General features: G+C 36.6%; 3 protein-coding genes across 10 annotated transcripts; 1 reads left to right on the top strand and 2 right to left on the bottom strand.

The window, feature by feature from the left end:
• Positions 1-468: 468 nt before the first annotated feature.
• LOC127965290 (striated muscle preferentially expressed protein kinase-like) lies at positions 469-74,225 on the bottom strand. 6 transcript variants are annotated; one of them, XM_052566045.1, is made up of 43 exons: positions 74,123-74,225; positions 42,222-42,289; positions 39,968-39,997; positions 39,616-39,702; positions 35,491-35,611; positions 30,150-31,711; positions 29,859-30,002; positions 29,349-29,531; positions 26,417-26,592; positions 25,449-25,537; positions 25,150-25,325; positions 23,569-23,829; positions 22,771-22,929; positions 22,508-22,697; positions 21,473-21,702; positions 21,212-21,331; positions 20,538-20,642; positions 18,782-18,988; positions 18,564-18,687; positions 17,659-17,831; positions 17,459-17,571; positions 16,652-16,820; positions 15,847-15,946; positions 13,712-13,912; positions 12,881-12,938; positions 12,595-12,672; positions 12,324-12,496; positions 12,180-12,206; positions 11,877-12,029; positions 11,703-11,745; positions 11,458-11,526; positions 8,671-11,365; positions 8,439-8,588; positions 8,119-8,235; positions 7,444-7,611; positions 5,980-6,102; positions 5,545-5,709; positions 4,007-4,787; positions 2,920-3,159; positions 2,545-2,768; positions 2,270-2,345; positions 1,855-2,004; positions 469-1,198 (listed from the first exon to the last, which is right to left on the bottom strand). In XM_052566045.1, exons 5-43 carry the CDS (start codon positions 35,601-35,603, stop codon positions 970-972), a joined length of 10,314 nt encoding a protein of 3,437 aa, XP_052422005.1. In that variant the 5' UTR covers positions 35,604-35,611; positions 39,616-39,702; positions 39,968-39,997; positions 42,222-42,289; positions 74,123-74,225; the 3' UTR covers positions 469-969. The 6 variants fall into 6 exon arrangements, with proteins under 6 accessions (XP_052422005.1, XP_052422002.1, XP_052422004.1 ...); XM_052566042.1 differs by lacking the exon at positions 74,123-74,225 and adding an exon at positions 48,872-49,677 and having other exon boundaries at positions 42,247-42,289; XM_052566044.1 differs by lacking the exon at positions 74,123-74,225 and adding an exon at positions 48,872-49,676.
• A 1,846-nt stretch (positions 74,226-76,071) lies between these two features.
• LOC127965053 (major facilitator superfamily domain-containing protein 6-B) lies at positions 76,072-90,237 on the top strand. Of its 3 annotated transcripts, none has more exons than XM_052565595.1 (7): positions 76,072-76,378; positions 77,670-79,224; positions 82,992-83,089; positions 86,594-86,755; positions 87,741-87,839; positions 87,935-88,212; positions 89,366-90,237. In XM_052565595.1, the coding sequence occupies exons 2-7, from the start codon at positions 77,672-77,674 to the stop codon at positions 89,612-89,614; spliced, it is 2,439 nt and encodes an 812-aa protein (XP_052421555.1). In that variant the 5' UTR covers positions 76,072-76,378; positions 77,670-77,671; the 3' UTR covers positions 89,615-90,237. The 3 variants fall into 3 exon arrangements, 2 of the variants coding, with proteins under 2 accessions (XP_052421555.1, XP_052421556.1); XR_008155243.1 differs by having other exon boundaries at positions 76,122-76,378; positions 87,935-88,458; positions 89,366-89,503; XM_052565596.1 differs by having other exon boundaries at positions 76,122-76,378; positions 88,452-89,509.
• LOC127965054 (nuclear envelope integral membrane protein 2) lies at positions 90,231-98,968 on the bottom strand. Its single transcript, XM_052565597.1, has 9 exons — positions 98,747-98,968; positions 97,100-97,209; positions 96,732-96,963; positions 96,581-96,653; positions 95,003-95,096; positions 94,582-94,696; positions 93,058-93,283; positions 92,157-92,348; positions 90,231-92,057 (listed from the first exon to the last, which is right to left on the bottom strand). Exons 1-9 carry the CDS (start codon positions 98,835-98,837, stop codon positions 91,751-91,753), a joined length of 1,440 nt encoding a protein of 479 aa, XP_052421557.1. The 5' UTR covers positions 98,838-98,968; the 3' UTR covers positions 90,231-91,750.
• Positions 98,969-110,352: the final 11,384 nt, after the last annotated feature.

Genomic DNA, 110,352 nt, shown 5'->3' with positions numbered 1-110,352 from the left:
TTCTACGGTATGCACTGAAATCTGCAATATACAATACATTCCTGGTGTTAAAAAACACAAAGACCGCGACATATCAAAAGTTGAATTTGTGAGGTGTCAGGGAAAGCCAAACCGCATGTGCTTCAATGCAATGGGAATTCTTGCAAAAATGCACTCACTCCCTAAAGCTGTGAGGCCTTTCGATATTAAAATAAAATCAATCTACTTAAGATCAAAACACTTCAGTAAAAGACAAAAAGCCTCTTTGTCTGATGATTTTAACATGATTTCAGTCAATAGTTTTCATAAATATTGATAATCACTACAGTATAACAACTAGCAGTAATAAAAGTATTACCTATGCCATAAAAACTATAGTTCAAAAAAAGATATACACCATTTTCCACAAATCTCAAGGCCTTTGTTCACAATTGGAAGACGCCACAAAAAAATACACATTGACATGACATTTTTTGCGCCAAGTGATGGACTAGATCGCTGTCTTCTTGATGTTTGTATATGAAATACAGTCACTCTTCTCAACCACGACGGGTCCAAAGTTGACCGTTCGCTAGAGATCCAATGCTAAAATAGGTTTGTCAAAAAGTCATAAGAAAAAAAAAAAGGAAAAAGAGTTGGACGGGAGAGATTAAAGTAAGGACATCTTCCTGGACAAAAACACAACTGCACTGTGCATGCTGGCTAATGGTAAATGCACTCAAATCCAAGATGCTTTTGAACAATGGGTTGTGTGTGTGTGTGTGTGTGTGTGTGTTTCTCGTCTCAGATCCGACCCAAGGTGTCAAGGCCAAAACATCCGGTGCTTGATCTGCTAACACACACACCACACATTAACTGGCCCCTCAAGGGCCCACCGAGGGCAGCCTAGAGGGGCTTGGATGTCCTGAGGCTGTGTCTCTCTCTGTCCTTATCCTGGAGAACCCCAGAGCCGTCTCTCATCTCTCTCTGGAGGACGTCCTGTGCTGGAGCTCACTGAGAGATGGGTGCTGCAGGGGTGCCGGGTGTTGAGGGGGTGCTCTGGTAGGAACGTAGAAGGACTTTGTGCTTTGTTGCCACCTCAGCCCTGACCTGCTGCTGCTGCTCCAGGAACTCCTTGAGGCGTGTGGTGGTAAACGTGAGAGTCTGTCTGCGCAGTCTCATTAGATAAGCGTCCTGCAGCCAGGAGTTGTTAAAGCAGTCCTTAATTGTAGGACGGGCCCTGAAACACACAGTGCAGAAATACAAGAGTCTGGCCCACACTGAATGCTAGATTCAGTGCCACCAACATCACACCAAGCAGAATAAATGAAATGAACAAATAATACATTTTAAAACCTAAAAAGTGTCATTTAGAAATTACCGTAATTATCAATGGCGATGGTGATTCTAATTAGATCCTTATTACATTTCTCATTTTATTCAAAATTTATCTGAAAATCAGTTTATTTTAAAAAAAGTACAATCAAGACTACTATGATGTACAAATACTTCAAAATGCAAATAATATGAATACATAGACGACATTTCTTTCCGTCAAGTGATGGACTAGAGCGCTGTCTTCTTGATCTTTGTTCAAATGAGTATGAAATAATACAGCACTACTATCATGCATGGATATCTATATAGATTACATATTTATAATATTAAAGTAATTTGAATGTCCATGATTTTCAAAGACGCATAAATATTAGAAGATTTAAATAACACATATTTTTGTGTATTACTATAATGTAATTTGTGTATTACTCTACTCTACAGATAGATATAGATAGATAGATAGATAGATAGATAGATAGATAGATAGATAGATAGATAGATAGATAGATAGATAGATAGATAGATAGATAGATAGATAGATAGCAGTGTTTTACTCACCAAGGGTAGCTGCACAGGATCTTCTTGAGGAACAGAGAGGCACTTTGGGACACATTTTGGTAGAGCTTACTGAGGTCAAACTTGGCTGCCTGAATTCTGGCCTCTGTCTCGGCAGGGTCATTCTCTGTAAACGGCAGTCTCCCGCTGAGCCTGAATGGTGTACGGCATGACAAAAGCTTCATGTTACACACTAGAATAGTGTTCATGTCAAACACAATCACAGCCACGGACAGCTCACAAGCTCCAGAGAGCTTCTGGAATGCGAAGACAAAACGCAAGGGACAAAACACAAACTGTAACATTAATAAATACTCCCACTGATAAAAGATAGAAAACTGGACATTTAAAAGTCAACATGGAATTAAAACAGACCCCATTTCCTTCCAAAGACAGAGCTGCAATGGACAACACTCACATGATATAAGTCAATACGCCAATGCTCCAGATATCAGCCGGTGGACCCACCACATCTCCTTTCAACATCTCAGGAGCTTTCAGTAATCAGCAGAGATATAAACACATTAGTGAGTGAGAAGAAATGTGCAATTGCTTATAATATATATATAACTAAAATATTAAATAAGAGGGAATGGTATACGATAGGATTATCTCACAAGGAAATAAATACAATGTTTTACCTAAAATCCTCTGGGGTTTATATGAAACCATATATTTAAAAAACTGTCTTACACATATAATCCAGTGTTCCAATGGGTGGAGAGAACTGCTTCAGGAACAGTGGATTGAAGGTCTGTGCACTACCAAAATCAATAATCTTAACAACATTCATGTAAGTGACGATGATATTGTCTGCTTTGATATCCAGATGCAGGATTCTCCGGCTGTGCAGGTAGTCCAGACCCTGAAGTATCTGTACGATGTACGCCACCACGTCATCCTCTGAATATCGGAACCTAGAAAGGGAGATAAATGATAAGGTGTATTTCATAATCTTCATGCTGGCAGGGAAACTTCAAATAATATTTACCAAACAAGATTGCTTAATGAACGTTTTGTATTTCTAAAGGGATAGTTCACCCAAAAATAAAGAACTCGGTATCTGACCTGTCAATCAGACTATGGAGCAGCTCTTTCCCTGAGCAGCACTCAGAGATGAGCACTAGGTAGCGTGGGGTGACGTAGGCCTCATGCAGAGCCATGACCTTCTCGTGGTGGAGTGACTTCAGTATGTCATACTCCTGTAGCACGGCCTGCTTGCTCTCAGGCTCATACGGCACAATCTTGGCCATGTACAGGTTACCGGTGGCATTTTCCCGACACTCTCTGATCACACCAAAACGACCTCTGTGGTGAAGAAAATACAAAGGGATCAATGGCTGTCAAGTTCCAATATTATAGATTTGCCTTAGAGTAATACAGAAACAATTTTTTTTTTTTGCTTGAAAAGAGTTGATACTTCCTTAAATAAATAAATAAATAAACCACTTGAAATTCTGTAATAATGTCCAAAAACATTAATACATTTTTAGTGGCTTACGTGTCCAAAATAAGTGTATTTTTATGGCAAAAAGCCACCGTATAAAAGAAGCAGTTAACTACTGAGTGTTTTCCACCCTAAGGGTTGTCTTATTTTGGTTAGCTTCCCCAGCAAAGCCACTGGTAAAAAAATAAAATAAAAAATAAAATAAAACAACAAATAAAATAAATCAAAGAAGAAGAAAAAAAAGTGAATAAAGAAATAAGCAATCAAATAAATATACACAAATAAGTTTAAATAAATACAACAAAAAATATATAAATAAATAAAAATACCAAAACAATAAATATACAAAATAAACAGCTATAAAAATACAATTTAAAAACAATAAAATATAATATGCATGACTACAACTAAAAAAAAAATAACAAAATAAACAAATAAATAAACAGGCATCAAAAAACAATTTAACAAAATATGACACTATCAACAACTTGGAACAGTAATTACATTAAGAGCTAATTCAGCTTATGACATTATTGTTCTAGTAAAGTGTTTATCATGTTATGATATCATATGGATTACTTACAGCTTCTTTTGTATGTGGTGTAATTAGATTTTATTATTTGATGTTGATTTGATAAACAGCCATAAATATGTTCTATGTGACACTGGTATAAGGTACTATAAAAAAGATCAGTCACTGCACTTTACCTTGCTTTCTCATCCATGAATGTGTATGGTTTCTGTGGGACTCCCTGCCTTAGGGTCGACTCTCCAGGTTTTCCTATAGGGGTTCTGCGCCCTGTAGGAGTGATGGCTCTTCCACTTGGAGTCATACGATTGGGTGTGCCAGTACCCTCCCCTACGGGACTCAGACTTGTAACTAACACAACCGGTGGTGACAGGGCAGGAGAAGGCGTGTTTGGGGTGACTGGGGTCACATGTGCTGTAGTGGTGGTCGGGACGTACATGGGCACTGAAGAGATAGGCTTGCCCATAGCAGGTGGAGGGGAGACCAAAGGGGGCGGGGACACCGGAGGAGTGTGAGATGGAGGGGAGACCACATTCACAGGGGTCTGAGGTTTGGGCAGGACGACGGGTGGCGAGGGTTTAGCAGGAGGAGGCTGAGCTGCAGGGGATGCTGGGGAGGGTTTGGCCATAGTGATGTTGAGAGTAGTCTTAGCTTTAGCTGGGGTAGGAGCACTAGGGGATGGAGTTCGGATATCAGGCACAGTACGATGACTCGGGGCAAGAGCGGCAGGGGAAGGTGTCGTAGCTGATGCAGGTGCAGCAGGGGGAGATGCAGGCTTTACCGGCTGGACTATGGAGGGCGCTGAAGTCACCGGTGGAGCTGCAGCCTGTTTAACGGCAGCAGGCTTCATCGCAGGTAGAGTCATTGTGGATGTTACCACTGAAGGTGCAGGAGCCGGAGCTGATGGGAGCGTTTTGACAACGACTGTTCCACTGGACTTTTGGGGTGCTGTTAAAAAGACTTTGAATTTGAAAAACAAAGATGCACAGATGCATAATTTCCATTCCAAATTATATTACACTATTGTTAAAAAGTTTAATATATAGTAAAAACAGTAATATTATGAAACATTATCATTTAAGGCAGTGTCCTCAAACTCAATTCCTGGAGGGCCACAGCTCTCCGGACTTTAGCTCCAGCCAGCTTCAAATCACACCTGCTTGGAAGTTTCTATAATCCTGAAGATCCTGATTAGCTGGATCAGATGTGTTTGATTAGGGTTGGAGCTGTGCTCCCCCAGGAATTAAGTTTGAGATCAATGATTTAAGGTAACCATTTTTTTGGTTACGCTTTATTTTAAGGCATTACTCCAGTCTTCAGTGTCAAATGAACTTTCAGAAATCATTCGAATATGCTGTAGTTGCTGTCACTTTTGATCAATTTAATGTTCCCCTGCTGAATAAAAGTATTAATAATAAAAAAAATTAAAATTAAAATTAACTGACCCCAAATGTTTTGACCAGTACTATATTGTATTATATTATAAATATATTCATCTAATATTATACAGTATTTTGAGTCAAATTCACTGTCATTTGGTAGTTTTGTGACATTCCATTTGTCTTCAAAGAACATAAAAAAGGTAAGAGACACTAAAATGCATTTAATATCGGTACACCTGCAGCAAAAATTTACATGGCTTTATTTAGTAAATTATTGGCTGCCAACAGTGTAAAATTGTTGAGAACCACTTATGTAGGTAAGAACATTTGTGCACCTGTTGAGTCCAGGATGATTTTTTGAGACAGATTGCTGTAAGGTCCCTGACCAGCCTTGTTCACACAGGCCACTCTGAACCTGTATGCTGCACCGGTTGGAAGGTCCGTGACATTGTAGTAACAGTCAGCCACACCTGTGGCTACTATCAGCCAGTTAGTCTCACCTAGGAAAATAAATATTACATTGGAACATGACAAGAATAAGAATTGGGTGCAACATCCTTCCTTTCCAAAAGAGGGCAGTAGAGCTGAAAAAATTATAACTTTTTCCTCTACACTTTTTTTTTTTTTTTTACATTTTACAGGAAAATTAAGATATTACATTATTGTTATCATAAAACATAACATTTTTGCTTGATTATCTCAGTATTAAATCTCACTTTAAATTGTCAGTCAAAGTCCAGTAGGATAAATAATGAGTGCTGTCCACTAACCCTCTGTCTTCCTCTCCAGAGAGTAGGTGCATGGTGCCGTGGTGTCTGAGGGTCTCCAGACCACCAGAGCGGTGTTTTTATACTTCTGAGGCACCTCAGGAGTCCCAGGACTATTAGGCAGACCTACAAAATAATATTTGGTGTTACCTACTAGAAATTTTCTTGGTTCTTATGTCTTTCGAAAAAACCTTCAATTGATTGGGGTAAATATTTATTAAACTTATCAAAAGAGAGTAAAGAAATTTAGAAAGTAAAAAAAAAAAAAAAACTATTTTAAATACATGTATGATAAAAGATATATTATAGTGTTTATTAAATGACAAATCAGCATATTAGAATTGATTTCTGAAGGATCTGAAGGATTAATGGCAGACGAAAATTCCGTTTTGCCACTCACACAATCGCAAGAATAAAGCACACATCAAAAACAATGAAAAATCTTACCATCCCCAAAACTTTTGAAAGGTAAGTGTATCTTACTGACTTTAGTGCAAATTGTATAGAAACTGCACTGATTAAATATTATAGAGCTGAACATAAACAGAAAACTTTATGTTTGCTATAGAAAGTCACATGCTTTTCCAGCTTTTTGCAATATACAAATTGTCCTTGACCATGGAAACTTTCAGACATTAATGTAAGAAAGAAAGAAAGGAGAAAGAAAAAGAAAGAATAAATAAAACAAAACTGTCTCAGTTAGAGTATCTACATAATATTCACACCTCTGCTAGCAAGTCACCTTTCCATATTAATCAGCTTTGTGAACCACAAAAAGGAGTGAATAATTTATGGCCTGCTGTTCTAGGAGAAAGTAGCTTTGCACAATGATAAGCAATGCATTAGCCTGCTCACGATGTTAAAAAGCCAATGGCATTTCTGTTGTCAAGACTAAAAGAGATCCTTCCTGAGTCTTGCTGTGATGAGTTATGCACTAACTCTTAAAAAAATAAATGTGTTCTTTATTTCTGTTCTTTCACTGTCCCACTTTCATCTTTGTTCCAGCCTTTACTTTTCTGAGAAATTCTGGATCACTGCAATATAGCACTTCTCATCTTATTTTCTCCTTAAGGGGTTTTAACACTGACAGCGCTTCTCTACAACAAAATGATGAGATTGCATTCATTTTCATTGAGATTTCATTTATTTTCTGTGACACATCAAGTTTGAGAGAAGTGATGCATAAAATCAGATGCACAACCATGTCAAAAATTGTCAGCATTTTTTACTAGTGTATTGATGATCATTCTAGTTTATGAAATGATCCATTATGCATTGCTGCAATTTATAGATAAACACTTTCCCCAGCAGAATATTTAATTGCTGTGGATAACATCTGATTTCTTTTTCTTTGTTGTTTTGTTTTCTCAGTCTTTTTCTCATTTACCCATCTATTCTCCTTTCTAATCAGCCAGACTTTTACTACCTCATTAGCTTTCTTTCTGATCATTCTTGTCTTAAACTTACGAGCAAGGGACACAATGCATGAGCTGGTGACAGAGGCCAGTGTGTTCGAAGCCACACATTCATAAAGCCCTGCATCCTTCTTGGTGGTCTTCATAATCATCAGGAGCTGTCTCCCATCAGGGCAGGATATCATGTTCATCCTCGGGTCTATCTCAAGTGGCTTCTTATCTAAGAATACACAAAGTTGAAAAGCAAAACTGTTAGTTGGGAACTTGAAGTTTTTCCAAAATCATAATTTCAAATCCACAACCTGGTATGCTCTAATGTTAATGTTGACATTTTAGACTTTGAATTTGGTGTTGTTAATTTAGGGTGACGTTTACTTTGAGGTGAAGAGAGATTTCTAAAATATATAGGTTTGCTTGTGTTGTATCTAAAATGTATGGTTTAGTGCAGCACAGATATTTTTAAAGAACAAAATACCAATAAATATATGCTTTAATATCTTATTTTTAACTCTCAAAGTACTCCATATTGGCTGAGACACTATAATGCGGAAGAATTTCTAATTTTTACAGATACAACATGAAGCCAATATAGGGAGATAATACACTTACAATTACTGCAAAGTTATTTTATATTCAGTATATTCAGTTAAGTTTTTTTGCACTCCATTTAGGTCAGATTCTATTATCTGTAGTCCCACAGAAGCTTTTATTACAGTTTGAATCAGACCTTTCATCCATGAGATGCGTGGGTGAGGACTGCCAGCAGGGAGGCAGCTGAGAGTTACAGGATCTCCCTCCAAGAGAACGTGGTCCCTTAGTTTGATATGGAACACAGGAGGGAAGTCTAGTTGTTGAGAGAATCAGTGAAAAGACTAGTGAGACAGGCACTATAATTTATCTCCCACAGCTGTGCCAAAGCAAGTCCATATGCATAATTGATTCATTGATGATACATGTAAATCTTTAAACAACATTGGATGTAATCAAATAGGTGTCTTCTTTTGTGCAAAAGTTACTGTGAAATTCGTAAAATGAAATGTGCAATACCAGATGTTAGACGTGTGTACTGGCGAGAGCGGAGAGAGCCATTCTCCCTGGCAATGGAAGCTGGGATGTCTGGTTGGGAAACCGTCTTGTCTCTTTTTCCCCTTGTCAACCCCCAGCGGTCCCATCGTGATCTGCGTTCAATTTCTGTACCTGGAAAAAAATTAAGGCCTTTTAACAGAAAGACCAAATTAAGAGCATTAACCCCCCCACCAAAAAAAAAATATTTGTGTACTTTTAGCAGTTGATTCTGATTGGATGCTTGACATGGAATCGAGTGATTCTGATGAGGTCCCTTTCCCTGATTGGGCAGCAATTTGGTTCTGTGGGACACCCATCCTCTTCAGACTGCCACCTTCTGAGGTGGAACGACGTAGTTTTGTGAATATAGGTGTCCTTTTCTCCATCTTGCTTTCATTATCATCTTTCCTGTCCTCAGAGTGGCTCCTAATCCTTGTGGATAGGCTTGCCATGGTACTGCCAATCTTCTTGCGCATGGCAAGGATCGGTGACTCTGAGGGTGCTTTGGACTCAGGCTCTGGGGGAGGCTCAGGACCTCCATCCAACCTCACCATCTCAATCTCTTTCTTTTCTTGGGATCCCCTCCGTCCCAGTGCCCAGGACAGACGACGCCTGGGTGCTGAAGCTTCCTCTTCTTTGAGCTTCTCTTCCTGCCTCTCTACTGATGGGGTTCTTTTCAAGCGCATTGAGAGTCTCCTCATGAACCCAGGGTCCTTCTCCGCCTCACGAAGATCCTGAACTGACTTGGACTTCTCCTCCATCCGCCTTGGAACAAATTCTAATGGTGCACCAATTGGCCTTGGGCGATACATTTCTTCTGCGGTTTCTGGAGCAACGGTGGAAGGCTTTTCTTCAGTTTTCTGGAATGAGAAGCGTTTAAGACTACGAGTTAGAGTGGACTCACGCTTCTTGAAACGAGCTTCAAAGACCTCCTCAGATGCAAGGTCCTGAATGTTGCTTCCAGGAGACGGCTCTCGCTCAGAGGAGGCACGAGTGGGAGTTTTAGGAGGACTTGGCTCTTTAGGAGAATGTTCTGTTGAGGCAACCCGAGAAAACACTGCAGGATGTTCAGTGCTTTGGGGAAGGTCTGGTTTGGATGAAGAATTTAGCAAAAGGCTTGGTTCAGAGATGTGTTTGGAAATGGGTGCATAGACTGGAACTGAAGCTGGGCTGGTTGTTGGGGTGGTTGATGCAGGTGTAGGCACAGGAACAGGACCAGGTTGGCTAGATGCCTGGACTGATGGTACCATGATGGTCTGCATGATACTAGCATATGCAGACACTCTACCATCTGGGAGCACTGTACGTGCTGGGAGTGATGGAGTCACATAAGTTGAGACGACACTCTGGGGGCTGGGAGCTGGGGCAGCTGTTGGGGTCACCATTATTGAGCTGGTGGTAATGGTAACCTCTGGAGACTTTGGTGATGCCTTTACATTATCCTCAACTTCTTTAACCTCATCCTCAACTTCTTTTACCTCATCCTCAATTTCTTTTATCTCATCCTCAACTTCTTTAACCTCAATCTCTGGAGCAGGAGGCTCCACTTCTTCCTCTTGTTCTTTATCCTCTCTTTCTTCCTCTTCCTCAATTGTTTCCTCTACTATGGGGGTCTTCAGCTTAATTTCATCCACTTTTTGAGACTTTTCACTGGGCACCTCTAACTTGCTCTGGACCTTCTCCTGTGCATCAGTCTCCCAAGATTTCTGATCAACACTACTAGATTGATCTGCATTAGTTTTTGGCAAAACAATGACTTCTTCTGGTCTGTTGTCCTTGTAGACAGCTGATTCTTTTTCCTCAATTTTCTCTCTCTCACATACTTCTGGTTCTGGTGTATGGATTTTTGGGGTGATGGGGCGAGAATCCTTAACTGGCTCTGTGAGAGCAGACATAGATACAGCTTCCTGCAGTCGTCTCTCTTCTATTTGTGCCAGTGGGATCTCTAGAGGTGCTCCCATCCGTCGGTGCAAGGGCATGGGCTCTGAATCACCCTGGCTGAAAGAAGCACTCTTTCGGAGTATCTTTGTCTTTGGGATATCATCTCTAGGAGACTCGCTGGATGCCGCTCTAACAAGTGGAGGGTTTCCAAGGCGAGACCCCCGCACATAGCGCTTCTCATCCCCCATGCCTAATGTCTCCAGCAGTGGGCCTCGTAATCCGCTCATCTTGTTATCTACAGAGCCACCCCTGAGAAGTCTCTGCCTCATAAGTTCCAATTTCAGGGCATAGTCTTCCTGGCTCAGCTTTGCAGCTCCTGGACTTGGGCTTCTCCTTGGAAGCTCCATCGATACTGACTTTTGCAGAATTCTACTTCCATCGGTAGAGCTTTCTTCTGTGCCCTCCTCTGGTTTGATGTGGAGCTGTAGGGCACTGTCAGCTGAGCTCCCTCTGCGCAACTCTCCTCTGCGACGAGCTCCCTCTGGCTCATCTGACTCCATGCTTGAACCTCTCCTCATAGGTCTCTTTGCGTGCTCTGCTCTTTTGGCCAGTTCTGCTGGTTCTACATCAGATGAGCCTTTTTCATCATCTTGTGTTGACCTCTTCCTGGCTTTACCCCTAGCAGCTGCACCTCCACCCTCTTTCTCTGACATCTCCACTTCCATGGGCTCTGACTTCTGATGGCTTGAAGCAGGCCTCTCAGCATTTCCATTCGGTCTACCTGTCATTTCATCATCCCCAACAATTTCAGTCAGTGACATTCTAGAACCTGAGAATTCCATGTTTATGGGCATTGGGATAAAAGGCAGCTCATCAATGTCTTCATCCGAATCTGAAGATGATGATGGTGGTGGTGAGCCTTGTTTCAGGTGTCGTGGAACAGCAATGGAAATGTGGCTAGAGGAGTCATCCAGTAACTCGGCTATAGACCTCATCACCATCTTAGATTTATAGCTGATAAGAGATCGCTAAAAGAGATATGTGAGCATTGTTACAATGACATACTAAAAGAATCTATAATATTTTAGGCACTGAACAAAATTCATTAAAATGATCTTACCTGCCATTTTCTTCTGGACATAAACTTTTTCAGGGACTCTGTGCTGATGCTTTTACCCTTATTCAAGGTCTAAAATAATGAAATATGTATTTTAACAATCACTGTAAATAACTTTTTCCATTAAATACTTTTATCTAAATAGTTTTAAAGCTTAAATTAACTTGATGTTGAATTAATTCATATAACATATTTGGATAGCCACACGTCTAAAGGAGCATTTCTTTACTCTTCTACTCTTTCGTTACCTTGAACCAGGGATGCCGAAGACATTCGTTAGCATGGGGTCTCCTGCAGATAAAACAACATTAAACAAATTGCCACTTAACAAAAAACGTTCTTAGCAGTAGAAATAATTTTCTCAACAATATATTATCAACAGGAGTATTGTGCTGCAGATAAGCACCGTAGATTCCACTTACAATCTATCAGCCACCAGCAGTTTAATGACGAATCCCTTAGCTTCATGACAGAGGTCGGTAAACATGCTTTCTTCAAAAGCTACATTATAGTTCCTGATGTTGAGAACCGAACTGCGGTCGTTTTCTCCAGCAAAAGGAGAAACTCCAGTGAGACTGCAAAATAGAGTTGTTTGTTGAAGTCTTAACTGAAGATACTGGTATTAGTGATGAACACTAAACTCTTGCTTAACATAAATTAACATAATATGATGTAAAATTATATCATTATTTTTATTCTAATAGACAGATTTGAAATAATCCTACCATAAGTATGTTAGAACTCCAACAGGCCTGTGAGAAGAAAAAAAAAAGTTGAATTGTGAGGCACTAATGTATTCATGATACTTTAGAGGCTGCATACAGATTTGTTCAAGAGCTGTTTTGTGATGGAGGCACCAGGTGCGTTACCAGATGTCCGTTGCCTTGGAGACGGGTGTCTGGTTAACAATCTCTGGGGCGACAAATTCTGGAGTGCCATATTTGCAGTACTGTGCCTCATCAGGCGTGAACTTTACAGCATTTCCAAAATCACATATGCGGATCTGATCACTAGTAGGGTCTGCCATGAGGATATTATCAGGCTGAGTAGAAAAAAAGAAGAGTCTAGTCAACACATCGTTTCTTCGTGATCATTCTTATGGAAGAAAATGGTAAAGACAGCAAATTACATAACATTTACCTTTAAGTCTAGATAGAGTATGTCATGATGATGAAGATAACTAATACCCTCCAACAGTTGCCTCACGCTGGATCGGATCTGCAGTAAACAATTCAGACAGTTTAGGGACACGCGTCACTTTTACTAGTCCTGTCCCTACCGAAATTCTTAAAAGAACACATTATTTACTCTCTCAATAACTAGAACATGCAAAGAGAAATGGCCCATGACAAACCAAATGTGACAAGTCTACTCAAACATTTGGAACTTTTTTGGTCACTTTGAAAGGTCAAACTGGTTCACTCACCTCTGACTCCATTACTGTTGATTTCTTTGTAAGCCTTTCGAGAAGCTCCTCATGGCATCTTTACACATTGTCAAAGACAATCACAGTGACGGGGCAAAGCTTGTGATCAACTCATCATCACTACAACGTGTGAGCGGAAGTGTGATTGTGCCAGATTGTGTGGATGTGAGATAATTATACAGTGGGGACCAAAAATCTGAGTTCACAAGTGAAAATGCATCTCTTTTACACACCATTTCATGCTGTTCAAATAAATAAATCACAAATTATAGTCATAACAGTTAAAGTTCAGTGTTCAACTAAAACAATTTACATGTCCTAGTATTTGGTTTGTTTTTCTTTCGCAGTCTAGAAATAGTGCAGATCCTCGATATTTCATATTAATTTTACACACTTTTCTATTCAAAAGCTTAAAACTTTTTCAGACATCCAGACTTTTAGACTCCACTGTGTGATTATATCAATGTAAGTGCATGTTTTATGTAGGATGTCCTTTCTTTGTGTGTCTTCCCCAAGAGGCTTTGCCCTGAAGGAGACATAAGCCAACTATTTGTGACAGTCAAAGCACAGATGGACTGAAGCTATACACACCGGAGCGATTCTAAGGCAGGTGTGAATACATAGGGTAAAGATTACACAAGCATCTGTAGCAACTCTCAGCGCAGAAGGGCACTTTTAATCTGTACATCTGACTCGCAATGAACTAAGAGATGATAGTTCATCATGACAAACTTTGAATGTCACAGAGTTCAAAATAAACTTCACTTCATTTAATTAAACTTGCTTTTATGGCCGGCGATCCTTAAAGCTCTCAGAGATGTTAAAGGATACAGCTCTGTGATGATGATAACAGCATTCTTCTTTTCAAAGGCGTCGTGAAAGTAGAGGATCCTCTCATGGTCTAGATGAGACAGGATGTTCAGCTCTCTCAGAGCGGAGACCTTCCGTTTAGCCCGAGCGGAAATGAACTTGGCTGCATATTCGTTCTTTCCCGCTTTCTGTATTACTCGTTTCACATATGAGAACGCCCCTCTAAGGAAAGAACATTTCTCATTATATCATAGAAAACAGAACATTTCTTTGGGGATAAAAGGTGAATGGTGTTTTAACAGGTGTCAACAGCAAACTAAATGATAATCAGTGTAGCAACCGCATAATTCAGCCAAGGAAAAGATGGTGTCAACGAATATATGAATAATCAATGCTTATTTAATTGACTATTTAAATGTCACTATTTCTTTGCATGCCACTAGTAGCACAAAAATTACACTCTTCACTTTTAAAAAATTACCAATGCAATTGACTATAGATTTATTGCGATTTACAGGAACATGACTATGTAATACCTGTTTATTGCATTACTGCAACTGGGTGTTTTATTGCAATTTTTCCTGTTTTGTTGGAGTTTCTTGCACAATACCAGTCCATGAATTAACTCTGCTCTTACCCCCATCCTGTAGTGTAAATGTGAACTTTATCACTTTTCTCACTGTAGGCAATACTGTGTGTTTAATAATAGCTCTGTTATAAGTTATAAGGTCAGTATTTATTTTATTATTTATTGTAAGTCGCTTTGGATAAAAGCTTCTGCAAAATGTCTAAATGAAAATGTATGTTATTCATGTATTTATTGACAGAGAGAGAGAGAGAGAGATTCAGCATGGACAAACTGATCAACAGTGACAGAACTGTATTACGGTTTACATAAAAAAATTACCAGTAAGTAGACACAACTATTTTTCATCACTGATACACTGATAAAAATGAAAAATAAAAACCTTCTTGAGCACCAAATTAGTATAATAGAAAGATTTCTGAATAGTCATGTGACACTGAAGATTGGAGCAATGGCTGCTGAAAATATATATATAATATATATTAAAATTGAAAAGAGAAGTGTAAACTGTAATAGTATATCACAGTATTAGTGATTTCCTTGTATTTTGATCAAATAATTGGTAAGCATTGGAGACTTTTTTAAAATATAAAAAAATCTTATATTTAAAACGGTAGTGTACATACAGACAAATATTGTTTAAAATACTCATTTTTGAACAATTACATCAATATGTTTTAGTAATGAATGAAATGCATATTTATAATCAGCTTTTTTGTTCACCGTCTGTGGTCAAAATGTTGCCAAAAGGTATCAAAGCATGCACCTATGATGCTTTAACATCCTCTTAGAGCAGACAGCTCTCTAGGTTTTGGAAAAGAGCTATTATGTGTGTAGAGCTGTAGCATGTGTCTCTTAGCAGCAGGTTCAGGTCTTAATAGAACGGTGGCAGTCGGCCATAAAGATTATAATTAAAGCACAGAGAGAACGACAGCATGCAGAGCAGAGATACAGCGCCACAATGGCTGCACTCCTCTCTGCCCAGTCGAGCGCTCACTGTACCATTGTGTTAAACAAATAACCCTCTTTCAAATGTGGCTTTGACTGTCTTTATATATTAAACCGTTTCAAAGTCGTATTGATGCAAATCTGACCAGGTTCAAAACTGATATGGTTCGAGGAGTATGATAAGCATATTGACTGGAGGTGTTGATTACTGAACATACTGCTTTAAACAGACAGCCCTAATATTTATATTAAGGGCTTCTGGGTAGTTACTCAGTACAGAAGCTGTTCAAACCTTGTTTGTACGAGGCACAGAGATCACATTTTTTACAACCTGAGAAATGTCAAGGGTTTTGTAGCCTCTTCTGAAGTGGCTGAATCATTCTTTGATTGTGGAGCTTGAAATTGCATCCTTCCCTACCAAAAGCGTATTTTTAATAATCTGCCAACACTTTCCTCAGCTGACGCTTTATTAAACCTTAGACGTGTGTGATGAGTCAGAAGACCTGAGATCTGTCATCAACAAATGCTGATGGAGTCTGCTTTTTAAGTTTCTAGGCAGACAGAGGAAATCATTAGAGATAAATGGTGCATGTCCAAGTGAGGCTCCGGGCGGATGACTCACCTCCCAATTTCCTTGTGCACGTCATAGTAATCAGTGAGCCTACGCATTTTTCTTAAGATGGACGCCTCGTCCTCCATGGGGTCGTCTTTGTACTCTTTAGCTAGACACAGAAATTACAAAGTTAATTTCTAAAAGCTAGTCAAATGAATTGGCAAGTTTTTTTATGATCAGGCTACACATGCACTGTGTGTTAAATAAACTCAGTTTCACATTTTTCTGAAACATTTAAACACTTTCATTACCATTTTAATATACACAAAAAAATATATTTGAATAAATAAAATAAATGTGCATTGTTTATTTTATCCACACATGTATTTCTTTTTTTTTCTTTCAAGTGTGCATAGAGTACGTAGATAAATTGTTTGAAAACTTTATTGTATGATTGTTTTGTTGTGTTTTGCTAACATTATTTTCTATAAAGTTGCTTTAGAACAAAACGTTTTGTAAAAAAAATACTTAAAAAAAATAATTTATATGTTATGCATGTTAAATACATTTTTACACTTAATATTTCTCATTAAGTATATCTGATACAATTTTCAGAGTTTTTGATATTTGACTGATATTTTACGAAATTCATAATCATAATCTTAAGGAAATCAATAGTATAATTCAGAAACTCATTGGAACTGGAGATGCACAAGGGAATCACCCGTACAAAATGTTATCTTTGGCCCCTTGACAGTGCTGGATGTATCCCTTTATTCCATCTCACCTGGTTAGGACATGAGGTTGCAGTAAGGTGGTGGTGAGTCAACATGCTCAGAAACACAACCTCCTTCATTAAAGTGAAAGTGCTTACCGATGTGGACAGTCAGCTCAGCCTTGCAGGACACAGAACCAGCCAGATTCTTAGCAGTACAGGTGTAAACTCCTGAGTCATCTGCTTGAGTGTTCAGTACCACTAGAGAACATTCATTGTCATCGTACACAAATGTGAAATGGCTGCTTTCGGACAGCAGGGTGTCTCCCTGAAAGTCAGAGGAAAACAACTGAGTGGCCATCCAACTGCTGTGATTTGAATTTAAAATTATTTTGTGTGGGTTTGAGGTGAACAGGGTAGTGACGAATTAAATAGAAGGCAAAGCCTTGAGGCAGGAGATGAAATATCCAACGGTACCATTCAAAGCATAAATTAGCATGATTTACAGGATGTGATAATGCTCTCAGGGACATGGCTCAAGGAAATATCAGGCAAGCAGTGTTAGTGAGAGACCTGCGTGTGGAAAAGGGGCTGACGTGGTTTGACCTCAAGATCTGAATAAAAGTCAGATCTACCTTTAAAGTAAGTTTTTCCAGGTGTACATGGGAGATAAAAAAGAGATGATCCCTCAGCTAAACTCTCAAGTGACTAGAACTGATATGAAAACAACATACATCTGCCTCAGCATGAGTGTCAGGAATGGCTTATGGTGAAACAGAAAGAATTTTTGGCTTCTAATTAAATGGGCACATTTTTTTTTACTACTATTTATATTCCATGTTCGCAAACTACGAGTTTGTTAAGTATTATAGGTTTTCACTGTCACAAATGTAGATTCATCAAAAGAGAACCATATTTAATAGAACATAAATCCTCAAAAGCTATTTTCTACAACAAAACACACACCTTATACCAGAGGATGTCTGGGACGGGCTTTCCTTCAACCACCACCGCAAAACGAGGAGTCTCGCCTACATTCACGTCCAGGTCTTCCATGATGGTCTCAAAAGTCGGCGCCACTAGAGACAGAGAAATCAATGAGACTCAGATTATGTGCAATAATAACAGAAACACATCCAGTTTGTAATCAGTCCACAGCAACATACCTGCCATTTCCAGGGTTAGGGTGCAGGTGTCACTGCCATACTTGTTGCTGGCGATGCACGTGAGCTGACCGACATCACTGCTCTTTACCTTGCACAGCATCAGTGTATGCTGGTCATCATCAGGCATGCTCAACTCATACAGACCCGGTCTGTTAGACAATGTCACTGCCCCTCTGTAAATATGAAGGCAGAATAACTAATAGCTTTCTTTTTGGTCAACTACATTCATGTCCTTGCAAAAGCAAAAGGATTGTGTTGATATTTGTGACCCTTGACCACAAAACCAGTCTTAAATCGCTGGGGTATATTTTTAGCAATAGCCAAAAAATATTGTATTGGTACAAAAAAAATCATTAGGATATTATGTTAAGATCATGTTCCATGTACATTTCCTACTGTAAATATATCAAAACTTAATTTTTGATTAGTAATATGCATTGCTAAGAATTCATTTGGACAAATTTAAAGGCGATTTTCTCAATATTTAGATTTTTTTGCACCCTCAGATTCCAGATTTTCAAATAGTTGTATCTCGGCCAAATATTGTCTGATCCTGATAAACCATACATCAATGGAAAACTTATGTTTTCAGCTTTTAGGTGATGCATAAATCTCAATTTGGAAAAAAATTTACACTTAAGACTGGTATTGTGGACCAGGGTCACATTTCAGGTTATATGACTATGCAAATTAATAGATACAAGAAACAAATAACCGAATGGATGCAACAACAAACAAAATAGTATTCAAACAGGTATAACACAGAGAAAACTGTTTAGGCATTCTGAACAAACCCTAACAAAAATATTTGAGGGAATACTAATACAGTGTAATACAATAATTATAAAGTATAGCAAATACGTAACCATTCCAAAATGATTCAATGCAATCAAAATGCTAAATACCTCTTCCATGTGACTGATGCATTGACGTGGTTGAGAGTGACTGTGATGCTTAAGGGCTGCTTCTCCACCATATACACAATGTCCGGCTTGTCAATGATTATAGGAGCCTCCTGTAGGTACGGACCTGCAGACGGAGAAATAAAAGCCAGTCTCTAGCAGTAACTCATACATCTCATTGACCTGTCTGAATGTGTCTGTCCTTGTCTGCTGAGGCATACCTCTATCTAGCAGCTGCACTGGCTCGGTGGCAGGCGATGGCTTGCTAAAGGCCTTGCTGGTGATTGATAGCACCCTGAAGGCGTAGCGGACACCTTTAGATAGATTGGTAATGGTATAGATGGTCTGTTTCAGGCAAGAGGCGATGATGGTCCACTGGATCGACCCTAGAGCTTGCTGCTGCACAGCATACATCAGGGAGCTAGGATCTGGAAATCAAATCGAAATATTTTTTTGTTAAGTTTGAAAGCCAAAACTAAAAAAGGAAATCTGATTACTTCCGATACATGTTTCAAATACACTACAAAGAGAGGAAACAGCGCTTAGACAATATGGAACAAGGACACTCAAATTTTATGGCTCAGGCAGTCATTCAGCAGTAAATCTATGATTGTTTCCAACAACATCATCACCAAGACATAGAATATCTGTTGGAGAGCAATAAATAAAATGTTACGGTACCACAGTGCTAGTATTCTATATTTAGCTGGTGGCCATACTTGGAAATGTGTTAAGGAAATAAGAGGAGGTCAGATTAATCATCTGTGATGTTATCCAACTAGCGTCACCACACTGTTGCTCTATCAATATTTACTGTATGCTGAGAGAGTACATTTAGTGTAAGAGAGGATGCCAATAGAGTGACTTTTGGAAATAAAGATCACAAATGTGACCCTGGAGTACAAAACTAGTCATAAGTAGCATGGGTATATTTGTAGCAATAACCAACAATACATTGTAAGGGTCAAAGATATAGTTTTTTTTCCTTTTTCCAAATATCATAAGGATATTAAATAAAGATCTTGTTCCATGAAGATATTTTGTAAATTTCCTAGCGTAAATATATCAAAACTTAATTTTTTATTAGTAATATGTATTGTAAAGAACTACATTTGGACAACTTTAAAAGTGATTATCTCAATATTTAGAAATATTTTGCACCCTCGGATTTCAGATTTTCAAATAGTTGTATCTCAGCCAAATATTGTCAAATCCTAATAAACCATACATCAACTGAAGGCTTATTTATTCTGCTTACATCCCTATTTAACATTTTTTTTTTTCCGGTCCAGGTTCACAAACGAGAAAAAAAAAATCACCCAAAAATGACAATTGTGTAATTTATCATCACATTTCTAAAAAATCTATAATTTTTGTTACAAAAAGCTGTAATATGGGCTTAGAAGACTTAAAATACAGTGCAAAAGTTCCATATTTATTATGCTTCTGCAGTGCATTTGAATCATTTTTGAAGCTTGAAAGCATGGGTTTCTATTCATTGAAATGACATGAAAGACAACAGCATTTTCCTTTATTGTCAAACTAATCGTTTAATATCTCTATTTCTCCAAGAATAAGATTACGAAGAGAGCCACTGGTCACAAACAGAAAGACCTTTCCCAAACTCACATTATTGGTTGAACCTAATCAGTTCTGGTGCAATTAGCAGTGCAAAAATGACACACTTCAATTTTAAGAGCCTTGCTTCACCTAATAATTTCAAATTTGCCTTTAGAGATTGAGATATGTCAACATTTGTGTCTATTTTAAGTATTTTAGAGAAGCATCTGAAAAACAATGGATATTTACATGAAACATAACTGGGAACTCTATAATCCTACAGCTACGAAAAGAGCAACCACTGACCAATTAAAATGTTCCTTTGGGGAAATTCAAACCTTTAAATGAGAATGTTACAGTACAAGAAGACTTTTTAAATTAAATAAATATATGCATAAATAACATGCATAATTATACCAATGGACGGATCCAGTCTTCTGGGTTTCTTCCAGCTTAGCGTGATAGTCTTGCCAGTGATGGACTCAATGACTGGGCCCCCATCTGGCGGGTCAGGAAGGATGTCTAAAACGGCAGGAGTGTCAGTCAGAATATTTATTTGTTGCCAGAGGAGTCTATTGCTATTTTTCACACATGCACACATATGCTTCAGCCTTAAAATAAATTAAAGTATTCCTTTGAACAGTCTGGCATGTGAAAAAACTAAAACAAAAATAAGCTGTGGTTATATGACGCTGACCAGGCAGCTAACTTAGGAGCATTTAACTGCAAATTCAAAGAAAAATATTTTTTAAAACATCATTTGACCAGTTAATTTTGAATAATTACCAGAAAAGGATTTTAAAAATAATTTTAAATAAATATAAGAATTTATATAAAATGTATTTATTATTTTATATCAATTAATCTATTTTTAGTTTTTTTCTCAGGGAACTTGTGTGATATGCATGTTCATCGTTCATCTTTGAAATCATGTTCATATTGTGGCCAAAATATTATTATAATAAATAATAATATAATATACATAAAAAAAAGAATTTTTAAGCTTTTTAAGTTCTTTTTAAGATGCACTTTTTTCTAATATATTCAAGTTGTCAAACATAGCTAGCAGAAGGAATTGATATTAAACTCACCTGTCACATAAAGATGGGCATAGCAGGTGGCCTTGCCCACCTTATTGGATATGACACACTTGTAAACTCCTCCGTGGGCATGACAAACAGAGCGGATCACCAGGCTGTGAACATCTCTGACTACAGAAGAGACAACAGAGAGAATAAACACTTCATGTTCCTGCTATTCCCACCGCTCACACTATCATTTCCACAGGGTGTGCTTTCCGGAAAAGCTTAGCAGACTGTATGAGAATTGAATTATATTATCAACTAACTTACACTGTGTCATTTTTCTGTCCTCTGTGCTGTCAATCCTCTTGCCATTGTGAAACCAGATTATGGCTGGATACGGCAGGCCAGCAACTTTGCACCGGAGCACAGCCTCTCTGCCCTCAACTACATCCAGATCATAGAGCGGCTTGACAAAGTCAGGCATGGTGAATCGTTCCACCTCATTCTCAGGCACCTCAGGTTCCTCGGGAATGGAGGGCATTTTTTCCAGCTTTGCTCTATTAAAGATAAACCATCAAGAAGTTATGTTTTGTGCAAAAATGTTTCCATTAGAGAACAGTTTTGGGATTTTAGTCCTTTGATGCTTCCCCAGAAAATGAAAACTGTCATCTTAAAATGCTGTTTTTGTACATGCACAAAGCTATCGTATCCATTCAAAAGATTTGGAATATGGTGCACGTCATATGGATAACATTGTGGTGTTTTTGGAACTAAAAAGCCACACTGATCTATCCTTATATGGAAACAAAATATGTAATGATTCTTCAAAATTTTTCATTTTGTGTTCCATGGACAAAATAGCACCATACGTATGGAAGCTTATTGTGGTAATTTGGTTTTTTTAATCCTCACAATTCAGTTTTTTTTCTGAATTGTTAGATATAAATTTGCAATTGTGAGAAAAGTCAAAATTGTGAGATTAAAATTAACAATTACCTTTTTATTTTTTATTCCTTATTCCTTCATGCGACTTGACGTTTTTCTTGCAATTGCAAGTTTATATCTCAAAATTCGATGTCTCACAAGTCGAGTCGATGTCTCACAATTCTGACTATTTTCTTAGAATTGTAAGAAAAAGACACAATAATCTTTTTATTTTTGTATTTCTTATTACTTATGGTGACTTGTCAAAATGTTTTCTTTTTCCTGGAAATTGCTAGTTTAAATCTCATAACTCTTTTTCTCTCAGAACTGCACAGTTCTAAGTTTATATCTTGCAAAAGAAGAAGAACTTAATGTTTTTGGGTGAACTAAACAACTTTTAAACAAGTTCTGAGTGAATCATTAGTCAAAAGCTCATACATTTGAGAGGAAATTGCTGGTCTGGGCTCCTGCACATACAGCTCCGCTGCGCACTCGGCCTCCCCGTGTGAGTTCCGTGCTACTACTGTGTAGAGACCCTCATCTTCATTACTAACATGAGAGATGATTAACGAGTGCCGTCCTCCTTCTTTCAAGATCCGAATGTCTTCGCTATCCTCCAGCGGATGATCTGTTGAAGACATGACACACATGACTAAACCAGGACTGACACTAGGAGGCACTCGAGGGAATCAGAGTCATACCAAAGTGGCTCCAGATGACCCGTGGAGGTGGCGTCCCGCTGACCTTGCAGTCAAATCGAGCATTACGACCCTCGATAACTTCTAGTACATCCAGCTTACGGGTGAAGAGGGGCTCTATGGATGCTACGACCTTTAGCTTGGCACTAGAGGTCAGCTCCTCTATAAATCACATGACATGTTAAGTGAAATAGACAGTTTAATAAGTGGCTTGCAATATGCACTGATCACATCATGAAACATTTGTAAAAAAGGGTCATACTTATAACCTTAGGAACATGTTTATTTATTGGCATAAAGTGGGCTGTTTCTTTTGTTGCTACTGCATGTTTAAAGGGGCAGTTCACTCAAAAATTAGATCACGCCTTAATGTAGTTCCAAACCTGTATGACTTAAAAGATATTTAGAAAAATGTGTTTATTTTGTCCATGCATTCTTGTTTTGGACAGCCTTATCAATTTGGGGGTTTGACAGTTGAAACATCATCTAACAGTGATACTGTTTTTAAATAACATGAGTGTGAGGGTGAACTATCCCTTTAAGATTTCTGAGCACAACAATCCACTTAATAATACAATGAAATGAAATAATCATGATGATTGTTAAAAAATAAATTCAGTTGCTTATTTCCAATGTTCAAAAAAATCGAAAATAATATGCAGAGTAGCAGGTGCTACACCAAGCCAAGAAAATGTAATTCCTCATAACACAGTATGACTGGTTTAATGTAATGAGACTTGTAGAAGAATGATATATTAGTGTATAAAACAAACCAAGTGGACCAATTCCAAAGCTGCTCACCTTTAGCTGTGCTCAGTTTGCAGGTGTACGTTCCACTGTCATCTTCATGTACAGAGTTAAGCAGCAGCCTGCACCTTTTCCCATCAAAGTGCATCTTACAGTCCAACAGAGCTGGTTGGATGAGTTTCCCATCTGACAGCCAATCAACATCTGTGTCCTGCGGGCCGATCACATGACACTCGAACAAGGCAGTCTCCCCTGCCTTCACCATCACGTCCCTCACTGGCCGAATGATGGCCAGGCCTGGCTCTATTGGACGAGCTGGAAGAAAAATGATAAGGATCTACCAAAGAGTGGTGAAGAAAAACACCCCATATAAGGAAATCCAGAGCTTAAGTTAAAAGCACACAAGAGTCTTTGCATGTGTTTAATCTGCTGCAGATATAGAAGACATAGTCTGCTAATAGCTTGTGTTGTACAGCAGAGCAGATATATTAGAAGAATATGCTAATACGTTGTCTGTCAGCATAATCCTCTCATGGCTCAGTACGGATCAGCTCAAAATTATACGCAGAATTCCAAATTGCCTGGTCTGAGACTCTGTTTTTTGGTGCTCTTGAAATGTATATTATGCCAAGGCTAAATTTATGCACATTATACCAAGGGTGCATTTATTTGATTGAAAAGTAAAAAAAAAAAAAAAGTAAAAAAAAAAAAAAAAAAAAAAAAAAAAAATATATATATATATATATATATATATATATATATATATATATATATATATATATATATATATATATATATATATATATTAATATAGATTAATAATATTAATATCTATATTATATTTTAAAAATATATAGATTTTTAATAACTCTATTTTTATACATTTTAAAATATATTTTCTTCCTGTGATGGAAAAGCTGACTTTTTAGCAGAAAATCTGAAATGCAGAAATCATTCTAACATTGATTTGGTGCTAATGAAAGTATTAATTTCTTTCCTTTAAAAAAATAAAATAAAATCTTACTGGCCCCAAAACTTTTGAATAGTATAGTATATATTAAATATAATTTAATATTATATAAATTATATTTTAACAAAACACTGATACTGACTTACTAAATTAACTGCAAAACCTGTTAATCATTCAGCACGCCTGAAGTATGTTTTAAAATGCAAGACTTCATTAAAATTCTGTATTTAATACATAGAATTGATTGAGAGAAAATTGTACAACTGCTGGAAAAAAAGAAATCACATTATTTTAAACCATGACACAATTTTTTTCTGTCTTCATATAAAAACTACTAACATAATGCATTCGAACACATTCACTGACTTACATTGAAAAACTGAAATCAGCTGCTGAAATCGATTTATTAAATATTCAAAAGTTGATAAGCAGTGTTGAGGAAGCTACAAACGGCTCATAAGGTAAAGTACTTCAACGACAGTGATAATTCAACGGTAATGAACTTAGGAATGGCTTAGTTGCCTCTGCATATTAAGCTGAGCAAGAAGAAAGTATATTAGCAATGAAAAATCACATAATCTTTAGGAAAGTATTAGCTACATGATTTATCATGCTTGTGATTCCTTAATGCATACAGACCACGCAACACTAGCTGAAGCCCCTACCTTTCACCTCCAGTTTGCCCTCACACTGTTTAGTTCCATACTCATTGATGATCTTGCAGGTGTAAACACCAGAGTCTGACTTCTGTGCCGATTTAATTATCATCTCGAAGTTGCCCTCCTCTGTCTCATGGACGATATGCCGTGCACCTGTTTTAATGGTCACTCTGTCTCTCAGCCTGATACAAAGGAAAATAAAAGTGTAGTTATGACAATGCTTCAAAATGAGCAAACAGTCCATACTGTTTAAACTATATCATGAATTATCTACAGGCAGATAGATATTTTAGATTTGAACATACCAATAAAGCATGGGTTTAGGCTGTCCACTCACTCGAACAGACATGGTCACCTCTTGACCCTCTATAACTGTTTGGTCTCCAATAACAACCTGTTATGTTGGTAAATGTAGAGGCTCATTATTATTTGATTAAAAAAAAAAATCCAATGCTTTTGCATTTTATTACACAACTTTTTTGCAATATATGCAACTTTTCTGTTCCCCTGAAAAATTTTGCTTAATAGACATTTGTCATCAAAATAAAATGAAGTTCAGTGATGAGTGCGAACACAACATTTCTTTTTTTGCAAGAGAACCCAAGACCATTTTTTCTCCCATCTTATGTTTTTTTCAAGAACATTTTAACGTACAAAAATATTCCAAAATTTAATCAGGATCTTAATGTTTCCAAAAAAATAAAAAATAAATAAATAGGAATGGTCACATTTAAATTGATTTTGATTATGAGGATTACATGTTCACAATGGCCTGTAGCCAGCTATGAGGCTTGTACTTCAGTAAAATGTTCATGCTCAAAAATAAAATGTTTTCCTTTGCTGTTAAACTCCTCATATGAATGTATAATTCAGTTTAGACAGTTTGCAAGAATGTTTAGCATACTTGGCATCAAAATGATGACTGCGAAGCATTTACGACTCCAAATTTACCTCCTCTCGTTGAAATCGCTACCTGATTGCCTAATCCTAACCCCTCCCCACACCTAAACCTAAACCTACCATTAGCCTGCTAGGCGGGTAATAATCTGGCGGGGGTCAGAATTCAGAGGGCGCAGGCGCAGCCAGATCCATCTATTACAAGCATTTTTGGACTTGTCTATTCCACTTAATTTAACACTGTAGAAAGTTAATAAACTTGGAAGTAGCAGTTTAGAGTCAGCAATATCTTACTTGCACAAGATTGGAAATCATTTTTTTGTTTGTTTTAGTAGCAATATCTGGCAACACTGAATATTTTGGTATTCTCTGATACCTGAAAGGATGGAGGCTCCTTGAATCGAGTATCCACAATCTTCCTCGGCTCAGGTCCCCTGTATGAGGAGAAATCCATCCCCTCCTCAAGAGGACTGAGGTACTCCTCATCAGATGTGATGGGACTGCTGACATCCATGGGTACACCAAGGTTCCCACGCTGGTCCTGACTGGGCTCTGTGAGAAATACCAATGGGATTGGAGTGGATTTACAAGCAATACTAATAGATTTGCATGTTTACATCTCTTCATTTGGGCAACCTTTAACAAGTATAGTCAACATTCATCTCAATAAAAACATTTGCAGAACAATATGATTTTTTATTTGATAACAAAATCACGGATAGCTTAACTGGTTTAAATATTGACAACTTACCTTGGTCATCAACTTATATTAAGTATATTAAGTAGCATTTAGGTTCATGGCTGTGATGTAAACTAAAAGCTATTGGCTATTTGACCCAGTAACACTTCTGTAGATCTACTTCAACTTCCTGTTTCAACAAACAGAAAGAAAACCGTGCTGGTCCAGCCATTTCATATCTATTCAATGTAAAGCTAAACTGCTGATGTTAATTTAAAAATGGACATACAGAAATAAGCTACAGAACTGAGTCTCATTCCTTAAGTGAGGTACATGTGTAAACATATGAAACCCTTTGCCATGAGAGGCCTGAAGCCACGGCATTCGGTGAGACTCAGCGATGCATGTACCAGAAGAAAAAAATAGACACGGTGTCTCTTCTTACAAGAAGCTTAGAGCATATATATTACCATGAACCCGGGTATGATTCTAATTTCAAAGCAGTACAATTTTTAAGAACACCAAACGGCTCAAAGGCAGTGGTTACTTTCACTTTTTGCTAAAGAAAAAAAAAAGAATTAAACTTTTAAGACAAACAAAGCATCCAAAAGTACCTTAACAAAAAATAGCAAAATAAAAGCTTGGTCAAGTTCTGTAATACTGAACCATTTTTTGGAAACCCACCATGCAAATTCTTGAACACAAACCTACCTGGCCCTGCTCCTTCAGCCAGACCTTAGCCATGTACTAAGCCAACACCGAAGGCATCAGCGCATGTTCAGTCCCGACAGTGTTTTGTTAATATATGTCAGCACCTTAGTGAATGCCCCCAGATTTCAACTGGTGCAGACACTATGTCTTCCGTACGCTCTCTTGCTCTTTCCCTCTGGCTCTCTCACTTTCAATAAGACACTACCTCTCACATTTACATCAGCACAAACAGATGTAGATGTCCTCCCTTTTTTCCATTCAAGTCAAAGGAACTGCCATAAAATACTTCTCATAGCAACCATCCTATTTATATGCCTCTTACAAACTCTGCCGCTTCTTCTGTAGCCCAGCAAACCTACTATAGTATCATGAACTGTAAAGAAAATTACTTTCATGCAAGTCTTTCATCTGTCTGGTTCTTGAAATTTCTCAAGAGCAACTATTTAGCTGTTGTGTGTCACTGAGGAAAATAAAGACCTAGTTGGCAACAACATTTAATGGCAGGTTTTAACAACATGCTGTCAAATAAGTAACACAAGGATGCACTATATATGAGATTATTAGGAGATCGTTTCATGGAAGAAGGAGAGCTAAAAATACCCCCGGTATTCACCGCCCTAATAAGGCAAAGCTTCTCTTTCTAACCATTACCACAAACGAAGAAGAAGGAGAATATTAAAATATAGTATACTTATACTATAAGTCTTATTTAGCATTTTCTGCAATGATTCATCGTAAAACATGTTAAACAAAACCCAATGAAAAAAGTAACAAGAAAATAAATAAATAAATAAAACCTTTATTGTCCACAAAGTAAACATTTGTCTTCAGCTTCACCATATTTAAACAGCACAATTAATGCAAATCTTAAAAACAGCAAGTAAATATTACATGTACTGAATATTTCACTGTATTCCCATATGCACATATAAAAATAATAAACTAAACTACAACAGAAATAATACTAACTATTAAAACTAGTAAATGAAAGCAACTTCATTCCTTTTTTTGTTTGATTAAAAAGTGTATTGCTAAAATGTCCAATTTGTCAACATACATTTAAAATTTTTGAAATTTATTATGAGCCAAAATGCAGTTAAACCATTCATATGTTTAATTTAACCTTTGGGTTGCTATGGTAACCATCCAGACGGAACCATGTATGGAGAACTAGGGAGATTTTATAGAGAGCGGAGAAATCAAAGCAGCACAAAGAAAATGTTTGAATAGGCACTGGAAAACCAAACAGTGAGCTCATGTGAGAGCTGGTAGCAAGGAAAAAAGTGTTATGGTTAATTTAATGACTATGTTGCTTTAAGGGTGATTTTAAACACCAACACATTGATGCTAACCCCCACCCTGCAGGGCTGCATGTTGACAGTGTGACTCACTGCCTTTGATCCTACTTAGATATCTGAAGGTATTGAAATTCACTCCTCTAAAATCCCATACGTTACCCTTCAAACTCCCACATCCTCAACTCAGGCTGCGAACACAATATGCACATCCTTGCTGCTCAAAAATATTTACCCAAACATTTACTTGGAGGCATTTTCTGCATTGTTCAAAACCAAATATCCAGATAAAAGCAAGTAATATGTTTAAAATTAGGAAAATTAGGAAACCTAATTCTAACTCTTCTTAAAAAGATTAAGGATGTTAACACGCACACAGTATGGAAAAATGTAAATGTATTCATTTTCATTGAGAATTGGAGATTTGCCACATCATGAGTGACAGCTATCACTGGTGATTGCCACAGTCTTGAGCAGAGCTCAGCTTTATGCAAATAAAAAGTGTTGCAGTGAGACAACTAACAATGGGAGCCTAGACAGTGATCCATCAACTGCGACTGAGTAGGGATGTCAACCAACAGCAGAACAAATTGCTGTCAGTGAGAATGCCCTAAAACACTCACCTGATTTGATGAAAAGAGTAGCGCTGCTGGACATCTCGCCAACCTCGTTGGTAGCAGTAACTGTGTATGTTCCTGCATCACTTGGCTTCGTCCATTTGATGAGCAATGTGTGCCTTTCCCCCTCTACCTTCACAACATGAGTTGGACTGTTCTTGATCTCAGTGTTGTCTCTCTTCCATGTAACTGTATAAAAAAAAATCCCTCCAGTAGCAAAATTTTTGAAGCTTGAAAGTGCAGTCTTATTTCTGAGATGCTCTGGAATTACCTTTATATGTGGACTCAAAATAACTTTCTACAAGGATTGCTGTCTGAAGGCATAATACTGAATAGTTGACAACTTGTAAGTTAAAGTCTTTACAGAATGCATTTTTGAGTAAATGATTCAGAGTCAACAGGGACTACACCAAGACTGTATCAGTGTGATGCTCGAGTGTATTACAGTTTCAAGTCAAATAGGCAAGATGATAAAGGAGCTGTTTGAAGTTATTACAGCATAAATAAAGGACTTACCTTCTGGGAAAGGGGTGCCACTGACGATGCATTTTAAAAGAACCTCTGTTCCAGTAGAGGCCACAGTGTCCTGAAGCGGAAACTCAAACACAGGAGCCTCTAGAGGATCCTCTCCTGCAGACACGTACGAGTCGTCTGAAGATTCTGTAACAGCATAAGATATTTGTCAGATCCAATAGATTTGATATTCCTCAACTTGAATTGGAGGTGCATTGCAAATCAGGTTTCGTCTCACTATTTGTCAAGTCCAAGGTCAAAGAATTGCATGCCTCTGGAAATGCCTAAACTTACCTAATTCAGGGGACATTGGTCTTTGTCTGCGTCCCCTTCCTCTGCTTCTTTGGGGTTTTTCTTCTTTAGCAGTGCCACTTTTTACAGCCTTATCAGTCTTCTCTGCAGGTGTGTCTGTCTCCATTGGCTCCTCTTCGACAATAATTTTTGGTATAGTGAGCTTTAGAGCTGGTGGTAGAGGAGTCACATCCAGTTCCATCTTTTCCTCAGATGAAGAAGATGAAGAAACTCTTGGAGGTTTGGTGGGAGCTTGGACAGGACATTCTTGAATAGCTACAGTTTCTCCTTGCACCAAAGGACTTTCAGGCCTTCTTTCCAGTTTTCTCAGCGAGATCTCTATTGGCGTCTTCTTATGCATGGACTCATCATTTGCTTGTGGAACTTCCTGAACACGAACAACCCTCTTTACTAGTGGACTTGCAGGTCTTGGTTCCACTTTGCGTAATGTCATCTCTAAGACATTTCGGGATGGAGATTCAGCTCTGCCTCGAGAGCGCTCTTCAGCCATGGATGTGATCTCTACAGTTGGAGACCTTCGGGTACTATCTCTGCTTGGGCTTGGGCCCCGAAGTCTTGGAGACCTTTGGCCAGGTAAATCAGAGAGTGACATGGCCTCTGGAGGTGATGGTTCTTGTCCAAATGTGCTTACCACCTTGGTGGTTGGGACAGACCGATCGCTTTCAACTTTTTGTGCCAGCTGGTCTTTTCGTCTGCGTGAGGGTGATTTTGGAGGTGATCGTTCCTTGGCTTGCTCTCTCTCTCTCATCTCTTGCTCTCGCTGAGCACGCTCTCGTTCCTGCAGCTTTTGAAGAACCTGAGGTGGGATGGGCTCTACCTTCCTTATAGGCTGCCTGCTCCTGTGAGAAGTAGAGAGCTGCTCTGTTGAGAAAGATTTCTTCATGTGTGGTTTACCGACAAGCTTTTTGATGCGCTGGAGCTCCTCTGTGAACTTGTTCTCAATGTCCTGCACCTTTTGGGAGTAATGGGGTCTGTCCTCCAGGGAAGAAGCCCGTTGTTTGAACATGGTCCTTCTATGGGCTGCGTCTGCCTTCAGAGCCTCACGAAGGTCTTCTTTGGAGCTCTCCCTCGAGATCCCCAACCGGCTCCCTCCTTCATCAGAGTCAATAGATGATGCTCTGTTAAATCCAGCCCAAGAACGTCCCGAAATAGATCCCTCTGGGTTATCGATACTTTTTCTGCGCTCTTCAAAGACACGCACTTTCTCGAAGATCTTGGAGCTAGCTCTTGTCAGTTTTGGTGAAGGTCGAGGTGTAAGTTCCTTACGGGAATATTCGCTGACAGGTGTTTGGGGTCGAGAGTCTTGAGCACTACTCTGAGACATGCCTGAGGATTTGGGTTGCTTTATCTTCTCCTCAAACTCTCCTGGTACTGTGTCTTGATATTCAGTCGGCACGACAACTTTCTTGCGTGGGGCTAGGGGTGTGGCAGGGGATGAACCAGAACGGCTGAGCAAAGGAGAGGCAGTAGAGCGGCCAATTTTGGGGGAAGGGGGTGGTAGGACTTGAGGGGGAGATTCCCTCAAAACTTCTTCAGATGGGCTCCTAAAAGAAGGTGTTTGAGGGAAATGTTCTGTTAGAGTATGGGGTTATGCAAGGGGAGGAGCCCAACTGTTTGGATGACGACTTTGGAAGAGGGGCCAGAGAGGCTAATTTCTCTGATATGGGACCTTAAATGGGACCGTCTACATGTGTTTGTGTGAAAGTTACTTCAAATCTACTTCTGTTAATGTCTTAATTTGAGCTAAATAATTAGATTTATATATATATATATATATATATATATATATATATATATATATATATACTTGAGGAAAGAGTGATGTGAACCTTCCCAACTTTGAAATTTCAGGAGAGGTAAATAAAGAAAATAAAAAATGATAATGAGCTTCTGTTAACTGTATTTTCTAATTAGTTATGGTTGACAAATTTGAATATAAAAATAATGCGAGGGGATGTTCAGAGCATGAATAATACGTATTCCATTAATCTTGGAGTGACAGTCAAGAGCACAAATGTCTATAATGCTAAGAATTCTGAATTCTGTCTTAAAACAAATTGTGATTTATTTGTCATATAGTTTGCAACACAACTGAATGCTCAAAATTAATGTAATAATAGCACATGTCAGATTAAATTGTGCCTACTAGCCTATACCTTCCAAAATCACTGGGCTAGACCACCACACATCACTGGATATTTACAGGAATAAGTCAAGTGTCATTTGCCAATGTCAGGAAGGAAAAAGTGAAACAAGGATTAGTGCAGGCACATAACTATTAAATGTTGAGTCATCAAGAACACTGCTAAAAGGGGTCTTATTCAAAATGGCTGTGCACTAGAAAATGTCTGGAGAGCAGTAAAATTGAAACATCTTTCTTGTTTACACAGCACAGACCAAACTGCACTAACCTTGAATAGCTGATAGAGCTAAAAGTACTGTAAATCCAACCAGTGTAGCTTCCTTCCCAACTGGCTTTGACAAACGTATTCTTGTATTCAACATCCAGTGCACTATAATAAGTGAACATCTCCCATGCAGCATCAAAATCATGCAAAAACAAAGCACAAATCTGGTTAAAACAGAGGGATGTTCCTTAGCAATGTGTGATGTTAGTAAAGTATGACAATAACCAACTGGCAATAGCGGACAGTTTGCTACTTATTCAAGATAAATAAATTAAAAATAAATTTACAGTGTTGTACTTTTTGGTTTTACTTGAGGGAATAATACTCAACACATTTAAGTGTTTTAGATTGCACTTTATTTGAGATCATTACCATTGAAACACTGATACTGAACTTTGGGAAAATGTAAAAGACATAACATTTTATTAATTTTTTGTACAGAGCTTTAATCTGTGTGGATAACACACATCTTCAAGATTGCTTACAAGATCTATGCCCTCCTACCCTTGCGAGTCAAGGCATCATGTGCATGCATGCAAGGTTTCATGCTGTGCAGTTCACCAAAATCAGCATGCACAAAAAACCAGGGGGAAACCGAAGGGGTCGATGATACCTAACACAAAAATGTGATGCAAGCATGTTTTTAATGCAAACTTTTGATCAGCCTAAATTTTGCATCAACTGCTGTGCGGGTAGAAAACTAAAAGAATTTGCATATGGACAATGGGGGTCAAAGGAAAGTATGAACTAAATAAAAATAAATCTCGATGAGAAATGAAAAGGCAATAACGGTGCGTGAGGGAGGTGCTGTATTATTCTAAACTAAATTCAGACTATAGTTGTTTCAGTAACCTCTCAATCTTGTTCTATAGTTTTTTATATGTATATGCATATGTGACACTTTAATGTACTATTACTTTTATTATGATGCATGGTAAAATGGTAATGTTTTAGTGACAAACAGAATGAGCATACAGCCAACAGAAGATGCATCACCTTCAGCTTACTCAGCAAAAACTATTTTGGAGTTTAAATGCTTTGTCTTCAGATACAACAGTTTGGCCTACAGCAGCACTTCCAGAGAGGATCTATTCTTAGATTCCTTCAGCAGCTCCCGAAAAATGTTGACCTGCACAAAAGGTCATTGTGCTCTCAGCATCTCAGTTTGTACATGATGTGACACAGATCTGACAGATTATAAGTTGGCTGCTTTAAAGGCCAGGTCATTACCTGACAGTGCCCTGCACCTGCCCTCTCTTAGACAGAACCATGACTTTCTTTAAGGTTATATCTTAGTGGTAGGCACAAACAGGAACAGCCTGTCATTACCAATAGATCTTGGTTCAACACATTCATGATACAAATGAGAAGCAAATCAATAGCAGAACCAAACAAAGGGGATGGAAAACAAAAACTAATGGATAACAGCAGGCTTGAAAGTATCCAATGCCTGGGACTGTTCAATGCTAAAAAGAGTGGGATGGAATTTGAAAATCTGGGTTATGATATATGTTTAAAAAACTATAATTTGAGGGAGAGTTTGAGGGATATTTGGTTCCAAGAGTGAGACAGTCGACCCTGGCTCAAACATGGATGAAGAAGAGTGCTACAGAGGAATGAATGACAGAAGATACAATCAATCGCCCACTATTCTTTTCTAAAAATATCTATCCAGCTTTCATCCAACCATTAACAACACAACATACAGTTTTAGTCAAATTGTAAGAATGATGTTTTAAGAGACACATGTGATTCAAATCCAAGACAGACAACTAACTACATAAGAAAACTTGTCACGAGTAACACATCTTCTTTTAACAAACAACTTTCAATATATCTAGAATGACTTATAATGGTTTTTTATTTTATTTTATTTTTTTTATCCAAAACGTGAAACATTTCTTGCATTAAGCCACCGAAATTAAAATACGAGAATAGTCTCGATGTTTTTGTGACGCACATCAAGCACTGAGACCCATCTGAAATAACAAATTATGTGTTTTTTATCACTAAAAAGCAAAGAAAAAGTTAAATAGTTTTATAATAAAAATAACGCAAAATATACTTTTTCATCAATAAATCTAGAATATTTTAAGGAATATTTATGGTGAATTTTAGACTCTCACCACATTATCACCACAGCAAAAAAGTTCACTTGAGCATGAAATCAAATCACTTGGATTGACATAATGTAAAAGTTCTATCTATGACAATGTGAAATTAATATGAGCATCAACTAATGTTCTTCAGTGTCACTTCAATACAGCTCTCCAAAAATGAAATAATACATGTATATTACAAAAAAAGACAACTTTTGCTGCGCTGCCACTTGCAAATGAGTCACGTATAACTGTAAGGCTTTTGGCAGCTCACACAGATCTACACTCTGTGGGCTGAGCTGAACCTCATCCAAACGCAGAGAGCCCACTCACTGTATCTTCTGTCATTCCTGTGGTGATGTAAGCTGCCTCGTGGGGCCACCACAACACACGTCTCAGATACAGAGAGAGACAGAGCAGGAATTACAGCCTGGCTCTTGTTCTCAGCCTCCTCCCGTCCTTAGCACTTACAGGGGACACCATGTTAGAGCAAGGGTCTCTTGTGACTCTGACGGGGGCTGTGGTTGTTTATCTTTTAATGAAGGATCTTTTAATATATCTGTGTTTTGGTTTGCTTATGGTGGGCTGTGGCTGATTGCGGTTTATTTTAGTTTGGGAAGGTTTACTTACAGGGGTACAGAAAAAGTCCTTCCTCTATAAAGACTGAATGTACTACCATAGTAATCGCTAGCTAAAGACACACTTTCCTCGGACCCCCAAACCGGTCGGGATAGATTGGCGCGTGATGCTCGAATCAGAGGCTCGACCCCTAGGTGCCTGATCTGGGTGCCCGTCGGCTCCCGGCTGTTGGCTTGCCTGGCTGACTGCGGCCCCGGAGCTCTTGATCCCAGGGCTAGAGCTTCTTTCTCCAACACTGTGGTCTCTCCGGCGGCCCAGCGATCGCTCGCATCTGGGGCAACATCCATCATTCTCTCACCTGCAGCAGAGCGAAACGGGAACAAATAGAGCGATTGAAATTTCAGGCAGGATGCTCGACGTGACGACGTCCTAGCGTTCACAAGTTATGACTCATCCACGTTATCAAAAAAAAAAAAAGAAGCTAATAACAGAAATGACTTAACTACTATTTCTCTTTTTCAACATAAAAACCACCTATTAAGATCTTAAAATATTAATTAAATGGGTCATATAATGAGAAATAAAATGCTACTTAATCTTTAGAAATAATAGCATTCATTATACAAAAAAAACTTTAGGAACTAAAAACTTACTTCTAGGGCTGTCAAAAAATAAAAGCATACATATTATGTGTGTGTATTTTGTATATATAATACATTATTTGCGTGTATTTAATATGTATATATAATTACATTTAAACATGCATGTATGTGTATTTACATATACAAAATAAATATACACAGTTACACACACTTATATTATGTAAGCACAAGCTTTCACTTTGGATGTCATTAATAATGACAGCCCTACTTGCTTCATAAAAAAAGACCAAGATTTTTGGAAAAATGTCTAATTTTAAAGTTCTGATGTCAAAATAAATAAATAAATAAATAAATAAAATCACTTAATGGAATATTTTAAATCTATATTAAACTTGAGACACAGCAAACCGCTCTTATTTCACATGCAAAGAAGAGGGCATTTACATAAATGTCTTAAAGGTACAGTAGCAATAAACTGTCTGTTTAACTATAACAAAAAAAAAGGTTAATTATAACCATTTTGGTTAACAACACTTTATTTGCACCTTAGATAAACAAAGAAAAAAAGATTAAGCAAAACAAAACTGACACATAAGCCCTTGAAATTCTTATAAGAATGAAATACTGTGTGTTATGCCTAGTACTAGTGGATAATGTAAGTGGATTACAGGAGCATGCATTCAGAGGTGTGAAGAATAAAGCCCACGTGATGCCATTCAGCTGCAAACTGTGTTGAAGCAAAGTCCCAGCTGATGCCTTGAATGGATTATACTGCAGTCAGGAAGCATCCATCAAAATCAATGACAATGTGCCTCCGCCCACCCCCTACGCCCACCATAACAGATCAAATCAATCACTTATGTCACTACAGAAATCAAATGCTCCACCAAATCCTGACACGTTTATTTCTCCAGTATCTCTTTGTTGGTGAAATTGTTGACTTTCATTTTGTCTAAAGGCTTTGGATTGTACAACTGTACGCTATGTGCTGTGAAGACATCATTCATAACAGCGCTAATGACAAACAAGCAATTTAGAGTGCAATTCAAGCTATATTGCTTGTGGAGCACTTTTCTAAAATCTATCTCTGTCGAAGGCTGCATTGTTCACAAGATAAATGAATTTCAATGTTAGATGCTGAGATCAAAATGGATATTTATATACAGGCCATGCTGTTCTCACACTTCTCATTCCTAAGCTGAAATCAGGCATCAAATAAATATCACTCTATTCCTCGCTTCTATTTTTTTATTCCTCTCTCGTGATGATGAAAGAAATGGAAATATTGTTCACCCAATCTGTAAGTGTCTCAAACACACTAGCAACCACGTTCCCCACGGGGATAATGGGAAGACTTTTGTCATGATACATACTGACAAATGGGAGTTCAATTGCCTAGATTTCACAGAGGGACTAAATAGAATCAAGAGAATAGTCTTTGTAAACACATCCATGCTTTTCTTCTTCTTAATGATAATCTATATTCATGAATATAATCAAGAATTTTTTTTTTAAGACACAAACATTTTAAAAACACACATGCTCACATCCAGGCTCCAACCAAGAACTGCTGTGTGGAAGACCTTAAATCACATAAAATGCATGCAACGTGATACATGATGCAACGTATTATTCATAGATTTTCATTCTTAAAGCATGGTTCAAGCACATTTTCATGCATTTGGAAAGACAATAAAATGCACAAAAATGCACTATACATAACCTGTGTATTTGAACAAGATGATTTAAGTATTATTTAATTTATATGAATAAACATGCAAATACATTTTATAATGCCTGCCTGTTTAATTCTAATGGTCAAAGGTGTATTTTGAGAGTTTCTGTTTGTTGTTACCTCTTTATTTATACTCCTCTGAGCACCTGTCTTATCAGATCTGTGATAAGACATGCTTAGAGATTTTGCATAATGTGTGATTTATCTGAGGGAACCGTTGTGTGAACGCTTCCAAAATAAACAGAATGTGTGATTTAAGTCACTTTAATGTCAACGAACGTGGGTTTTTCAGTAATATTAATTGATTGATTTCATCAATACATTTTTTTTATTAACATGAAACATTAAGATTGTCATTATTTATTCCCAATGTCTTTCCAAACCCCTATACTGTATGCAATTCCTTAAAATGACAGCTAATTGTGACCAACCATGTTAAACTCTAAAATAAACAAAATAAACAAAAACCACAAAGGAACTATAAAAATAGTCCATTTGACTCATGCATTAGATAACAAGTCTTTGTAAGCAATGCGATAGCTTTGTGTGAGGATCAGACTGAAATGTAGCTCATTATTCACTGAAAAGGTCATGTTCACAGATGAGAAACAATGTTCTGTTTGGTCAGTGTGCCATTTTTAAATCTGAATGCAAATGCAAATGAGATTTCAGAGCTTCAGTGGAGGGCAAGATAATCATGAAGGCTGAACAAATCAGAAAACACCATAACGCTACTGCAAACTCACAATATAGCAAATAAGTTGTAAGAGATATTTACTTTTTTTTCTAATGCTGTTTTTGAAGAAGTAATAAACAGAGAAAAATATCGGCCGATATATTGGCCTTGGCGATATATCGGTTGACCACTAATGTCCGCACCCAGCCCTCCTTTCAGAACCTATACACCTCCAGAGAGAGGAAAAGGGCAAGAAAACGAAACAATAAAACCCACACACCCAGGACATGATGCTTTTGTACTTCAGTACAGACCACTGGGCACCAGAACATTCAGGAATAAGAGGTTCCTATATCCAGCTATAACTGTTAACAACCACAACTGTATGGGCCATTACTTTTACTAATATATTACATTGGGCATTATGCATAAAAAAGGCATTACATTATATATATTTACACAGTTGAAACACACTGCGCAGTGCACACACCTGTTAATGTTTCTGTTTACTCAGTCAAGATGTTTATTCTTGCAATGTATCTTGTATTTAATATACTTAAGTGCTCAGTGTTCCTGTAAACCAGAAAAAACCTTGTGTGTGTGAGCACACTTGGCCAGTAAGGTTTTTCTGATTCTGTTTGACAGCATTTTCATTCTATTGGGGGAAACTATTCCTGTAATGGCTGATGGGTTTATAAATAAACTACCATTCATATCATACCATATCTACCATATCCATTTAGGGTTTGTAATTTATAATCTTTTTGAAAGAAGATGCTCACCAAGGTTGCATTTATTTGTAAAAACATTAATAAAGTTAAATAAATAAATAAATAAATAAATAAATAAATAAATATATATATATATATATATATATATATATATATATATATATATATATATATATATATATATATATATATATATATATAAAATGTAAAACAATTTATTTTAGTTTATTTTTCATTCTATTATGCTAATATGTTGCATAAGAAACATTTCTTCTTATTATCAATGTTAGAAACAGTCGTCCTTAATACTGTGTAGTGGTAAGCGTTGTGTTTTTTTTTCAGGATTCTTTGATGAATAGAAAGTTCAAACATACTGTATGTACAGTATATATATATATATATATATATATATATATATATATATATATATATATATATATATATATATATATAATTTTTAAATAGAAGTATTAATTACTATATAAAAGAAAAAAATCACATTGACTCCAAACTTTTTAAATGGTTATGTCTCTGTTATAATGTTAATATTAACAAGCTCTACTATAAAAAACATTTTAAGACATAGGACCGTTCATTTTCATTTTAAGTGTCATTTACCTGCCTCATCCTGAAAACCTCTGGCTCCTTCTTTAGCTTCCAGGGGTATTTGTGGCTCAGCGGCTTCGTCTTCTGTAGTCTCAGAGTCTAACACAAAGAAATAAGACATTAAGTACAAAAAAACAACAACTGTGATGATAGCAGATATCAAACTAAGAAAATAAAACCATACTATGACTTTGAGTAAACAGTTTTTACTTTCTTGAGGAAAAGTGTATCACAAAGCAGGATTTGGGTTGCCACATAGTGAGAGGTAAAATGAATAAATAGAAATGGTGTTTGAAATGGGAGCTTGATGGGGAAAGAGAGGATGAACCACTACAGTGAGCCCATAGATGAAAACAAACATTACCATAACTTTGCTTCCGACAGGAGCGGAAAACTTCGCTTCCATAGTGGCAGAGGAGAGAAGCAGACAAGACATCACCGTTACTATAGAGACGAATCCCATCCCAGAAAATAGATAACACTGCAACAAACTGCTGAATGGACACATTTTCACAGTTTACTGGTCTTGGTTGACTAGTCCTTGGTACACAACATCACTGCCATCTGCTTTTGCTTTGTTTAGATTAATATTTCTTGGGCAATAATTCAATCATTCATGTATAATATATTGCTAAATTTGAAAGAAATTATCATCCTTTTTAAATGAGATCGAAGCTAATTTAGTTACCCAGATGGTACTGCCATAAATAATCTACTGTGTATTTCTAACTATTAATGATTATCAGAAACAACATTTTAATCCATGAGGTTCGTATATAATAAAAAGGAACTAATATGAATTCCTGTGAATGAAAATCTTCAATGGAGTATTTAATAAAAAGAGTAATCCACATTAATTCTGCCTGTCTAATTAATTATTTAAGGCATAGTTTCAATTTAAAGAGCTTTTATAGGGATCCACATCTAAAATCTCATCACATCAGTGCAAAAGTGTCAGCAGTTCGTATAAATTGCTTCAGTGCTAAGCACTGCTAAGCTTTTTGCATTATTGATGCTGAGATTATTGTGCCTTTGTACATAAAGTGAACTGATTCATTGTTTGGCTCCTCTTTATCGGATCGAGCAGACAGACAATTCCAGAAAATCTGTCTAGCATGACTTCTCAAACCCAAGCACACAGACACAACACTGACTGACATCTTCAAGAATAGAGGAAATAATAATCAAAAGCACAATGGTTTATTACAAATTACAATACAATAGCAACACAATTCAACAACACTAACAATTCATAAGAAAGATGCACAGTCAGCACTTAAAACTGAGGATGCATTGCATAGATTCTGCATTAAGGAGATGTATTTCAGAGTATGCAGATTGATATAACAGGCTAAATTATTTTATAATTATCAGACATGAATATGAATGATATCCCCATTAGCAGTCATTTATAATAAACGCTTCTCAGAGGTAATGGGAGCAGTGCAGCAGCGGAGGTACTTTATACACAATTTAGGGCATACAATTTAGATCATATTTGTCTGAACTGAACACTTCATCTGATGTAGGCCCTCTAGGTGTCTCTGATGAGGTTATGGAGGGCCTTGATTTAGAGATTGATAACAATAACATACTCAGAGGGATATTAGATGACATTTTGGGCTTCCCTCGGAATAATATCAAATGATGGAAATCCTAAATCTTAATGATTTATCATCAATCTCCAGATGCTACAGAGGCTTAGACCTTGTTTTGACACATTTGTGTGATACTTCAAAGTTCGAAACACATTTTGGAAGTTGGCAAGTTGCGTATGGCACAGCTGAATATAATTATAGACGAGCAGAGTTTTCTGTCTTGTGTTGGCTGTTTACATATTTCATTCTGAAACAAGAAGTCTGGACGAGATATCAAGGAGCCAACTAAAAACAGAAAACCAAACGTAAACAACATAAAATTAGCAAAAGTGATTTTGAATTGAGGTAAAAAACATGATGAAAAAATGCAATTCATATTTTAAGTTTCCAAAGTCGTGTTCAGTTCACTTTATGTTACTGGGGGAGGAAAGATTAAAAAAAATATCTCCATAAAAAAATATATATATTTAATAAATGAACATAATGCATCCCAGAATGCATTACCTATGTTGAAATCGGTGTTATTATTCCTAATTAAAACTCAAATTGAAAAAATGACAAAAAAGTACTACAAACAACTAAAATTAAATATATAAGTAAAGCTAAATAGAAATTTAACTAATAAAGCACATAAATACTACAACTGAATTCACTTGAAAAATGAAGATATAAAAATAAAAGCTGATTTAAAATATTAATAAATATTCTGAAATGATATAAATACAACTAAACACTGGTTGAAATTCTTTAAATTCAGTAAATTCCTCTTTGTGTCATTACAATTCAATTTCCAGTTTAACTTCCTGTAATCGCCAGTTCGATTCAAACTCACTCTCCAGACTTCAGTTCTGCAATTTGCCATTTTCCCCATGACTGCTAGCAGACGGATATTGAAAGATTAGCATCAATCGCTTTCAAATTGCAAAGGAAAAAATCAAAGCATCCTCGATTTTAAACAAAGACTAGACATTCGATGACTGACAGACTGAAGAGTTATCGTAAAATCTCTCTTGTAATAACCTGTTATCTATAAAGCCAAACACACCATGAGTGAACCGCCCAAAAGTTCGGTTAGAATGTCCGGTTTTCTGGAAAGAGAAAGAGAGAAGAGGTATGTTATTAGTTGCAGAGAATGCTACAAAATGTATGATTATGACTTCAAATGAGCAAGACAAACAAGCATTACAAACAGTAGATCAGCAGATCTCCCCAAAGCAGATTAACAAGAGCACTTTGAAATGAGAAGAGAGATGAAGCGATGGCTACCGCTTGTGCCACTTGTCGGTCTTCAAAACTAAAAAAAAAAAAAAACATGTCCGTCTCTGCTCTGCTAACCTAGATTTTAAATCTTATGTAGGGCATTTGTTGACTGAGAGGCTAAAAAAATTGAGCTAGCTTCTTTTGCCAATCCCTGCGTTGGTGTACCCGCATGTCACCTTAGATTAAATGCATCTGCTAAATGACAAGTATGAAAGCTTCCAGTACAGCTTAAATGGACTACAGAATGGTTGATCTTATTCTGTTACAAGATGTTATTCCCGGTTCTCAAGCAACATACTGTAAGGCATGTAATTCCTTTGTCCATTTCTAAACAAATTCATCTTGTTCAGTGGGAAATGCGATTCTCAGCTTCCCAGTATAGCTTCCTTTCCACCTGTGTGCAATTTTCACAATGGATGAATGTAAACCGAAGCAACAGCGAGGATGCATATAGCAGCGGCTGTCAGTCACTCCCAATCCATTAGTTACAGCGAGAAATGAAACCCTAATGGCTGAGGCACCAGTAATTTCAAACCCTTCTTCTGTGAATCTGCTCCCTAACTGCATTAGCTAAGGACGGCGGCCATCCGTTTCAGAGACTTGTGCCTGGAGGTTTGCAGGGCTGGTGAAGGGGAAAGGCAAATAAAAGTGGATGAACTTTTAGAGGAATTACAAGTCAGCCATTTAAATTAATTTGCTTAAGCATGGCTCTTTCTGCTTGCTGTATAGAAAACATTAAAACATCTGAATAATTCATAGGCGAAGGAGGATTCATGTGCATGTGATGCTGGTAAATTTGTCATTAGCCTCCATGTTTGGCATCTTAATGGACAAAAAGACTAGTTCCACTTCACCACACAAGTGCAATGCATTATGCAAAAGATATGATTTCTTCTATTGCCTTATTTAGTCAAAACCAACAACACAGCCACCACAAATGCATAATATGATCAGTCAACACATAAAGAAACTGAAACTGTGTTAAATAAAATGTACATTTCCCACTTTATGTAACATTAGTATATGCCTTACACAAGTAATAATTATTTGAACAAAAACTAAATTGAAAAAAAAAAAAATTCCCTCCCACTTAATTTCCACTAGACAAATATTGTGTGTCCAATCACTTTGAAAACTAAAAATTCACCATAAAACCATTTATGCTAAACTGTTATCCCTATATGATCAATAATAATAGGGATGCTTGCTTTTGCAAACACCATTAATCACAACAAAATCAATGAATCCAAATAACAATCGATTCCCCAATCTTTAAATGGTAAATTAACCAAGAGCAGACTTGGGAGGTTGATATTATTTTTGAGCTTTGGTTCCTCGTCCCATGATAAATCTGAAAGCTGCTAGTAACAGAGGGCCCTTCAAGCTTCAATTACATTTTCCAAACTGACACTTATCCAAAATGACCTGCCAAATGCACACTCGCTCCTTTGATTGAGTGCAGGCCACCGAGGGAGGATCTTCAGCCAACCATCTGTGCTGTGAAGAGCTGAGCGACGCTCTTCTTACTGGGTCAATCAGAAGTAAACAAGGACACAAGCTCTCGTCGTTTGACATTCAATGTCTACGTTGTATGACAACATCAAGAACGGCTACAAAAAACAAAACAAAAAGACAGCTAATTATTTTGTATGATAGTCTAATCTGAGTCCTTTGTCCATAGTTATATGGTTGCAAAGATAAAATGAAACTGAATATCCATATCTCTAACATGTTTAGAATATACATAGTTGGTAAACAAAATATTGCTAATTAGCATGATTATATTTTTAGTGCTAAATTTGTACATTTTCTAAAGAAATTGTGATTGTACATGTAATGTAGTGTTCTTCCCCCAGTGCATGTGATTAGTAAGATCTGAAATATTTTAGTGATTTAAGTGGTTGCTGGGGTCTTCTGGATGGTTGTTAGGGTGTTCTAGATATCCCATAATGATCCTGGTTTCTAAGATAAAAAAATTTGGCCAAAATTGCATGCATACTTTATTATGAAGGGAATTACAATGCCTTAACAATTCAAATGCATTACAAGATCAATTAAAACAATAAATAACATTAACATTTAATTCAGAACAGAACAATTTTGACCACAACAGTTAAATCTATCACAAAATGCATTAAAATAAGCTCAATTTAATAATAAAAAATATTGATGAAAAATTTTTATTGTTAAAATTTTTATTCAATAGTGAATAATATTCATACTAAAATACTTAAATCCATTAAAACTTAATATTTACCTAGTATTTGTGTGTATCATTAGCTTAGCAATATGCTAATGACAAACTCTTTTTAAAGTAGAAATGATCTCAATTGTTTCAGAAAAGGGCTATAAAATGTTTTAAAAATATGATGCAGTCATTAGTTGGCACAAAAACAACATCACCCGAATGAAACAAAGCTGCTTTTGTTGTCTTTTTCTAGCCACTCTAAATCTTCAGACAAAAACTTCTGAGCCGCGTTGGTCAGCACCTTGGAGAGCTCCAATTATTTTTCTTGCCAGCCCACACCACAGGCGTTCATACTGGATGAATCAAGCAACTCAAGGCAACAGCTCTGGACGTTCAGATGCATCATTTTTACCTTCTTGGTCACCAGGTAATTTATATGTTGACAGGTTAGGCTCAGATTGAAGTCTGATGAATGCTGCCAGGCACTATTTAATCTGGGTTATGGTATCTGCCTTCTGCTCTAACTCCACTCTTTCAGCCCTGAGAGAGTGGGCTATTTCAATCTCACCCGGTCTAACTTTTCATTACTCCTGCCAATGCAGCATGTGAATCACTTCACACCTTAAGGAACACATCTCTCTCAGCTACCCATTGCATTCCCTAATGCTTGTGAGTCAGCAGGGCAGGTTTAGAGAAAACAGTGGGAGCTCACGTAATTCACGGGCCCCTCTACACTGTTATATGGCCACTATAATGATATTACTCAAACATCATGCTGGCTAAAGGTTCGTTCTAAACGTTTAATGTTAATCTGATTAACATTGATGGTAAACTGGTTGCAGTTCACAAGGTCAGAAAAACGGTACCTTTATTTCTCACTGGAGCAGCACCATCAATGGGACACATTTGTACCTTAATTTAAGTTTTAAGGTAGTATTTAATATTGAAGTATAGCACACTTTTTCTTCCACTGTATGTTTTATATTGTGCAGTGCATTTCAAGAGAGCTCTTTAAGAAATTTGAGATTAACTGTGCCTTGCTGTTCAGACTTTTCACTTTCAAATATAATTTAAGACTTGATTTTCAAGATTAAAGAGTGTTCAGGAAAATAACTCTGCAATTGGTCTTATTTCTCACATGTGTATACTAAATTATGATTAATCTTGTCTTTCTTGCATATATTTAATAATTTATAGACACTGCACAAAGATGATGGCTGCATTTGAAACCAAATCCACATGCCTTGCTCTCTCTCCAGTCAATCAGTTAATTTACAGACAGCATTTTTGTATGAAGGCACCTTTTAAGGAAACTGATTTCAGACAGGCTTTCAAACCATAATGTCATGTTTAATGGGCTAGAACAAATTAAAAATGGGCTTTAGAGAAATCCAAGCCAATACTGAAGTGCCTAAAGTGTTTATTTCCCAGTAGAACTTGAATCATATGTTGATAAATTAGCATTCTTTACACCATCAGACACCATTTTTTATTCTTTCCACCAAGCAAACATACATAGGATTGTGAGATCCCAGGTGGTAAAGGAGCCATCTATGATTCTATGAAATAAACTCTTGGTAAACAAGATTATGCAAAGACTGTTTTGAGACACCTCTTCATACTGCAGAATACTGGCTGCAAAACAAGACTTTTCAGGTTTTGGACACAGCTAACAGCAAACAAGATGTGTGCTGAGGGTGATAACAACAGCACTGATGTGGTCTCATTTACAAAAACCAAAATCTACTATCTTCTTTTGCTGCCTTGCAAGCGCTGGTATATCAGTAAGTATATGTGAATCTAGTTATCTTTAGTAGCAGCAAAGCGATCCCTCCTTAAAGCACATCAAATATAGGGATGAAATAATTACATATTATTCACATGACAGCATAGAAAATAAAACTACCATTTAACCTACATCTGAAACTATGACTCAGCCACCTGTTCGGTATCCGTCTGGTCTCTAAACTAAACCTCTGCCCCATCCACCCACCTGTCTCCGTCTGCCGACTAAGATCCAATTATCTTTTTCTTTCACCCATCCCCCTCTCCTCTCCTTCACACCCACTTTTCCTTTCATCTTCACAAGGATTCAACCTGAGAGGAAGAGGGGTACTGTAAGAGTTTGTCCTGCTCTCACCTGTAAAATGTCACAATGACATATTGTCAAAAGATGGACACTTTCAAGCATTTAAAACCAATGGCAAAGCATCAGGGAGGGGGTGGTTTGCATTTTGACCCCACCATCATTAGTGTCATTAGTGGGGTTTGCCAAGCCATAATAATACAATTTGCCATTTAAAGGGACAATTTGACCAAAGATTTTATCATCTACACACCCTAATGTTGTTCTAAATCAGTATGCATTTCTTTTTCTACAGAATACAAAAATAAAAGAACATTTGCCCCCTTTGACTTTTACTGTATGCATAAAGCATAAAATATCTTCTTTTTAGCAAGTGGTAATGTGTCAAATTTTTACAGCTTATTGGTAGAAAAGGTGGACAATAACACTCACAAAATAAAACATGATTGGGAAGAGGAAACGGGTTTTAATATTCAAAAAAACGTGGGATGAGTGCTTGAGAAATGTACATATGTACACATGTTCTGTAAATGCTAGACATGATTTGAATTAGTTCAAGGTCATTCATAGGCTTCATTATCCTGCATTAAAACATCTTAAATTTTATCCCACGATTTCTCCACTCTGTAAGTGTAAAACAGGCAACCTGTTTAATTCTTTATGGTCATGTAATAAAATTCAGCCATTTTGGAAATGAATATTTACATTTCTTTCTGTATTGTACTTTTAGGGGCAGAAAATCCCTTTTGTAGTAAACATCAAACAAGTCATTTCACGCTGCATGTTACTTGCAAAAAAACTGATCTTACAGATGTGGAAAGCAGATTATGTCCCTGCTTTTGAGATGTGGGCAAGGGAACTGGGAAATATGTTACATTTGGAAGATATTAACAGATAAATTATGAATTTTCATCAATATCTAGAAACCAATAAGATTTTGGACTACATGTCTTTTAATCAAACTGCCTGAATGTACACTATTTGAATATCCATTGTTGACGTCCATCAGGATAAAAGATTGTATATTAACACTATGTTTCTTATACAACATTCCTGACTTTTTTTTTTTTTTTTTTTTGGAGGGGGGGAGGGGGGTTCTGATATAAAGCTTTAATGTTCTTGGCTCCAAAATTATGTACAGATAAGGGTGCTTGATGTCATATTTTTCCTGTATAGTGGCTATGTTTGTGACATTGTGTGTGTTGTTTCAAGAAAATTAAAATAAAGAGACTATATAATAATAAATGTATGTGTCAGATTTTGGAACAATGTGAGTTTGAACCAAATTATCTAGCAACTTTTTTGTCTTGAACCAGTAAATATCCACCTAGCAACCCACTGAAAACACCTTAGCAACCACACAGCAATGTCTTGGCAGTGGAGTTTCAACAGATATCTTGTTTTGGAGTGCAATAACAGCCTGCTGATGTGAAGCTGTTTGGTTGCAGTATGTATTAAATGTAGTGAAAAAAAGACTACAAATATAATCATTTTAGCTGATGGTCATGGTGTAAAAAATCTTCCTCTTAATGCACTAAAGCGTGAGGTCGTCAAGTTTATGATCCTAGAGATCCCTAGAAATATGCATCAGGGAAAAATAGGTTGCTGCTACAAGCATTTCTGTTTTATTGCACTTGGACAAGAAAACAACCTACATGCTGACTTGCCATATGTCTTCTGTATAGTGGTGCAAAATCTAACAATACGAGTCCCATATCCAATACAGGATTTCAAAATGAAACTTTGCTGTGATAAACAATGTTGGATTTCATATTCCTCGAGAAGGACCACTTAAGAGGTGACAGCAAAGCACTCAAGGGGCTGCCACCTTTGTCTCTGTTGAATCCCAGAATGCATCAGAATAAGATGGGGTTTAATGAGCCATGGACATTCACCTATTCATCTGTAATCATCCTCATGCAATTAGCCAGATGGGTGCCGTTTGTTTACAAGAAAAGGGTGGGGCGCTGGAGTGGGAATGAGTGCTAACAGCCCTAAAGGAGGGAACTGGGTCAAGCCTCCCTCAGACAGAACTCACTGAATGACAAAAACCCACACATATGGGTCAAACTCAAACTCCCAGTCAGTTATGAGTCAGCATGCAAAGTAAGAATAATAAGGCATGCAAGGACTCACCTGAAAGCGTTTCTTGGACCAGATTTTCTTCATGGCTTGGAGTAATCCTGGTTTTTTGTTGCGTTTAACCGAGGTGGGAGTGACGTTTTCTGGGAGCTGGGGATTCACGGTCAGACCCGGTTGTGACCTGATCGTATCGGTAGCATGATCTGAATCCAGCTTGGACTGCTGAAAAAGCCACTTGAGAGAGGAAACGTACCCGGCAGATTGGCAATTCACCTGCTGTAATTTCTCTGAGAGCAAAACTTCTCTCTCAACAACTTGATTTTTCTGAGCATACTCCCTAAAAACTCAGTCCTGTATTACAAAGTTGTTCTGCTGCAGATGATGTTCTTTTAATTTAGGCAGCTGCTCAAACTAACACCAGAACAAAAACCGTTTGAGAAAAAAGATCCTAGCAGACGGCACCTCCTCAGTGCTTGAAGATTCCCAGAGGCAAAAAAAATCAGAGCTGGCTCTAAACCCTCGATCGAGAGTTGACCAATAAGAGCGCAGAATAATAAACTCAACCAGCAGCAGCAAGCGAAGGACTGTGTGTGTGGAGAGGTAAGCAGAGAGAGAGCGAGCAAGAGCGAGAAAGGGAGAGAAACCACTACCCTGCACCGTTTCGGGGGAAGGGAGGGGAGAAAGACAAAAAGAGAGAGGAAAGGAAATATGGACAGATTGAGTGAGAGAGATAGAATGATTCAGTCCTATAGAGCCTTGCACTCAGGGATGCCAGTTGGCAAATCCGTTATCATGTCCCGTTTTGCTTTTTTCCCCTTTTCTCCACCACACTTTCTCGTTGTGTTGTGCACCGAGGCTGAACGTGTCTCTCCTGCCCAGCAGCAGCTCCAGTCAGGAGTCTCCTCACCCACTGCCTTCGTTTTATATTCAGGATCAATGCATGTGACGTCAGAGCAGCTTCCAGTCTATGGTGCCTTTTTGCAACCCACCAGCGGCACATTCTTTAAATAATTTTTGTCTCTTCTTAAACCCCAAGGTACAGGTGGGTGGTATGAACAAAATCGTAAAAAAAATATATAGGCTTTATTTATTTGTTCATTTTTAAATAAAATGACCTGGTATGTAAATACAAATTTGTGATTATATCAAAAAAAGTCAATTGAATTGTTGCTTAGAAGCAGTTACCGATGTAAACTCGGTATCTTCTCCAGGCTAAAGGAGTGGTCATGCTCTGCAAATTTTCGCAGACAAAATCCAGTAATTTCAAAACAAATCGACATGATTGAGAATTTTGTCATGACGGTGAAAGACTTCAGATTTTACCAACAGAACGTCACCACCGTGAGAGCTGTGCTTAATACATTGCTATGGTGTTGTTGAGAAAAAACAGATTGCCCTTGAAATTTCAGTAACTTGACCACACTTTAAGCAATTTCAGTCTTGTTGATAACTTACCCTCTCATAAACAATATGGTTCACCAATTGAATCCTTCCCACCTGGAACCCCAAAGCATTTCTTTTTCTTGTTAGTCTCTTCCACTTATCTATTTAAATCAATTAATAAAGAACTAGAAACTTAAAGCACCTTACACAGCAATTCAATCCTTATCTCGACTTGTTTGGGGAACGTCATGCTTGACATTACTCCATATTTCCACATGGCTATGACCTGTAAACATTGTAAAGCAGTCCTTCCCATCTGACAGCTTCAGGAAAATATCGACCAAGGTATAAATGATACATGAGCACACGTTTATACTGGTGCATAGTACACTCTAAAAAATAAAGGTGCTAGACTATGCCATAGAACCACATTTTTGTCTAAATGGTCCCATAAAGAGCCTTTTACATCTGAAGAACCATCTTTGTGATGAAATAAGGTTCTTCAGATTATAAAAAGGTAAGAAAGAGAACCAAAAATGGTTCTTCTATGGCACTGCTGTGAAGAACCTTTTAAGCACCTTTATTTTTAAGAGTGTATATCATCATGCAGCAGAGCCCTAACCCATCTACTCATTCCTCTCATTTCCTTCTCCAATAGTTTAAACTAATTAATGCATTTAGGTTTATTAAAAGGTTTATTAGAATTTAGATCCCTTGGACAGATATCAAATATCTTTAATGAGAAGACTGAGGCAATCATGTGCAGCTTTGCATAATGAACTCATGAATTATACAATCACACACCTGCTATGTTAGCAAGGGGGTCTGAGAGAGACACATTGATTTCAAGCTCTTTTATTTGACGAGAGCACATGATCTGTACCGTTACAGCAGCAAATGGATGTCATACAACAAAATCACACTTGAAAAAAACATTGGGAAACAGACTGTGGTCTACGTGACTTGGCCACTGAAATGGATTGCCATTTTTCATAGCCGAACTGCTCTCATTATAGAGGCTGACGCCTGCTGAGACAGAGCATCAAGGGTGTTTTGAGAGAGCCAGACACCTGACACATTCCCTTATTCATTCTCATTAGCTGTCTCTGCTCATGTTCATAATAACCCAGGTGGACGGTTGTTTTCCTTCATTCCTGTAGTGTTGTCCACACCTGCGTCCTTTTGCTCTAATGTATTGCATGTTAAGCCAGCATGCATAATATTACACTGAAAAGGGTATCTGGTGCACAAAAGCACATCATCTAGATATACAGTATATTTATAATGCACATATAACAGCTTAATTGGTTTACAACCAATGTTTAATGTTAGTTTAGTCGGTCGGTCACTAAAAAATATTATTCTTCCATTTAATCACAGATCATTTGAAGCCAAAATCTTATTTATATTCTCAAGGCACATTCCTTATCAGGATTGCTGCACATAATTCCACATATTTGTCTTGTAATCTCTACCCAAACATGCCTTGCCTCAAACAACACTCATTTTCATCTGATATCACAAATCCTTCTCATTTTGATTCCCGTTTCTAACACCCTCTTTTTATGATAAAATCAATTCCTGATGTATAAAAGTCCAGTCGTACATGTTTTCCTCATTAAATATCCAATTTCACTCAGGAATACATCAGATAACAAAAGTAAATGGGTCAGAATATGTGATGCTCAATATGAGATTTCATTTATCTGTATCTGTCTATGTCTTGTATATTAAATTATGCATGTTAATTTCTCCTTATTTTAACATTGAGATTTTATGATTGGTAGTGTATACTAATAAATTGGATGCATTTCAGGTTAAATGATCATTTATGCTATTATAAATGGACATTGAATTACAATGAACAATAGTATATTTATAAACCAACATAAACCTAGATTAATATATGCTGTAAAATAATGTTGCTCATAGTTAGTTAATATCTTATGGATTAACTAATACATGAAACTCAATGCAATAACTAACATTAACAAAATGAATCTTAAAATCAAAGTAATGATCAGATCATCAGTATAGAATTTGTAAAATTGGTGCACTGCATCCCTAGTTAGAAGTCCATTTCATGTTGAGTCTGTGATTCAATCTGTTTTTCTCAGATTTGAGGTGTTTGTTCAATGATGTGAACAGCAGCGTTACAAACTAGACTGCCAATTGACCTAGTCTCATTCTAAACACATTTTGTGTGTGTCTTTCTTCTATCTCTCCCTTCAGCCCACTCTCATTCTCTCTGACAGACAGTGGTCAATATCTGAGGGAGCAGTACAGCTCTCTCTTTTCCCTGTTTCATGGATCCCATCGATCGGTCTTAAGAACAATTATAAGGATCAACTCTATTCCACCAGGTGTCACACGCATCAGTGTTGTTTTCACCTGTAAAACTGCCACATACCTTACTAATACTAGCGGAGACATTGAATCATAATGCTGAATACCAATGTTTCAGATTTAGTTACTAGAAGAGGGCTCAGACACAGCTCTAGGAGGAGTTGGATTAAATTGCTTGCACACATTTCCAAGACTAAAAACAATAAACATGGTTGATTTAGTTTTCTTTTCTTTTTTTAATATAAATGCAATAGAAAGTTACACTAAGCGCTGAGCTGTTCGTGAATAGGTAAGATCCCTAAAGTTGCAAAGTCTTAAACCCAAAGAGATATTATATTTAAAAGTGAAGTCTTGTCCACTCCTTCCTAAAACGCCTCATTTAAACACTCCCCCACATGTCTACGTCACTGTGTGGGAAGATTTGCATAACTAACACCGCCCAAATGTTCATGCAAAGAACGAAGGTGTAACTTTGATTATCTGTGTAGTATTGTTTCCGCTATCGCCATGTTGTTGAGATGCTGTGTTTGTTGTGAAACATTGGTGACATTGCATTACACCAAATACACAAAATAATGTTCTTTTTAGCAACGTCATATGACCCTTTCAAGAAATACTGGTCACACTTTATTTTAAGGTCCAATTTCCACTATTAACTATTGGTTCTGCCTCAAAAAACTCCTTTAATTACTGCTTATGAATAGTTAGTGAGGTAGTTGTTATGTTTAGGTATTGGGTAGGATGAGGGATGTTGAATATGGTCATGTAAAATATCTGCCTTATAAGTATTAAGACACAGCCACTATTCTTGTAATATGCATGATAATAAGCAACAAGTTAATAGTGAGAATTGGTCCATGAATTAAAGTTTTACCCAAATACTTTTATTCAGCAAAGATGCATTAAACTAAAAGTCAAAGTAAGTACTACGTTACAAAAAAATTATATTTCAAATGAATATTCTTTTCAACTTTCTATTTAATGTTTCCAACATGGAATAATAAATAAATAAATAAATAAATAATCTAATTGTGACTTTTCTTGCAATTCTGAATCTTTCACAATTTGGACTTTTTCTTGAAATTCTGAGAAAAAAATTCAGAATTGCACGTCATTAACTCACAATTGCGAGACAAAATGTTGCCATAAACAATAAAAAAAAAGAGAATTAAAATCTGAATTCTGCATTTACATCTCGCAATGTACAACTTTTTTTTCCTCAGAATGGCAAGTTTATGTCCCAAATTGCAAGGAAGTCGTCAGAATTAAGAATTTATCAGAATGAGATTAAAATTGATTCCAATTTTTTTAAATATTTTATTCTGTGATGAAAATGGGCTTCCATACTATCCATCAAGAATTTATTTTTTTAAATGACAGCTTTCATAAAATAGATTTCATAACAAAAAAAGGGTTTCCTGAGCACCAAATCAACATATGTGAAACTGAAAGATGTGTGTAATGGCTGCTGAAAATTCAGCTTTGCCATCACATGAATTACATTTTAAAATACATTTTAAAAAGAAAAGTTATTTTTGACATTTTATAACAATATTACTTTTTAACTGCATTTTTGATCAAACCTTGTACCTCACAGTAAAAGTCAGAAGACAAAGCCTCAAATAATTAACTTGAAATCAATGCTTTGTTACATCTCATTGCAATTTGTTTTCCATGATGACTCATTTTAGCCACTCTGAGTAACAGACATGCAAACTCTTCACTCATAGCTGCAAATGCCCATCGGGCAGTGAAATAATGGCTTCCTATCTTAATGTGAAAGGCACACTATACAGAGTCAATGTGAGAGTTATGTGAAAGTGATTAAAGCAAGCATTGAGTCGTCCTCCAGGAGTCAGTCCCTCCAGTAAAGGCCCAAGTTCCCACTGCACATCCACTGCAAACTCTCCATGCTTAGATCAGCAGGGCCTCCTATTCCCCTCTCCCTGGGGAACCATCTAATGAAATGTGCAGCAATTCCAGAAGCCCTACAAGCACTGTGTAATAACCAAAACGACTCCATTTAACAAGAACAAGTCACATAAATCACAGGGCATGGGCACTTCTGCAGCACATTTATGTATATGCTTGTAATGGGTCTTATGCAAAGGAAGTTCAGGCTGAATGTAAAATAAAAAAAGTCATTATTTCCTCATCTTTGTTCTATAAAACAAAATTAATTGTTAAGAAGCACCTGTGTTCGTTCAGTTTGAATTAGTATGAATGGATAAAACAGAGGGTCTGACATTCTTCCTAACGTCTTCTTTTGGGTTTTAGAGAAGAATGAAAATAATAGCAGATTTGGAATGACTTGAGGGTGAGTAAATGAAGACAAACTTGCTCTTTTAGCCTAGTCCTCACCCCGGCTTGTCCAATGCAAGATGTGGCCAGACACCATCAGTGTCTTCAATGGTGCTTCAGACAGGCGACAGCAGTAGTTTATTCATTCCATACACACACGATCTGCAGATAAACCGCCTTCTGTCTCTTTGAACACATTCATTTGCAACATGCCAGGCAGCAGGAAGAGTCCAAATGTTACTGGGCTGGGAGAACATTAAAAAAGGCTTTAGAGGAAACCAGTCAAGAGACAAGTCAAGAACTGGTTTGTTTCTTACAACATTAAAGAAAGGAAAAATTCTGTGCTTTGATGCCTCACAAAGAAAGCATGTGGCAATACTTAGGTATTAGATGTATATTGTCCTCCGAAGTCTTTTATGACAAGACTACATTTAAACAAAAAAGACAGTAAACCACTAATGTAAAATAGTATTATGATTTGAAATGACTTGTCTATTTAATTATATTTTAAAATGAAATTTACTCCTGAGAAAAAAAAGATGCTCCTTCAGAAATCTCTTGCTAAAATGTAGCATGATTATCATTGTTGAAAAAGTTGTGCTACTTACAATATTTCTGTGGAAACTGAGATACATTTTTATCAGGATTGTTTGATGAATTGAAATTCCGAAGGGACAGCAATTACTAAAATAGCAATAATAACCTCTACTTATTTATTTATAAAAATTGTCACTTTTGGTCAAATTAAAACATCTTACTGAATAAAAGTTTTAATCTGTTTAAAAAGATATCTTCCTGATCCCAAGTAAGTAGATAGTATTTTAAGCAGTGCATACAATAGCATTTAACGAGGTTATGCAAAATTCTGAATTCTGAATATCAATTCAGTTTTTAAATAAATAAATAACACTGAAATTTAAAAGGCATTCTCAAATGTTTTAAATCAATCATGCACAACCTTGGTTTTTAGATGGTACTTTAATATGCTTCAAGCTTTACCGTAATACTATGCCTAAGTTGGCCTTATTAAGGTCAAACTAAAATAAAATATTTAAAAGTCCTGTAAGCAGTTTCATCTGTTTTGCTAACTCAAAAAGAAAAACAACAAAGTGATTTCTAAGGCGACAACCTAGGGGTGTCACGATTCTCCAAATCCTTGATTCGATTGCATTTTCGATTCTAAGGTCACGGTTCGATTCGATTCTCGATTTTTACATTGAGACAGTCATGAAGCTCTGTGTTGCTCTGGATGTACAGCAATCTGTAGTCAAAGCAACTAAATGTGCGCAGCTCAGACCTTCAATTACTTTATCTCTTACATTATTGTACATGGAGGGAATCACCGTAGCTGTGAGATGCGTTCTACTTGGGATTTCGTAGCGTGGCTCTAGCACGCTAATTAAATGCCTAAAACCGGAGTTTTCCACCACCGAATAAGGTTGCATGTCCGCGGCTATGAATACTCCTACCGCACGCGTAATTGCATTTGCACGAGTTGAGTTGCTTGGAAGTTTAATTCCAAATGAAGACGGAAGAGTAGTTTGTGTAGTTGTTGGTTTAACAGATAAATCTATGTTTTTGTGGTGCCTGCGGAGATGCCCTGCCATGTTAGTCGTGCTGCCAGTGAGAGAATATGGTACACGCACATAGCACAGCTTGCAAACTGTTGTTTTTTTGTCGACAACGCGAACGTTGTCAACATAACTCACTGGAAATCCAAAATACTTCCACACCAGCGACTTCAGTGAAAGAGGAGGGGATTCGAGTTCTGTCGATGGGTCTCCTGCATCTGCAGTTGCCATGCTATCTTTTGAGTGGCTGTTAGAGGAGGTTGACTCGCAGCACTTCAACACATGTGTTTTTTTCAGCTTGGCAAGTAACCAGACACAACATGGGGGCGTGGCAGCATCGACGATTCCATTTTTTTATTCGAAGTTTGAGACTGTGACTTAATTTCGATTGATTTCGATTTAAAATCGAAATCGTGACACCCCTACGACAACCTCAAATAATTTCCGTTACTGACATCCCAGATTCCACTCACATTTCAAAGTCTGAACTGCATGTTATCAATGTGATAATGCAGTTCTACCATTTTGTAAATAATGTGAGATTTGGGAAGAAAGGAAATCACATGATGGCATCGATGCTTACACTGTCAAATAAAAAAAATTAAAAACAGACAACGTAATAAAGCACTATGAAGACAAAAATCCTGTTCTCCACTGCAGAATGGCAGCAAACCAGAGCAGATGGTTCACCCTCAGCCTGCTGGTCCCTCGCAGACACTGCAAAAAATATGATCGAAGCAAATCTGGCTTAATCATCCCTTACAGTAACTGAAGCTGGGAGGTTAATGGGCTGAGTGCAGAGGAAATGGTGGGATGATTGTGGATGGTATTCCTTCACAACAAGCACCCCGAGTCCATAGTCATCTTTGATGATGCTTGGGCAGTTGCTTTAAAGTAGTCTCAACCAGCACAGCAGAAAATGAACTATTTGACACAGCTGCCAATGGTGGTTAACTGAAAAAATACTGGCCATGAAACTAATCTTCACACTTTTTATAAACAAATAATACATGTTAATATGCCAACAGACTGTAGCTGTTTTCTTCTGCACCTGCTCCAACAGACCATGATTTTGTTCCTCCTATTTCGATTTTGGTGATTTAGTGCAAGTAATATTCTTGTGTCACCACATGGGGTTCAGGAGGAAAGAAAAATAACCTGCATCCAGATAATTACATTTCCACTGAGGCGAAGTTATTAGAAGACCCAACCGTTGCGCCAGATGTTTTCATCAGCACATGATTTTATTATGTCACTTATATCAGCTAGGGACAGATGTTCTCACAATTTAAGAACATCTTAAACCATCAAATGCTGCAATTTTTAATAAAGTTACCCAGCCAACCGGCAAATACCTCTGATCTATTTACTGTCCATATCTAATTTTTACTCACATTTGGTGCTCAGAGTGGGTTAATTTTGGACCCTGGACACAAGTACAGACTGATATGTGATATTCCTATGTACTTGAGCCATAGAAGAACACAGCACGGGCATCCAAGAGGTCAAAAAGAAATCAACAGCATGTAAACAACTAGTGCAACTAGAAAAAATTCTCAATATATTTTGTTGACTTTAAAAGCCTTGTGTCGGAACACTCTGGTATTTTAGTGCATTGTTCATTGTCCACAAAGTAACATGCTTTGTGCTGGTCATCATGTTTAAGACAGACAATTATAGAATGCCATTATTACAGTGATCACAATTACTGATTTATTAATATACATTTATGTACATTTGTACAACAAACTATCATCAGTGTTTTCCAGCTTGATTTTGATCTTCAATATTCACTGTAAAAGCACTTGTGAAGCAGCCATGATGTGAGACTGACACCTCCAGCTGACGCCCTCGAAAACACTTAGCCTCCATTTTCTGCCTTCCTCTCCTCTCTCTCCTGTCTGACTCAAAGCCCACTTCACTCGCTCCTCGGCTGCTCATATGTCTCTTCTTCCTCATCTTTTCCGTTTTTCTTACCCCCACAAATTCAAGCTCTCTTTCTCTGCAGTTGGAGTTATACCTGTGCAAATCATATTTTTCTCTCCAGCACCTCTAGGATATTAATCATGCTGTTCTTCTAGCATTCAGCTTTATCATCACTGGAGTAAACTATATTTTTAAAATGCATTAAGAAGGAAAATGGTTATTTTAAATTGCAGAAATATTTCACTTGTTTATACTGTATTCCTTGATCAAATAAGGGTATAGAAAAACTGCAGGATATTCATCACCTAGTTCCTGCACATAAACAATGCACACGCATGACACTGAAGTCATGTTTTACATGACATTTTATCACACTAGACATGTATACTTCAGAAATTTTGATGTCTACTGCCTAGTATCTCTGTAATTTCACTGTAAATGTCTTACTGCAAACTAAATTTAGGCTTTTTTCTTTTTCTTTTTTAGGCTGGGGGAATTATTTTTCTGTGGTTATTGAACCTGGAATATTCGTTTAAAACTCCTTTGCACTAGCAGATCCATCCTGGCCATCGATCATCCAATAAGAGCAGTCCTGTCTCTGACGTAGAGTCACATACTGGAAAAGGGCTAATAAAATTACACAGGCACATTTTAGACCGCGTTTCATCTCTGTCTGCCCGAGCACACAGACATTACTCTCTTTCTGTCCATTAAAGGAGACATTTGTTTTAGCTCAAGACACATTAGCTCTAACCAGAGATGGTCCAATGTACCTGACCTTTCTGCCACTTATTGATAGGATACAGTATAAATGATGGCAAAATCAGTGCTAACAATTTGAATTTTAACACTGCTAATATTGTTCTATTTTTTTCTCATTTGAAAGTTGCTTTGGACAAAGGTGGCTTCTAAATGTAAATGTAAATGGAGATATCAGTTCTTAAAGACTGTGGAATATAACAGTGTTGGTTAATTACCTAAAATATCAAACTAGCTGACTGACCAGCTGGCGAATACTTCTATATAACACCTGGGAACTGACTAGCACATTCTGAAGGGTTTAGATTTTCTCCACAAAAACAATAAGATTATATTTGTCCTGTTATTAACCGCAAGTAGGTCAGTATGAGATTGGAGAAAGGTAGGAGTATTTAAGAGAAATCAGTTTTGTGTGTCTATGTGATTGTGTTAATATAGGCCCTATCGTCTTGAGATCCAATCAGCATTAAGAAGGTTAGGTTAAAAAAGCCTACAAACTAAATCATCTTTCTAACATTTGTGCCAAAACTAGCAACTGTTTTTTTACCTGCCATTCAATTTACCTGGAATGATTGGATTTTGTTGAACTACAAGCAAAAAAAAAAAAAAAAAGCATGAAGCGCCAGTTGTCACAGAAGTTTTGTAACCTTTTCTAATCAGAGTAAAGCTATAAAATGCTAGCCGATTTGGAATGAGGTAAATACAAAACACCCTGCAGAGTATGACGCACTAAGCCAGCAACAAAAAGCCATTGAACAACAATGCAGTCACACTGCAGATGCACTCAACACGCCGAGTCAGGCTCTTAAGAGCATTATGGGAATTGTCTGTGGCTGCTGATAATAGCTTTTTGCTCCTTTAGGAGTCCTGTTAGCTTTACAGAGTGCTTTAACAAATAGAGAAGTACAACAGAAATTCTCAACGGTGTTTATCTGGTGGCAAATGCTACACAATCACAACAGAAACAAAAAGATCACTGGTCAGATGCCAGCAAACAGCCAACGGGACATTGTAGGTTCATAACGATGTCGAAAGTGATGTGAAAATACTTCAGTGAATTTGCTTCCGCCAAGCTAAGGAGGTGAAATAGTGTAGTTGGGTATTCACATCACCAATAATATTGTGATGTTTGGATCACGTGTCACACTTAAGGTGTGGTGATGAGTACATCACATAAGAAAGATTGGTGGGATCTCTAACTTGTAGAACCTCTTTCTATATCATCAACACAAGGAAGACACAAGTGTCATAAAATAGACTTTATTGACAAAAGATAAACAAGAGTAATCAACAACTGCTAAATGAATACCATAAATGGAAAAAGGAATATAGTGCATAAGAAGCATAAAATTATGATTATGTTGGGTGTTGCTAAATCAGAGCTACATTATCTGGAATGTTGCTACTCTGAAACAAATAAGGTCAATAACCTTGTTTTATATATATAACATCTAATGTAAATTAGAAAAAAATCATATACTGAAAATAGAAAACAATGCAAAGGTCTCTGGAAGAGGTTTGGACAAGTGATAATTATGTTCTCTGCGGTTGAGTGAGCGGTCTGGTGGCAGTGACTTCTTCCACTGGCTGTGCTGGTAACAGTTCAGTGGGGAAAGGAGCAGGAATATGTTTAAACAGCCCTAAACATGAAGCATTGTAGGATGCTGATCTCCTGGAGCACCAAAGGGTCATAAAACCCTAAAACACGCAGATGTTGCCCTGCAGTGGGTGCAGAAGGTTCTTGCCTGGAACACGCAAAGCAAGTTGCTCTCCGGAGCTTAACCTTGTTGCAGATGTCTGTGTCTTCAGCCTTTCTGGCTAGAGACTCAGAATCCGCTTTGTCTCGCTAGGATGGAGACTCGGACATGCTGCATCTGTTTCTATCTCTTACCACGCAGGCCGGAAACTCAGAACAAGGAGTGTCTTTTGGGAAGGTACCTTTATATCTTTCCAATGAGGAGAAGAATGCAAGCCAGAGCGACGAGACAAAATCAATACAACCCATTACAAACGAGGCATCTGTGGCATCCAGTGAGGGCATAATTACTGATTCTAATGACTTATACTGTCTTTTTGCGTAAACATAAAATCATGTTTAAATTTACATTCAGAGAAATGACAAACAACAATAGTTACTCTACACAGCTCAAAACTCACGTTTGTATCGTCAGTGGCAAATCCTTTACATATGAAAACGTACTTACGTACAGTCTGTGAGTCAGAAGCACCAGACTGTCCTTGCAAACTTTGGAACTGCCTCACTTTATAGAAACAGACACCGGCATTGTAGGCTACTCCCCCAGGAAACAGCCCTCGTCCACCGTAAAATTTGCTGCACACATCTGAATATTTGGGTTGAAATGTTCCGGGACATGATTTCTAGTTGTGTCCTCTTTTGGAAGGCCAACCAAAGCAGCTTCCCTCTTAGAACAAAACACAGCATTTCCACAACATGGTGGCGGCGGCAACAGCGAGAATAAAAGTCATGCCTTCTTTCTTTGCATACTACACAGTGACGTAGAGATGTGGGGGTGGGTTAAAGTGAGACATTTTAGGCGGAATTGGTTGACTCTTAACTTTTATAAAGAATATCTCTTTGGATTTGAGACTTTGGTTTTTGCAACTTTACAGATCTTCTTTATGTACCAAAAGCTTGTAACACTCCAAAGAGAAAGGAAAAAATTTAATCGCATCACATGACCCCTCTAAGGCCAAACATAATGGAAAAAGATTTAACTGTCATGTATGCATTAATTAGTCCATTAACAACTTGTTTGTGTTACATGTTGCACTACACATCGCTGACACTGAGAAAACTTATTTCTCTGAATAAGTATGAGAGGTCCATCGAGGTCCTAAGGAATTTTTATGGCGATCACAGGCCAAAATATGAAGAATCTGTCAGTTGGTGGGTGAAGGGCAGAAACTGCATTATACCAAAGGTCTTTTTCTTGCCCTCTAAGAGGTGTCTGGCTGTTGTCATGGCATCTTTATCTGATGGCATTGGACAGTTTGCTTATGTTAATCCACCAAGATCCAATTAAAATTCAGCAAACATTTGTCCACTATTGTGGTCAGAGAGGGGCCCCACCATAAACTGGGCCCTGGAACGTGCTTTCCACTACAATATCATATAAAAAGACTGGGACAATTGTAATGTGCAAATTTCTTCAATCACAACTCCAACTTCAATCACAACAAAATCGCTAGCCCAGGGCTATTGTGTCTTCAAGTCAGGCTAGTATTCAAGCTCAAGAGGAGAAAAATAACAAATTGGTACCCATACATACAGCATGCAATCACATAATTGATTCCTCTTTTGCATCTCCTTGCACTTGAATGGACACATGCATACAAAATTATCTCAAAATACCTGTCTCAGTAAGTAATGTAAACAGTGGCCCAAGAAATCATATGTGTATTGTTATATTGGATCCATGCAATCAGTCTTAAAGGGACAGCAGCCTATAAAAACCTGCTGATGTCTGTCTGTTTCAGTGTTAATTTCAACAAAGAATAATCTATACTTATTTATACAGTGAACACTATGCATTACATTTTTGTACCTTAAAACGAATTAGACCATATTTTATTTGTAACTGTTAAATTTTATATATATATATATATATATATATATATATATATATATATATATATATATATATATATATATATATATATATATATATTATAAAATAAAATTATCTTAGAGGCAAAAACAAGAGAATATATATATTGAATATTTATAAAATTATATTTATATACGTATATATATTTAGCTCATTTGCACATTTTAATAATATATATATTGTCAATTGTCTTGTTTCCTTCTTATATCAGTATTACAAATGCATGTTGATTTTAGTGTTTTAACGATATATATATATATCGTTTTCGGCTCTTATTTGAAAAAGTTAATAAAAAAATATTTGTCTTCTATTAAAAATCTGTATTTTGATTACTGTATTTTTACTATTGGCACATATATATGGTTCTTAAACCAAAAGATGACATGTAGACCCACAGCAGTCTGTGAGGAAAATATAGGATAAATACATATAAATCAAAGAAAATATTAAAGAACCCAGTCTCCCCTGTGTCAAAAACAGAAGAGTCTGATCCCTCAAGTATTGAGTCACCTCTGGAGCAGAGCGGTATTGTGTGGTCTATCTTAGACTGGCAGGGTTATTATGACTAGCGGTGAGGTGGGTGTTTGCAGCCTTTGATCATAACTGGCTTAAATTAGGAATTATCTCAAGCACATGACTTCACTGGCAGTCTACACGTGAGACTTGCTCCGTGTCAGTCTCACTCATACGTACCCACACACACACACACACACACACAGCATGGGTGTTTATCCACACGCTGAAGGACAGCAACAACTGCAGCTCGATAGGGGAAGTCCCTGTCTTTCTGTGGCCATTACACCACAGGCATGATCAAACCGAGATAATGGCAGCCAGTCTGTAGGACTGAAGCTACCGCAGTGATGACAAATTGATGCATCATACCAGATATTGGAAACAGACTGATACCTGTCTGATATGTTTACATGATGGCATTTCCCCAACATTCATACATGCCTTAAACAGTGCACATCCTCAAGCTTCATCAATCTTTGCTGCAGGCTAAAGTTGCCATGAATAAAAGATGAGGTGGATGGACCTTGTGTCTCACTATCTATTCAATCAACATGTAGTTCACAGCCACAGCAGAAATAGATACAGTAAATAAGACTGTAGCTTTCAAATGAGACTCCCCGGATCAGCCTTTAAAAAAACGTGGAATAAAAAAAAAAGTCCTTCTGTAGCAACATACATTACAGCTAAATAGAATCTCAGTTTTGCCATCTTTATGTATTTACAGGCACAAAATTAACAGTGTTAATATAAAATGTGTCACAGGGGTGTGTTTACTCGAATTATTATTACTTTCCTTAATTCATAAAGCAAAAACTCAACACTTAGTTGCAAATGCAGGTCATCCAACCAGAATTAAAGTTGGAGCAATCTGATAACATTACATACATACCACTATGTGTGAAAGGGATTTAATAAAAAACATACTAAACTACTCAAAGGACCAGAATATATTCAGCTCAGATTTGTTTATTCAATTAGCGTAAGCTTCATGGCTCCTCAGTTAATCAGTGGGTCTGGGGCAAATGTTGCGTTTGCCCCAGTCTCATGAGTGTAGCATCATGGGAAAGTACTCTGTGTGAATCCATTTCTGTTTTAAAGCTATGCTAATTAGGAACATTTAATTGGAAACAGAGGGAGTGCCATGTGTGGAATCTGACTAGTGGGAATACAAATGGAACGGAAAACCAACAATCTTTCCATTCTAAAATGCTCTTCAAGAAAACACAAAGTTCCAACTCTTAATTCTTACAGGACAAGTTGTTTGGATTTAAAAGGCAGATAAATGCACATATTCTATACTACACTAATACATCTACACAAGTTGCTATGTAATTTGAAAATCAGAAGCAGCCAACAGGCCAATGAACTTCTTGATGTCTTATCCACCTTATTTTGCAGCTAAAATACTAAACAAATAGCACCAGAAATCTCACATATTCAAGTTACAAATGGCCACGTCCACTCTCACATTGAAAATAAAGTGGAAACATACATTTTGCGGTTTTTGCCAATTAAAATTAAAAGCATTGAAACCATTAACTACAACTTTTGCCTCTATAAACTCCTAATTTGCTGCTTATTAATAGTTATAAAGGTAGTTGTTAAGTTTAGGTACTGGAAAGGATTATTGTCATGCAGAATATGTGCTTTATAAGTAATAAACAGCCAGTATGTTAATAATAGGCATGCCAATAAGCAAAAAGTGAATAGTGAGAATTGGTCCCTATACTGAAGCGTTACCAAAAATCACATAATGCATGGTCACTTGTTGCTTAACGCTTTAGTTTATATCTATAAATCTGAAGTGGAACACTAAATGTAAAATGCAAAGTACTGGTAAAAAAAATTGTTTTGAGAAAAAAATAGCAGTGTCATAAGGCTACAGGCAATCATAGAAAAAATGAGTGGGTCAGTCAGGCAATCAAACAGCCTCTCCTACATAACATACAGTTCATATTGCAAAAGAGGCTTGATGGTTGCACTTCAGTCTAAAGCAAACAGCATGGACCTATTCAGGAATTTCATGTTCCTATATAGAGATCTCTGAGTGACAGGTGAAGCCTTATTTAGCAGTGACGTGTTTCTAAGGACGCATGCTGGTCTGCAATGTACTCAGATCATCTAGTGTATTGTTTCATCACAAAGACTTTTGTGAAGTTCGCAATAAAAAAAATTATGGCTCAAAACTTCTCACTGACTAAACAATACTAAAGCCTAAAATCTTTTTTTTTTTTTTTTTTTTGCAATTTACAGAGCCAAGTGCTGTCATAAAGACAGGTGTGATATCTCTATTGCAGTTACATCTGGTGCCATATTTTCTCCATTCTATTCCAGAAAAATATTACTTACAGTGCCTTTAAACTTATTTCTTCCATCAGTGAATCGTCTAACCTCAAGTCATGTTCAGCACACCACCATTGCATCAATATTCATCATTCAACCCAGAGAACAAGAGCACAGGATGGCAATGTATTATATATTTCGATTTGCTTCAGAGAGGGAGAAAGAAACACAGACGACTCAATCCAAACCAAACCAAACGTGTGGTCACCCTTCATGATCCTCAAATTTTGCTTACATCATAAACCTTGGAAAAGATGCCAGTGTGAAAAGGTGTAGACTGAAATACCGCAGGTCTTAAAAATGCAAGCAAGATGAAGAGGTCTTGAGCAAATGTGGGGTGCTTATTTCTCTCTCTGGAACCCTGAAGCCCTTTCAAGCCATCTTATATCCTTAACACCCTAGCAAAACTACTGCCTCAAAGCTGTACCAAAAGATTAGGTAAGGCAATTTTGCAATGTAAGGACTCAAATTTATTTTAAAATCAATACACATAACTACATGAGCATGTTTTGTTTTATCACATCATTAACAAAGCTCTGAGGTCATGCCACCTCTCTGCCATAAACCAGGATGGAATGAGATTACATAGACCATCATTATGGCTTTAATTAGATCAAGAACAAAAGCTCAGAGATACAGTGGCATCATTTTGAGGTTTCAGGGCAAGAAAGGTCAATGAAACTCCAGCCACTTATATATAAGTGCCACAACAAAACACTTATATGTCCACTAAATTATGGCATATTTTATGAAGCTGTTGTTGGAACAAGTACACAGAATGTCAAAACTGGTTTTAGCAAACAATTTAATATAATATAATATAATATAATATAATATAATATAATATAATATAATATAATATAATATAATATAATATAATATAATAATTACCTAAATAACGTTTTTGATTAATAGATTTATAAAGTGTAATTATATTTTAATATTAATTTAATTTTATTAATTATTTAAATACCTTTAATATAGTTCAGCCAAATACAATTTAATACAATATAATTACATTTTCCAATCTATTTTACTTGAATTTATTATAATTAATATAAAGTTCTTCCAAGTTGTAAATTATATTTTATCTATTAATGAATCTAAATTTTATAGAGCTATTGTTGAAACGATATAAAAAAGACAATTTAATTTTGGAAAAATTATAATAATAGTATAAATTACAGATAGTTCCACTCAAAAGTGAAAATAATTGCTATTCACCCATCCTCATCTTTAATTCTTTTTCTTAATAGAACAAAATTAAGATTTTATCTATATATATATATATATATATATATATATATATATATATATATATATATATATATATATATATATATATACAGCTCACAGTGTCCTGATGGTGTTTAAAATAATAAAAAGATAAAATAATGGCAGAATTTAAACTGTATACAACTTTATGTCGAGATTAGAGTAACAAAATGCTTTAGCGGTGACACATAAAAGTGCAACACCAGAGGTTTGCTAAAACCACCCACTCACCGAAGGCCAATGAGAACCTAAGCACAAAATAAACAAGATGCTTTTAAGAAAATTAAAATCAGTGGATCATCATTAAGTGTTGAGGCAAACGCAGTTAAAAAGAAAGGAAAACTGTCTCAAAGTGCAGAGGAAATGGGCTTTCTAGTGATGCAGAATGTCGCCAATAGCAGATTGGAAAAGCAATAATGTTTCAGTGGAGCCTGAGGGATGCTTCAACTCGTCAGAATCACTACACAAAACAGAATAAATGCATATTAACTCAAGTCTATTCCAATGCACTGAATTAGTCTTTTTGCATCCAGTATTGATTCATATCCACCTACAAGCAATGCAACAACACAACCTCTCAGCTGGACAAAGAAAAGCTGGTAATAGGCAGAAAATGAATGACTGAGGGAGGCACAGCTGTGTGCTTTGTTAGAGAGGGCGACAACATGTACCTCAGCATGTGTGTGCGCATGCATGATTTTGAGTGTGATTGTGCATAGATGCCCTTTTATATAAAATCAACTATTGAGGACCGTTATTACTTCCCCTCTATCATCCTCTTTGCAAATGGTGAAATTGCCTTTCACCTACCATAAAAGAACAAAATAATATTCAACCGCTCTAATAATTTTCCATGAGTCATATGTGCTGATGACAAATTAATAACTTTGTCACTCTGCGAGGGTCCATTAGCAAAACAAGAGAAATCCTTTGAAATCCATGCAATTTAGTGGGGATTATAATTTCCATTTGGATTCAAATATAAATGATGTTTGAGACCTTTCATTACACACTTCACTGAGCATTTGTGTGGACATTTTGACCTCTGGGACCAATGGAAAGTTGTGCATAGCCAACAGAATGCTCTCCTTTCAATGCAATTATTGCTAAGTGCGTGGGCTGAAGCCAAATCCCACACCTTACTGCTTCCCCAAAATGCAAACGCAAACGTTTTGAGACTTTCTTTGCTTTGCATTGAGAAAGCCACTATTTTAACAGCAAAAAGAGCAATCCGTGTCATATAAATTCATTAACATATAATAATTTGAACTGTCATTTGTAAGCTAATGACCTTGAGAAGCACTTGAAAGAAAGCTAAACATTTCAAATAAAAACCAACATTAAAGAATATGTAAGCAACTCTATTCAACAAGATGATAAAGCTGTACATTTTGATGTTTCTCTCTACATCTAGATGCACTTTCCTCTCTGTACACCATGTACATGCTGGTTTTTCCACCCCAGCAGTTTCAAACGTCCACCCAACTCCATAATGCACAGAGCAATTACAGGTGAAATGTTCCCTGAAGGGACAGAGACAGCAGGCACTTTGTGAGATAACTATTCACTGAGGATGAATATAAGTACTCTCAATTTGAGTGTCAGCTGAAGCAGACCAGAAATATACATTGCCGTTGCATGTTTACAGATTTAAAGGCTAAGGATGGGTTGCACCAATAACGATTTACACCGCAAAGGGGTTTGTATATACAGGTTTTATTTTAATTCAAGCTGTGTTGCACCACTTAAATTTGAACATGGCTTAACAAATCAGTCATTTAACCTTCAACCTGTGATTACATTTGATTGTCTGCCATGATTGATTCACCATAAATGGCAGTAAGGTTACTTTCTTTTTTTTTTAAGTGACATTAGAAAAAGCCTTTTCAAGAAATACTAGTATGTAGTAAAAAAAAAAAACTGTTGCAACAGTTATCGAGATCAAAGACATACAACTAAATCTCTAACTGAAATTCAGAGGTTATATTAATGAATGGATATGTTTAAAGCTACACTACAGGTTTAATAATGGTTAAAGTACAACAAGTAAATGTACCATAAATCTTAGTCCTTATTAGTGCAAACCCACTGTGAAATACTTGTTTGCTAAGTTTAAACATGATGGTCACCAGCCAAAGGCAGCCTGGTGTCTTGCATCACAATCTAAATCAGTAATGATTCTCAGACAGCACTGACTATTTCAAAGCAGGCTATTTTTACCATTCATGTAATGACAGTATTTTACAATTGTAAAGCAGGCAAAAACATACTCTCCCTCTCATTCAGACTGACTCTAATTGAATAAGGTCTAGGCAAAACTCCTGAGCTGAAGGCCTATATATAGCTGTGATGTCTTCCTGTGTAACCGGAGAATGAGTGGCCTATTAACATCACAAAAATCTGAAGCCTGGCACATTCCACTGTCAGAAATAACCACGGGGTAGAGAGGGTCCTTCAGGCCAAAAAGACAGGAGAGACATTGAAAGACAGAGAAGTGGTGGGGGAAAGCGTAAGAAATGCAGAAATAAGAACAGAGAGAAAAAGTAGCAATTTATAGATTGAGAATGGCCAGAATGACAAAGAAGTAAAACAAAGCAATACAGACTCCAGAAAGATCGAAAAGAAAGAAAAGGGAGGATAACAATGGGTAGAAAGAGGCAAAAAGAAGAAGAAAAAAAGACATTGCTAAAGAAAAGCAAAAGAGAAAGACATCTGGCATTTAGTTGAGTGACAAGACAGGTGTAAACGCCACAAGTTGTCCAGAGGATTGACACATGCATCATGACTACAGACGTCATAGACACATACTCTAGATCAGTGGGTCTTAACTGGTTTTACTTTTGGACCCATTTATTACTGAGAATAAAAATGGTTTGACAAAAAAAAAAAGTTAAGAAAAACGCACAAAAAAACAAAATGAAATATCTTAATATTACTAGGAACCATCAATAGTCATCCAAATAAATTAGTATGATATAATCTATTTATTTTGCTATCAAAACTATGCACAATTATATGGTTATCTTTTGTTATATTGCAACCTATTGAGAACAACAACTGCCTTAGAAAAGTTCACAACCTTTACACGCCCAGATTCAAGCCATTTATAAAAAAAAGTAAAAACAACAGAAATTAAAGTTTTGTATGCCTTATACAAAATATCTTCTCCAAAGATCCTCCTGGAGTAAACTCGGGGACCTCCAGAGGTCCAGAGATCCTAGGTTGAAAGTCCTGGCACTACAAACATTTTTTATCTGGGTCCAGTAAGATGCAACAAACCCTTAAAAAAATCTAAAACCCAAAAGAAGATTTCAACCATTAACATCAAATTCAATAAACAACATGCAACAATTTTGCATTTAAAGTGAATCTTGCAAGTACAGTAGAAGGTTTGACCTTGCTAAATAAAGCACCTCCATTAGTGGAGTCCAAATGAGAAACCCAAATCCATGATTGTCATAAGGTGCCTGCATTGCTGAGCACTGTGGCAATAAATGTTAGTGGATAAATGTTAGTGGCAACCATAACACTGTCAGAATGATGTGATCTGATGTGGCCAGTCCAGCACGGTGTCTGTGAAGGACGACAAGGAGACAAACCATCACCTCACATCAGAGCACTGATCCAAAACCAATGAATTTTATTCTGAACAACTAAAACCATTTACAACATATTCCTTTCTGACAAAACTGAAGTATTAAGATTAACAATTTACTTATATTTTCTAGGGTTAAGTGATTTACTGAAAATTCAAGATTGGGTCTTAACATTGTCAACCAATGTTGCAATATTGTCTCTGATGTGTTTTATTTATATGCAAAAAACCCTTGGATATGAATTAAACTTCCCATTTTAAAGCAAAAACTTAAACATCAAAATAATGAATATTGTTGCAAGGCTGAAAACTACAGCCCTAACTTTTTTTAGCGATACTGCCCAGCACTATTGTTCGCACATTCCTTGTAAAGACATATCGTTTCTCTGGGAGAACTGGACTGTAAAAGAAAACAATATCATTTCTGCCCAAAGGTAATTGCAAAGAGCACATGAAACCTCCTCTTCATTCCCAGGTTAGAAAGGCAGCGAAATGCTTATTTAAAACCTTCAGAGGAGAAGACGAAGCACCCTGACTTGGGGGCCGGTAATTTCACAGCTCTACTTTGGGACGGTTGAGCAGATTGTCTCAGCCCATCAGCTGCCCCCATCATTCCACCCTCAGCCACCAAACAGGTCCTTGAGGTAACTGCCACAATTGAAACCAAATCAAACAAAGTGACTGAAGAAGGAGGAGTGGCTACTTCACTTTATTTTCTGTAATTGGATTAGCCACCATTTTGTGAGACAAATCAGAGGGATGTGTTACTCCTTTAGCAAATTATCACATGTCATGTTTTGGTGCGCAAGAACATCTGCCTTCCACCTTTTTCTCTGAAGCATAAACTCGATAATTAGCCACATAAGCTTGATAATTGGGCACAATGTTCTTCTGTTGGCGATCTTATGTTCTAGTCATTTCTACAAGGCTGTAGGTAGTCGAGTTCTCAAAATGAAACATTAGTGTTACATTAAAATAGCTACATTCATAGTTACCTTCACCCAAATCCAAAACGGCAAGGACAGCACTGCTTCTGGCCTCTCCGAGATGGTTGGTGGCGATGCAGGTATAGAGGCCAGCATCACTAGGTTTGCAGTCCCTGATCCACAGGCCTCCGTATTCCTGGTTATCCATGTTGAGCAGGTCATCATTGTGGTACCAGAAGAGGGTAGGCTGTGGGTCTCCAGCCACTGCCACTTTCAGGCGGATATCACAGCCGGTACCTACCGCAGCGTTCCTCATCTTCCGGATGAACACTGGAGGAGTTGGGGTTGGGTAGACAGAAGCAGCAGGGTCTGGTACGACCTGATCTGAACTAACTTTTGCCCGTTTTGATGGTATCCTGGGACTTGGAGGAGCCATTCTTCCTGCTTCTTCATCGGCACACTTCTTCAGGGTCATCTGAACCTCAGCTTTCCTCATGATCCAGTGGAGAGCTTCTTTACTGACTGCTACACGTTATTAAACTGACTGAAGCTTCAAATTACATCAAGTATCTCTAATGCACAAAATAAAATAGCTTTTCATAATTTAAAGTTTTGATATGGTAAACATATTCCAAACATTCAAGCAGACACCTTCAAATGCAAGAGTACACTCCAGGTTATCAACACCAGTTAGATGCAATACTTACTTATAATATGACTTCTTAGAAATGTGGAAAACTCTGCGTGCAATAACAGAAGACCTTCTGAAAGGCCTTCAGGCAAGTAGAAATGTCAAAAGAAAGAAATTTCCCACAGGTTTTCTGCATCATAAATGTTTTGGAATATGTTTCTCACATCCTTGAGCTGTCCTATTAGAGAAGCTGAAAAACAAAATGTTTAATCTTTCTCCAATTAGGCGAATGTAGCTTGCGCCTGTACTCCTGGCTGGATGGTATTTTTAGAGTGAGTCCCTGAGGATCATATTGCATTAGCAGCTACCCCTGTTGCCTTTTGGAAGATTTGGCCTCAGCTTTTCACGCTCAGATTCAGGTCCCCCAGTTCTTCGGCATCTAAGGGAAAACAATGACCGCTGGATCCTTTAGGCGATTACTCAACTGCAGGATTTCCAATGGGTTTCCAACTCTGTGCCTGCGGTGCCCAAACTTTCGTCCCCTTGTCCTCCAAGTTAAGCGGTCTCACTCATGATAGCCCCCTCCCTCCACTCGCAAGACCCCCGGGGAGGTGATAGACAAGTCCCTCTAAGTCATCAAGGAACAGCTGTACCCTGATAAGTCAAATTTTTTGGACAGCCCAGATACTTTGGCCCAGCCCCTCATCTTCTCCCCTGGCACTCGCAGCCAATCACAAGCTTCAGAGAGTGTGACAAGGGGCCCTAATGAGGGAGGGGTACGGAATAAAGCTCTGATTCATGTGTCAAAGATAGCTGCTGGATAAGAATCGACATCATCACTACCATCAGTTTCATCTTGGCAGTGGGATTTCTTTCCAATTCTCTCAGAAAATAACATGATTCAGCACTCAAGCCTTGTAAGGATTAATATAATTTTTCAAACAACCCTCAGGACAAAATCTGTTAATACCTGATTATCTAATCACCGATGGAAATAGTAATCAGGATTAAAGAACCAAATACAATCAATGCAATAGCTTGCAAATTCAAAAGAAGACCATGAGAACCAGACAAAAGACTAAAAACAACAGCTGCTATACGACATAGATTGCCATCTGCTGGACAAAACGTATACATGCAAGCTGTTTTATGGTTCTTCATTATGAAAATATACAATATTCATTAACTGTAGTGGTTGACTACTTCAAGGATTGTACATCTAGAGATGTAGAATAATTATTTATAATTATTTATTTTAAACTCCCTAAATAGAAAACTATTAATCGACAATGCAACCTGTAGATTATTGACAAGAGATAGATAGATAGATAGATAGATAGATAGATAGATAGATAGATAGATAGATAGATAGATAGATAGATAGATAGATAGATAGATAGATTAATTCAAAAAGGTCAAAACACTGACTGATAAATCAGCATGGATGATACATTATTCTATTGCTAATTAATTAAATGTGTGCAGTAAACATCAATTTCATAATTCAAAATAATATTGTATCCAATGATTCAATATAATGCATGTATCAGGGCTATTTATACAGATTTGTATAAAATGCACAATATATGACGATTTTCACAGCTTTGTGAGTGTTTTACCTGTGATACGTTTAACACCAGCAGAGTGTTCACAAACCACCAGCCCTCTAGTACGTTCAACAGATGCCTGATGTTCATTTTCCCTACTTTAAAATGAGATCAGAAACAGGTAGAAGATTTCAGAGGGCTGAATTTGATGCTAAGCATGTGCCTTCTCTTTGGAACCCCCTTTGAAAGGAAAATCCTCTCTGCAGTTTGTCCTGCAGGACCCAGTTGTCATAGAAACAGCATCGCGCTCTGGACTGCTGAATTGAGAGCAAATGTGTGGATGGTGCACAGGTCTCTGAGTGAGTGGGAGGGAACAGGGAGGCAGATACAACACTTTACTATTCTAATACAATAGGGGAGATAGCAGATGTTTCAGCAGGACACTGTTTTAGGGCTGAAATGACTGGAAAAGGCGTGGATGAATGGCAGGCATGGCGACACTGGTGACAAGAACGATGACGTTAATGGACAACAATGAATAGAAGAGTTACACTTACGTGTGGTCGAGTCTCACTTAAAGCTGGATGGAGAGCGCCGTGATGCCGTGATGAGTGGAGCGTCTGGTGTGCGTGTAAAACATCGCCCCCTGCTGCTTGAAAAGATACCCTCATAATTAGGGTGTTTCCTCAGTGATGTCAGCAAGGATAGAAGCTGCCCACTGGAGATCACGTTTCTCCTATTCAGCGCAAATAAATCAGCAATTTGTCATATTGATTCCCAAAACAAAACTTACAATGATCAAATATAAGTCAACTTAATTTTTGGTGGAAGAACTCAAAAGTTCCTTAAAATGTGTGATGTTATAATAAGGACAGCAGTATCAGGATTCAAGGCATCATGGTTATCATAGTTAACTTAAACTAAAACCTTTATTAATAAATATGTTGCTGGAAATAAAATAAAATCAAATATAACCAAAATCAAATATAATATAGAAAATATTTGTATTTTTATTTTATTTCAACATTTTAATTTAGTTGACCCAAAATAATTATAAAAATTACAATAACACACAACAAAACTACTAAAACTTTACAATTAAAACAGAAGATGCACTGAAAATATGATACTCAAAATATGAGTTATAGCGTATATAACTATTTAAAGTTATTTACAGGTCTAAAATACCTCATCATCTAGACACTTAGTCTCTATAAAATGATTTTTAAAAACGAATCACTCATTTTAAAAGTCTTGGAAGAATCAAAACAATTTGTTCACATTTAAAGGGAAAGTTAACCCAAAAATGTCAATTCTTTAATAATTTTCTCAACCTCGTTTTGTTCCAAAACTGTAATACTTTCATAATTCAATGGAATACAAAAAACAGATCAGTGTAGAGAAACATAATCTAGTTTTATCAGTGGTCATTATACAATTGGATAATATTTTTGAACTTCACATCAGAACAATAAAAACTATTTGAAGTTAATCAACAACTAATATATTGTGCTAGCAAGTCAGAGTGTTTCTCCAAAACATGTTTACATGTCTCTTTTCATTTTGGCGTTATTTGAGTTACGTTACAGCTTAGCAAGGCGAGACAAAGTTTCAATATCAAACTTACCTTGTTAAGTTTTGTTGAATGTTTTCGAGGATGAAGAAATAGGCCAATTACATTTTCTGCCTTTTCTCTTTTCTTTTCTTTTATTTCGGCCTAAATAAATTCTTGGGCTTCTTCTAAAGTGAATTTTGCTCCAGATTGCGTTCGTTTGATAGTACGCGTGGCCCTTCGTCGACTCAGACGTTGATTCTGGTGAATCGATTCGTTCTATTCGGTCTTCGCTCTCATAAATTGCGTTGTAAATTCATCTCTGTGAATCGGTTCCTCGTACTCGGTTCTCTTTTTGCGCTGGGTGGGAAGTAGGATTCATTCTAGAGAATCAATTTCGGGCTGTTCATGAAAATTAACAGATAACAAAATGGCTCACAGATTTGGGTCCTAGAACGGCTTGTCTTTCATTTTTTGTAGTGGAACATTTGCTTAAAGCTGCAGTTAAATGCTTTTATATACTGTATTGCATTGTAATGTAATATTTATTATAGCCTAAATCTATGCGTTCAAGTTTGATGCTGTCAGTTTTTCATTTATTTTATTTATTTTGAACTTTATTGAGCACCACTAGATGTCGCTGTTTTATCACAATCTCTGCAGCTGGTTTGTTACATGAGTTCGCTGTTCAAAATAAATGGGTTTGCTATCATTTCTAACCAGGAATAAATATTATTAAAAAGAGAAATCAAATATTAAAATAATAAAATAAGTAGTTCAAAGAGAAGTATTTTACCCCCCCTAGAAGTTAATTGTAACTACACTACAGCCTTTTGATTCATTAAAAATTCTAAACATCTTCAACATTTGACTGATCTTAGACATGACATCTGCTCTTGGGCAAATACTATTAGAGGAAAAAAGGTAAATCTAAAACAGAATTTCAGGAACTGAAGACCGAAACGGGGCGTCACAGTTGCTTATGACATCAGTGGAAATGAAGGCAGTGCCACAAACACACAGCCACTGCGCACATCACGAGCAGGTGAGAGACTGACGTCAGGTCGGATGAAAACGGCCATACGATAAACCTGCTCCTTTCCTCTACCGGAATACATCGCTGTTTGAGGATTGTTAATAGTGAGCAAAAATCCAGGATGGTAATAAAATGATGACTGAACGGAGAGAGCATTCTGTTGAAGGGATCGTCCTCCTTCAACGCCAGACGGTGAAATAACATAAACTTCCCCACAACAACCGGGTAAGTGAGCCACACCGCTTGGCTGCTTTATACTGAAACATTGTACAATAAATCAGTTGTGTTTGTTACTACATGTAGTCATTGTGTTTGTGCAATATGCAGTGTTAATACAGGCTAGGCTACTCATTTTCAGAAGGGACTACACCCTGTGAAGTTTATTATGATGTTGCTGTTTTTGAATGTTGACTGTACTTCATTCCACAGCCCAGTGATCTCCACCTCTTAATTGTGTTTCTAGGAATGTAGTTTTTACTAATACTACCTGATATTCAACATTATATGAACTAGATGTGTAATTATGAAAATACAAATCTTTATTATTGTTAGTCGAGGGCAGTTGCTGAATTGATTTGGTTTCATCCTATTTGATGACAAAAGGTGTGCTGCATTCTTATGTAAAATTGGATTTAGAATCAGTAAAAAAAAAAAAAAACTTTTACTTTTTGCTTCACTGGACATGGAGTGACTGATGACTGTATCAGAATTGTTCAATGCACAAAAATATGCAATAGCGTACTTAATATTTAACACTGAAATGTACCAGTATTCTTATGAACTATGTAGACAGTGATATGCAAATTATTAGCATGGGTGAATAGAAAAATAGACAACTTTAACACAAAATACTGTAGTCTGATTTACAGGCTTTGATATCACAAAGAAAACATACTTGAAGTTTATTTTTCTACCGTTTTTATTTTTAGAATTATAGATAATTAGATTATTTTCGATAATAGCCTATTATGCTCAATGAAAATTGCATTATGAACATTATGATCCCATATTTATATGTGTTTATAAATTGGCTATCTTTGTTGATGGACACATTGCATAGGATTGGTTTTTTGTTTTTTTGGTTATTTCTATTTATTTATTCATGTATTTATTGAGCCAATCACCTGACCCATAAATGCAAGTTACCTAATCAGATCTGCAGGAAAAATGGCATCATGACAATGCATATTGGCTGAGCAACAATGTCTCAACCTCTTCAAGGTCATAAAATATGATGACAGTAGAAAAGAAAAAAAAATATCCCATGAAACATCAAAATGTGTACTGTAAAACTGGGAAATATTTTGCTCTCAGTATTTACAACGTCTGTCAATGGAAAATATATTTTTCTGGTTCTTCAAGGTAATGATATTCGATTTACCAACTAAATGTCCCGCAAAAAACAGCCAAATCTTGACCAAATGGCTATGCCCCAAAATTTGAAACTTGCTAGTTAAAGCTACAATGTAAAGATATTATCCAGTGTCCTTAACTGATGTTTATGTCTATCTCACAGAAATGGCGAGTGATCGGGTGGCCATCCTTACGGATGACGAGGAGGACCAAAAAAGGAAATATGTTCTGTCTGAACCATTTAACACTCTGTCCCTGGGGCAGGTGGCAAACACTACACCGTCCGGTCAAACAGCACCAACTTCCCCCACTGACACACACCCTTCTCAGCCCTCTCAGAATATGGACTGCACAGAGAGGTGCTGTGCACGAATAGACAATCACCTCTTGATTTCCAAGGTCTTCTACTTCTTCTTTTACTCCGCATATGGCTCTTTACACCCCCTGCTTGCTGTGTACTACAAGCAGCTGGGAATGACACCCAGCCAAAGTGGCCTGCTAGTTGGGATCCGTTATTTTATAGAGTTCTGCAGTGCGCCTTTCTGGGGAGTAGTGGCGGACCGCTTCAAGAAAGGGAAGGTGGTGTTACTGTTTTCTGTACTCTGCTGGGTGGTCTTCAACTGCGGTATCGGCTTTGTCAAGCCAGCAGCTATGACCTGTGTCAGTAAGGACCCTACTGTTGGGACACCAAGCAATTTTACAAACAATACGCAAACTGGTAACCATACCAGACAAAGAAGATACTTGATGGAGGATGTGTACTCTGCTCCTCCGCTTTCTCAGCCAATATTAGCAGCATATGGACCTCATTCTAGATCCATTCGAAGTGTAAATGTAAATACCACAAGCACTCCCTCTGGAAACTCCACTGAGAATCCTGTCGGCATTACTATGCTGTCTAACTCTACAACAACGTCTCCCCGTCCCTCGACAGTAACATCAAAATCTACCTCGACAACTGAAACACAAGCTACTACTGCCAAACTCAGTGACTATTTTATAGTCTTTAATAAGGAACAAGTAGATACTATATTTCTCTTGATCCTCTTGGTCATTATCATTGGTGAGTTCTTCAGCGCCCCGGCTGTGACCATTGTGGACACCATCACTCTTCAGTACTTGGGACAACACCGAGATCGTTACGGACTCCAGAGAATGTGGGGATCTCTGGGTTGGGGTATCGCTATGTTGTCGGTGGGCATTTGGATTGACCACACGCACATCACAATCATCATCCAGGGCTCGGGTTGTGTCCTGCCCGACTACAAGAACTACCAAATCGCGTTCATTGTTTTTGGAGTCCTGATGACCTCAGCACTGATAGTGGCAACGCAGTTCCACTTTGACAACAGGGTTTATCAGTCAGACGAGGAACGGGACAAGAAGGGGGATGTGGAAATACCTCAAGTCGTGCAGGAAGTCTCGTCTCCAGAGTCCAGCACAGATGATGCACCCGTTTGCCCAGAGAGCAACCCGCAACATTTTCCCTTCAAAGATCTCTTCCGGATCATTTGTGGCGTCCGGTATGGTACGGTTCTCTTTGTGGCCTGGTTCATGGGGTTTGGTTACGGTTTCGTGTTCACCTTCCTCTTCTGGCATCTGGAGGACCTGAAGGGCACCACCACTCTCTTTGGCATCTGCTCAGTGCTCAGTCACGTGTCTGAGCTGGCCGCTTATTTCATCAGCCACAAACTCATTGAGCTTGTTGGACACATCAGGTGGGAACTTAATTATGTGAAATATATGGCATATTTTATACTAAACTGCACTTGTATTAAAAGTTTTTTATGTGGAATGTAGGGGCTTTAATTATGAATATTAATTTAGGGATATAAATTAGAAGTCTTATTGGATTTGTTTAAAGGCGGGTTTGCATGTGCTAGACAAAGTAGGATAACCACTTACCACTTCTGTGTCTGTTTAGTTCACTTCCAATGTAAGTTGTTTGCTGAGGCTTTTCCTGTAATTTGGGACATTCACACTGAAACCAAGAGTCAGTCAGTTTCAGTGAGAGTAGACCGTTGAGCAATTAAGTAGACAATTGTGCACACGAGCATATTTGAATGCAAATGAGCAGCGTCGACTAATGAAAGTGCAGACCATGTTTTTCCACCTGATAGATGAGAGCCGGTTCACACAGAAACCATTTTTGTGTTCTTTTCTGCTGCTTTTAATTATTTTTTGATGTAAACATGCATTAGGTGACGTCTTTAACTGGTGCATCATGTTGTTCTTCCTTTTAGCCCCATCTTTTTACGTTGTTCTTAAGAATGCATCCTGTGTGAACCCATAAGACGCCTATGAAGATTCCACTGTCATTGTGAACAACACCCTTGTTTATTGCCAGTTATTGTTTTTTCTTTAAACCATACCCAAGCAAAACATAGCTTAATTAAGAAATTGGCCAGGATGAATGAACAGCTTGGTTGCAGTTTTACCAGAAAATATATTAATATATATTAAATAGGAAGTGTGAGTAAAAATCTATTGGTTGCCACAGCCATGAAGAAAACATCTTTGGAAGCAGTATTTTTTATTATTTATTATTTATAGTTATATAAATAATAGCGTTATTTATATTTGTAGTATTTATTTCAATTTCAAATTAGCTTTTATTTTACGAATTTTAAGTTTAGTTTAAAGTGCATGGAAAGGCATATTTTTCCTGATGTTGTCAATACATTCTGATTGCTTTAAAATATTGCTTGGGTTTTAAATGATTTACTGATGATATGATATTCAGATGAACAATCTACTATGCATTGTCTGTCTATATCATAAACCGGTGGCCTCTGAAGTTCACGAAAGCTAAACACTCATATATGATCAGGGTTTAGTGTTGAGCAAATTTTTGTATGGGCAGAGCCAATATGGTAGTTCATGTATTTTGGACCTGTGCCCAAGCACCGCCTTCATCTAATGGTTACCATATCCTGGTTGCTTAATATTTTATGAGAATACGACAAAGAACATCTGGCCAAAAGCGATGTAAATGCAATTATTTCTTGTGCCATGTCTTCGTTAACACATATAGACTGGCATATTTGTTGCAAAGTGGTGTACATTAGGCTCACTCAGATTTGTTGAATGTGTCTCAGTAAATACTGTTGACTTTGGCTAAGCTCTAAATGGGCACTGCCTAGCCTTGGCACACAATGTACAACCAAGATGCAGGCCACCCTTTTCAGGATGTTTACCATGTGTATGTGGGCCCTGGTAAACAGGCAGATGGAAAGGTCTGCTCACATCCTCAATCTGCTTTGTGGTATTTCTCAAGTGTGTGGTATTTCCCAGAGCAACGGCTCATCCGAGCGAACAAGATGAATCACGTTAAGATAGCTCAAGTTGTAATGGTGGCTCAGTCTTTGCATTTTTAATGCCGTTAACTGGTAGCATTTAGCAGATGTTTTGTGATACAGAACCCTTAAACAACCCTGAAACTGTTATGTCTGTCGCCAGATGCTGTTTTGTGAAAAGCTGCAACTTGCATCTGCGGGCATTGTAATTGTTCTGCATAACAGAGCTGCAGCTCAATACAAAATATATTTTCTGGTTTACCACACTGAGCATTTCAATTTGTACAAAAAATAATAATAATAATAAAATCTAATGGATTTGAGGTGTTGAAGCTGGCAGAAATGCTTGTGCCATTACTTGATAGCTCATAAACCGATTATATCTCACAATTGGGATTTCTCTCAGAGTGTAATTTTTTTTTTTTATCTCAATTTGATTTTATTTGATCTATCTCACAGTGCTATTTTATATATCAAAATTGTTTCTTTATATTTCATAATGTGACTTATCTCACAATATTTACTTCAAATTTCACAGCGTGACTAGATGTGATGAGATTTACTGAATAACATTTTATATATAAAGTTTTATATAAGTATAAAATAATTTGCTACATTTTCATAGTTCGTAGAATATAAATGAATAAATTCTGGTATTCTACATTTTGAAATCATTTATAGAATCGTCTTATGGAGACGTAGATGATTTGTTCATCCGTGTGATACCTTCGGTTTTGTCTCTGTAGTCTTTGTTAAGTGGCCTATTTTCAGTCATGACTGCGGAGAGGCCTGTAACTTTATCCTGCCATTAGCCCCATCACACATTGTCTAGGCTTTACAGCATTGATCCACTGAGCATGCTTCTTTTGTGGATCGATTCTAAAGCTTTCTAAAGGCAAAGGGTGTGGTGCAGCCAAAACAGTGCACAGTGAAATGTTCTCTGCAGTTCGTAGAGTCAACATTTGCATCTCCCAGAGCTGCTTTTTGCGTGTAGCTGCATGGAGAAAGCAGTTTAAAAGCTCCTGTTTAAAATTTTGTATAGTTTTTTGGTGTTATTATGCTTAAAATGCACACAACTATAGGTAAGCCATTAGTAGGTTGATTTTGACAAAAATGTGTAAACACTGTGGAAAAAACATTGCTCTATTTGAGCTTCCTGACCAGCCCGACAGCAGCGATGCTGACTTTACCAGTGGCGTGAGATTGGGGTGTGCCTATGTGTTTGTTTAAAAAATGATGGATTTGGAAACAGTCATTATTTTAATTAATGTTCTGATTTCTGTATGTTTCTTCTGTATTTGGATGTTCATTCCGGTTACACAGATTGTTGGTTATAATTCTGAAAACAATTTGCTAGGTTTTCATTTTTTATAGCTCATTTAATGTAATTTAGTAGTAAATTCAGCACAACTGTAAGAAAAACATTGGTCTGTCAAGCTTCCTGACAAGTCTGACAACAGCAACACTGACTCAACCAGTGGTGTGAGTTTGGGGTGGGGCTATGTATTTGTTCAACCAATGGCAGACGGGGAGAGTGTTAGGAAACCTGTTTGGAAACCATCTTTATTCTATTCAAAGTTACGTTGAAACGAAAGTAGCAACAGACCTTTCTTCTGTAATTTGACGTACTTTACATCCCAGTTAAAAGGATTATTGGAAAAGAAAAAACTTTTTTATTCCTTATTTTTATTATCAATCTGAGCTTGCAGGTGATCATAAAAAGGGGCGGGTTTTAAGCAAACTGAATGTTTGGAGATGTCACCTATGTTTTGATGTTTTAATTAAAAATTGCTAGAAAATATATGCAGACTATAATTTATGCTTAGTGATGCCGGTAGCAGAGAACGGTTTTCCAGGAAACAACATTCAAAATAAACTGGCATTAATGACATTAACGTTGTTTTTTTCCTGTTGGAGCTTCAGTGTTTGTTGATTAGCACTGGCGAGATCTTGTGCGGTCACGCTCACAGCCCTTACATAAGACAGAGTGAGTCATTCATTCGGGCGTCAGAATAGAGACTGACATCACCAGCAAATGCAACACCCAGCCTTAACTACAATAGGCTTTATAAATCAAACGGGTTTAGCTACACCCAGTGTGACATTTTCATTGTACAGAAAGCATTGTTTCACGTGCATGAATTAAATATGACTTTTAAGTAATGCATGATTGTGTTCTTTCTTTTTAGAGTCCTTTATATCGGACTGGCCTGTAACACCGCACGCTATCTCTACATCTCCTACCTAGAGAATGCATGGATAGTTTTACCCATGGAAGTGCTTCAAGGTGAGAAATCAGGGTTTTTCGTGTTGCTCAACTGCCCTTATCAAACAGGAAGTGGAGTTTGGATTGGTAGGCTGTGTTCTTGAGTGACCACAGCTGACATCGAGATCATCTAAGGACATGATTTAGCTATTTTTGAAGTATATCTGACAGTTTATTGCACATCAGATATGCTGTTGAAATCACACAGTTACAGTTAAGAAATAAACAGAGAGGTTTAAGCAATGCTGTTTTTATTTCAAAGCTAAAAGACACGTGTTACTGATACTTAGGAGACTAGATGTAACAATACAATTGAGATTGACCAATTAATCAGGCCGATTTATAATTAATCTGCATCGACCGATTATGCTGCAAGCTAGGCTGATTTATAGGCAGGCACGTCTGCAGGCAGCTGTACTGGAGAATCTTTCTCCCTCTGGCTGCGTGAGATGGAGCAACTCCATAAAATATGGTTGCTTGTTCTGAAAATCTGACAAGCAACTTAGTTTCTTTACATTTATGTTTGCCGTATTCTCCAATGCATTGATTGACACTGTCTGCTCACAGTTAAAGGCCAATTAGTGCAATAATTTAAGTGTTGTAGCGAAGCTAATTCATCAAATATTCAGCCCATCATGTTTGTCATATGTCGTAGTTTCAGTTTAATTTGCTGCAGGCTCATTTATTGGGAATTAAAAATATTCATGTTAATAAATCATCAAAAAGTATTGGGCTTGTTTTGGGATTGTTGTTGAAGCTTCGGATGCTTGTTTGTCTCACGAGAGTTGGCAACTGTTAGCTTCAGCTAATGATGGCAGGGCAAAACCGACTGATTTGAAAGCATAATTACGTTTTACCTAGTCTTGCATAGCCAGACCCTCAGACTGACGGTAAGGTCTGAAATCCATGGCAGCTTTCATTGGCCAAGGCCCACCTATGACGCCGTTTGACCGAGATGTCAAACAACCAATCACAGTTCGTTACATTTCAGCGTCACGCTTCGGGGTGTGGAAATGCCGTCACAATAACACACCAATATATTTCTTTAAAATGTTTTCAAACTCCAGCATTTAAAAGAACTTTAAAGACAGCGACACATACCGTACATGTCCTAGAAATCCTGTATGATTCAAACGATCCGATGACGACTTCGAAACTCCTGAAGTGTTTACACTTTTGTGCGTCATATGCATCAGATGTTCAGCCATCGGTCCGTGGGCGTGATGTCTGAGGCTGAGACAACGTTTAAGATAGCACACGTACGTCTACAAGATATGTCTATTAAAGATCACTTGATCTGGAAAGCAGCTGCCGTGTACAAACTTCTGGAAGACGTCTGTAAGATGTCACTCTTATATACATTCTAAATCATCTTAGAACATCTTAAAGACATCTAATAGACATCTATTTGACATCTGATAGAAAACATCCCATGGACGTATTGTAAATGAGCATGGCCTGTAAAAAATAAATCTTTCAGATTAAAATGCAAGACGTCAAATAGACATCTCTGAGATGCATGTGTGCTATCAGGTTATCCTGCTAGAATTGATACCAACTGTGCTTATCGTATTCATAATTCAGTTATTTGCACGTAAAAGTAGAAAAAATTCAGACGAAAGTCCTGGGCTTATAATAATGTGCACGTTAACTTACCTCATAAAATATGTCTGTGGGTCCAACAACAGCCTCCACAATGTCATTGCTCTTTGCCAGTGCACTCTTAAGCATTAATGAGCAGCAGGCTGTTTAATATGTGTGAACTTTTTTATTTTTGTTATCACTTTGGCCATTTGACTTCTAGCAGTGTCCAGTGTTTCTCATACATTGAGTTATTTGTGGCGCTCAGTTTTGAAATTGTGACGAGCTACCACAAATGTATGGGAAACACTGGACACTGCTAGAAGTCAAATGGCCATAGTGTCAACAAAATAAATAATAGGAAAAAAAGAAAAGGCTTATATTTCATTGAATGAACTGAGTATGGAATGCCATCACTGCCACAATTAGAAATAAAGAAATGTACAAAGAAATGTAAAAAACGTTTCAAAATTATAATACAGCGCAGGTGTTTTCATATGAATGTTATCTTTGAAAAGAACTGACCGTCTTCAGAAAAGCTTTGATGTCATTCTCATTTCGTCTTTCCTCTAATGCCTGATGAAGTAGAGCTTATTTGATTACAGCCGTTACCAGGGAAACCACTATTTCTCCTGCTCCAACAGTGCCTCCTGCTGGCAGAGAATGAATTAGCATTTCTGTGGGAAACACTGGTATTTGTCAGTGAGAAGGTGCTTAATTTTTGACCCATGTATTATTACTATGAATGAGGCTACTACTACTATTACTGTCTTGTACCTTGTAAATAAACATTTACTTAAACTCTCTTTTATGAAATTAAGGGGGGAAAAGATAGGAAAATCAGGCAAAAAATCTGCATCATATATCAGACATTGGCTGCCCTGATTTCTAAATATCAGCATCAGCAAGAGAAAAACACATATCAGTCAACGTCTACAATACATCTTTCGACATCAGTTCTTAGAAGAGTGAACTCTTCTGTTTCTGTGGAAAGCACAATTATTAAAAGACCTTTGAAACTTTCTAAGCAGGTTTAAAAGCCTGTTTAGCTGCTTCAGCCACTATTGTCCTGCGACTGTGTTGACTATTGACAGTGTACAGGATGACCCTGTTCCCACCTCACATGGGTGGATGCTAAAAAACTCACAGGAATAAATGACATTTTAAAATGTATTCAAATAGAAAACTGTTTTTTCAAATAGCAAAAAATATTTCTAAATATTACAGTTTTTGCTTGGCTTTAGATCAAATAAAAATTTAATAAGAGACTAATTAAAAATTGTGTTCTTCAAAAACTGGTAAATTAGTGTTTAAGACTGATTATTTATATAAGTTCTAAAGAATAATTTGATTAATATGAAAATACAGTGTGAGACCAATCCAATACAACAAAAAAACGTATTAAAGGAAGTTGTTAGGCACAACGTTAAGCTGTTTACAGTTCCTTTTTAAATGAATGTTCTTGTTATATTAGTCAATACAGGCAAACCAAAAGATACATTTATTAAGTAATAACAAGTTAATAAATAATCACACAAAACGAAGTACATTTCATTTGTAAATTAAATGCACTAAATTATACAAAACAGGCATAATTATATAGTTAATATATAAAGTATTTTAATAGATAATTCACTTTTTACTATTATGACAGCCTAAAATAGCATGTTCTACTGCTGACTCTCTGCAAAAAATTTTAATATTTTTGGTTATTGTTTGTTGTTCATATTTTGCTTTTGCATTTGGTTCCTGATGAACTTTTAATGGTCTTGTGTAGCAGTCATATTACATAGTGTCTGTATAGAGCTGCTTTTCAACATTAAATTCATATTTGTTTATTTATGAACTGCAAATGTTGTCTTATTGTTGTGGTCATATGTATTATAAATGTTTCTCCATTCAAGCAGATGCACAAGTGTTTATTTATGTTGATGTGTCGTGCAGGTTTGACACATGCAGCCGTGTGGGCGGCATGCATCTCATATTTGAGCGCTGCTGTTCCTCCAGCTCTGCGCACGTCGGCTCAGGGCATCCTGCAGGGGCTGCACCTGGGGCTGGGGAGAGGCTGTGGAGCCATGCTGGGAGGGGTTTTTGTCAACTTCTTCGGTATGACATCAACAAAGACCATGTGACATCACAGACATTCCACACTTGTGCCTCATGCATGCTTTGATGCTGTTTTATATTTAGACACAGTTACAAAGATTCAGACTCTTGTAGTTAAAGTGAATTTGATTTTGTTTGTTTTTAAATTAAATATGTATAAATTCTTATATTTCATTTTTAAATATCTTACTTAAAACTTATTTGACAAAAAATACAATAAAAACAGTAAAATTGTAAAATAATATCACAATTAAAAATATTATATATATATATATATATATATATATATATATATATATATATATATATATATATATATATATATATATATATACTTTAGATATAGATAGACGTGATCCTTCAGAAATCATTCCACAGCTGATTTGGTCCTCAAGAAACATTTGTTATTATCAGTGTTGATAATAGTTTTTTGATGCTGCAATTCATTTTGGGGTGAGTAAAGGGAAAATAATTAATCTTTTTATTCAGCAAGGATGCATTAAATTGATCAAAAGTAAAAATGTTTTCAAATAAATTATTTTCATTTTCATCCTGAATTCTGAACAAAATGTCACCGTTTCTACAATAATATTTAGCAGCAAAAAAAAAAAAAGCATTTTAGAATGATTTCTGAAAGAGCAATGATTTTCTTAAGACTAGAGTAATTGTTTCTGAAAAATTAGCTTTGCCATCACAGAGATAATTTGTTATATATATATTTAAATAATTTAAATATTATATAATATTTAATATTATATATAAATATAAATAAAATTTTATTTATATATAATAAATAAAATTTGTTATTTTATATATATAAAATATGTATAGAGTATTATAACATTTATATATAAAACATTCTCAGTCTTTTGGACCCCCTGCTGAATATACATATATCAAGCATAACTTTCAGATTGTGCTTTTCAGTGTGAATGACTTTCAGCTCACAGTTTCAAGCTTTTCATCTTGCAAACTTCCTGTTTAGGTGCTGCAGAAACCTTCAGAGGCCTCGGAATGGCCTCTCTAGTCACATTACTCATCTTCTCTCTGATACAGTGGCTGTTAGGTCAGAACGAGGATAAAAGTATGTTTCATCCTGTTGTTTAACAATAAAAAGGTCATTTTGCTGCAGTGAAACCTGCGACAGCTTATTGATTACGTCTTTGTGCTCTTTTACAGAGGGCTCGATGTTGGCTGAGAACATCCCAGTTCCCTCCAGCCCAGTGCCTATCGCCACTATTGACTTAGTCCAGAACCAATCGGCATCTCAGCCAAACCTCGAATCAAAGACTCCTCCAAAGAAAACCAGGCATCAGGAAGAGCAAGAAGATGTCAACAAGCCGCCCTGGGTGGTGTCTGCTTCCCCCTGGGTCACCATCGCTTTCGCCCTCTATCAGATCAGAGATATGGTTGCTTTGTCAAAGAACAAGGCCTGTGGTGAAAGTCAAGCCCCGCAGGTAGGGTGGCACCCTTTGTGATTTGGGATGTGGACGTAAGGAGGTGGTGAAAGTTTCACTCTTGCTTTTAATAACATTCATTACTAATTTTCTTGTTTATATCTATTAATTTGTCATCTTGGCTTTTTGGTGTGTAATTATTGTGAAAACCAATTTCATACTGATGGTAAATTATATTTTAAACCTCTTTACTGAATTGTTCAATCTTTCTCTTTGCATTCATGCTGTCATTTTCTCAGGGGAAAGGTGAGAAAAAACCCATGCACTTCGCACTTTGATTTTTGTACACAAAACTGCATGCAGTCCTGTCACAGTCTGGTATTGCATTTCCTCTCTCATTCTTAATGTATTCTTGGATAATTTATGTAAGTCTTACTAACACCATTGTTTAACACACATCTTAGCAAAAATAGATGCTTTTCTGTTGTCAGTTTTGTTTGTCTTTTCTTAAACACACTTCTGTGCTTCAGCTACTTTGTGTCCTCATATTTGAATTCAAACAAATGCTTGGTTGGGAAGTCTCTTGAAATATGTCCAAAAACCTGTCTAGGTCATATTTCACCCTAAAATATCATATTTTTGGTGATATATTTATACCACATGTTCTCAAAGTTTGATTTAAAAATTATTTACATGATTAAGTATTAATGCATCATAGTAATAACTGATTTTTATTTTTATTTAAAAAATACAGTATTATTTCTTTAGTCTTTTTTCATAAGAATAAATGAAAAAGGTTACATCTAGGTATAATGTTAATGATAATGATAATTGAGGAAGAAATATTATAAAAATTATTTTTAGAACCAGTTTCTTGAACTTTTATATTTTTGGATTTATGCTTTAAAAAGCTTTATGCTTTTGTTATACTGCCTTTATATTTGTTGAAATAAAAATGTATCATTAACCCTATAGAGAATTAAATATTATTAAAATAAAAAATAAAAACCTTCTTATGCATTAAGAAAATGAGAATTGAGAAAGAAAATGTGAAAAATCTCATCATAAAATAAAAAATAAAAAAAGTACATATTGTTTACATTTTGGGGTAAAATGTTTTAAAAAGCACTCTAGCACACTCTTTAACAAATAAAGTGTACCTTACTTCTGTCATATATTTTGCATGTTTAACCTTTATGTTCTCTTCTTGTAGGAGACAAATGAGCAAACCTCTGCGATGCCACCTGCTGATGAATCCACATCATCGCAACCCGATATATTAAGTCCAGCAGAATATCTCTCCCAAGGACCTACTACCAATGCATTCATTCCTCTAAACACACATCCTGTCCGACCTGTGGAAGAACTGTCTCCATCCGCAGGGACAAACGAACCAGTAGAGAACTCCGCACCATTGCCAGGGCACTCCAAACAGCAGCCTCCACAATCCAAAATCAACTGAACCTCTTTGGGATATAGCCTTATGATTTAGAATCATGTTATGGGGTGTGAAAGGTGACAGCTGACTTTGGACCAAAAAATATTATGTTGACCTACAGGTATTCTATATTAGCGAAGGATTTGTTTTCCGAGGCGATAAAATCAATATGCTTTGCACTGCCACAGTAGATGTCTTGCCTTACTCACAAAGGGCCTGCAAGTCTCTGTAAAGAATGTTTGAAGGTCAGTGCCTCTGAGGAGATCTGCACATTACAGAGCGTCTAATGCTTCTAATCTAACAGCTGAGGTGCTTCAACATAATATACATGGGACTTGATACTGCAATAGAGAAGCATAGTTGCTTTGCATTCTTTGTTATTTTGCTGATTGTGCTTCATTTCTTGTGACCAAATTGAAATATAAAACATCTACTCTGTATAAAATATGTAAAAGCCATGCTCTGTTCTGTTAAATATATGCAGTCATATCCATAAAACTATGCATAAAATAGTAGCGATTACAAACCATCAAAAAGTATTGATTTGCACTATGGTGTCTGAAACCATCTGCCTTCTCAGCTTTGTGTATAAGTGACCTCTGCTTATGTTTACATATGACGAAACAATACAATATTCTGGTTGAGAATTGAGCCATTTGTCTTTTTTAATTAAATTAGATGGCAATATAAAAGACTGTAAAAACTTGAAATGTTTAGAAAAACATACATTCTTCAAGATAAAAGTTCAATAAAAAGGAAAGAATTGAAATGGCAGCATAGGCAGATACGTAAACCAGCACGAGTTGATGCACCATCCAATCTGATATCGGCCCTCCAAGACTAGTATTGGACCTCCCTGCACTAAAGGTTATGGTGATAGAAAAATAAATGTATCAGATGGGAGGGGGGTTGGGTATTTTAGTGATTTTGTGCAGTCAAAGAAATTGCATTCGTCCACAAAACCTTTGTATTCTCCCAAAAACGCAGGTTCTGGGGGGGAATACATTTTGCCAATGAAAAAGGTTCCTAGAAGAACGCAACAATTGTGCGTAAAAGCAGATGCTTTTTGATTACAATGTCCGTTGAGGTTACCTATAATTTTATCATTTGTGAGCTCCAAAAAGGACAGAAAAAGGACCATAAAATTAGTCATGTTGCCCTATTTTACATGTCTTCTAAAGCCATAAGGGACAAATGAATAAAAAACAAAAATTAAAAGGGTCAAAACGCGTCACTCTAGCGCATGTTTCTACAGAAAAGCAAAAGCTCATTCTGCGTGAATGGAATGCCTCCACAAATTGAGCACCACATTTCAGATCACTCTCTTCCCGTATGTACTTAAAAAAAAAAGGCGCGAAAAGTAAACTCGAATGGTCAAACGTGTAAGCTAGTTCATATTTACATTAAAAACAAAACATGAAAAAGTGGAATGTAAAAACGAATTTTCCTTGAACAGCCACTAAGATTGCTTTATGTGATAAATAAACGTAAGTTGTTATTTAATAGTAACACGTTCTGCTATTCTATCATATGACGTCAGAAGACATGGAACAGAACGCGTAAGCCATGAACATGCTTTGATGTCCGTTTTGGAGGTTTTAGAAACGCGTTTAGTTTCACTATATGATCATTTGTAGATTCTGCTAAACGTCCTCTACTTGTTCAGAGGCAGACGTAGAGGTTTATATTAAAATGGGGACGAGTAAACAACAAGATACTTATAAGGGAACTGTTTCTTTAACCAACACTAGAGGGCACGGTTTCCTTAAATAACATAACAGCCGTGGTACTGTATGTGTTAAGTCATTGTCTTGAGCATTTGAGGGAAATGTATTAATGATTGCAATGATGTCCTGATGATCTGATATACCTGAGAGCAGCACAGTCCCTATCTATTAACATACAGTATGTACAATACAGTGTTATTCCCAGCTCTACATCACCTGGGTAGTAGAATACGAACTCCTTCTAAAAAAATATAACAACCCACATCTTCTGAAAGAGATCATTAAAAGCAAATGCGAGCAAAAGATTATTTTAACCATCCTTATGGACCTACTAATGTTCCTTAGAGTCATTCCTTCCTAAAATATTTTGCAATTCAAAAAGTCTCTATTAAAATAACATAAAATCACTCAACCTACAGACAGAAGGACAATTTTAAAAGAAATCCTGGTCTTCTGGATCCATGGGTTCTGGCTGAGGGGTGTAGGTGGCGGGGGGATACGGGCAGACAGCTGGAGTGAATACATCAGGACTGGGGATGTTATTTTGGGTTGGAGGACTGTTTCTCTCCAGCTCGTCTTCGCTATTGTCCTCTGCTTCTCCTCTGTGCGACTGGGTGTCGCTGGAGCTGCTGTTAAAGAGCAAGTTTTCGTAGTATGCCCCGCCAAGCCCATACTGATTCTCATGATTCTGAAGCTCCTCTTGGGTGATGTGGCTACCACTGCGGAGAAACTCTGCATACCTGAAAGAGGCAGAAAACAATTGGTGAGGAACATCATTAAAATAACATAGGATGACCTTTGTACATACGCATATTTTGATGAATACAAAATATAAATACCTATGTGGTGATCGGAGTCTCAACACAGTGTCCCATGCAGGAAAGCCAGGCCTGTTACAGTGCTCCCGTAATTCATCCAAAGAGGCTCTGGTGTGGACCTCTCCCTGCTCTCTGTATTCCTCATCAGTCAGTAGTAGCCTGAGCTTGGGCCGTTTCTTCCTCCAGAACAAGCCCAGGAGTGAGAAAAAGAGACTGAAGGCGGAAAGTCAAAGTTAAAACAAGCACATTTTTATGATTACATAGGCCTATTTTACCTGTTCAAAGGTTTATTTCAGCTTATGATTAGCCTTTATTTTCCATCTTAGACTTAGTCAGCATGAACTCAAAATTACAATATTTATTTTTCTTAATGCATGTCTTTTTGTGCGCAATTCATCTCTGCACATTATTTGCACCAAACAAAAAAAGAAGACTGAAGATTTTGTGTGTGACGTTTGACGCCAATATAATGACGCCAATATAATATTTTTAAGAGAATTCATTGTTACACATCCAAAATGAAAAATTATGTAATCTAATCCACTGTAATGCAACGCTGCATTTTTATAGATTTAAAGATCCATTTTTTTTATTCAGCTTAGACGTCATGCTATGACTTATCAATCTACTATTGGTTACACCATGTTTTCACATCATACGAATTCGGAGGGCAGAGTTCACCAAACCTAAACTTTGGTGCGCAGCTTAATTTGCATAATTTGCTTCTGTCTCATGCAAATTTCCAGGAATGGAAGTCAATGGAACAAAAAGTATAGTATCACCAGCCCTTTTTAATCCTTTCTCCAACCTCCTGGCTTCATATCGGCAAGTAACGATGATCAGTTTTGAATTCAATTGGATGGGGAAAAGCCCTGCCCTAAAAATTTGTCTCCTGTTACACAGTTTGTGGTGCTTTTCTTACCTGCACATCCACACCAGAAGGCTCCAGGCCAAGGGCAGAATCTTCCAGCACAACAGGAACATGATCAGTACGTAGCAGGCAGGGGGGAATGTGATCCCATAGTACACCATAACCATGCCCACTACTTGCATACACCACGTCATAAAGTTGAGGGTGTGTTTGTTGGTGATGGGCCCATGTTTATAGCACACAGCAAAGCTAAATAAGCCAGATATGAGCACATAAACTGCAGAGAAAGAGAAAAGAGAAAATGTCAATATCATTTTTAAAATGTCAAGTTTGGTATTATTGACCTCTCTGCACATGCATGCATTCATACAGCACCATACCATTTTATGTAGTAAGGTAACAATTAAAAAAGCACACCCAATTTGTGTCAGAATAAAGCAGCCTGCCTGAGCTTGCCTGTCATGAACAGCCCATAAAGCAAAAGAAATAATACGTACATACAACACTCAAGTTACGACAGTCACAATAGAACTATACACACTGAAACAACCTAGTGTCACGTTGCAATCTTTCACTTGCTAAAACGTGCATTATTGACTGTGACATCAATATAAAATAGTGGATGTCATGTGGTATATTTGCCAAGCTTACTACACTCACTGAATGCAAACATTATGGGTTATTGCTGCAACAATGGATTGCCAAATTCTCGTTTATACAATCCAAAGAACAAGGGTGATACATAAATGTAACAATATTGGTTATACTAATGTACTGTGTCATTATTTACTCACTATAATTAATTGAAGAGAATTGACTCTATTATAAACAGATAGCTCTTTTAGCTCTTAAAAACAAAAATCACCCTTTTGACAGTACATCACAAAATGCTTTTTTGACTGATCTGAGAAAACAAAGAAGAAAAAAAAAAAAAAGAGGAAATAAAAGGGCCAAGAAAGCAGAAATTCACTGTGGCTGTAATCCTCCCAGAGCCTTTTTGTTTTAGGCACAGAAATCAATGTTCCAGCAGCACTGTGGCTTCTTTCCCTTAATCTTAATATGCCTGTGGTTCTCGCATTCAAACAAAGATGCATTTACATACTGCGAGTGCTTGAAGAGGGAAATTGATTTGGCAGAGAATAGAGTCTATTGAGCAGTCAAGAGGCAGTCATTTCAGGATTCAAAATACTTGGCCCTCATATTAGAACACTAACGGAGCCAAGATATACGATACAAAAGGTGAATCTCAATCTGCTCTCGACTGTTACTATGTGATGCTGGCATGTACTAATGCAAGCGCTTCAGCTGATGAAACATGCAGCGAGAGTGTGTAGAAGGATAATCTGTCTAAATGACATGTACAGGAATTATTCTATTGTGTAAAGAACACATCAAGCTAATTAACAGACAAGACGTGGCATTCAACTGAAACACAAAACTGTACAAGAGGAACATTTGAAAGACCATTTATTAACATTAGCGAAGGCTTACTGTCTGATGTAATTAGCTGATGAGATGATTGCAAAGGAAAAACAGGGCAAGATGAGTTGTAACAGTAAAAGGTTGCCTAGTTACCCAGTAATTCCATCCAGTGATCAGTCACAATGTCATCCCATTCATTTAACACCCTCTGGATCCCCATGTAGGACAGACCAGAGCCAGCGCCCAACAACACCAGGAACAGCCCTCGCTGCGTGGGGGAAACAGAGCCTTAGTGAATGTGTTTGACCTTCTGACCTGCCCTAAAACTGTGAGCTGCCAATCATTCTGTAATTGATTGAACAGCACTGTTTTTTTCTTTTTTATAAATCCTTACGATGATGTACATGACTGAGGATGTTTGTGTGGAGGAGTGAGTCTCCACCTCCCTTTATCTTTAATCTCATCGGCAGAAAAATGACAGCCTTGACAGGCTTAAACTCATACTACTTATCCAACATGTTTGATCAGTGTGAGGAAATATGTATTACTGTGTGATCATGATCAAGGTACACACCGTTGGTACGAAGTTTCGGAGCACGAGCGTCAGGAAAACAAATGTGGCGATGACTCCTAGTATAACGCCAGTTGTGTAGAAGAACAGTGGACTCCTTGAAAACAAGAAGAGTCAGAAGGTTAGAATAATGTGTTTTAAGTTAAAACCACAAATGAATTAAATATCAATTTTAAGTGACCACAGCTGTCAAGCTTCAAAAAAGCACTGTAAAAGCTATATAAACGTATTCCACATATTTTTCGCATTAGAAAAATCCCTGAAATTTAGCTTATTCAAGAAAAATCTTCCCTAGTTACAACACACATGAAACCCATTGCCTTTTTGTCATCAAATCATGTGTGGAATGCACACTGATTTCAATGTTAATACAGCTGGGACTTCAAAGCATTGGTAGACAGGCAGATTTTCAGCAAACAATTATTACATTTAACTGCAATGCCCCCCACTGTTCAAGAGCATATTTAAAGATAAATACATTTAATTTATTTTAAACTGCAAAAAGAAAAGAACTGAAATGGTCATGAATTAAAATAATTAAAAATAATCAAAATAATACTGACCCTATTTTTGTTGTTTAATTGTTTAGCTGTTTATTTAGTTTAAAGCAGTGGTCTCAAACTCAATTCCTGGAGGGCCACAGCTCTGCAGAGTTTAGCTCCAACCAGCTCCAAATCACACCTTTTTGTTTCTAGTAGTTTCTAGTAAGTTTCTAGTAACCCTGAAGACCTTGATTAGCTGGATCAGGTGTGTTTGATTAGAGTTGGAGCAAAACTGTGCAGAGCTGTGGCCCTCCAGGAATTGAGTTTGAGACCAATGGTTTAAAGCTTGTTTTGAAAGCTTTTAAAATAAAAAATATATTTTAAGTAGTGCTGTCAAATGATTAATCGCGATTAATCACATACAAAATGAAAGTTTTTGTTTATATAATATGTGTGTGTGTACTGTATGTATGTTTATATAAACATAACACACATGCATGTTTATATATTAAATGTATTTATATATAATATAAATTATATAAATATATATACAAATGTAAATATTTTCAAACTACATGCTGTATGTGTGTGTCTTTATATAAACATAATATACACAGTACACACAAATATATTATGCAAACAAAAACTTTTATTTTGGATGCGATTAATCGCGATTAATCGTTTGACAGCATTGATTTTAAGACATCTTGCAGCACTCTTTGTAGTGTGCATCCCCCTAGTTGAGAACCACTTTAATAAAGGCTTTATCAATTTTAAATAATGTACCGAACTGAATATCCCTTATCCAGACAGCACAGGCAGGCATCAAAAGATACCCAAAATATTACTTCAGAAGACCAATTTTACTATGGTCTCTATAAAAAGATTCTTCAGAAAATGCCTTAATTTTTTAGGTGAACAATTCCTAAAATATAAAAAGTCATTTTTATATTAAACTACTTTATCTTATCCAAGTTTAAGGTGGTGTAATTCGTTTGCAAAAAAAGAAAAGAAAACCTTGATCAGAATTAAATCTGACATTCTACTGCAGATATTCTCTCGATGAGAACATCTAAACTAGAACTAAATTGCCACTTACCTGCATACATTTCCCGCTCCGAAAAACAGCACCAGCCCACACACAAAAAGCAGGAAGCACATTCTATTTAACCCTGTAAAAAGAACACGATTGTGATTCATTGCCAAACTAGTCTTTGTAAGAATAAAGTGTGAGTGGCTTTCTGGCTCACTTTTGTTGGAGACGTGTAATGTATACTCAGTATTGCTTCTAGGCGACTTGGTCATGAAGCAGACATCTTCATCAACCAGAGGAATGTCCAAAGACTTCCCCCTGCGGATACTGGACGGCCAGTAGTGTTCAACAAAGCAGTTAATAACTGTCAGAAGATCATCTGGATGGTGGCAATTTCCCATCTCCACCGGGAACACGGCAAAGACGTCATTATCACTTGTCACGTTGACCTGCGAACAACAAGTTGTGTTTTGTCAGCATTCAATTTCAAGGGAGTTAACCCAAATGTTTTTGTTTTTTTTGGCATTATTTACTTTATTATTTACCCTATGTTGTTCCAATTCAAAAATGAATTTAAATTATTACCTTGAAGGTGGACCAGATGTCCTTCCATTTGATTACTGTACCAGGGCTGTAACAGAAGCAGCGACTCCCAGAATAGTCGTGGGCACTGTCTCCCTTCACATAGGTGCAATCTGTCAGAATCAGGAAAGGATCAGAGTAACTCCTCTGCTTTGATTTAACAATCCCCATCATCCGTTTCTTCTTTTCCATATCTAAAACAGTACAAAAGCATCCCAGAACAAGACCAACTGGCTCCTGAAGAGCTTCTGCCCACAGACTAAATTCATCTTAATCACTGAACTAATACAACTGCAACATCCTCACTTCATAAAAACCTGACATGCTTATGCGTGGCTACTTCTATCCAACAGTTTTAAGTCACACAATTTATGTTCTTCATTTACAGCAGGGTTTCCCAATCTGGGGATTATAAGTGAACTGTTACTGCAGGAGATCTGTTAGTTGATGATGGTAAGCTAATAATTAAATAAATAATAAAAATGTATAATTTATTTGAAAAACATACAAAATAAAACACTAAAACTATAAGCGTATCTATTTTATTTGTTCTTCAATGCTATGACTTTTGTGTAGATAAAGATGACCGTATAAAGGCATGACTGTTTGGATTTATATGAAATGGTAACACTTTACCAAAAATAGTCTTTTTGTAACATTAAGGTTAATAAATACTGTGAAAGCATTGTTCATTGTTGCAACATTTATTGATACATTTATCAATTTTAAAGTTATATCTCTTATCATTAGCTAATGCACTGTGAACTAACATGATTGATCAAGGTATATGCCTAATTAATATTTAAAAAGTATAGTATCTTTTTTTATAGCTCACAGTTTTGTTTTTGTTTTGTTTTTTGTAATAAAGTTCAGCAGTATTTTACTTGGGAGAGTTATGTTCATTTTCATTAGTATTCATTATAAAAAGTTTTTTTATTGACTAACTTGTTATCATCCAGTGCAATCACTTCTCACACTGTTTTCATCATGGACATAAACTGGACACAAGTGAGAACAAAACAGACCCCATAAAAGTACTACAGGGCCTAAAAAAACGCTTCATTAGTCATAATATATATATATATATGGAACTGATATGAAAAACCTTTACAGATGCTCAGTCAGAAATCAGGTTACAAGAACCATGATAAGATTGCATACACATGCAGACAAACCAGTTATGTGTGGTTATTGTTGTCTGGATGCTGAAAATCTCAGAGACTTAAACTGTTATCCATATTGCTTATTCTAAAATAAAAAAAAGACCGGAAAACCAAATACCACGAACTATTTCCTTATAACGTTAACGTTAGTCTTTTAAAAAAAAAAAAAATACTTATGTAACACTTATATAACTAATTTTACATAATAACAAGGCCCCTCTGTAGAAAGCATTAACTTTACAGGTCTGAAAAGTAAGTATAAGTAACTTTAACGTCACATAAATTACATATTTATGTCCAGCTCATATAACGTATGTTCACAACACAAATAAAGAATAGTTTAACTACACCTGGTGGTTTTATTGAATTCAAAATCTCATAGATAAAGATATGTCGAACAACATCTATACACGATGTAACTGTTTTGAAATGTTAGTTATGTTCGTTTATGCTTTAGTCTGTTTAGCATATGGCTCAAATCATTTACCTGCGTATAAATAGCCTTTGTTTCCTTCTGCACTTTGCCAGGAAGCACACAAAAGTGCTAAAACGGGTATAAGAGCAAATAACTTTCCCATGTTTTTGTGGCTTATTGTGTTAAATTGATGGTTTTGGTTAATACTTGGTCTGCTAATCTAGCATTGAGCTAAGCTAATGTTTTCGGTTTCAAATTCGGTGGGCTTCGTCAAGCTCCGTGTAACCCAGACCAGACTAACAGTTTCAGAGTGCATGATGGGTCATGATATTTTAATTTAACGTTACTCATTTATCAATTACAATTTAAAATGTAGAAAGCTAAATGACAAACAAAGTCGTTAAATACACAAAAACAACATTAAAAGCTATTTCAAAGTTGAAATTGTCTAAATGGAGTCAATTTTGTGTTCGATTACTCCGGTCTTAATCCGCAGTCAAAGGTTTAAAAATAAACAACAATACGCATTTAGTTAGATTTATGTAGGCTACTATTGTAGAGTTTAGTAGGCCTTTATTCAGTTTGCTTTTATTTTTCTTCTTATTTTTAGTCTTTGTTTTTAATTTAGCATAAGTTTTAGTCATTCTGTTATGTGCTTTTGTAATTTTTAAGCTTTTTTATTTGACTATTTATGTTTAATCAATTTTTTATATCAGTCTTCATTTATTTCCTAGTAATTTTAGTGCTTCACCTTTGGAGTTAACTTTTCAACATTTCTGTTTTTTTTTTTTTTGTTGTTGTTGTTGTTGTTTTTAATCTAATATTTAGATTTTATTTTATTTTAGCATTAGGCCTACTTAAATAAGCAAAAATGTTTTAGTTTTAGTAAGTTCAGAATACAATAGATTTGTACTGCTTACTGCAAAGTAAACAATGTTGCATGTTGCATGCATTAATACATTTTTTAATTAAAATATTAAGATTCTGTGTAAAAATGCAAGAAGAAGCTGTTCTGATAATAAAACTATTCTAATATTACATCCATTTGTTTACAACACTGGAATTGGAAGAAGGCTGAGCACATTGCATTGTCTGTCTGCTAAAATCTTAAAAATCATGAAGATTTCTATATAAAACATCTAAATTTCTAACACATACGGTTGGCTCTTTGTGAGTGCAGTCTCTTATGTGTGAAATAATAAAAAAAACTGACTGATCAAACTATGGGAGCCTTTTAATTCTCAAGCATAATTAAATGTTGCTATCTTATAAAATGTGGGAGATCCATTGTCTATCATCAATTTTAAGCAATCTTAAAATGTCTAGTCCTTCAAAAGCATTCTTGAAACAAATGCAGAGATAAACAGTGGGAAGAAAAACGTTAAACCAAAATCTAGAGGAGACCAGATGAAAATGTCATCTCTGTGCAGTCTTCGCCCTTTGAAATGGAAGGGGGATTTTTGTGGTGGGCGTAGACACAGCAGGCGGCTGCTTTCTCATTTCTCTAGGATGCAGAGACAACAGCGGCTTTTCCTGACAGGCACACCCACGCCAGGCTGAGACCCACTGTCACTTACGCTTGCATAGAGTCAGCAAGCATCTGACTAATGCAGATGCTGTCATTTTGGTTTCTAGGAAGAATTCTAACCTTGTTGCCCCAAAAAGAGAGCATATCTTTTCTCATTCAACCTATTCAATGACACAATTTCAGCCATTCCGCTGCATGCACTCAACAATAATGTTTAGTTCTAATGAGGCTTATATCTTCAGTTGCTGTAGCAGACTGTCACGAGGTTATGTCCCACAGGGGAAAGTATTAAGAAAAAAGTGTTGGTTAGAGGAAGGCTTTGTGGTTTTTGTTAAGGTACAGAAAGTCCCTATTTGACACAGTTAAGGGCCTTTTAACGAAATAACTCAACTGGTTTCGTGACCATCGTACAACACTGGTTCAGAATACTAATAGCTACTGGTAAATTAGATTATTTTAGCATGATCATAACATTTAGGATAGCAATGTTGATTTTTGTTTTCATTTTCTTTTTTGCTGATTTAAAATGATAGCCTTTTTACCACACATTAATTGGAAATATGCATTAATAGAAATAAAATTATTGTAACTTAAGTGTTAATATGCCTTAAAGGAATAGGTCAGCCAAAAATAATATAATCTGAATATCTACTCCCAGGCCAAGATATATTTGAGTTTGTTCTTTCACCGTAATACATTTGGAGAAATGTAACATCTCACCAATGGGTCCTCTGCAGTGAATGGGTGCCGTCAGTATAAGAGTCAACATCTGCTAAAAACATTGCATTGTTCCACAAGCAATCCACATTAGTCCAGTCCAGCAATTAATGTTTTGTGAAGCAAAAAGTTTGTAAAAAAAAAATGTAAACTTTAAACTATGGCTTATGGTCCACTATCCATGATAAAGCTTCTTCCAGTGAAAGAGTCCATCCACTGTTGTCCTCTCACATCAAAATCCAACTATTTTGAATTGTTTCACTTGATCTGTGCAATTGTTACTGGGAGCATATTTCTCCCCTGATTCAGATTAGATGAATTTTTGCAATATTATGAAACGAGGACTCATATTTTAGTTGGAAGCAATGGTTTTGATGTTTAAAAAATGTCTATAAATGTCTGTTTGTTATAAAAATGTCTGCTTATTATTACAAACATGCCACTGCAACAAGATTCATTGTTAATTGAATTTCGTGTGGATTGCTTATGGATTATTGTTTTTATCAGCTGTTTGACTTCTCATTATGACAGTAAAGCGATGCTAAACTTTTCCAAATCTGTGAAGAAACAAACTCATCTACATCTTGGTGGAAATTTTCAGCAACTTTAGATCTTTCGGGTGAACTATTCATTTAATTGTAGACAAACATGAATAAACACTAAGGGTCTAAATGTTCACTTTGAATTTGCTCTTGTTTCTTATTTCTCCTTATTTTATGTCACAGAATGAGACACAAGTTTCAAAATGAGACCCAAGTTTCATCTCAACAACTGCGGTCGACTTCAAAAAGAGGTTTTGGCAAAGAAAGCATTCCATGGACGAACGCCTCTCCCAAACAGAGAAGGACTTCTGAGCTTGTGATTAGTGGGCTAAAATCTGACACCCACAGAGCTGGGCCTTATGTTGGTGCACTTAAGCCCGTCCTACACCGAGGATAGCTGGAGGACTTTGAAGGCAAATAAGGCCTCAAAGCTTTCACAAGATTTTCTGTCCCATGAAAGTGCTCTTGTTGGTGACTTTTTTTCTTGATCTTTCTGTTCCTTTGTTGTCGTGAGCATTCAAACGGTTCAGGTCACATGTTCCTCAGTCCCATTTTTATAATAGCGACATATTTGTGATGTTTTGATCTGTGTTTTGCGAGTTGGAAGATTGGCAGTTTTTTCCCTTTGTGTTTTTATTTACATTTGCTCATGTTTTTTTTCCGTTCGGTTTCCTCAAGGAGGGTGGTAGGCTGCTGCTAGCCTGCAGAGAGCAAGAACGGTGATTGACATGAGCAGAGAGCTGAAAAAAATCAGCCGAGGCTGAGTCTTTCTGTAGGTAGGCGGATGAGTGGGGCGAACCAATCCTCAGCAGAGCTTGTTTTTAATTGCCGTCTGGTAAACATCAAACATGAAAAAAAACAGACGATTCCATCTTAAGATACAGGGTGTTTTGGAAAATATGATATGCTGTGTGATTTCATCTATTGCTTTATGCCGAACATATTGCAAGTTTTTATATTCCTGAGATGCTCGCTGTCTCGGGTCATTAAAAACTCTTGTTTGCTTTGTTGTCAGAATTGTAAGTAGTGCAGATGCTGAGGAGGAGTTTTTACTTGAGGGAACGCTTGAATGTTTTAATGCTTTTCTATCTGGTAAATGTTGTTTATTTTAATTAAAGTTCACCCAAAAGTGAAAATTCTGTCATTAGTTTTTCATCCTCATGGCGTTCCAAGGCGTGCGCGCTGTTACTGGTTCCAAAAGGAGATTTTTTGAAGAATGTTCATGCAGCTCTTTTGAATGCAATAACAGTTCAAAGTGACCATGAATGTAAAATAAAAATGTACATTATAGCAGTCCATAATTTTGGTCTATATGTCACAAATCTATTGCATGGCCTCAGAGGACTTCACATTAATGCACAAATCATATGGCTATATTTAATGTGTGTTGAACCATCACAAAGCTCATTTCAATGATCACATCAAATGTACTTTTTGGGGTATTATTAATTATTTTACCGTTCAGAAATTTGGGGTTGGTACAATTTTTTATGTTTTTGAAAGAAGTCTCTAATGTTTACCAGGGCTGCATTTATGTGTTTAAAATTCAGTAAAAAAAAAGAGTAATATTGTGAAATATTTAAAACAACTGTTTTCTACTTGAATATATTTAATGCTATAATACCAAAGTATTTTAATATACATTAATACCTTATTAGATGGATTTGGTGCTCAATTTATATATATATATATATATATATATATATATATATATATATATATATATATATATATATATATATATATATATATATATATATATATATAAATTAACATAATTCTTTTACAACATTATAAATGTCTCTCCTGTCATTTTTGATCAATATAATGCTTCCTTCATGAAGAAGAGCATGAATTTCTTTCAAAACAACATTCCTTAAACATTAGCCCTTTCTTTTCATCTCTTTTGAATCTTTATTTGTGTTTTGGGTATAGTAACCCATGTCACCAGGCATTATTCTTATACATCGAGTGTCTAAAACTACTGTTTTTCACCTCCCATCACATACTGATCCAAACAAGTTTGGAGAGATGTCAAAACCGCATGACCCTCAATTAATCCTTTTATTTTCTATTTCTCTATTTAAGGTTGTGCATTGATTGGTTGGATCATTCTTCATTAGCCATGCTGTGCAGAAAATGGATGGAAGGGTGGGCGGCAATCAGACTCTGCTAGAAGCCCCACCCACACAGCCAGGTCCACCAGGGGCCCAGAGATGTGATTACAGTTCATTAACGTGGTGTGTGTACAGGGGGTGGGAAGGACACTGGTCATTATTGTGTTCAAATGTAGGTGGTGCCCTGAAACACACAGGAAGACGTGGGCAGCACACACACCCATGCTGCAGCCCTTAAGTCCTTTGTGAGGAATATTGGATGCAGAGTTTGACTCTAGGGAGTTGGCAGTGCATAATTACTTAGACGTGGAGACAGAAATTTGTGTTTGGTTGCAGTGGCACTTTGCATTGACGGGGCTATTTGGAGAACTAGCTCATATTCTAAATTCAGCCAGTGGTATTTAAGCACCTACAAATTAACCACAGGTGTAATTCACTAGGCTTCAAATATACATTCCTGAATGATGGGATTTGTTTATAGAACATCTGATTCCTAACGCATATATAGACACATTCACTGTAAAATGAAACCATTAATGCATTTGGTAATGTAAAAAGCAGAAGTGTGTTAATAACAGACCCTTAAAACATTACAGAAGGGGAGAAATCTCATGAAACCTGCCAAAACATTTCACTCCCATGTTAAAAGAAATAAGAAATTACATTTGAATAAAGAAAATGAAGCTTTAACATTTACCATTCAATGTTCATTTCATGATTGTTGACTTCTGCATTTCTTTAAGATGCTTTTATCCAAAACATTTAAATGAAGAACATTAAAACCAATTTGTCTTTACTAAGAAAATCTATCCCTCAGATACTCATTCAAATGTGGACATTACTGTTATTATTTTATTATTATTGCCATTATTCTCAATGGGGATTCTCATTAGCATCTCATTACTGTAAGAAAATGCTGTAATACAATGATTTAAAAAAAACTAATTATTAAAATGAGCATCAATGAAGTTTTTTTTTTTTTTTCAGCAAATGTCATTACCAAAATTCAAACAATAAATAAGTGAAACAATAAATAATAATAATAATAAAAAATGATTAAACTGTTATTTAAATATAATTTATTATACTTTTATTTAATTATTAAGTATTTAATGAGAATCACTGCAAATGTTGGGAATTAAAAATAAGTAAAAACAAAAACATAAAAACAATCAGTATTATTTTAGTATCATTAGCATGCTAATATGGTTTTTATTAGCTGAATCAGGATTTATAGTAGTTTTTAATGTTTTCCATTTTCATTTTAGTTAAAGTTATAGTAACTTTGTTCTTTTTTTTGTAGTTTTTTACTTTTACACGTTTATATAGCTTTTATTTATTTTTATTTCAGTTTTAGTGGAGTTATTTTATACATCAAACTACACTTAATGGCAAATATTGCCTTGAAAACTAGCTTTAATAAAATTGTATATGTTAATTAATTTCAGTTAACGTTTATTTTAATTCAAGTAATGAATTTATCATTTTTTTTATTAAAATTTAATTTAATTTAATTTTATAATTTTAATATTAGTGTTAGATTTAGTTTTAGTTAACCCTGCAAAATGAAAAAACAAAAACAAAAGCAATGCACAGTAATGAGAATTTGGTGACGTACTTAATTGTCGTTTTAAATAATAAGGTTGCAATGCAAAAACCTATAACATAATTCCTATAGAAATTTCTTCTTTTGAGGAATTTTTTCTTATAAGCTGACAGCGTAAGTAGGTTTATCTACTCCACGCTCTTATGCAGTGAACATAGCCATCGTAAAAAGCAAATCTACCTTGATGTGTGACAAGCGTTCCCTGGGGCAAAGCACTCTGGGAGCCATCTGTGTTCAAACTGCAGGGATTACATTGCTCAATCCCCATAGCAAATAAGGGAATTAGGGTGAAATTTAATCATATACCGAATTATAGTCACTGACACGATATTACAGCCCCCCCATGAGTTCTGTGTGAATGCAGTTCAGACTGATTGACTTAATCTCATTCCTCAACCTGATTTCACGAACATGGTATCTTCCTTGCTTCATATTCAGTTTCCTTTCCATTGGATTTTCCTGTGAGCATTTCACATTCAGATTGAGTGCTTACATTCCTTTCACTGGGACTGTCCGGATGTCACTTGCTTCATTTATTCTTTAAGATATGCTCGTAATGCTTTCATATGATCGCTGTTGAACCAGTCTGATGTGAGTTATTGATCGTACATAGATTTTTGTGTCCAGTCATTTCGATACTCTCAGTTCTTTTTTTCAGATACTATATTTCTCATTGCAGAAGCCATATCATGTTCGGCATTTATTCTCAAAGTCATATTGAATCAAATGAGTTGGCACATGTTTTTGTCTTATTTGTTGTCTGTTGGCAGGTTTCCCTGTTCCTCCAAAGATATTAAGTTATTTTCAAACGGCACTCTGCCCAGCCACTTCTGAAATACTTGGTTTTCGGGAAACATACTGTTAAATGTAATTTCTTTTATCATTGTATTAAAAATAGATACTGTACGTAAAAATAGATCACTGAACGACCATGTACCAGTGCATGATGACAAATAGTCATACTGTTTCCACTTTGAGAGCTACAGCAGATAACCAAAAAGCTACTGCCCCAGTAACTGATTTTTTTTATCTGAGAGTGTATGGAAAATGCTCAATTAAAGGCAGATCCTAAGAAAAAGGCATCTACTGATATTGCAAAACTGTTAAAAACCAGCTCAGCTTCTAGAATGATTTAGCAAGTACTTTACTTGTTGATGCACTTCAAGAGTTGAGACCAGACATCCGTTCACAGTCCCTCTTCCTCTTTGCTCTTCATACAGGTCAATCATTCTGCAGTGTATATATACAACTGTGTATGTGAGTCTGAGGCTCTGGGGTCACAGCACTCCACTCCACGTCCCACGCCAAGCTTGTTTTTTTAAGAATTTTCCTTTCAGTTCCCTTCTTACATGCACATACGCCCATTCATGAACAAACACACAATAAACATTTATTCTCTTACACAGGAAGTTTGTGCTCTATTTAAACTGTCATTGGTTCAGAAGGGACATGCTTCCACAAAATGTTACAGGACATCTGGGTGAACTTTAACTCAAATCTCAGATCCTCTATTCAGTCGTTTTTTAAGTTTGACTCTCCAATTAGCACATGGTCATTGTAAGTCAACTGCTGAATACTGTGTCTACTATATCCAAACGAATAAGAATACCAGAATGTATTCGGCCTAAAAAAAACATCAACTTAAGTTTAAGGCAGCACAAACAGTTGTTTATTTAGCAAATTCAGAAACATTGTGACAAATTATTACAATTTAAAATAACTCTTTTCTACTTTAATATGGTTTAAAATTTATGTATTGTATTGATGGCAAAACTGAAATTTTCAGCAGCAGTCTTCAGTGTCACATGATCTTTCAGAAAACATTAAAAGATGCTGATTTTGTGTTCAGAAAAAAATATTTTAAGGATTCCTTTATGAATAGAAACTAACATAAATGTCTATATTGTCACTTTTGATCAATTTAATAGACCCCTGCTGAGAAAAAATATATATATATACAGTACAGACCAAAAGTTTGGAAACATTACTATTTTTAATGTTATTGAAAGAAGTTTCTTCTGCTCATCAAGCCTGCATTCATTTGATCAAAAATACAGGAAAAATTATAATATTGTGATATATTATTACAATTTAAAATAATTGTTTTAAAATTTATTATACTTTAAATTATCATTTATTTATGTGATGCAAAGCTGAATTTTTAGGACCATTATCACATTATCCTTTAGAAATCATTCTATTATGATGATTCATTATCAAAGTTGGAAACAGTTCTGCTGCTTAATATTTTTTCAGAACATGTGATACTTTTTTAGGATACTTTGATGAATAAAAAGTAAAAAAAAAAAAAAGAAGCTATGTTTTTAAAATATAAATATTTTTAATAACAATATACACTACTGGTCAGTAATTTGGGGTCAGTATTTTTTTTTTCTAAATAAAATCAATACTTTTATTCAGCAAGGATGTGTTAAATTGATAAAAAAGTGATAGTAAAGAAAATATGTTATTAGAATATGTATTATTAGAATTTTTTTTGTTTTGAATAAATGCAGTTTTTTAAACCTTTTATTCATCAAATATATTAGACAGCAGAACTGTTTCTAACACTCATAATAAATCAGAATATTAGAATGATTTCTAAAGGATCATGTGATAGACTGGATGTTACATGTGGCACTGGAGGCTGGAGTAATGATGCTGAAAATTCAATTTTTTTTTTTTTTAAGTATATTCAAATAGAAAATTATTATTTTAAGTTGTAATAATATTTCACAATATTACTGTTTTTTCTGTATTTTTGAGCAGAAGAAACTTTCAAAAACATTAAAAAATAATGTTTCCAAACTTTTGGTCTGTACTGTATTTATATATTGAATGGTATTTCTTTTTTTAATTTGTGTTTTCTATACAGCTAGTCATGTAAAACTTTTAATGTTGGTCAAACAGGCCTTTATTGAAGTGGTTCTTGCCTCGAATAAGTTATAAAGTGGAGCAGAGTCAATACAGCCTGCAACCCGACTAATAGAAATAACACAGAATCTTTCATTTTTAATTGCATGACGAAAGTCTATGGCAGCAGAGGGTTCAGTCAAGCGTCAGAAGTCTATCTTCGGCAAATAATTTTCACCAAAATGAGCGATGACCTTTGACTCCACACTGGAACCATGGGAAAGTTAGCTGGGAAAGTTTGGCCAGACACAGCCAGACGGTTCCAAGTCCCAGTCCCTATCTTTGGATGCCAGATACCCCCCACCCACACCAAAACACACCCGAGCGCTAGAAATCAGCCTACGCTTACACACACACACTCTCTTGCAGATACATTCACACACAAAAACCCAGATGTGTGCAGCTCACCCACCCACATGCACACTCAAACACTCGAACACATAAATACCTGCCCACACTCCCACACTTTTGCGAATATACGTAAAGACACAAAGTTTGTTCGAATGAATTTTCACGTTCAGCTACTTCCCTGCATGCATGCAAATAATCCTCACTCTCTTACACATGCATGCACAAATTCACACACTCTCTGCTTCCTTCACACACATACTTAAAAAAAAAAATTGTGAGATTTGAGTTGTCTTAGTTTGTGTCCATTCGATCTCCCTCTCGCTCTTCCTCTTCTCAAATGCACCCTAACGAATGCAGAATTCATTCAATGTTTATGTGTGTGTGTCTGTGTGTGTGTGAGAGAGTGGGTGTCAGGGTGTTGGGTGGGAGGTCTTAGATGCTGAATAACAGTAGTGTGTTTCTGGCAGCTGTGTGTGAGTGCGACCGAGTGCAGAGCTGTGTGGGCGTCCTCAGCGCGGCGGCCATGCAGAGACTGTCGGGCTCAAACCGGGCCTTGTGGCTTGTAGCCACCACACTAATTGGGTAAAGTTGAGTATATGTTTTCCACAGCCTGAAATATATCAGCAGTAAAAGCCTGAAGTGTCCACAATGCTCGGTTCACACAGTCTTATGTTACAGGAGATCTGAAGTTTATTCCAACTTATTTGGCATTTACGATGACTTTAGGTAAATCATTTAATTAAATTGAATGTTAATGGCTAACATTCTGGCAAGGTTTCTCTCAAACTTCATAGAACATTTGCTCAAAGTTGTCTGGTATTTAATAGCCTACCTAAACTCATCACGAAAACGTCCCTGTGGGAAATTTTTCGCAAGTTGCAAAATACATACCAGTAAATAAATATCAATGCAGTAAAGTTCATATCACTCCATGTAACAAGCTTGTTTGGTAACTTGCACTGAATTGGACTCAGAATGTGGAATCCTTGGGTACAAATACCGTGAAAACTTGACTCACGATGAAACGCTCTTTTATCGCTCACGATGCAACACTGTTTTAGCGCCACTCAGTGGACATTTCACATTGAACATCTCATGAAACATACACTACGCATTTCACATCTTGTGAAGAAATTCCCATTTGTACGTTTTTGTCGTGAGATCAGGTTGCAACTAGCATAATGCTCTAAAAACGAATAAATATATATATATTCATCATTTATGGCACCTTTTTCTGGTTCAGAGAATATTCAAAAAGTTATTCTCCCATAATATTTGCAAAATTACTTTTGATAGCCAACTTTAAACATTATACTAATTATAAGTAACTGTGCAACTACATGTTAACTAACTCCTTAAACTGTTTAAGTTAAGGTTAGTAAAATAAGTTGATGTATGCATGCAAAGCTCCTTACAGTCAGTAGAATGTCTTTGTTAGCAGATATTAAGCCGACAATCTACTAATACACTAATGACTGGTAGTTGGCATGTAGTTGCAAAGTTACATTAATTGTCTAAAATGCATTTCTAGAAACTGGATGTTATGAGCATTTAGCAAACATGCAGAAATAATGTTTTCATAACTTTTTTGTTTGTTTGTTTGTTTGTTAGCTGGGACAAGTTTAAAAGCAGCATATATAGCAGCAATATAAAGCAGCATAACAGTCTGTTTCTTTATTTTACAGGTAAAATAACTGGACATGTATGACACCAGAAGCATTGCACATTCAAGTTACAAATGGCCACTCTTACGATAAAAATAAGGTGGTTGGAATGCATTTTGATGGGAATTTGGCCTTACAGGTACAACAAAATTTGATTTCAATATTTTGAAACTCCTCAGTGGAATGGTTTGATGCATATTTCAATCTCACAACAAGATTTCTCCTATGATTCAATCAGAA

This window comes from Carassius gibelio, chromosome B9 (genome assembly GCF_023724105.1).
Source record: "Carassius gibelio isolate Cgi1373 ecotype wild population from Czech Republic chromosome B9, carGib1.2-hapl.c, whole genome shotgun sequence".
Classification (NCBI taxonomy): domain Eukaryota; kingdom Metazoa; phylum Chordata; class Actinopteri; order Cypriniformes; family Cyprinidae; genus Carassius; species Carassius gibelio.
This window is presented reverse-complemented; position numbering and strand designations above follow the sequence as displayed.

Coding starts and splice junctions, on each gene's coding strand:
- LOC127965290 (XM_052566040.1), bottom strand. CDS start 71,883: ATGAGGAAAGCTGAGGTTCAGATGACCCTGAAGAAGTGTGCCGATGAA. Junction 35,612..39,615: donor AGGTTTTCAGGATGAGGCAG/GTAAATGACACT, acceptor GCTCTGCTGCAG/GTGAGAGAATGATGGATGTT. Junction 20,643..21,211: donor TGCCCATCTTTATGTGACAG/GTGAGTTTAATA, acceptor CTGCCGTTTTAG/ACATCCTTCCTGACCCGCCA.
- LOC127965053 (XM_052565595.1), top strand. CDS start 77,672: ATGGCGAGTGATCGGGTGGCCATCCTTACGGATGACGAGGAGGACCAA. Junction 79,225..82,991: donor GAGCTTGTTGGACACATCAG/GTGGGAACTTAA, acceptor CTTTCTTTTTAG/AGTCCTTTATATCGGACTGG. Junction 86,756..87,740: donor GGTTTTTGTCAACTTCTTCG/GTATGACATCAA, acceptor CTTCCTGTTTAG/GTGCTGCAGAAACCTTCAGA.
- LOC127965054 (XM_052565597.1), bottom strand. CDS start 98,837: ATGGGAAAGTTATTTGCTCTTATACCCGTTTTAGCACTTTTGTGTGCT. Junction 97,210..98,746: donor CAAAGGCTATTTATACGCAG/GTAAATGATTTG, acceptor TGATTCTGACAG/ATTGCACCTATGTGAAGGGA. Junction 95,097..96,580: donor GGAGCGGGAAATGTATGCAG/GTAAGTGGCAAT, acceptor CTTGTTTTCAAG/GAGTCCACTGTTCTTCTACA.